General features: G+C 38.7%; 7 protein-coding genes, 1 long non-coding RNA gene and 2 pseudogenes across 13 annotated transcripts; 6 read left to right on the top strand and 4 right to left on the bottom strand.

Annotated features, from left to right (window-relative positions):
• Nucleotides 1-4,237: 4,237 nt before the first annotated feature.
• LOC125314586 lies at nucleotides 4,238-5,222 on the top strand (annotated as a pseudogene).
• An 18,224-nt stretch (nucleotides 5,223-23,446) lies between these two features.
• LOC125316188 lies at nucleotides 23,447-35,903 on the bottom strand. Its single transcript, XR_007199490.1, has 3 exons — nucleotides 35,874-35,903; nucleotides 24,279-24,288; nucleotides 23,447-23,640 (listed from the first exon to the last, which is right to left on the bottom strand). It is a non-coding gene; the product is annotated as an uncharacterized LOC125316188 (long non-coding RNA).
• On the top strand, nucleotides 30,100-43,272 carry LOC115753276 (TBC1 domain family member 13-like). Of its 2 annotated transcripts, XR_007199488.1 has the most exons (10): nucleotides 30,100-30,755; nucleotides 30,848-30,940; nucleotides 31,268-31,372; nucleotides 33,086-33,235; nucleotides 35,125-35,223; nucleotides 35,303-35,431; nucleotides 36,926-37,105; nucleotides 38,012-38,128; nucleotides 40,055-40,271; nucleotides 43,261-43,272. XR_007199488.1 is itself a non-coding variant. In XM_030691824.2 (9 exons), exons 1-9 carry the CDS (start codon nucleotides 30,450-30,452, stop codon nucleotides 40,217-40,219), a joined length of 1,344 nt encoding a protein of 447 aa, XP_030547684.2. In that variant the 5' UTR covers nucleotides 30,100-30,449; the 3' UTR covers nucleotides 40,220-40,446. The 2 variants fall into 2 exon arrangements, 1 of the variants encoding a protein (XP_030547684.2); XM_030691824.2 differs by lacking the exon at nucleotides 43,261-43,272 and having other exon boundaries at nucleotides 40,055-40,446.
• LOC115753284 (actin-related protein 2/3 complex subunit 4) lies at nucleotides 41,552-47,112 on the top strand. Of its 2 annotated transcripts, none has more exons than XM_048283702.1 (8): nucleotides 41,552-41,701; nucleotides 41,917-41,983; nucleotides 42,528-42,580; nucleotides 42,871-42,898; nucleotides 43,062-43,136; nucleotides 45,003-45,107; nucleotides 46,085-46,174; nucleotides 46,702-47,112. In XM_048283702.1, exons 2-8 carry the CDS (start codon nucleotides 41,972-41,974, stop codon nucleotides 46,789-46,791), a joined length of 453 nt encoding a protein of 150 aa, XP_048139659.1. In that variant the 5' UTR covers nucleotides 41,552-41,701; nucleotides 41,917-41,971; the 3' UTR covers nucleotides 46,792-47,112. The 2 variants fall into 2 exon arrangements, with proteins under 2 accessions (XP_048139659.1, XP_048139664.1); XM_048283707.1 differs by having other exon boundaries at nucleotides 41,649-41,805.
• Nucleotides 47,113-52,044: 4,932 nt separating this feature from the next.
• Nucleotides 52,045-77,038, top strand: LOC115753261 (protein NO VEIN). Its single transcript, XM_048283715.1, has 14 exons — nucleotides 52,045-52,557; nucleotides 53,097-53,434; nucleotides 54,752-55,430; nucleotides 57,055-57,159; nucleotides 60,130-60,307; nucleotides 60,759-61,796; nucleotides 61,835-62,478; nucleotides 63,747-63,959; nucleotides 65,346-67,604; nucleotides 68,111-68,223; nucleotides 73,049-73,451; nucleotides 73,535-73,849; nucleotides 74,417-74,674; nucleotides 75,301-77,038. Exons 1-14 carry the CDS (start codon nucleotides 52,057-52,059, stop codon nucleotides 76,399-76,401), a joined length of 8,145 nt encoding a protein of 2,714 aa, XP_048139672.1. The 5' UTR covers nucleotides 52,045-52,056; the 3' UTR covers nucleotides 76,402-77,038.
• On the bottom strand, nucleotides 76,783-82,240 carry LOC115753283 (kiwellin-like). Its single transcript, XM_048277203.1, is given in 3 exon segments — nucleotides 76,783-76,863; nucleotides 77,739-78,044; nucleotides 81,845-82,240. Coding segments are annotated over 3 exon segments (783 nt in total).
• A 3,453-nt stretch (nucleotides 82,241-85,693) lies between these two features.
• LOC115753282 (disease resistance protein L6-like) lies at nucleotides 85,694-89,113 on the bottom strand. 2 transcript variants are annotated; one of them, XM_048283689.1, is made up of 5 exons: nucleotides 88,820-89,113; nucleotides 88,345-88,711; nucleotides 86,605-87,733; nucleotides 86,012-86,293; nucleotides 85,694-85,934 (listed from the first exon to the last, which is right to left on the bottom strand). In XM_048283689.1, the coding sequence occupies exons 1-5, from the start codon at nucleotides 88,890-88,892 to the stop codon at nucleotides 85,704-85,706; spliced, it is 2,082 nt and encodes a 693-aa protein (XP_048139646.1). In that variant the 5' UTR covers nucleotides 88,893-89,113; the 3' UTR covers nucleotides 85,694-85,703. The 2 variants fall into 2 exon arrangements, with proteins under 2 accessions (XP_048139646.1, XP_048139639.1); XM_048283682.1 differs by having other exon boundaries at nucleotides 88,345-89,113.
• A 1,505-nt stretch (nucleotides 89,114-90,618) lies between these two features.
• On the bottom strand, nucleotides 90,619-91,482 carry LOC115753297 (kiwellin-like). Its single transcript, XM_030691847.1, has one exon. It carries the CDS (start codon nucleotides 91,443-91,445, stop codon nucleotides 90,795-90,797), a length of 651 nt encoding a protein of 216 aa, XP_030547707.1. The 5' UTR covers nucleotides 91,446-91,482; the 3' UTR covers nucleotides 90,619-90,794.
• An 18,256-nt stretch (nucleotides 91,483-109,738) lies between these two features.
• Nucleotides 109,739-121,565, top strand: LOC115753289 (eEF1A lysine and N-terminal methyltransferase). 3 transcript variants are annotated; one of them, XM_030691839.2, is made up of 16 exons: nucleotides 109,739-110,203; nucleotides 111,252-111,353; nucleotides 111,477-111,543; nucleotides 111,835-112,016; nucleotides 112,229-112,486; nucleotides 113,301-113,384; nucleotides 113,469-113,516; nucleotides 113,605-113,666; nucleotides 114,323-114,371; nucleotides 117,063-117,318; nucleotides 118,534-118,655; nucleotides 118,901-118,981; nucleotides 119,063-119,137; nucleotides 120,490-120,686; nucleotides 120,804-120,954; nucleotides 121,133-121,565. In XM_030691839.2, exons 1-16 carry the CDS (start codon nucleotides 109,820-109,822, stop codon nucleotides 121,328-121,330), a joined length of 2,316 nt encoding a protein of 771 aa, XP_030547699.1. In that variant the 5' UTR covers nucleotides 109,739-109,819; the 3' UTR covers nucleotides 121,331-121,565. The 3 variants fall into 3 exon arrangements, with proteins under 3 accessions (XP_030547699.1, XP_030547700.1, XP_048138791.1); XM_030691840.2 differs by having other exon boundaries at nucleotides 110,074-110,203; nucleotides 111,289-111,353; XM_048282834.1 differs by lacking the exon at nucleotides 109,739-110,203 and adding an exon at nucleotides 110,736-110,861.
• Nucleotides 121,404-122,885, top strand: part of LOC115753280 — a 3,828-nt pseudogene continuing 2,346 nt past the window's right edge.

Here is a 122,885-nt window from a genome sequence, read left to right as displayed (position 1 = left end):
ACCAAAAAAGTACTAAATATATTGCACTTTGGTAAATTCAATTACAAAATTTTTATTTATTATGCCAATTGAGTTCTAAATCTTTTATAGTTGAGGTGCGATGTTAGTGGGCTTATGTCTTGGAGCAAATATTTATGGTTTGAATATTGTCATTTGGTGGGCTATTTACATGAATGAACAAGCATGCTATAATTTGAACTAAATCAACCAAAGATAGAGGAGAGAAATGAGTTTGTAGAAGATTTGCTCTTACTATTGAATGAGTGGCAAAACTTGAGCGTACAATTTCGCCTCATTATAAGTGATGGTTAGCGGCTGCCGTATGTTGATTTCTTTAGCATAAATGATGGAATAAGCGATGAAGAGGAAAATAGTAACGATGATGATGGGGGGTAGTGAGAGGGGAAATGTTTGAAGTAGAGAAAGTTCTAGTAATTTTTTATGGAGATCCTAAAGAGAGGGAGACAGATCATTGTACTTTAAGGTTTTATAGAAAGGTTAAGATTGTGATGAAGACACTTGGGAGCCAATTGACAACTTATGCAACTAATGGGAAAGATTCAAGGAACTCATAGTTAAAGAGTTAAAGGTCACAAGTCAAAGCTTTACCCTTTGCTAGTGGATGTAGATGTGACTTTTTTTTTTTGGACCGCCATATCAAGGAATAAGCATTTTTAATCGTTTTGAAAAGGGAAAATTACCAAAAAAAGTCTAAAACCTATTGCACTTTTATAAATTCAATACTAAATCTTAATTGTTCTAATTGGGCCCTTAACCTTTTCTATTTGTGGTGTAATTTCCACGGGCTTAGGTCTTTGAGCAAATTTTTATGGTTTTGACTCTTGTCACGAGGTGGGATATTGACATAAATGAACATGCGTGCAATAGTTTGAAACTAAACCATCTGGAGACAATAGTGATGAATGAGTCTATAAAAGATTACCTCTTTCTATGAAAGGAGTGGCAGAAATTATGCATGCATTGAAAGTTATGGTCAACCCTATTAAGGAATAAACGATTTCACTTGTTTTAGAGAGAGAAAATTACCAAAAAATTAATCAACCTATTGCACTTTTGCAAATTAATTCCTAAAATGTTTAACTACGCCAATACAATCCTAAAACATTTTCGGTTATGGTGCAATAATCGTGGGCTATGTCTTAGAGCAAATCTTCTTGGTTTGAATCTTGTTACGAGTTGTATTGTTGACATGAACGAATATGCATACAATAGTTTAAACCAAACCAACCGAAAACAGAGGCGAGGAATGAGTCTACGGGAAAATTTTCGCCATCTTGTTGAAGGAGTGGCAGAAATTGTGCATGCAATTTCATCTCATTGAAAGTGATGGTCACCAACTGCCATAAGCTGATTTATTTAGCTTGAACGGTGAAATAAGCCATGAGGAGGAAAACGGTAACGAAGACGATGGGGTTAGGATAATGAGGTGTTTGAAGTAGAGAAATTCTAGCAATTTGTTATGGATATGCTAAAGAGAAAAGAGACAAGCCATTGTGGTTTAAGATTTCATGGAAAGGCTATGGTCATGATGAGCACAAACGATGGACGCCTTATGCAACTATTGTGAAAGATTAAAGGAATTCATTGTTGAAGGTAACAAATCAAAGATTTTGCCTTTGCAAAGGGATGTAAATGTAATTTATAGTGGACCTATTAAGGAATAAGCGATTTCAACTATTTTAGAAAAGGAAAATTATAAAAAAGTCCTAAACCTATTACACTTTTGCAAATTCAGTTTTAAACCTTTTAATTATACCAGTTAAGTCAAAAACCTTTTCTAGTTATGGTGCGAAGTCCATAGGCCTATGCCTTGCATCAAATCTTTATAGTTTACGTCTTATCATGGGTGGGCTTATTGACATGAACGAACATGCATGCGATAGTTTGAAATTAAACTACCTGGAAACACAGGTGAGGAATGAGTATGCGGAAGATTTTCTCTTACTATGAAGGAGTAAAAGAAATTGTGCATGTAATTTCACCTCAATGAAAGTGATGCTCAGTGGCTACCAAATTATGATTTATATAGTGTGGATGACGGAATAAGCAATGTTGAGGAAAATAGTAACAATAATGATGGAGGTACTCATAGTGAGGTGAATAGTAGAGAAAGTTCTAGCAATGTGCCATGGAGATCCTAAAGAAAGCAATAGAGAGAGAGCATTGTACTTTAAGATTTCATGGAAAGGTTATGATTGTGACGAGTACACTTGGGAGCCAATTGACGACTTATGTAACTTTTGTGAAAGACAAAAGGAATTAGTAGTTGACGTTTAAAGATCATATACTTCCCTTTGCCAAGGTATATAGATGTGATTTGTGGTTGACCGCCATGTCAAAGAATAAGTGGTTTCAACAATTTTATAGAGAAAAATTACCAAAAAGTCCTAAAAATTTGCACTTTTACAAATTAGTTTTAAACATTTTAAGTGCATCAAATTAGTTCTAAACATTTCAAAACTTTTCTAGTTGTGGTATGATGTTCACTAGCTTATGTCTTGGAGCAAACCTTTTTGGTTTGAAACTTTTCACAAGGTGAACTGTAGATATGAATGAACATGCATGCAATAGTTTGAAGCTAAGGCTGTGTTTGGGAGTGGCTTTCCCAAGGGACTTTGGACACCCAAAGCCCATTGGGCTAAAGCCTAGGTGTTTGGGAAACATTTTTGAAACTTGCCTTGGTGAAAAGTTGCTTCCAAAAGACCGAAAGCCCAAGGTAGCCTCAAGGTTGCCTTAGGCTTTCTAGCATTCTCTTCATGCTGCCAAGAATGTACAGTACCCTTTTTTATATTTCCTTAAATTGTAATTCCATAATTAGCCCTTAGATAGGAAAAAAACCCATGAAGCAGGATTGTCGTTCTTTCCTTCGTGTGATCCCCGGAGGACCATCGCAAGAAGACAGGCAAAAACCCTAGATCTGGATATTCGGTTCTTTCCTTTTGTGTGATTACCTTCGACGACGATGGCTCTGTGAAGGTCGGTCTCCATCCATTCCTTCTCCCGATCTACTAGTTGGCCCTTGCGATCATTGTTTCGACATAATCGCACAGTGAGTTCATCTTCTCTCATGTCACCATTGCTTCCCTTTAGCGTTCGAAGTAGATTCCTTTAATTTCCTGGCACAATCAGTGAAATATTTCACTTTTAGGCCTTTATTAGTTTCATTGTTGCCTGGATTTTCTCTGGAATCCCAAAGCTTGCTCTCGAGCTTGAACTCCTTCGACGAGTTCATACAAAATACGATGCAGGAAATCATTGACAAGTCGGCCTACATCGAGATTCGGCCCGAGTCGTAGCACAACCTCAGGCACTAGCCCGATTTCGCCAAGGTTGATTTTTTTGTGTCAAAGAAGCTTTTGTTCCGTCGAAATGAGCATGAGCTTTTTTGCGCATTTTTTTTCGTTTGGTTGTTCAACCCATTTCGATTCAACTATGGGAGGGTTTAGGTCGGTGACGGCTCTTTAAGGATGGAAGTGTTGGGAGTTGTGGTTTTGGAGATGGTCTAACTTTAGGCGATTGCCACTCTTCAATGAACACAATCATAACTATTCATATTGCATAGGCTACTCTGATTGCAGCTTCAGTCTTGCTGTTAGAAATGCTTCAGAAACCTTATCTATGTGAGATTTATCAAGCACGTTGTTGAACTTGAACGAACTTATTTTCATAACATCAGTTCATTGGGTTATCTGTTAGCTTGGTAATTTGACAATGGTCTTCAACTAACGAGAATTTGATGGTAAGCTTATTTTAAGAGGATATGCATGCTGGAAGGTGCTTCCATGGCAATAGGATTCTGTCTTTTTCTGTTTGGGGAAGGACTAGTTTCATTTTGTTACTGAAAGTCTTGTTGTACATGGTAGCATTTGAGAAGTGAGAAATTTAGATGAATGAAAAGGAAAAGTAATTGAGTGTCTTTTTCCTTTGGGATATTTTAAAGTTTATTTAGACCAAATTCATGCTAGATTAATTTCGGACCTATTGTCCCTCTTAAGTCTAGGGCCGACTCATGCTGTTTTTAGTTCTTGTGCATGTTGGTGGTGATCAGAACAATACTTCATAGACAATCACTCGGTATATCTTGGATATTGCAATGTCTAATGCACATTTCAATCGATGCATTTCGGTGTTGATTTTTGTGTTCATTTTTAAAGCACACTACTAGAAATGTAATTTGTTTGCATCTTTCAAATGTTTGTCTTCATTTTACTAGAAGATGGTGGCAAGTTCATCAAAGGAAAAGGCATATTGGGGCCAGAAGATGTAGAAACGTTTTGTAAATTGTGCATTAAACAAATTGAAATAGGCAATCATCTTGGAAATAACGAAAGGGATGGATGGACATTCATAATTAACAAGTTTGAGGAACTAAGGGGCAAAAAATATGACAAAAATCAAATGAAGAATAAGTGGGATAATCTTAAGGGAGAATACAAAAGATGGAGGAAAGTTGCTTCTACATGAAACAAGACTGGGATGGGATGCAAGGAAGAAGACCATCGATGCAAATGATGAATGGTGGAAGAGGACAATTAAGGTGTTTATCTCTTTTGTTGTTACTTGTTTATAAATTCATCTTTTTATGATACAACTCACAAAAATGTTCCATTATAACAGGAGGATCCTAAGTTTAAGGCTTTTCGAACGAAAGGCATACATCTAGATCATGAAGTTTTATTGGATAGAATGTTCGGGGATACAGTTGTAATTGGAAGTGTCACATGGAACCTTGCACAAGGTTTAATCAATAATGATGATATTGAGGCCCTACAAGATGATATGGGTGATGGTGTAGGATCTACTAATGATAATTTAGAGGGTAATGCAGTTAAAGATGTTGTTCACCCAAGTCCAAGTAAGAGCCACAAAAGAGCGGCACGCAGAGGCAAGCTCAAGGAAAGAAAGGAAAAAAGTTGGACGGACCTTCTCCGTTAGCATCGCAGATTGACAAACTTATTTTAGCTGTTGAAAGTAGGAGCAGTGTATCATCTCTTCCAAGGGAGTTTGATCCTTACAAGAAAATTATGCAAACATTAAGAGTCATACCCGAGATTAAGCAAGACCGAAAGTTATACTTTTTTGCACTCTCCCACTTTGCTGAAAAGAAAGATTACCGACAGATCTTCATGAACTTGGATGGAGATGAAGAAAAACTCAAGTGGCTCAAGTTTAAGTTGGAAGAGCACGATAGTCGTCACTAGGATGTTAGCTACTTGTTTGAGCTCTTTCGTATGATATGTTGTTGTAATGTGAGACGTATATGCAGTTGGTATGATTTGCACTCTATTCGTACTCTATTCGCACTATGTATGAACTCTATTCCTATTTATGTTCTAATGTGAGACTTATTTTCATTTGGTATTCTTTTGATTGGGTGGAGTTTGCATATATATATACACATTATATATATATATATATTTATTTTTTTGGGGGGTTTGTATATATATATATATATATATATATATATATACGTGATGGATGATTTTTATTTATGGATGATTTAGATTATTCATCTATCTTCTAACTGTAACTCTATCTTTGTTACTTTAGCCAGTTATGGATGATTCTCCCGAAGGGGGAAATCACGACGAAGAGGAAGAAGAATATAGGTAAATAGTGAGAGTCGCTCAAGCCGTAGTGGCTTATCGGGCAATATACAGTTACAAAGAACCCTCTATGACATCTTCATATACAAGAAATGAATGGTTGAAACAATTGATGGGCGAAGATGCTAATCCGATAAGGTGCTATCAAATGTTCAAAATGGATAGAAATGTATTCAATAGTTTAATGCATAATTTAGTGACAAGCTACGGTCTTCAAGAAAGTAGGAATATTGATGTAATAAAAATGCTTGCAATATTTCTTCTCGTTTTAGGACTTATGGGGTGGGCAATAGATTAGTACAAGAGCGCTTTCAACTCTCCGGGGAAACCATAAGTAGGTATTTAAGCTTAGTACTAGACAAAGTATGTGCAATGGCAAAAGATTTGATCCAACCATCTGATCAGCAATTTAGGGAAGTTTCAAAGAAGATCGGGAATAATCAAAGATTTTATCCTTATTTTAAAGTATGTTCCGCTTATACAATATGAATGTAGTACTAAATATATATTTTGATTATACAATAATATTTTCATTTTCGTGTCGGGATTATATTGGGGCTATTGATGGCACACATATTCCAGCAATGGTACGTACGTACGATCAGATTTATTTTATTAGTCGAAAAGGAACACCGATTCAAAATGTATTGGCAGTGTGTAATTTTAACATGGAATTTATTTATGTTTGGGCTAGTTGGGAAGGACAAGCTCATGACACTTGTATCTTCTATGAAGACATTAGGAGACATGATTTACAATTTCCTCATCCTCCTCCAGGTTCGTGAATTATTGATTTTTGTAGAGTAATACGTATACATGTGTCTATGTTGATTGAATTGACATTATATTTGTATACGTAAATATTATTTAGTAGATGCCGGATATCCAAATCGAACAGGTTATTTGGGGCCATACAAAGAAACTAGATATCATTTGCTAGAATTTCGACAAGGTCCCAGACCTACAGGTTATCGGGAGGTATTCAATCATGCTCATTCCTCGCTACAATCAGAAATTGAAAGAGCCTTTCGTGTGTTGAAAAAGAAGTGGAAGATTCTATAGCAAATGCCAAGTTATCCGTTTGAAAAACAAGTGACAATTGTGATAGCGACAATGACTTTGCACAATTATATATGGAGATACGCCATCAATGATAGACATTTTACAAGAGCTAATTTGGATCTCGATTATGGATATTCATTTAACCTTAATGATGCAAATGAGGGGACTAGTGCTTCAAATGATAATTCATCTTCCGACATGGAATGTTTACGTGATCAAATAGCAATGAGTTTAGTAAATAGTTAAGGATGCTTGTAAGTATGGATATTCAATTGATTATGATTTATGGGTTAAATTAATATTTAAGGAAGTTTGTTATATTAAGGAGAACTTATTTCCATCTTCATGATTCATGTGATTGTATTCATTATTATGATCTTTTCATATCATGCACGCAAGTAATTATATTTTGACTTTTGTATCTTATAAATTGGCTAATATGTGCCTTTTATTTTTTTCCATGTCATGGCACGCAAGTTACTCTCAACGTGAACATATAAAAATTGCCGTTATTATTTTTTCATAATTTTAAACTATTTAAAGTTAAATCTGTGTGTCTCTTGGTTCTAGTCAGCCAATATGAGGCTTTGATACCATTAAGGAAGCGAAGACAAGCCCGAACCAAGAAGCAAGTATGCTAATCCCAATCAAACCCCTTGTGGGTGATTCCGTGAGATCCGCCTATTAGCTTCTTGGATTCATTCTTGAAGCTCAACCCTAAGAACATCAGAAATTTCTGATCCACGGGTTCCACAAATGCATTCCGAAAAGGGGATTCTAGGTGAATTTTATGACCTCTAGACCGGTCGGTGCAATGTGTGAGTGTAGGAAGAATGCATTGAAGTAGCAAGTGGAGAGCATATTGAACCAAATCGTACTGCTAAATTAACAAGAGAATTCTAGATCTAACAAACACTATTTGAAGAGAAGAGAAGAGAATTTAGTGGCTCATGGTTTTGGAAATCACATTAATATTTTTGAAGGTAAGCATTGAACTTTGCAAGCTCTACCCAACATATTACACAAGGGGACCTTTATAGGTAATTTTACATAGAGACGACAACTTATCGCTAGCATCGGATGCTCAAATAATTGAGATATGTATACCAACTTTGACCAACTTTAGACATGACTTAACAACTCTTAACAACTTTTGACCGCAAGCAGTCAATTATTGAAATAAAAGACACATATGACAATCAAGTTGATCAAGCGACGTTGACAATTCATTATGAAGGATAATAATTTGCATCGTTGCTATCTAAGCTATTTGGGCCATCTTTCTGACGCTTGAAGGCTCTCCATTATTGTTCTTCTTCAAACTCAAATATTTTCTTGTCAAGTTATGGATCATCGGGAATGCCACTAGACGGAGCATCTCTTGAGCTGGACGGAATATCTTGGCTCGGCATAATTGGCTGGGAAAAATCATAGGGGTCTTGTGATAGTGGACCACCCCATGGGTCTTGAGGGTTTTGAGAATCCATTTCCATTGAGAAATCTAGTTGGTTTCTTCAGAATTCTTCAAGGGCTTCAAAAGTGCTCGGATGTGTTCTTGGTCTATCCCATGAAAGATTGGCTGCGTATGGCCAAATCTCTGAAGGAATGACTTTGTTCTCCTGGCATAGAATTCTTTAGAGCTCTCTGTACTCATGTTGGATCTAAAGAATTGATCTTGGAAAAGTTTGATGAATTCGAGCAACTTGTTCATGGACATCGTGCTTGTAAGTTAAAGTACCAACTTAAGCTATGTCTATCCGTCTATCACCTAAAGGTCCTATGAAAAACCATGGCTTGTAACACTTAAGAGCCAATTAATAGCTTATGCAATTTTTCAAAGTCTAAATGAATTCATAGTTGAAAGTCACAAATCAAATATTTTGCCTTTGTCGGGGATGTATATGTGACTTGTGGTTGACCGCCCTTCAAGGAATAAGCAATTTCAACTATTTTAGAGAATCAAAATTAGGGATGAGCATATGTCCATGGTAGAACTCGGGAACCGACTAGTAGTTTCCAAGCAAGTTCCAGGTTTTGGTTAGACTTGGTTCGGTTCCTAATTCGACATTTTCTAGATTCGCCGGTTCCCGATTCTTAGAGGAACGAAAACTGAAATCAAGAAACGGAACGACAATCTAACCGAGAATGTACAAACCCTAATTTCAGACTCCTTAGCTTTTTATTATTACCTCATCACTTAGTTTCACTTTCTTCATCTCATCAACTTGGCTTTCTAGATCTCATAGTCTTTAGCTGCCTTACTCTCCTCACTTTCTTCCTTCGTTGCTATCACCACCGCCTACGGTGGGAAGGCACAAGTGATAAGCTCCATTAGCAACAATTTTACTTCTCTTCATTTTGGACAAGTGAGTTGCTACTCTTTCTTTCTCAACATTGCTCTTTGTTCGTCGTCATTTTTGAGGTACTACCTAGGCTCTATTGCTTTGCACTCGAAGAAGTGACCGAAATATGAACTTACTACGTTACCTATGTGATGATTTGGATACGAATGGCTGCTTTACAATTACATTTGAGTTCCTTGATCGAATTACACATCAACCGTTTGATAATATGTCTAAACTAAATTTGTGCAGTTTGTTCTTACCATTGCTTAACCCGAGAATATGTTAGCATAGCTGGACTAAGTTAGTGTAGTTTTGGTATACTTTTCCTTAAGCAAATGTCGGTTTACAAATATCAAGCATTTTTGTCTTCTACTCGAACTCTTTTTTCCCCTCAATTAGGACATTCGATCCAGTCTATAGTTCATAAAATTGAGAACCGATACCACCAGTTTGGTCCACGGTTCTTGAGGTAACCGGATGAACCCGGGCTAGATATGTGAAATTAGATCAAATTATGTAAGTAACTTCACAAGGGGTGGTGTTGTCAAATTAAAAATGTTAAGTAATAAGTACTAATTAACAAAATTATTCTTATTCTTACCAGTGGGATAATTGAGCTTCGAGTTTCTGCAAATTCAAGTGTTTGCTTGCTTCCCAAAATTCTTCTTTCGTGATTTGGCAACGAAAAGAAGCATGACTCAGGTAGTGCAAGACAAAGTGAGATGCACCGAGCTGCTATTTGATTTGTGAGTTGAATATTTCACTATTCTTCCTTCTATACTTTGAAATGTGATTCTAACTGCTAAAAAGCAATGATAAATGTGTGTTTAGTTAAGTCAAAAGTGTATATGCAAAATACAATCGTGATGTGTTTGGTGAGAAACCTTGATTACAACGAACATTATTGAAATTTTTAGTATGTAGTGGCAATATAATGAACTTTTGTACAAAAATTTTCTATCGAATACATATTTCATGCTTTGTTCTGACTTTGTAATGGAAGAAACACATGTTTGAATGTTTATGTAAGGAACTTTGTTTTGCTATTTCATATGTGTTTGATCTTTGTTTTGAATTTCTAATTATATTGTTATAATTGTGTATCTATGAAGTTGATGTATCAAGATAACAAGTCAACGGAGGTGGAGGGCTGTGAGGAGATGACTCCGATCACATAATTGAAATTGTCGAACGATGAAGGTGAAGAAGAGCCATCCACGATCGCAAGTGCGACAAATAAGGTACTTGGCTCTCATCTTCCGCGTGATAAGAAATATATGTCCAAATGTTGAAATCACTATTCGAGAATCATAGATGAGAAGACTGAAAAAACATGTAAGGTAAAGTGCATTCATTGTGGGGCAAGATGTTTCCTCGCAATGTACATAAGAGGAAAATGTCTTTCCACCACGTAATGTAGACATGACTAGCAAGGTAGGAGAGATACTAGTACTGGTAGTGTCTTATCGACATGGACGTTTAATCAAGATCGTTGTAGGCAAAAGCTTGCTCAATTCATCATAGTTGATGAACAACCTTTTTCCTTGGTTGAGATGTTGGATTTTGTGAATATGTCACCGACTTACAACTTCTCTCCCAACATCACGATTTACAGTGGCTAGAAATTGTATGGAGTTATATCTTAGCGAAAGAACTTAGTTGAAGACTTCCTTTGGTTAGTTTAATTCTAGGATCACACTCAAGATTGATACATGGAGTTCAATTTTAAAACTAAATTATTTGTGTCTTACTGCACATTTTATTGATGAAAATTGAAAGTTGCATAAAAGGATCATCAATTTTGTGGTGATACATAGTCACAAAAATGGGAAGATTGGAAAAATGGTGGAAAAATGCGTCTACAAGTGGGGAATAGAAAAAAAAATGTGTCTACATACATCATAGATAATGCTAGATCAAATGATATTCCAATTAGTTATTTGAAGGAAAAACTTTCAAGAGAAGGGTAATTAACCTTAAGTAGTAATGTTTTACATGAGAGGCACCGCTCATGTATTAAACTTGATTGTGAGAGATGCTTCAACTATGGTAGGTGCATCTATTGCACGTATCTAAAATATGGTTAAATATGTGAGAAGTTCTCCCATGAGAGCCAAAACATTTCAATCTTACATTGTGAGTGAAATGATCACTTGCAAGGGTTCGATTTGTCTTGATGTTGCCACTAGATGAAACTCTACTTAACTTGTATTAGACACCTCCATAAAGTTCAGAAAAGTTTGTGAAAGGATGGAAGAAGATGATTTATCTTAGGCAAGTGAGCTTAACCATGATCTTGCTAAAGATGATTGGGAAATGTCATTATTCTTTTTGAATTTCTAAAATAGTAGATTATATCACCAAATGGATGTCAAGGAGTTCATTTGTTACTTCAGATGACTATTTCGAGAGAATAACTCTTTTGTAAATATTTGAAAGATACGGCGAATGCTTCGGATGCTAAGCTTAAAGCTATGGGTAGGAAAATGAAAGAAAATTTTCAAAATATTATGAGAATTTAGATAAAGTGAATATGATGGTGTTGATTGTGATTGCACTAGATCTTGCAAAAAAAAATTGCATTATGTGAGTTTCTATTATGAAAAAATTTATGACGTTAAATCGAAAATTAATGAGATGCATGATAAGGAGAAGTACGCATTGGAGCATTTGTATGAACTTTATTAGCAATCTTCTCTTGCTTCAAGTAATCAAAATTTTGGTGTTTAAAGTGTAAGTGTTAGTAGTAGTGGTTCCAATGCTGATGATAATGAAGGAAACAACAAATATGGCATCCAAACTTAGCGGAAAATGTTTATGCTCTCCAAGAAAAAAGTGTAAGATGACAATAAATTTGAGCTTGATCGGTATCTTGAAGATGACGATGAAGATGTTCTTGATCTTGACCTTTTTTATGTAGTGGAAGACTACTAGCTCAAAGTATAAAATCGGCATAAGGACACCCCAAGTGCCAATATTTACGTATGACGCTCACTTTGGTGCCAATATATTTTTTTTAGATCACTTAAGTGCCAAATCAAAGAAAAAATGATCATTTTAGTGCCAACGATGAGAAATTCCGGTGACCTTACCAGAGTTGGCAATTAAATAATCATTTTTTAAAAAAATTGACATTTAAGTGATCCAAAAAATGATTACTTTAGTGCCAAATCGGTGAAAAAATGATCACTTTAGTGCCAATTCCGATGACCTCGGTGGAGTTGGCACTTAAATAATTGTCTTTCAAAACAATTGACATTTAAGTGATCAAAAAAAAATATTGGCACCAAAATAAGTGCCGTATACAAATCCTAACATTTGTAGTGTCTTTCGAAGGTGGAAGCTTTGATTTATACTCAAGATTGGTTAAGAGTGGTTCGGATGCTAATTAATGTTGTCTTGAGAGCTACAGAAAAGTTTTGATTGAGTAAGTAATGTTTATATCTTTATAAATTGTAATTCATTTGTATATTTAATGAGTGAACATTTTTATGAATCTTTTCTTTTTATTAGATATAGATTGTCTTAATAAGAAAATTATCATCGGTAAATAGAATTTATGAGTGGAAATAGAATGAATATATATGGTAAGGCTTTCTAATAATTATTTTAGATTATTTAGTAGTAATTTTAATTTAAAACTATTGTTAGTTGATTCAAGTGGTTAGAATTTAGAGCAATTTTTCATGGATGAGAGCGCTGAAATTCTATTATTCAGGTTTTATGTCACGTGTTTTGAACTTTTTAGTGTTTATTTTATTATACGTGTTTATCTAAATTGTTCCTCATGACAACGGGAAACTTTCATTTTTACTATTATAGTTCACTTTCATTTTACTTAACTAAAAATAAAATGAAAAAAAAGAGAAAATGGTTGATTCCCGAGTAGACCCCGGAATTAACCCTAGAACCCGTAACCCGTAATGGGTAGGTTCCAAGTTCCAATGTATGCATGGTAGGTTTCAAGTTCTAAAAAATGAGGAACCTATTTCGAGGTCCACATAAACCTGGATGAAACCCGGAATAACTCACCTCTAGTTAAAATTATCAAAAATGTCTTAAACTTATTGCATTTTTGCAAATTCAGGTGTAAACTTTTAAGTGTGCCAATTTTGTCCTAAACCTTTTCTAATTATGGTGAGATGTCCATAGGCTTATGTCTTAGAGTAAATCTTTCTATTTTGAATCTTGTCACGATGAAGATTGTTGACATGAATGAACATACACGCAATAGTTTCAAACTAAACCACACAAATATAGAGGTGAGGAAAGAGTTTGCATAAGATTTCCTTTTGCCGTTGAAGGAGTCACAGAAATTGTGCATGTAATTTTACCTCATGGATAGTGATGATCAGCAACTACCATAAAATGATTTATGTAGCATAGACAATGAAATGAGCAATGAGGAAAACAATAACGATGATGATGGGGTAGTCATGGCGAGGTGTTTGAAGTAGAGAAAGTTCCAGCAAACAAGAATGATGATAGTATAGAAATCCTAAAGAGAAAGGGTACGGAGCATTGTACATCAAGGTTTCATGGAAATGTAATGATTGTGATGAGGAAACTTGGGAGCCAATTGATGGCTTATGCAATTGTTGTCAAAGACTAAAAGAATTCATAGTTGAAGGTCACAAATAAAAGATTTTGCCTTTTGCTAGGGGATGTAGACGTCATTTATGATGGACCACCCAGTTGAGTCCTAAAACTTTTATGATTGTGGTGAGATATCCATGGGCTTATGACTCGGAGCAAATCTTTGTGGTTTGAATCTTGTAATAAGGTGGGCTATTGACACGAACGAACATGCAAACAATAATTTGAAACTAAACCACCCGAAGACAAAGGTGAGGAATGAGTTTGCATAAGATTTTCACTTGTTGTGGAAAGAGTGGCAGAAATTATGCATGTAATTTCACATCATTGAAAGTGATTAGTTAGCAACTACCTTTAGCTGATTTATTTAACATGGACTAAGGAAGAAGCAACGATGAGGAAAATAATGACGATGACGATGGGGTACTCATGGTAAGGTATTTGAAGTAGAGAAAGTTTTAGCAATTTGTTATGGAGATCCTAAGAGAAAGGATACACAACATTGTAATTTAAGGTGTCGATAGGGTTTCATGCGTATTAAACATCTCTATGCAGTATCCACCTCCAAATTGCATGGAGATGGAGGTAAAGGAAAGGAGTTTCTTCCTTCTTCTTCTTTTTCGAAAAAAATATACAAAACCTTTTTAATCTTTATGGGTAATACATATTTGCCATCGAGCTTTTTGATTGGTACACCAAATTCATAGTCATCCCTCCATTATTTTCTCCATCAGCACATGTAATGCATTCTATTTATAAGGGGTAAAAATTCTTTTTCATCTTTATTATTTTTTTTTTTTGCAAACTTTGATTGTGTTTGTTTCTTTTCTATTTTGATAGGAGTAGATTTCGAAGCATCCTTAATTTACCAATGCTCATCTGGACCATGAAACGTTGAATTACAATGCTCTATATCATTTCTCTTTAGGATCTCCATAACAAATTGTTAAAACTTTCTCTACTTCAAACACATCACCATGACTACCACTATCATCGTTGTTATTGTTTTCCTCCTCGTTGCTTCTTCCTTAGTCTGCCCTAAATAAATCAGCATAAGGTAGTTGCTGACCATCACTTTTAATGAAGTGAAATTATATCCACAATTTCTACTACTCTTTCCACAGCAAGAGAAAATCACCTGCAAACTCATTCCTCACCTATATCTCCAGGTGGTTTAGTTTCAAATTATTGTTTGCCTATTCGTTTATGTCAATAGCCCACCTCATGACAAGATTCAAACTAGAAAGATTTGCTCCAAGATATAGGTCCATGGATATCTCACCACAACTAGAAAAGGTTTAGGACTCAACTAGGCGGTCCACCACAAATCCCATGTACATCTCCTAGCAAAAGGCAAAATCTTTTACTTGTGACCTTCAACCATGAATTCTTTCAGTATTTGACAATAATTGCATAAGCTTTAATTCGCTCTCAAGCATCCTCATCACAACCATAACATTTCCATGAAACCTTGAAGTGCAATGCTCTGTCCCTCTTCTCTTTAGGATCTCCATAATATCATCGTTACTATTTGTTGGAACTTTCTCTACTTCAAACACCTCGCCATGACTACCCCATCATCATCGTTATCATTTTCCTCATCACTTATCCTATCGTCTACGTATATGATAGTTGTTGATCATCACTATCAATGAAGTAAAATTGCATGCACAATTTCTGCGACTCCTTCAACAAGTGGAAATCTTATGCGGACCCATTTCTCACTTCTATCTTTGTGTGTTTTAGTTTGAAAACTATTGCATGTATGTTCATTCATGTCAACGACCTACATCGTGACAAGATTCAAAATAGAAAGATTTGCTCCAAGACATAAGCCTGTGGACATCGCACCACAATTAAAAAAAGTTTAGGACTAAATTGGCACACTTAAAAGTTTATGCCTGAATTTGCAAAAATGCAATAGATTTAAGACCTTTTTGATAATTTTAATTAGAGGTGAGCAATTTCATATTCCGTCCGGGTTTAGGTGGACCTCGGAATAGATTCCTCATTTTTTAGAATCTTGAACTTACCACATATACCTTGGAACTTGAAACCTACCCCGTCACAGGTTACTAGTTATAGATTCCAAAGTATAATCGGGAATTAGCCCGTTTCCTTTTTTTCATTTCATTTTTAGTTAAGCAAAATAAAACCGAACTGTAATAGTAAAAATGAAAGTTTCTAAGTTGTCAATAGAAACAATTCAGATGAACATGTATAATATAATAAATACTAGAAAGTTCAAAACATGTAACATAAAACCCGAATTATAGAACTTCGGTGCTCTCATTCATGAAAGATTGCTCTAAATTCTAACCACCTAAAATCAATTAATAATAGTTTTAAATTAAAATTACTACTAATTAATTAAAATAATTATTGTAAAACTTTACCATATATATTCATTCTACTTCCACTCATAAACGCTATTTACCGATGATAATTTCCTCATTAAGACAATCCATAATTAATAAAAAGAAAAGATTGATAAAACTTTCACTCCTTAGATATACAAATAAACTACAATATATAAAGATATAAACATCAACTTACTCAACTAAAACTTCTATGCATTCTTGATGTTCTCTTCAACAATAATTAGCATATGAATGGCTCTTAACCAATTTTGAGTACAAATCAAAGCTTTCACCTTCAAAAGCCATCAAGCACACAACTCAATGTACTAAAAGTTGACTTTGAAGTAACAGTAGTTACGAGAATAGACAAAACATCCTAAACCATTAAAGATAGGATTTTATACTTTGAGCCAGTGGTCTTTCACTACATAAAAAGGTCAAGATCAAGAACATCTTCATCTTCAAGATACTGATCAAGCTCAGATTTATTTCATCGTACACTTTTTTCATGGAGAGCATATAGGTTTTCCGCCAAGCTTGGATGCCATAATTGTTGTTTCCTTCATTATCATTAGCATTGGAACCACTACTATTAACACTTCGACTTTGGACACCAAAATTTTGATTACTTGAAGCAAGAGAAGATTGCTGATAAAATTCATACAAACACTCCAATGTGTTTTTCACCTTACCAAGCATCTCATTAGTTTTTGATTCAGCATCATAAATTTCTATAATATAAACTCACATAATGCAACTTTTTTTGCAAGATCCAACGCAACCTTAATCAACACCATCATATTCACTTTATAGAAATTCTCATAATATTTTTCAAATTTCTTTCATTTTCGTACCCATAGCTTTAACCTTAGCGTCCAAAGCATTCGCCGCATCTTTCAAATATTTACAAAAGAGTTATCCCCTTGAAATAATCATTTGAAATAACAAATGAGCTCCCTAACATCCATTTGGTAGCATCATAGTACTATTTTAGAAATTCGAAAAGAATAATGGCATTTCTCAATCATCATCTTTAGGAAGATAATGATTAAGCTCACCTACCTAAGATAAATCATCTTCTTCCATCCTTTCAAAAAAATTTCTGAACTTTATGGAGGTAACTAATATGAGGTAAGTAGAGTTTCATCTAGTACCGACGTCAAGATAAATAGAACCCTTGCAAGTGATCATTTCACTCACAATGCAAAATTGAAATGTTTTTGGCTCTCATGGGAGAACTCCTCACATATTTAACCACATTTTGGATCCATGCAATAGATGCACATACCGTAGACGAGTCATCTCTCACAATCAAGTTTAAGAACGGTGCACCTCATGTAAACTATTGCCACCTAAGATTAATTACCCTTCTCTTGAAAGTTTTTCCTTCAAAAAACCAATTGCAACATCATTTGAACTAGCATTATCTATGGTGAATGTAGACACGTGTTTTTTTATTTCCAACTCGTAGAAACATTTCTCCACCATTTTCCCAATCTCCTCACCCCTATGACTATGAATTACCACAAAAGTGATGATCATTGTATACAACTTTCAATTTTCATCAATAAAATGTGTAGCGAGACACAAATAATTCAGGTTTTGAATTGAACTCTATGTGTCAATCTTAAGTGCGATCCAAGAATGAAAGTAACCAAATTAAGTATTCAACTAAATCATTTCACTAGATACAACTTCATGTAATCTCTAGCCATTGTAAATCGTGATGTTTGGAGAGAGGTTGTAACCAAGTGACATACTCACAAAATCCAACACATCAATCAAGGAAAATGATTGTTCATCAACTACGATGAACTGAGTAAGCTTTTTGCCTACAATGATCTTGATTAATCGTCCATATCGATAAGACACTACCATTACTAGTATCTCCCATACCTTGCTAGCTATGTCTACATTACGTGCTGGAAAGATATTTTCCTGTTATGTACACTATAAGAAAACTTCTTGCCCCACAATGAATGGATTTTACATTACATGTTTCTCTAGTCTTCTCATCTATGATTCTCGAATAATGATTATATCATGAGGGGATGAGAACCAAGTATCTTGCTTGTCGCACTCACGGTTGTGGATGGCTCTTCTTCACCTTCATTGCCCGACAATTCCAACTATGTGATCAAAGTCATTTCCTCACATCCCTCCACTCCATTGACATATTATCTTGATACATCAACTTCACAGTTGCACAACTATAACAGAATATAATTAGAAATTCAAAACAAAGATCAAACACATATGAACTAGCAAAACAAAGTTCCTTAAATAACATTCAGACATATGTTTCTTCCATAACAAAGTCATAACAAAGCATGAAATATGTATTTGATAGAAAAATTTTGTACAAAAGAAGTTCATTATATTGCCGCCACATACAAAAATTTCGATGATGTTCAATGTAATCAAAGTATTCTCACCGAACCCATAACAATTGTATTTTCCATAATCACTTCTGACTTAACTCAACACACATTCATCGGTTATCATCGCTTTTTAGCAGCTAGAAGCATGTTTTGAAGCACCGAAGGAAGAATAGTGAAATATTCAACTCACAAATCAAACAGCGGCTCAATGCATCTCACCTTGTAGTGCACAACTAAAGTCCCGCTTCTTTTCGTTGCCAAATCATGAAAGAAGAATTTTGGGAAACAAACGACGATAGAATTTGAATGCTTGAATTTATAGAGACTCAAAGCTCAATTATCCCAATTGAGAGAGAGAAAAAAGTTCAGTAGAAGATAAAAATGCTCGACGTTTATAAACCCACATTTCTTAAGGAAAAACAAACCAAAACTACACTAACTTAGTTCAACATGCTAACATGTTCTTAGGTTAAATGACAAGAACAAACTACACCGACTTAGTTTAGACATATTATCAAACGATTGATGTGCAATTTGATCAAGGAGCTTAGATGTAAATATAAAGCAATTGTCCATATCCAAATCATCACACATGTGACATAGCAAGTTTAGATCTCAGTCACTTCTTCAAGAACAAAGCAATAGAGCCTAAGCAATACCTTAAAAAAGACAACGAACGAAGAGCAATGTCGATAAAAAAAGAGTAGCAAACGTCAATTGTTCAGCAATGAAGAGCAGCAACATCACTTGTCCAACAATGAAGAGAAGTAAAATCGCCGCTAATGGAGCTCATCACTTGTGACTTCCCACGGCAAGCGGCGGCGATAGCGACGAAGGAAGCAAGTGAGGAGAGTAAAACAGCTAAGGAACATGAGATCTAGGAAGCCAAGACGACGAGAGAAAGATTTCACGCTTTGTCAATTGACTTCATCCAGCCAATTTCGTTTAGAAATTGCTGATGTGAACGTTGGTCATCCTATATGGCACGGCGGGCGCTAACTTAAATATTTTTTTAATTTTAATATACAAATGAATTTTATTATTATTCCTCTTCTTCTTCTTCTTCTTCTTCTTCTTCTTCTTCTTCGACGTTGCTAGCAAGGGTTGTCACGATCCACCCGACAAGGAGGTGTCGGGGGAATGACAGGAGGTAATGCCAAAAGCGGATTATTGGTTCTCAATCAATGTGAGTTCTCCCAAACTCTTATCTTGATTTATGTTTAAGCTCGATTAACTCTATGTGAATTTTGTATGAGGAGTCAATATTTTCCTATTGTGGTTACCTATAAACCATGTGAGGTATGTAAGTATATCTCACTTCCTATGCTACCAGAGATTTAGGATTCATGACTTAATTATACTAGTTATCTAACTAGTGTCGTTTCGGTACCTAAACTTGATTATTTGCCAACAAAAGTGTTCAGGCAATCTCTTTATATTTATGAATCCTAAGGTTATGCTCGCTAGGTGTCCATGCGGTGGTTTTATCGGTGTTCATTATGATATTTAAAAAGGCAACCTAACCATTTAGTTAAGAAAGAAAATCATAACATAGGAAAATAGTATGCACATATCACAATCAATTGAATTAAAAAAGTAATGAACAACGAGTAAAAAGGTAAAGTGCGGCAAGGTAACCCGAGTCCGGCAAAGTGATATGACCTTGTTACTAAGCCCCTGGGCAGCAACCCCAAAAGAGCTACAATTAAATCGAATTCCGATTCTGCTCTGAAATATCAATCAACCAAAACTAAACTATAGCCAAGGTACTCACAAAAATCTCTAAATTGTATGAATATAAACTAAAAGACACCAAGCTAAATCTAATAATAAGACCTGACTATCTAATCAAGACCTATTTTCTAACCATTTTCTGTATTTGAATTTTTTACTTTTAGCTTGTTTTTTATTATTAAAAACTGACATAATTGGGCGTTCATATTCAATTAGAAAATAAGCTTATCTTTCGAAAATCAAATTCAACTCAAACCAATCTTAAGCTAAGCCAAGCCCAAACTTAATTAAGCCCCCGACTCATTTAAGACTGACTCAAGCCCAAATTTGATTATACTCAAGAACCACGGGACTCTCAAAAGCCCACGATTTGAGATCAAGAGACCCAAACTCCGAGCAGCACATAGACAAACTTAGCCATCAACAGCTTGAATTCTTAACCAAACCATTGTGATCAGTCACCATCTCCGGCCATCGCCATTGACCATTGAAATCCAACGTGACTTCCAAGCTAGATCTTAAAATCAGCATTAGAACAACAGTGATACCGCAAGTTATTTGAGAGAAGATTCAGATTAACTCAGATTCTCAATGGCTTTTTATCGAACGACATGAATGCATCTCGGATTTCTATGTCACTCAAACAAAGGCGAGAAGAGCAATAGAATTACCTGATCGTGGAGCGAGATGAAGCTACAATTACTGATTGAATCAAGGAAGAAGACTTGGATATCAGTCTACAAACGAAGACGGCACCGGCGGCAAAGTTTCAAGCGAGGTCTGGACTCTCCGGACTTTCTCAGCCAAAAGAAGAGAGCCGAACGGGGGGGCCCTCTCGGTTCGCTGCAGTCCGGCAATGGCCAGGTTGCCTTGGGCGCGGTGGCGAGCCGGAATCGACAATAGAATTTTCTGGAGATCTTCAAGCGGCAACCCCGCGAGAGAGAGGCTAACGTCGCCTGGCCTCGACCGGATCTAGGTGAAGTAATTCCAATAGTTAAGTATATGTGTGCACGCCCGAGCGTCACGTGAGCTTTATGATGTACAATGTCATTTGAACCGGTACGTGTGATTACCATGAACAACTCGGCAAAATTGTGAGAATGCCTCATGGAGCTTCTCCGTCGTCGTTCTATCACTAAGCCCTGTAGCACAATAAAAGGGGAAAAATGCACGAGTTCACCCACATGGCAACATCGTCTACTTCCTTATTGGTCCTTCGAAACTGGGCAATAAATCAGATGGTGAACTTCAAGCCCAATTTCATCCTACGAACCCTTTGAAAAGCATTGCCACAATAGGTTAAGACTCGTGAGGCTGAATAGCAAGATTCACGGAGGTAAACTAAGCATTTTTCAAAATCTACCCCTCTCAAAACAGAAAAGAAGCAAACACAATCAAAGTCAGCGAGAAAAAATTGAGATGAAAAAGAATTTTCACTCTTTAAAGATAGAATGCAGTACATACGCTAACAGAGAAAATAACAGAGGGATGACTACGAATATAGTGTACCATTGAAAATTCGATAGCAAATATGTATTACCCACAAAAACTGAAATGGTTTGGTGTAATTTTCTCCACAAAAAAAAAAAAAAGAAGAAGAAGAAAGAAACTCCTTTCCTTTGCCACCATCGCCATGCAATCTGGAGGTGGATAGAAATGTTTATGACCTTTTCAGTATGAAACATTCCTTATTATAACTACTAATTGTCTGAATTTTGACTGAAGACTATGACAAATTGCGCACATCCGTTGTATTACTCAATTGATGGTAGTGTTTTCAGGAACAAATGTGCAACGGTGGGAGCTATGCATCATACAATAAAACGACGCAGTGTATGACTATTATGGGACAATCATATGATCCTATTAACGTCGTATGATAATTATGACACAACCCTCACCCATTGGCCAGCGAGGGACCAACAGTCCTCGCCGACCACACTAAGAAAAAAAAGAAAGGAAAAGAGAAGAAATAAAAAAAAAAAAGATAAATAAAAAATTATAGGAAATTCTGAAAAAAAATATTAAACACAATTTAAAAAATTGTCCACGGAACGCCGGTTGTGGCACGTAGGATGGACAACGCCCAGGTCAACGATTTTCAGCCAAAATTGGCTAAATAGTCAATTACCAAAACGAGAAACAGTTTAGGACATGATTAGCATAATTAAAAGGTTTGAGAGTGAATTGACAAAAGAACAATAGGTTTAGGTTTTTATGATAATTTTCCCATTTGATAGATAAGGACAATCCTTTGTTTGATGTGAAAAATAAGCAACTTGTTGTGTTTATGGAAGTTGTGTATTTTTTTAAACCAAAGTTTATTTTGGTAGAAAAATCTCTAATCTCCATTCATATGCTTCATCAATATGGATAAAAAACTAACAAAAGTTAGATTAGTTGGCAACATCTCACCTTCTTCTTTGACTGATAATAAGGAATATGTTTATTTCACTTTTATCATGAAATCGATATTCCTAATTTTGCCAGGCGAACTATGATTACTCCCTCACCAACATTGGATCAACTTCTTCATGTACAAATAAAAAGTTCAAAAATCACATTATACATTGAGTTAAAGTTTAGCAATCATTTTTGTCATTTTTGCAAATTTTGTCTATCTAAAAAATTCAAAATAAGGTCGAAATAATACAAACAAGAGAAATTCATAAATCATTTATTACCGTTATAAGATATTCTTATATTAACCCTTAATTTTAAAGTAAAAGAAATATGAATTTGATATAACTCTGGATAAGGTTATATTTTCGTAGAAATTATAAACTAATATATATAAAGTAATAATTGAATGCTCAAACGAATCGAAAGTTTATGGATTAGATTATATATTAAGGAATAATTCGATGATCAAACAAACTAAAACAATTCAAAAAGATGACATTTTACATTGGACCAAGACTCCGACTATTTCATGAAAAATGAATGATTTGGAATAATTTTCCTAAAAATGACAACTTGTTTCCCCTACAAATTCTGACGTTTGGCCGGTCTCATAGCCAGAATTTCGTGTGACCTCCAGATAGAAAATGGTTTTGGTCGGGCATCTAACGAGGAAGAACGCCACATTGAAAATCGTGAGATGGGAGAGCATCGAAAGGTTGGTTTGGCCAACCCAGACCGGCGTACGTAGGAGCATCAGGTAATGCGTCCAAGCGAGCTACACCTCCATTACGTATGACATTTCCTTGCCAATCTGCCCCACACACAGCCCCGGCCCCCCAAACCTTTCCCGGATGAATAGTCCCCTAACCTTCCTTAGGCCGGCCTCTTTCTCTTCCCCTTTCTTTGAAAATTTCCCACCCGAATGACTCTCATCTACCCGAACGTACTCCCTAGGCGGGATACTTAAAGCGTTAGCTACAAGATCGCACAGGTCGATACGCATAGCTCCTAGTATCCATCGTTTACGGCTAGGACTACTAGGGTATCTAATCCCATTCTCTCCCCTACCTTTCGCCTCTCAGTGTCGGCGTCGGCCCAGCAGAGTGCTTTTACCGTTGGTGTTCTTGAATCCCTTTCACGCTCATGTCACGTCAAGAATCAAAGTGGATTTACCAATGAATCACGAAATGCTATGATTCTTAAATATTATTTATTAATTTATTCACTTAATTTATTCCGAAGTAATTTGCGGGATCAAGCATCTTTTACTTTATACTAGTTGTGATGCCCCGAAAAATTCGAACCCTTTTTGGTGATAGAATATAGTTTACGGGATGTTTGTGGACTCCAATCTATTGTTTGAAATTGAATTCAAGGAAATCTGGCTATGGAAATTCCTAATTTCCCGAATCGTCGATCGTATTAGTTTAGGGATCGATCGATCGATCGCTTTGTTTTAGAATTGGAAATTTCTATACCTAAGTCTTATTCTAGCCCAACTAAGATGGGATTGGATGAAATCGCCCTTCTTTGAATGGCCAAATGACAAGAGTGCCCTTAGGAAGACAATTGACGAAAATGTCCCCAAAATTTTAGGAAATGATGATTTTACCGCTAGGTCTTCATGAATGCCAAGACAAGAAAATAAATAAAGTGGGGCCCACTCTTATCTCTTTCCGTCATAGTCAAAGGCGGCAACCACCACCACCCCCCTTCTTCTTCTCTCTCTTTCCCCCCTCTCTTCCTCTTCATGCTACTTTTCCCCACAACCAGCTCTACCCTTCTTCTTCCTTCTCTTCCGTTTTCGTGCGAAAACCACCATACTACGACCACCCTCATCACTGCCACTACTTTACCACCTCGTCACCACCACCTTAGACCACCACACATCCACCACTGGCCACCGTCGAGCACAGAATAGCCACGAGAAGCCGAAAGTCGCGCAACAACTCCCGTTCTCGCTGCTACGTCCGCCGATGTCCTGTCTTCGTGCGGCCACCTCAGCCGCTGCCACCACTTCCAATGACCACCTCAGCCTCCCTCTGACCTCTAGCCACCACCGCCGATCACTAGAAGTCGCCACATAACTGCCAGAGGAGCCGAAACAGCCGCCGCCCAAGCCTGTCCCGTTTCGGTCCCTTGTTTTGCCCGGCTCTGTCCTCAGCAGTTGTCCGCCATTCTACCGCCTTCCTCCACCCATCTCCGACCACTACTCACTCCCCGACACCCCCTTAGACCTCTACCATTAGCCCTACGAAGCTCCACCACCGCCGAAGACCCGACCAGCCTCGACCAAACCTCCCCTATCTCCGCCCCCCAACGCACCGCTTCGCTTGCTGTCCAGCCTTCGTTCCCCTACTCCGACCACCGCGAGCAACCAGCGACGTCCCTCGACATCCCTTAGACCTCCACCAACCACCTCATGAAGTCTCGACACTGTTGGGACCCTAAATAGCCCAAAACCGTCCCCACCCTACTGCTGTACAGTGGTGTTTTCAGAGTCGGACTTGGAGAAACAAGGCTCGTTCGCATAGCACATGGACCCGAAACCACCCTAAAATTTGTACACACCTTCCTCTACCTCTCTACGACATTACCAGCTAAAGAAAACCCCCAGATTAATCCCAAAATTTGAAACTGCTCAATTTGTCCTATTTTGGAAAAACTAGACCGTTTTGCTCTTGCCGTCGCCGCTCCGACCACCACCAACCACCATAGCCTCCCTCCAACCACCTCACACCTCCACCCTCGACCCCGTAACCATCCGCCGCCCGTAGCCCACTCGAAGAGCCACCATAGCCCCAGATTGCCCTACCGTGCCTTGTTTCCAACCCGTGTCCCTATTTTTGGGCCTAATCCGTGGGCCGATTAGTTGGGCCATGACCCAATTTGACCCGGGCCATGTTTTGTGAAGTGGGCCAAGAACCTAGGTTGTAAACCCGGCTCGTGGGCTAAGTTGGCCAAGAATTTTGGCCCGAGGCCTAGGAATTGGGCCAGCTTGTCCCAGAATTCAAGCCTGTGAACCAATTGAGTTCAAGTTCGTGTTCGAAGGATTTTCAAGGATTACCGTCGCACTCGCCTTGAGTAGTTGATCGTGAGTTGATTTCTAATTCCTTACTAAGTTGTTCATTACGTTTGGAATTAGTGGAATTGAATTTCCTAGATGTTTAAGCAAATCGATTAAGGCCCAATTAGGCAAGACTTGGTTAGGTTAAATAGCCTTGCTTGGGAAGATTAGTTTATTGCAATGATTTGTGATTGAAATTGTGACGTCCTGGAAATTTGGTGTCTATAAGAAAAATTATGAATTCCAACGTGGAAAATAAAATTTGGATTTTGAGGATTTAAGAGATTATGATTGGTCATTCCGAGACATCTATAAGAGAAAGTCAAGTTTGAATCGTCAAACGTTGACTCGTAGTGTCGAAACCCTTTGCGCGCAAATTTAGTCTTGTCCGAACCCTAAAAGCCAAAATTCTAATTTTGCCCTCGATCGATTGAGCCAAATGACTACCGGTACCCATTTTTGCCAATTACCAATTTGTCCCTAGATTTTATTTGTATAAGACAAGATTATTTATGTGAGTTTGATTTTTTTTTAGTGGGCCCCACTCTTTTCTTTCTTTGGCCGAAATTTTCCCCCCTTCCAATTGCTTTCAGCCGCCCACGTGAACTCCTCCCCTATTACCTCATTTCCATCCCATCTTTTCTCTCTCTTCCATCAATGCTCTCTCTCTCTCTCTCTCTCTCTCTCTCTTCGCGCGACGAAACCCCACCCCCTCCTCCAGACTTCTTCATCTTCTTCTTCTTTTCCTTCTTCTTGTGGGTTTTCTCTGGTTCCACCTCTCCCCACCCGACGCCACACCACCACACCCGGTTGCCACCACCACCCGGCCTCCGCCTTCGTCCGTCGTCGTACCACTGCCGACCGTGCTGCACGTTGTCGCCTCGCCGGACCGTCACTGTTGCCCCGAATCCGCGACACCGCCGGACCCGAGGGCCGAAGAGGCTCGCGCCGCCGCGCTCGACTCCGTCCGACCCAAATCCGGCCGCCGCCAGTCCCGACCCACCGTCGAAGTTGCCGCCACCTAGCCCGCGAACCAGCCAGCCGCACCTCACCCGAGCCTCGACGAACCCGCAACCACCTCACCTCCGGATCTGCCCTCTCCTCTCACATTTATCGCCAAAACCCCAACCGGCGACTCGGATCCGAACCCCAATCGAGCCGCCCAACCGCCGAAACCCCCAACACCGGCCACTCGAGCCCCTGCCGTGAAAAGTAGCCCGCGAAACCCAACTTTGACCCGACCCGGAACCGATCGACCCGAACAGCACCCGAACTAAACCAACCCGATCCGAAAACAAGTTACCCGACCCGGAACCCGAGATCCGACCCGAACAGCAACCCAAGCCCAATCCCGACCCGCGTCCCCGTTTTCGTCGCCTCGCGCCCGACTCTACATCGAACATCGGAGTAGTGAGTCGACCCCTAAACTCTAATTAGGGCGTTAACCGTGCTCAAGAATTAGAATAATTGATGTAGACCGCGATTAGAATAATTAGCGGGTGCCAGATGTATTTATTTAAATTATAATTGTATTATTTGTCCGAAGTCGGGTTAGTTTATTATTAAGGTGTTAATTAATCGAAGCATGGATTAATTGATCGAGAGGGATTAATTAACTAAAGTCGGGTTAATTAATTGAGATAGATTTAAATTATTTATATTCGAGATTTATAATTGCTAATTAAGTCGCAATTAAATCAGTTAATTAGAACTGCGATAATTATTTAATTGTTAATTAATTATTGGATTATTATTATTGGGTGACTGCCTGATGACTGTTTAATGCCTTGACTGTTGTGACTGGTCATCATATATATATAGATGCAAAGTCCGGTGGACAATAAGTGTATTTATGTAATCACGTGTGGACTAAAATTTCAAGCATGAAAATGACCTCGACCCAAGTTTTGAGCACAACCGTTTGTGAGTGTGCATTGGGTTAAATGCAAAGACATAAATTGGCTGGTTGCATGTCGTGCGTGTGTAGTCACATAATGGATACGTCTTCTCGAGTACATGAGGACGAAGCCGACCCCCGGGTACGAGGGTTTGAGCCCGGTAAGTTCGTGGCGAGGGTACTTGGAACCACACGACTTATTAGATGCCGGTCGCATTGTGACGGACTGACGCTCCCTACGGGAATGCCTGACTGTTAATCCATACCGAGAGTACTTGGAACCACATGGTTTGTCGGTTGCCGTTGCCGAAGGAATGGAACGGTGCCCGGTCCTACCAGAGGAGCATGGTTTTGCTAAGACCGAGAATGATCGTTAATAACCGGAACACGTGTGGTGCATTGTGCATGCAATTTATGATGAGTGTTACGGTTATGTGCCTTGGTTGTATGCATTTGATTGAATGTTATTTATGAATTATTTAATGTGTGAACCAAGGTGGGGTAAGCTTGCATGTGCTTGATGGTGGACCGTTGATTTTGAATTTGTCTCCGTGATTGGTAAAGTGTTGTAAGGATCGCACGCTATTGGTTTACCATCGTTATTGTATTACATGCTTAGGATGCCTTGTGTGAGTCAATGTCCTACTTGGACTTAAGCATTGACTCACCGAGATTTTATATCTCACTCCATTATTGTTAACAATTTTTCGGGTCCTTAGCTTTGGAAGCCGAAAGAGTTTGCAGATTCTTTTTTAGTAGCACGGAGTAGTGTTAACCCATAATCCCGATTCAGTATTTTTTAGGGTTATAGGAAGTGGCCCCGAGATAGGGCTTGTATATACACGTTCTTCCTAGGGTTAACAATAAATAAATAAAAAGAATTGTCTAGAGTGATTTCATGCTTTTCTATCCCCGTGTATTTTATAATTGTTTGGGAGTTACACGTTTCGTATACGCTTAAAATAAGATAAAAATAATGGGTCGATGACGTGCCCGGGACGTCGTCCTTTTATGACCCGAGGTGTTTTGGTAGAGTTGTTGCGGGCCCGGGGATCGGGGCATGACAGAAATGCTAGATTCTTATACACCCTTATGAGAATGAAGTTGGTCCTCAAAGTGTCTATTAAGTCGACTTATCTTGCAAATTGTTTGATAACCTCATCTATGTGGTTATGCGCCTCGACCGACTGAAGGTCTATCGAGTGAATTTTTGAAGGTCATTGACTCTATATGCTTTCTTGGACCTTGTAATTGGCATTATGCATTCATATGACTTTGAATGCCTCAAAATGCATTTTTAGCATGAAAATGGCAAGAGCCAATTCTTTGAGCATAGTTGTGTGAGCATCCGGCTAAATTCAAAGCTAAGAATGAGATGGTTCTTGGATGAGTTGATTGGTCATATGATGGAACGATGATGCGTGGCCCGTCGAGTTCGTAGCGTGCCTATGGCATGAACCTCATGATTCGTCAATTGCCCGACTCCCTATGTTGTGTTATGGGTCGTTAGATGCCGGTCGCAGCTTGTGACGGACCGATGCTCCATAATGGAATGCCTACTTGAGGTATTGCGTTACCACTTGTAGTTCCTGTTACGAGAGGTTATGGGACGATGCCCGAGTTACCAGATGACAATCATAGCATTGTGTTATACGGATCTATTTGCCTTGATCATGCAAAATCATCGTTAATAACTAGACTTGTGTGGTGTCTAAAGTCTAACCGATGTTGAGCCGCATTATGAGTATTTGAAAATTTGATTGTTGAGTTGAATCGACATGATTATACACTTCGTCCACATTGCATTATGCATGACCTCCTATCAGGTAAATTGCTTGTGGTTGGCATACATGTATTCCATGGTCTACGATTGATCAATAAAATCTTCTAGACGAATCAACTCCTTAGCCGGGCTTAAGTATTGACTCACCGAGATTTATCTCACCCCATCGTGGTTAACCTTTTTCGGGTTCGAAATGATGGAGTTTATGGTCCTTTTTTTGGAGTTGAGGCCGGAGGCATAGAAGTGATGTTAACCCCGCTCGACCCCTTACCCTTTTATTGGTCTTAGAGAGCCGCCTATAAGAGTGGGGTTGTATATGATAGTAGCTCTATATGTACTTTTGATATGGTATTGACAATTGTATTTTGGTATTTGACCGTTATGGATGTTCCTACTTGCTATCCCTGTCATATTTGTTTGAATGGTAGTGTATACGTTTTCGCTTGCGCATTATGGTATCATAGGTCGATAACATACCTAGGACGTTATTCTTTATGACCCGAGGCGATTTGGTAGGAATACCGTGTACTCGAGAGTCGGTGCGTGACATCGGTTATAATGAAAAAAAGAGGCATAGGTTATTCTTTTTTTTAAATTACGTTGACCAAGAGATGTTAAAGCTGCATAGATTATTTGGATTGCGCCTACTATAATCAACCAAGGAGAAAATATGGAATGAGCATGAGGTAATAATTCCTTATTGATCCGAACCAACCCATATGCTCCCATGAAGAAAAAATATATTCATCTTCAATGAAACTAGTTAAATATAAACTGTTTATCGGTAACGAAATTTTTTTTTATTAATTAATTATGTCAGGCATAAATAATTGTTTTTAAAGAATATTTTTAAAATTCTTCATTTATCGCGAAAACAAACCATGTTTAAAGTTTAGCATTATTAACATCGTTTTCCCCGACGAAGGAAACAAAAGGAAAAACATTAGCCGGCGTGAAAGCAGGTCATCAGCACGAGCAGATCACGTGACCTCTTCCTCCTCCAAGTTCCAACTGCTCCGTCATCCGAATTTCCCGTGCTCGATCCTGCTCTGGCGCTTCACTCCCGTCGACAGATGATACTTCCGACGACGCTCGAATCATCGTCTCCTGAGAGGAGCTCCTAGCAGAAGCTCGGCTCCGGCGTCAGATCTCTTTCGCTTCGTCGCCGTTCGCATTTCGCCTGCATGCGCGTCCATGGACGCGCATCAAGTGGCGATGAAGAAGAAGAAAGTCCCCGATTGGCTCAACAGCTCTCTCTGGATCTCGGCCCCGCCTCCCGCAGACGATCGCCCCCAGCGCTCCGTATCCGATCTTTCCGCGGCCCCCACCGAGCCGCTAACCCGGCCGCCGGTGCCCGTGCAGCCCCCGTCGGCTGCCAGGCAGGAGCCTCCACCGGAGCCCGAAGTTGAGGAACCGAGGGATGGGGACGGCGGCGAGAGCCAGGAATCAGGTCTTCCGTCGGCGGAGGAGATATCCAGACAGTCGCAGCTCTTGGCCGAGGTGAGCGAGTCTGTCTTGTTCTCTTTCTCTGCGGCGAAATTGGTTGTTTAGGGAAGTTGATGGGTATGCTGGCTGTGTTCGGTAATATTCAGCTGTCGAGAAAGGTTGTAGATATGCGGGAGTTGAGGAAGATTGCCTCGCAGGGCATACCAGACGGTGCTGGAATTCGTTCCACTGTGTGGAAGGTATCGTGCACTACTTGCTTCAATCTGCTTTTCCTTCTTTATTTTCGGACGGAAATTGTGGTTTTGGATAGGAAAATGCTCTACTCTTCATTTGTACTTCGTTGGTTCTGGTTTTGTTTAAGTGCAGTGGAGATTCTAATTTTATGAAATTTCACGACCTTCCTGATCCGAATTAAGCAAATTGCATTCTTACCCTCAATTTGGCGTAATCTTCTTCCATTTTTTGGTTTCACTTGTGTTTGCAAGATTTTTGAGACAAGGTTTCTGCATTATAAGTGCTTTACAATCTATATGACTGGGTTTAATGGACAAGTTCTGGTGTAACAGCTTTTGCTGGGATTTCTGCCTGCTGATCGTGGGCTTTGGTCTTCTGAGCTGGCAAAAAGGAGATCTCAGTACAAGAATTTTAAGGGAGAGCTCTTGATGAATCCTGTAAGCAAATGGCTAGTCTATAGCGTTGTTGTTTCCCCATATTTCGCATTCCTTTGCTTGCAAGAGTAAGGTTCCTCTATCACCTCCGCTGATAGGAAGCATAACGCAGGAAAAAAGAAGAGAAAGGTGATTAGAGGTAAAGAAGATGTTGATAAATTCAATTTTCTGTCCCTGATAGGCTGCATATACAATGGAAAAATATTCATGAAAGAAAATATAGATCATCTATTAGAACGTTCTTCGATTGGTGAGTCGAGTGAGTTCGTTATATATTTCTCTTTTTCCCAGGACAAGCTAGTTGACTATTATAGGCTGCTTGTTCATAGGGATATACCAGAGTGAAATTACATCCAAGACATGAAAGGGAAATCATAAGCCACAACTCTCGGATTAAGGTTATGCCAATGAAAGGGATAAGGATTGGACTAGTCTACGCCTAAAGAAAACAATTGACATAAGACAAGATTGTTCCCCTTTTTTTTTTTTGGTAAAGAGATTGTTCCCTTTCATCTTTGAATATGTCAAGATCACCGTCTGAGAGCATGCTGCCGCTTGAAGTAGGACTTTTTATTTCCTCGAGAGAATCTTCTAAGTTCATGTTGACAAATTTTCATGCAAATTAGGTGGTTCATCGCCCTTCTTATGGATTTCCCTATTGACCCGGTGAAGAACCAATTAAACCCTTTTCTTTTATTAAGATAACCTTTGGATTTACTTCATGCACGAATTAAGAATAAGTGAGAATGGTATTAGCAAAGTGCTCTGATTGCATAATTTTCCTCCATTTTTTCCCACTCCTGGTTGGAAATGAGATGGGCTCCGAGATAATTGTGTCCTCAGTTTCCACCAATTTCCTTCTTCTTCTATTAACAAACAGAGGGAGTACTTCTTCTTACAAGCCAAACAGAGAAAACACTTCGTTCTGGAATCATAGCTTCCCACTTCTCTTCACTTTTGTGATCAGAACACTGCATGCTTGACCGAAATGTTAGAGGTAAGAAACATGCGCTGTGTCTTTCTGTTTGTTGTAGTGACATCTACAAGGAAGGACAACTAATGTATTTTTGGAACTTCACATCCCTTTTCCATTCAAGTCCTTTTCTTCTGGGGCATAGTTGATTTCAAGTTGACAATTGTCTCTCTCTGTCTGGTTTCATTGCCTAATTCCTGTAAGGGTCCATTCAATACATAATAATGGTCCTCATTTGTGAAAGATTTTCTTTGGAACGGTAGTTGTCATCTCATTAGAGATAGCCTTCATTATGTCTGGTGATGGTTACTATGGACAATATAGTGGCGATGTAAGGTAAGGAGTAGTAAAAGAGTGAATACGAAGCCGAGTGACTGGTCAAGTCATGATAAATAGTGGTGGCCAATGATGGCGCTGATGTAGTGGTGACTTCTTTAATGATGATAGTGGTGATTGTCAGTGGCCACCAACTTATAGTTCTTGAAGTAGTTTTCAAAAAGAACTCCTATTCCTTGATTTGGAAAACATTTCTTCTGACAAGTCTTATGCCATTATTGCCTATATCTGCCTTGGCGTCAAACAAGGAGACCCCAAAAGATAGCCCTTAACCTATCATCAATTACTGATTGTGTCATGAGATTGCTGCATTATAAAGCTATAGTTTTCTGTGCTGATTTTGTTTCTTTGTGATTTTCAACCTTTGCTCTTTGAAAGAAGATTCTGACCTTTTCCATCCTGGTCAGTCAGAGATCGCAAGGAGATTAGAAGAATGCACAACTTGTGACAGTGAGTTACGATCTGACACCAGTGGGATGCTTTCAAGATCAGATATAACTCACGGAGAGCATCCATTGAGTCTTGGAAATACCAGTATATGGAATAAGTTCTTTCAGGTACGAACTGTAATCATTCATTTAATTTGTGTTTGCTTTTACCCTTACCCCCCTCTTTTTGCTTCTTTCACGTGTACTTTGTAACAAGTGGTTGCTCTACTTGTTTGCTGTTTTCTTTGATGATCAGTGTACAAAATTTTGTAAAATGGTTTGGCATCCCCTTGGTGCCCTTTTAAATGAATTACCTAACTATTAAAACAATTGACATGATTAGTGTGATTTTAAAAATCTGCAGTTGGGATGAAAAAAGGATGAGAACATAACATGATCTTAGTTAACTTTGTATGAAGCAGATAAAATGATTATTCAATGGAATAAACTTTAGATCCGTATCAGTTTGCCATTGACAAACCCAAGGGAGAATGTATTTATATTAAGGGGGTTCTGCTGCACGATTAAAATACACATCGCCTTAGATCAGGATGGTATTCCATTAGGTTGACCAGTGGTTACTCTTATCTTTTACTTTCAGATTGTCAAGGTGATATAGATAGTGGATTCGTGAGGTGACCACTGCTCCATGTGAGACTGAATTGGTAGTTTATTGCCATCCTTGTTAGTTTATTGCCATTTTTCTGTGTCATGAGACAAGCTCAGAGTAGGTTCTCCTAGTTCTACAGACCAAAAATACTAAGATGGAAGTAGGAATGAGGACTATATGAAAATGTTCTCTCAGTAAATTAGGGAAGGCTAACTAATTACCATTTGATGGAGGATTTTAAGGGTTAGCATGATGGGTCAAGGCGTAAGATTGCCTTGTTAGTGGCATGGTGTTTTGCAAATGGCAGTAAATTGGGAGGGCTTATATTGACTCAAATAATGTCTTAAGTATGTTAAGCTAGAACATTTTGTAATGGTTCTACGATGGGTTGTGATACACCCAGACTTGGGTTTCTGGCGATTGGGCTTAGGGGTTTCTGGCTGTGGAGAAGTAAATCGCTGCATCAGATTATAGCCTGACTTGCTTTATAATAATATATGCAAGTGCAGCTGTTTCATGTTAATGCCTTTGAGCTGTGAAGATATGCTACACTTGGGGCAAGTAACGGCCTGTTGTTATTGTCATGATGTATGATTTGGTAATTGGGTAAGTTCTACATGAAAGTCATTTCCAACTTAACTGATTTTATGTTGCTTACCAGTAGGTCATCCTTTTCTTGTGGAAGGTTAGGTCCCCTTCTGTGGCTAGTCTGTATGAGCAACTCACAGTTGTCAACTCAAGAAGAATTAGTTTTGTCATTGTGAAATTAACTTGCCTGACTTCTGCCTTTCACTGTTTTCGGGATCTCATCTGCATTAGACATATATCTGAAGCTCGGGATCCTCAATATTTAAAATTCCTTAAATCTGGTTGAAGATGTGGACAATTGTTGTAGGTAAAAGATAAATGAACTATAGGGCACCAAGGGATACAAACCCATTACGAAGAGAGGTGAATAAATCAAAAAAATAATTGTTAATCATTGTGTTGCCACATTGGAATTCACAACCAAATGTGTCTTTGTTAGATGATGAAGCCTATTCCCTATCGTCTCACTGGCTGTGAAATGGCTATAACAAAAGACAAATTGTGGTCGGGAAGGGTGTAGTAGCAAAAGCCATTGGAATTTGTACGTTACCCGTAATATGTGGAAGTATCGACGTAATTAACAATCAGTGTCAGAACTATATGTTTAGCCAAAGAAAGAATGTCATGTCCCAAGACAGAAATAATGTGAATAATCTGCTGTTGTTGAGTTACCTGGGTTTGTATAGACCACTACGGGAGAATATAGATCATCTTTCTGCTTTCGCTAATGATTCAAATCCTTTATGCCCATGAACTTTGATGCTACCTTTAAGTAGCATGTGTACAGATTATGAGAAAAAAGTGTACTTCAACTTTGTAGGATACAGAGATCATTGAACAGATTGACAGAGATGTGAAACGGACTCATCCGGACATGCACTTTTTCTGTGGGGACTCGTCATTTGCAGAATCTAATCAGGTTTGTGTTTGTCATTTGCTCAAATTGTTTGTGCAAAAATAGGATTGCTGACTGACTTTATTGTCTTTCATATCTCCAGGAAGCTTTGAAGACAATGTTAATTATATATGCAAAGCTCAATCCTGGCGTAAGATATGTCCAAGGGATGAATGAAATTTTGGCTCTTCTATTTTATGTATTCAGAAATGATCCTGATGAAGAGAATGCAGTACGTATTTTTGCATCGGTTTTAGCTATGTTTTACAATGCTTTAGCTGTCCATTGATTTAATGTCTTGACTGGGTAATCTATTCAAAGAGGCTATGTGGTTTGTTGATATATCTCGTTATTGATTATAATCAATGTAAAATCGTTCGATGGGTGTGTACAAATCATATGATCGTACAATTCTCTAGGGTTTAATAGAAAAACCACACTTTGCATTGTTGGGCTTTATGATAGTGAGCTCAAAATTATTGGCTCATAAAGAGAAAAATGGGCTAAAATGAAAAGAAACTGTTAAAAAAGGAAAAGGTAAAAAAAGAAAAAATTGTGCAAGCATGCAGGAAGACCTAGATTTTCTCAGCCTTCAGGCTGACGAATGAACTCGAAAAGCTGCTAGACTGCTTCTTGTAAGCTCTTGACCAGCTGTCACTGGCTCTGACACCGACCATTTCACCTTCTAGCGAAAATGCCAACCGTTGCCGGCCATGACGCCTTCTTGGACTCGCAGACTCAGGCCTCTGCCCTCCTGTTTAGCTTGTTTAAGTTGCACACTTGGACAACAGTCACATCATAAGTATTTAAGATTAGTCTCCACTCTTTAGCTGGCTTCAGTAGGCTATAATAATGTTTTAAAAATATATTTATATATATAAATATATTTTGTGTAGGTTGAGAGTGTTGTGGATAGTTTTTTTTTTTTTTCTCCTGCAAGCGTTTAGGCCTTTTTCATTTTGCACCTCTATAATATTCAGAAGTTACAAGTTAGATTGGGTATTGCCAATGGAGCAGTGTCATTTGTGGGTATAATTTTCTCAAAAATATCTACTATAACATGCTTTTTATGTGTTTTTGGCACCTAGTAGCTTAATTTTAGTAAGAAATACCTATTTATTGGAGTTTTTTGGGACTTTTTACTGATCTTACAATCCATTATTCCATTTATTCAGAAAATGAGATCTAAGATTCACAAACCAGAATCTTGATTTAACAACACTGAGTTAAATTATGTGAAGTTATATCTTAGGTCGTCTATAAATCCGTGGGCAGTCTTTCCTTTTGTTTTGTGGTCATGGTGCTTTTCTATAGTTAGTTTGAGTAGCGACTGGCTGATGAGGATTTTCTCTTAGTAAGAAGTTATTTTGCTTGTACAGAATTGGAAAGAGCGAATTGGAATACCTTTTTTTTTCCTTCCCTTATGCTGCCTTGATATTGTTTGTAGTAACTTTTGAATAACTGAGATCATTCTGACATCTTTTGCTGGGTTGGAAAATTACTTCATATAGCAGTTCTTTCAGTAATTGGTAATGCAAGTAACACCTAGTTGAAACTGTGATTACCATATGTTTTCTACTTTATTAGGCATGAATACCTAGCTATGCTAACTACTGAATGATGCATCTTGTACAAAATCTGCAACTGCATTAAGAATCTCTTTTGTGTACGGATCCATTAGCATTTTTGTGCCCTGATTGTTATTTTTCATTCTTGGATCACACAGGCTTCTGCTGAAGCGGATGCTTTCTTTTGTTTTGTTGAGTTGTTGAGTGGGTTTCGGGATAACTTTTGTCAACAATTGGACAACAGTGTTGTGGGAATCCGGTCAACAATATCCAGGTTGTCACAGCTTTTGAAGGAGTATGATGAAGAGCTTTGGCGTCATCTTGAGATTACAACCAAAGTAAGATTGTTTGTGAACTTGCATGCTAAGCTTTTAGTGGTTGAATACTTTTATTCCCAGCCTCCTGACTGGTTATCAATCATCTAGTAAATTTCTTACTTGACTGAAAGAATGAAATCTGCAGTCAGGCTGGGCATTACTCTAATCGTGAGTATATTAATGTTATATGGCCCTGATGTTATTTTTTCCTGCGGTGATGTCAATTTTAATTGTGTATCTCATAGCTTTCTATATTTATTGTATAATCTCTTCTCCATCCAGCAAAGTATGTATTGTCTCTCTTATTCTCTTGACACATTATTTGAGGAAAACCTGGATTTATCTCTTACATTGTGCATCCTAAATGAAGTTTTATTTTTAACATTTACGAATGGATCTTAGATGTCCCCGAAATGGAATAGAAATTGTTTTGTGGAGGTAAGATTGATTACCAGCAGCTTATTCTATTGACTAACCTCCTCCAGCATCCAAAGCTGATAGGATCCCGAGAGCTTATTGTGTAACATCAGATGAAATAGGAGCTTCTACATGAACATTTCTAACAGTGGTTCCTCCCCCAAGAGCAAGCTATTATTCATTGAAGATGGAATATAATGAAGCTTAGATCTATTTTATTCTGAAAAAGGACAAGTATGAAACTTGGGAATATTGAGAATATGTACTATTAGCTACAATGTGCTTATAACAAAGCTCTTTATCTGGTTGCATATGACGGATAGGGCTTTAAGTTGTTATAATATGTCCTTGTTAGTTTCCTTTCATTGGAATGGTTATTTGAAAAACCCTACCATGTGTCGCTTTAAATTTTTAAGGCTTTTCCAGATGCTTCTATAATGTGGTTTCCTTTTGCACAAGAGGTTCAGTTTTTTCTTTTGTTTTCTAATCCCTCATTATCTTCAATGTCAGGTCAATCCCCAATTTTATGCATTCAGATGGATTACTCTCCTCTTGACCCAGGAGTTCAATTTTGCAGACAGCCTTCAGATTTGGGACACACTTCTGAGTGATCCTGATGGTCCTCAGGTACAAAATTTTTCTTGTAGAGTAAATTGTCCTGATTCTTTTAACCATACAGAAGTTGTATGCGTGGTTGGAGAAGCTCTGCTTGACCTTTATGACAGCCTCACTTTAGGCAATTATTCCCTGCTAGAAAAAAGGAATCTGTGAAGAAATGGGTTCTTCCACCATCACTAGGTTGAGGAGTAGGTGGTAGGGAGTGTCAGCGGTGGTGATTATTGGTTGTTGGAGGTTATGGTCAGAACAGAAGATAAGTTGTGATGGTGGTTGTGGTGATATGATGAAGGACCAAAGATTGAGGGCAAGTTTTGAGATGAGGATTGGGTATCTAAATTTTAGAAAAGTGTAATAGGATGCGATGAACATATTTATTGACAGTTGAATGAGTCTTGAGCACTCTACTTTGGTCAATTGATCGAAAGCTTTTAAAAGTGCACGTAAAGCTTAATCTCTTCGGCAGTGACGTTTGGCCATCGATGGACGACCCCTTTTCAGCTCTTCACAAAATCAAGCATGATTGTACAACACAAAAACACAAGTTCTGAGTGGAAAACTTAATTCTGTTAATCAATTGAAAAACAAAAATCTGAGTTAATGTAGAAGGAAGAAAAATCCTGAAATTAATTTTTTTTTGGCCTCATAAAAATCATGATTTCTTCAATTGGTGCTCAGAATCAAGCTCGGCACTCTATGAACGACCACACTTGTGTTTTTATTCCTTGATTATGGTTGAAATCCTGCTTGGATCCATGAGAAACCAAAATTATGCATCTATTTCAAAATGTTTAGGACTTAGTTGACCAAAAAGTAGAATGTTCAACGGCCAAAATGCTTAGGATTCATGATGACTTTGTGCCTCTTAAACTTTTTACACAGGTAATACAGAATAGCTAGTAGTGGGAGGGCAGACTTGTCATGCTAAACTGGGAAAGACTGGTCTGCATGGCAGTAACATTGAGAAAATGAAGTGTTGCTAGATGTGGTTTATGAATGGTGTATGGTGGTGGAGGTTGTCATGTGTTGGAGGAAGATGATGAAGTTGTTGAGGCGAAGGTGATGCTGTTGCAGTGATGGTAATGAGGCCATGGCATTGTTTCAGGTTGAGATGGTGGGAGGGTAGTGGTAGTGGGGTGCTGAAGGGGATGGCAAGTTTGGGTGATGGTAATAACTAGAGAGACGCTTTGTAGGAGGAGATTGCTATCTCATGGTTATGGCAGAGTTACAATCCTTATATCCTGTTGTAGTGGTGACAAAAGCATCCTGTTTTTCTTGTGAATGTTGGACATGGCTTGCCATAATTTTCCTCTGTACCAAGATATCCACACTTTCACATGACAAAGGCATTACATTCAAATCAAATCTGGGATTAGACTATTTTGCACATTGTCAAGGAGTATTGTTGAGATTTGACTATCGGCTCCTGAAGAGCTCGGTTATCAACACATTTTCTATAGGAGCACTTTGACCACTCATAATATGCATATATAATTACAATTATAATTAAAATTATGGGGTCATGTTAATCTGCTGTAACAATAAGTTTACATTTTCACCCTGTGTCATCCATTGACTCTCTGTCTGAAGGTTTGCAAAAAAAAAAAAGATTCTCCATTCAACCATTAATTGAAAGTTGAATCAAAGGCTAGACATTGGTAAAATTTGTTTCCAAAACTTGTAATCAAATAAGCATGAAGGATAAGATGAAAGCGGATTAAATTCCATAAGGTATTGAGGCTTGGCATGTGTATGATCCTTTAAATTTAACAGCTCTCTTCCCAAACAAATGTCAAAATTTTCATTTGGTGTAGGAGGTTTATCTGAAATTGGGCAAGACAGCTGCATTTCCATTTATCATGTCAGGTTTATGACTTTTCAAAAGACAACTTTTTGGCCATTGATAAACGAGTAATGGGAATTTCTGTTGCATTTCAGGAAACTTTGCTCCGAGTATGTTGCGCTATGCTGATTCTTGTTCGGAGGCGCCTTCTAGCTGGTGATTTCACTTCCAATCTTCGGCTACTCCAAAACTACCCGCCCACAAACATCAGTCATCTGCTGTATGTGGCCAACAAATTGCGCGTCCGTGGATCAAGTTGATACAGCAGCACGTGTTTTTCTTCTGCTTTCCCTCTCTTTTCCTTTTTGTTTGGTCGTTGATCGATGGTTCTGTGTTAGCGGATGTAAATGCTATTGTCATCAGCCAACGGCGATGTTTAGCCAATTTCATTCTTTCTCTCTTTTCGGTTGTTGTTTCCCTTCACGAAGAGATGAACTTGTGTCTTCTCTTTGCCTCAAGTAAATTTAGCTCTCTCTCTCTCTCTCTCTCGTTGATTGAACTGACCCCATCGACAACCTCGCTGCCCATGGCCACGGTGGTGCCTTGTCAATATTTCCATTTACTTTTTGAAAGAAAGGACTAATTTGAAAATAGGTATAAAGTTTAGGGATAGCAATGACAAAAAAAAAGGTACAAAAAAGCATTTAATAATTGAAAATATTAAGGAATGACTATTAACCTTTATTCCTATCCTTTCTTGTCCATCTCATCAATCTTAATTTCCAGCAAAAAGGACAATTATAATTTATTTCCAACATACAACATGCCCCTCCAATTTTTTCTGTGTTTTCCGAAAAAAGGGGAAAATCAATTTGGATTGACTCTGTGTTATAGTGAAGCTATTATGAATTTCATGGGATACTTGTCACCCTACGTTATCAATTTGTCATTTTATCTTTTAAGGAATTCTTGTTTAAATATTTAGGATAAAATTCCAGCATGAATAAAAAAAAATTAATCTCAATAAATTCCATAAATAATGAAGGGACAATGTGATTATGTTCCTTTATTTCATGTCATATCCTAGAAGTTCTCTACTTCGATTTCACTTATTTGCTAAATACAATAATCTAAAAGTTGAGTCAATGTCTTTCACGATATGTTTCAAAGTGTTCTATTAAAAAATCCATACTGTACGAGGAGGCAATATAATTTCTAACATTTATCACTAGAAAAATGGGTGCACATAAGCGCTTACAAAAAAAAATGGAAATCACAAAAAAAAGATGAGAAATCTTTAATTTAGTAGCTATAAAGAGATTTTTTTTTAAATCTACCAAAAAAAAGAGAGATTTTTTTATTAAAATGAGAGTTGCTCTGGATTTTAAGATATTATTTCAGTCCATTTTTAGAAAATATTCCGTTATTATTGGCCTCATTGGGTATATGATTTTCTTTATCAAATGTTGACTTAAAGGAATTTCTTGGATTTGTTTTACTGTATAGAGGGCTAAGTTTTTCATAACAAGTCAAAATAATTCTCTGTTTGACTTATCCATTTTTCCTAATATTGCTCGACAATAACTAAAAAAATGGATTCATCTCCAAATAATCTGCGCACTATAATTTGACAATACTCACGTGATTTAATCATAAACTTCAATTAAGTAGAAAACGACGACGTCAAGGCCTAAACCCGCCTCGAGTTTTCTAATGCAAAAGCAACAAACGAAAAATCGCATCGGCGTCGGGAAGAGCTTGAAGATTCAGGACCGGAGCGCTTCGAATTTGCGGCGAAAATGGTGAGACCGAGCGATTTCGATTCGGCATTCTCGTCGTTTACTTGCTCGTAGCCATGCCTAGGGCTTTGACTGTTGTCGATCTTCTGGTTTTCGGGAACGAACCGGTGAGATCGCGCTTCGTGTGCGGAATCGAGTCGCCGGGAAGCTTTAGATCGTTTGAAATGGTTTGCGATTGATCAGTTGATTGGATTTTTTCGCTGCTGTGTTCTTCACAGGCCAACTCGTTGCGATTGTACTTGACCTTGCATCCGGAACACTCTCGAGGCGGCCATGTGTCTGCAGGTAAGCAGAATTGCACAGTTGCGGCGTTTTCGAACTACGGTTGAAGTAGACTTGTCTCCCCTGTAGTGTTGTGAAGATGTATCTCCGATTATAATTAGTGTAATCACGGGAAAAATGGATACATTGCCACTAGTTGCAGTAGATGCGTTTTGAGTCACATTATCGTAAAATCAAGAGCGAGGGTGAGATGCCATAAACAAAGACAAATCGTGGTCGGGAAGGTTATAGTCGCAAAAGCCGAACTCCCACAGAGATGTTTGATCATGAACCTGTCAATTTGGGTTTTCTAAAAGCTCTCTACTTTTGGTAGATTAGGAGCCATCTCTTCTTCTTTTAACGTTTTCTCATTCTTAATATCACCCAGAAATTCAGACATTGGTTTTCTTACCAAATATGACTTACAGCATGAGTTTGTTGTGGTTGCCTTTCCAAAGCCTCGTCAATTTTGCATAATCCTTCGTTACTTGTTCTGGACCAACCGTACAGGGATGAATTTTTTGATCTTATTGGTGCACCTGATTTCTTGACCGTCTTCTGATTGCAGAACTTTCCTTGTCAAGAAGTTGAGAGGCATAACAAGCCAGAGGTTGAGCTAAAGTATGTCTATGTCTCCATGGTTAGCGATAGCGAACTTTTAGAATGTCTTAACTTGGAATTAAAGAGATGATATTCTTATGTGCATAGCTCTGTTCAATCTAACAGAGTATTATTATCTTACCTTCATGGGAAGATATGAGTGATTCTACGGGCGTTAGGATATGTATCCTAGTTATCGAGCTTGATAAGTACTCTACCTTACTATAGAGCTACAAATGTACTCTTACTACTTACTAGTTGCTAGTAGATGTCTCATGCAGGAGATTTGATGCCATTTTTCTATTTTGCAGGACTAGTCCTGAACTTCTGCTAAAACCGGTAAAAAGCATTTTCAGTGAGATAGCATAGCTGAGTAATTCTTTTTTTCCTTCTACCTTTTGTCAATAGAAAGGCTCATCAGAACTATTTGTAAAAGAGAGAATCTATTTTCAGCAACTCTTGTACTTTGTCATTGTAATTTTTGTGTTGAATTTCTTTTCAGATCTTGATATGCAGAAATGAAGCTGAAAAATGCTTGATAGAAACTTCCATTAATTCATTACGAATAAGCCTCAAGGTAACACTAAACTTTCTCTGTTTCGCATCTCTCTTGCTTGGATGCTACTTTAAGGGATTATCTAGAACTGAGGTACTTTAGTTGGCTCATGTTTTTGTTATATTTGAAACGTGAAGATATAAAGCCCTTTCCTTTTAACTGTATGCAACAATATTAAAATCCCCATCATGCCACTTAAAGTTTACCTTCATTCAAAGTCGACTAAAATTTCATGCTATTATGTCTTTTGCATGCTGATTTATATCATAGTGGTAAACTCTATCTAAATCATTTTTTGCACTATTTATTACGCTAAATACTCAGGTTTATATGATTGAGTGCCTTGGGACACTATTAAATGGAGTATGAACTAGTGGATGGTCTTTAAATCATGGCTAATCAATTCGGAAGGATCATACATGAAATCGGTTTTATTTCATGTAGAAGATGACGATGTTTATTCAAATGGAGTAAAGACTTGGAGTTGAGTATGGTGTACCTTAGAGTACAGTTTCCCTAAATCATTAGGCTTTGAATGTTAGTCTCATTCATTTTCCATGTGCTGCTTGTCAAATTTAATTCTTGATGATTCGTGTATGTTATGTGGGATGCGGATGTTCTCATCATTATTGAACGGAAAAAGATAAAAGAACTGCATCATTTGTGTGGAAAATATAATAACCAAGAAAGCAGTATAGGAAGCCTGTGAGCAACTAGTCATTTTGTTTAGGCCTTGTATGGAGAGTAGATATCCATATCTCATGACTGAAAATTTAATTCTTGATGATTCGTGTATGTTATGTGGGATGCGGATGTTCCCATCATTATTGAACGGAAAAAGATAAAAGAACTGCATCATTTGTGTGGAAAATATAATAACCAAGAAAGCAGTATAGGAAGCCTGTGAGCAACTAGTCATTTTGTCTAGGCCTTGTATGGAGAGTAGATATCCATATCTCATGACTGAAAATTTAATTCTTGATGATTCGTGTATGTTATGTGGGATGCGGATGTTCCCATCATTATTGAACGGAAAAGATAAAAGAACTGCATCATTTGTGTGGAAAATATAATAACCAAGAAAGCAGTATAGGAAGCCTGTGAGCAACTAGTCATTTTGTCTAGGCCTTGTATGGAGAGTAGATATCCATATCTCATGACTGAAAATTTAATTCTTGATGATTCGTGTATGTTATGTGGGATGATGTTCCCATCATTATTGAACGGAAAAGATAAAAGAACTGCATCATTTGTGTGGAAAATATAATAACCAAGAAAGCAGTATAGGAAGCAACTAGTCATTTTGTCTAGGCCTTGCATGGAGAGTAGATATCCATATCTCATGACTGAAAATTTAATTCTTGATGATTCGTGTATATTATGTGGGATGTAGATGTTCCCTTTGGTTCCTGCATCTGGACTGCCAGAGGAAGGATTTTGAGGTGGATCTGCATATTTAAACTTCTGACTATAAGAGGAAAAGTATGATAGTCAGACACAACTTTGGAAGCTATTGGATAGGGTCTAATGAAAGTTGGTGCATTAGGTGTTTCTTTTGTTCACATAATAAGGGCGTTTGCATCCCACTTCGGCAATGTGATTAATAGCTAGAATAATCAGAAAAGCAAGCATCAGAAAAAATTGGGCAGTGATCCATAAAATATTGTGTTCTGGTATTATGGTTATCTGAATTCTGAAGTATAATGATATGTTTCCTTGCTTCCCATTTATTTGGAATTGTTCAACGTGGCATTTGCCAAACATTTGAGTACCTGCCAGGTGATTGGCATATCATGTCCTCTTGAGTCTCATGATTGCATTTTGACTTTGGCCACCTAAGTTTAAGTTTCCATGCCCCCTTTTTTTTATATATTTACTATTTGCTAGGTAAAGCAGGCAGATGAACTTGAAAACATATTGACCAAGAAGTTCCTAAGATTTTTGTCTATGAGGGCAGAAGCATTTCAGGTGTTGAGGAGGAAGCCAGTACAGGTAGATATACATTTATTCACAGTAGAAAGATGCTTCCCAATATAAATTGTGAATGATGCCCCCATCGAAGGCATATTCAGACATTGTTTTCCTTTTCAGATGGAAAGATTGCATTTGCATCTGATTTAGGGCGTACCTTAAATCACAAATTTGGCTTCAGTGTTGATTTATTGATAATGCAAGCTATTTCTCTAAATTCTTTTCCTAGGTGCATCCTGTTCAGTTTACTTAGTGTTCTAGATAGTATAGTAAGAGATAGTCTACTTGATGTACGACAGCCATCATATTTGGATCATTGGCACACTTAGCTTTTTGTATGGGGTTCAGGGAACAGGTACATCACTTGTCATGTCAACGTAGCAGTACAAATAGGGTGGGTTTAGTGGTATGCTAATTTGGTACAATAAACTTGGGAGCATTCATTTGGGATCATACACCGTTCATTGTTGGAGTTCGATAGTTCTTTCAGAAAGCTTTCTTTTGTAATTAGAGTCGAACTGCATAGCTTCAAGAAATCAAATGAAGTACTAAAGTCACTCATTGAAGATATTTTCTATAATTTCAGAAGCCAGAATCTGTTAGAGTAAAAAGATATTTTATTCTAGATAAACCATGCCACAAAATTCATTGTCAATATCTTTAAATTACATAAGGTTGGAAGACAGTGATAACGACTGGACCATTCAGCAAAATTCATGGTGATATCAGCCGAACAATAGTAGGCAGTTGAACTTTTTCGTGGAGCAGTATCTTTATGTGTTCATTTGTTCATGGATTCTTTTCTGTTTTTCCACATGGTAGAAGTAAAGTTCCTGGATAATTATATCATTCTTCTTTTTACGCTAAGAATGTTTCCAGCATGTAATAAGGCTCGAGAGATTTACTTATGTGATTTACTGTGTTCATTTTATAGAGAACAGACTTTGCAGTAGCTTCTGAGTATTATGGATTTATCTATTTCTTGCCTTTGATTGAAGGGTTATGACATAAGCTTCCTCATTACGAATTACCACTGTGAGGAGATGCAGAAGCATAAGCTCATTGATTTCATTGTGCAATTTATGGAGGCAAGTTTTCACCATTTATACTTGGTTCTTTGGTCTGTGGTGAATAACTCTAAATATTATGCTTTCTTGTGGACATATTAACTCTGATTACTTTTCTTCATATTCCCAGTGGTTCTTTCTTGAAAAACTTGGTGTTTTTCTAGAACAAAACCATTTCCCTGCAATTTCAACCTTTCTATTATTGTTGTCACTAAGCTGATCTTTCAAAATAATGCTGCCATCTATGATCCAGGCAATTAATATGGAAATAATTCTCTATGAGTTTGAGACATTTTCTTTCATTTACATCTTGAAGAAGCCTAATCAAATAAATTATTAATCAGGAAATAAATATGATACAAAAAATATAAACAAGGAATAACTCGAGCTGTTCATAGGATTGGCCACCTAAAATATTTGGAATGCAGCAATGTTAAGTTAGAAGTCAACGGGCTCAATTTAGTTTGTCTTCGACCCCTGGTCCTTGTTTGGTTTTCCTTTTGTTATGTGTCCTTCTAATGTTTGGATCGGACTCTTGTGAATTGCAGGATATAGATAAAGAGATAAGCGAACTCAAGATGTCTGTTAATACGCGAGGAAGGCTGGTCGCTGCAGAGTTTCTGAAGCAATTTATCTGATCCTTCTTATTGTGCCATTCACTCATGAAGTTGGCCCTTGAAAGATTTTGTCAAGCCGAATTCTGATAACCTTGTGATGCAGCCACAAGCTCGGACCTGCATTGCCAGTCCCTTGCCGATTGCTGTTTGTGAGTAAATAGTCATTTCGATTTCAGCCAACAAAAAAAAGAAAGGAACCGCAGATTGTCAGTCATATCATACTGCTTTGAGCATGAAGAAGACAAGACTTGATTCTCTTTGCCTGATTCAATTGCTGCGTAGTATTTGGTTTGTTATTAGAATTACTTATCGCTCAGTCTATTAGTGAACTATATTTTCTTATCCAGACGGTCCCAATGCCGATTTCTACTTCTAAAATGAGCAAAAGATCATGTCAGAATCAGGAGTCGGCTGAGTTGGGCATAAAGCACTACCTCACTCAGATTCCTGAAAAGTACACTCGTTCCAATCTCCAATGTGCAAGATCAAGAGTAATACATTGAAGTGATGGTGTTGATGGAATTTTAATTGATTCAATTAAGTACCGAAACTATTACCTTACGTCCAGATGTTATTCTCCCATGGTGTTGATGAAAGTTACTGCAACGAGGGAAAATAATACGTTGAAGAGATAGTGGATGCAAGTGCAATCTGCAGAGGGTTCTCGCATAAGCAGCCAAAAAAGATAACTTAGACACACGCTCTGATTCAAATAAGATTATAGAGCAAATTAATCACAGAAGGGTTTCTAAAAGCTAATTCATGTGCAGCTTAGTTTCCCTCTTTGAAGTCCAGACAAGCCTGAAATGCTGAGACTCTTCTTTCCGCTCCATGTTGTGAACTTCTCTCGACCACAGCTTTGCAGTCTCCTTCAAGAATAACCTTGTTAGCTGGGAGTAAAGCTTCCACTACAAATCATTGTGATTTAATTTCCAAAACCTACAACACTGCATCATTTTCAGTCGATGCCGAAGAATTTCGCTCAAGTTTATTGACGAATATATCAAGCAACCGAAACAATGAATTCTCATAGGCACTTTTTTGGAAAGCTTGAGCCAACGTCCCAAAGCTCAAGCTACAGGAACTGCAACTGCATTTCCAACTTGAATGTATTCGGCAAATATAAGAGAATCGATATAAGAGGAAAAACATAGAAACACTGAGTTGCACTTATAATTGTGAAGTACATCATCAAATAATAATTTTTCCTGGTGGAATTTGGTTAGAAAAATCCTATTCCTTGATTTTTAATGTAATTAGTGCCTTTACTTGATTGATTGATAGATGATGTGTGTGCATGTGAGATTGCATTATGGATTCTTAGTTTAGTTTAGGACACTTAGGATTAATTGAGCTAATTAGCCTAATTGCATGCTTAACTGACCTTGCTTGTGGTTGAATTAATGTTTGGTTGTCTTAATTTCAATTAGCGATGCATGATATTTCGGCAGTTAATTTAGGAATGGGAGATTAGACACTAATTAGGTGTTTTGTGACTTAGCTCACCGCGTCATAAACATTCATGTGGATGCTAACAATCATTTAGTATTAATTAATCATTCCACAGTTCTATGAGGTCGATGGGTAATGAAATCGCATGATCGACATCAAATTACCACATCCGAAATTCTTTATTGATGATTGATTGCATGAGCTTGCTAATTGTTTGAATTGAGCAATTTATATTAAATGTATGGATGGAATTGGCAATGGAGACCGACGACCAGCGACTGAGAGCTTGGAGTGGCGGCCCGAGGTGGTCTTAGACTTAGGTTCACTAACTTAGCTTAATTTTGATTGGAACGGAGGAATTAATAATCAAGTTAGTTTAAACTTAGTCGATATAGTCTAGCTAGAAAATAAAAAACCAATTAGACTTAGGATCATTTCCTAATAAATGGTTAGCTTAGCCTAGATTAGCTTCCGTAGCATCAATAAAATGAGTAGAATTTTGGGCTCACTCTAACTTAGCTTGATTTTTAGCGATTAGTATTAGGGTTTATATGGTAACACTCCTTGAAAAGTGTTTCCGTTTCGAAAGTGTTTTGAGAATACTTTTGGAAGCTAAAAACAATACAAAAAAATCCAAAAGGTTCAAACACTTTTGAAGCCAAAAAAAGAAACAAAAAAAAACTTGTTTCTAGGTTTTTGGAACACTTTTTAGAAACAACTCAAGGGCGAGCTCATGCAAGCCACTACCGCCCACCATCGTCGGCGATTGCTAACCCCGCCATTGCCGATCCACTCGCCCGCCGCCACCGCCACGCCAGTTGCAAATCCTTCCTTTTGATAAAAAAAGTTTTTTTTTTTTTTGGTACTTGCCAAACACATTTCTATTCCCAGAAATCATAGCCAGGAACAGAACACAAAAAAATATTTATGTTCCAAATATGTTCTCAGGAAATGCAAACGTTACCATACACAACCTTAATCTTTGATATCAAACCTATGGGGGTTCATGTCCCAAGGCTTATAACAAGGCATTATATATTTTTGCCCGACTTGGTATCGATCAAACTTATGGGGATTCATGTTCCAAGGCTAATGATAAGGCGATATAATATTCTTCGCCCAACTAGTATTGGGTTTTCATTTCCGCACTTTTACTTCAAATCATTTCAATATTGGGTGTTCGATTTTGCACTTTCAATACGTTGAGTGTTCCTTTTACTTTTTAGATCTGTTATGTGACATCCGGACATTTCCATACCCGATAATACTATTTAGATAATCAAATGAAGTATTATTTAGGAAATTAATTAAAAGTGTTATAATTTTTTTTTGGGCGTTCACTTGAGTGCATAACTTCATAAAACCAAACTTTCAAAACGAGTACACGAGTAAAATGATCACGTAAGGCAAAATAACTTAGTTACTCGAAGCCACATCAGCGGCCGGGCATTACTTTCGGATTATGCGTTTAATTAAATTTTTGAAAGTTAGGCATTTAAGTGAATGTTTGAACCAAGGAAGTTAGATTTCAACTACTTAGCATTCGGGTACAAAAACTTAGTATCGACGGGGATGGGCATTCTGATTATGTTTTAATGATTTCTATTCTAAATTTACATTCCTTACCATCCGACATTATTTACCAATAATATTAGTGAAATCAAAATATTATCGACATTATTTAGAACAGATATTGATGTTCTTGTTGACGAATTAATTTTCTGACATCTTTGTGATTTGACTAAATATTTACTTGGAATAAGCCTTTAGATCTTTTATTTTAATAGATTTCATACATGAAATTGTCTATTTCATTTAGCCTAACTAATGTTAATGATGACATAGTTTACAACTTGGCCGAAGGAAGAGAAGTTCTTCTCTCAAATTCATCTCATTAAGCCATATAATAAGACACTTGTCTCTTTTAAAAAGCTTTATAGGCCACATGTCCATGTATATGGAAACCCCTCTCTTGACACCCCAAATTTGCTTCTACTTTCACTTTAGATCTCATCTGTTAAGAGTTTCAAGGTGGTTTAGACTTTGGGTTATTATAATTTAAGGACGCCATGATTATTATTTGAATTACGTTGAATGATTCTCACCTTATCAATATCACTAAATAAATTTGGCAAAAAGATTTACATTATCAATTCAAAAGTAATTAGAATTAGTATATTATAAACCAAATAATGCCATAATGCTCGGACAAATTAATCAACATTTATGATATGGGGATATGACATTTATTTCTAATATCTAAACATAAGAATTTATAATAGATATAGACTGGCGGATCTAATGTTGGTGGTGTCAATTTCCGGCGTAGATGTTATGAATAGATATTCTAGATAAGGCATAAATGGAGAAGAACGAGTATAGTACAAGAGTCAAGTTCGACAGAATCATGCGACCAACTTCAATCTCGATCTGAGGTTCATCCGCCTCAACTTGTACATTTTTTTTTTTTGGTGGAAGAACTTGGACTTGATATCCGTAACGATTGGTCTCGATCTGAGATGTGGTGAGGTTACTTCGATCATAGTTTGAGAAAGTTACAAATTTTATTTAGCATGTGTGATAAGAGGAAGTTACCGTAACATCACATGATTACTCCGAAAAGAAAAAGAAAAATCGAAAATCCGAACCGAACCGAAATTAGGTGAAGATTCCTTTTGGTTTAGTCTCTCACACTAGAGGTTTGGTTTGGTTTGTGTTTCGTGGAAATCCGAAACCGTACCGAACTATTGACACCCCTAGTATGAGGAGCATTTTGAAATATGCTGTTTTCGATTTTCGAAAATTCAATGATAAAATCAACGAGAAAATTCGAGCCATGTGGGATTAACTGACAATGATTGTGGATGAAAGGCTAACGGTAAATTGTTGGGATAAAAGTAAAATGTGGAGGTTTTTTATGAGGTAAAAAAAATTATAAATATAATTGTGACAGATGCTAAAGTTGAGTTTTTCTTTTTTTTTGTATTATGCCGATAGAATCGAGACAAAAGTAAAAGTTTAGGAGTTTTTCAAGAAACAAATTTATTTTTTAGATATGATTGTGACATATGCTAAAGTTGGGTTTTTTTTTTTTTGGGCATTAGGCCAATTTTTCTTGGTACATCATGAGGAGGGTAAATAAATAGGTGAAGATGGTACGCTCCCCGCTACATCCTGCGCTCAGCTCCCCAAGATTCGTTCTCTGCTCTACCATTATTATACAACTTGTGGCTTTTGTTCTCGAGGCTTTTCCTAATGGATAAAAAAATTGAAAAAAGAAAAAAAGTTTCACAAAAAAAAAAAAAAAGACGGGGAGGAGGGCAATCGCGGATCCTTTTGGCCGGCCATTTGAATTTGGGCAAGCATGTACTAAAACCGATGATGCCGAAATTTACGGCAACTTTTGCATTCGGATCGTCCGTCGAAAAGATTTTTGATTTTGTTTTCTTTTTCAATACCACATCAATCAACTTATGCTGTCCCATCAGCTGTCGACGTGTAACTACGGTACTATCAAATATTTTATCATTTCTGAGTGGCCCCTTCCACTTTTCATTTCTGAGGATGCCCGTATGAATTTTCTGCTTATCTCGTTCAGTTTCCAATTTAGCTTGCCTATAGTAAGGAGGTCGTTAACCACGATAGCAGCTGTTATTTTTTTTATTTTACTGCGCAAGTAAAAACGCCAACTGCGAAAACGGAAACACCTGGAGCTTAGACAGGAACTCAGGCGCGCAAAGCACCGCCTGATCTGTACCCTATAAATACCCGCTAAACCTCCGCTAAGCCCTCCTTAGTGTCCCCCACCCCACCAACCCCTGTCTTCCGTCCAACATGCACGGGCAACCACAGCGCTTCCGCCCTTCCGGCGGCGGACGCGGCCGGCCTCCGCCGCAACAGCAACAACAGCAACCGACTCCGATTCCGATTCCGACGCCGAATCCTCTGCTTCTAAACCCTAACTTTTACTTCCAAAACCCCGCTCCCCAACTCTTCCACCAGAACATGGCCATCGCCAATCAAATCCCTGTCTATCCGATGCAGAACGCTGCTTTCCCAATCCAAAACCCTAGTTTCCCTCCGCAGCAGTTCCCCAACGTGGCGCCGCAGCCGCAGGTGCGGCCCCTTGTCCCGAACCGCAAAGAGCTCATCGAGGGGACAGAGCGTGCGGTGGCGAAGGTTTGGCGCGACCTTGTCGCTGCCGGGGAAAGTGTCTCGGCTTGGAAAGTGTCGCAGGCTGCACTGTTGGCTCTGCGGGTGGATTCATGGAGTTCCCTTGGATTTCAAATGCAGGAGGTGCCAGCGCTGCACCGGCTTATGGCTACCGAAGGGAAGGTAACGTAATGTGGACGAACCAGTGTGTAACATAGTGTCTGGTTGGCACGATAAGGGAATGAATTTGATTTGAAAGCTAATTTTGAAGTATGAGCTCCGCATTACTGACGTGCTTGGCTTCCGGCAAGGCAAACGTTGGTGCTTCCTAATGCAGTTGTCGATCATCATCTTTGATATTTGTTGGAATCGGATTCTACTTGTTCACTTCTTGGGACGGGGTTTTGAGAAACTGAAGTTTTGGGTAGATGAGATTGTTTGCTTAGCATAGAAATGAGAAGTACAATATGTGTAGACACTCAGTGAAGGACGAATTTAGGATCTTAGCCTTATTATTTTAATGGTGGAGTTTTGGGGAGCATGTTTCTGTTTATGGAATTTGATGATCTTAGAACATGTGTTGGGTTTGGGAGCATTTAGTATATACATTGCTGTATGGTTAGCTATAGGGTATACACATGAACTCCAAGGTGCCACTTCATTTTACATGAGCTGTCTTAAATTTTTTTTTTTTTTTTTGACTATAGCCTTTCTATCATCAGATAAATGCATTTATCCATTGCTTTGTTGGTGTTCGATGGATCACATCGTTATATGATCTGCAAATAGCTATCTGCAAGAATGAAGGAGTGGAACGGTTTGAAGAGCTAGAGCTGGGTCCATTATTGCGACATCCCCTCGTGCTACATTATTTTTCTGTGGAGCCCGATGCAACTGCGGTGTTTAAGATAACTAGTGAGGAGATAATTTCTTATCTTTGTGACTTTTTGGATACTTCTTTCAAAAAAGATGTGCAGACTGGGGAATTCCTTGATTTTATTGTTAAGAAGCGATCCGTCTCGAGCGAAGAAAATCTTGCTGTACGAATTCAAAATTTGGGGTATGTAATGTGTGCAATGTTCTTCTGTTATGCATAATTTTATCATTTCCGAAATGTTTTTTGAACAGCAACAATTAGCAATTTCATGTTCATATATAGAGCTCACTTCCTGAATATGAAAGCAAGCAGAAAATCGCTATCTAAAGTCGAAACAAGCTGAAAATCTAGTGTAGTTTCTAATAGAGTTCGAAATTCTAGCTATAACATCCCAAAACTTATTTTTTCCTACAACATTGACATGAGTATGAAAATTTGGTAATATGTGTTATTTATATACAGTTGCATGTAGTTATTACCTTTGCGACTTGTCAGTAATTGAAGTTCTCAAGTCTTGATCTTCAATAATTTGGAGAATTATTTAGACAAGGTCTAACTACTGTTCAAGACTGCATTATAGTGGGCTATAGGATTTATAGCAATTGTTCCTCAATGTAGGATGCTCCTTCCATGACTGAAGAAGTTTCCTAATGCCATTCTAGAATAAGAGAAAAATCCTCCTTTTTCGCTCTTTCCTTTCTGCAAGTTTTCTCACATTCAAGAGCAGCTGTGGAGGTTGGTTAATTCATTAGGTTGTCGTTCTAAATTTCTAACATGACCTCCCTTTCAAAAGCAAGCATCTGTTCTGCATCCAAGTCTTTAGAAGAGAATTGAAATTATTCCCCGAACCTTTAGGGCAGAAAGTAATGATAATTTTTTGTTCGGACAATTCATCTCTCAATTTTCTCTTTGCAATTTTCTAAATCATGTACTTTATGTTTAACTTTGCACTTCTTTTTGGCCTAACCGACTGGAAACCCATTACAGCATTGCTTGGAACATGCAGTAGATGCTCCCCTGATTTCACTGCCTGATCGTTAACAGATAAAATTTTCTTTTCAATCTTTTGTAGAATTTATTATCTCATGGTCAACTCATCTTTTGAGTTTTGTACTGTTACATAACAATCTGGAAATGGCAATGACATTTTCTGGGAATTGTTCATACCTGTCTCTGGAGTCTAATGCAGATGCATTTTGAAATGGTCATGCATTGAACCTATAGCAATAGCAACCCGCCTCCGCCCTCCTTTCTTTTGGTGTTATGTGAAAATAGTGATCAAGATTTGGTAATTCTGCCAAAGAAGGATTAAAGAATGGTAATGGTATTCACTTAGTATTGTATGTGGCATGTTTTCAATATGTTGGTTGTTCTCTATCTCTTGGTTGCAATGTAACATTAGTGTAGATTCTTTTTCAATTTAGTAATGGTTAGTAAAAGTAGTAGTTTTCATTATGGAGCTTAGTTTGTAATCTGCTTTACTGGAATTTATGACATTAGGATGCATATATCTTGTGTGCGTGAAGCGAGGAGATTGGAGGATGTTACTCTAAAGAATTGCTTGAAGTCATTGAAACAGAGGTCCGAAAATAAAAGAAAAAAGCGTCCTCTTTTTTCTATAGCGAAGAAACAGCTAGATGAGCGCTTCAGTTCTATATCTGAACGGGTTAAATCGTTCTCCTCAGTGCATGAGGATTTTGGTGTCAAGCACTTACGGTTTCTGTCATCAAATTCTGAAGGCGAGGATAGTGATGATTGTAAAGATGAAGATAAGAAAACTGAAGGCAAGTTGAGCAGCTATTCGGATCGGTCGTCACAGGCTACTAAAAGTGATCGAGTCAGTAGCTGTCCTTATCCTTCAGCAATTGAAGAGATGACGAGGCTTGGTTTAAAAGATGAAACAGACACTGACCTTTCTGGTGGTGGGAGCTCAAACTGTAATGAGATTGTCACTCGGAAAAAGAAAAGGAAGTCTAAAGATGCTTTGTGTAGCATCTCCATGCCCAAGAAATTGTTAAGAAGAGACAAGATAGACAAGGATGCCCTCTCAGGGGACAATGGTAGTGGTGAAAGGGATGATGACAGCTTGAATGAAAATGATCTATCTCTTGCTTATAGTTCAATGAGAATGTTCATCACAACATGGAAGGAGACTTGTCGGGAGCAAAATGTGGCACAAGTACGTTTTTTCTTTCTTATTTATAGAAAAATTGTCATATCCTTAGTGTTATATGTAATCTGTATTTTCATCTGATTATCTTTTACATACTGTTAGATCACTTTGTTCATATGTAATAGTCCTTGCAATTATTCATAGCACAACCAAGTGTGATTTTCAGGGCTAGCTACCTATGACCAAGGAAACAAATGGGAAATCTAGCAAGCATGGAGTGAGATATGGAAACTTCTTGTTGTTGTTGTTGTTGTCTTTTTTTTTTCTTTTTTAAATAGAAGTGAGATATGGAGAATTATTAATACAATGTATTTATAATGTCTTTGTGTACTACAAGTTAGGCTTATGTCTGACCCAACTTGGGCCATCCCTAACTTTTTTATTTCGGATCTTTTTCGAAAGGACAAGTTGATTATCTTTACCTGGGAAGCATTGACCTTTTATTTTCCCTTGGGATTCGGACAAGCCCTATATGGGGTTCATGAGTATACCATAAAGAGAATCTATCTGGATATTTGGCAAGTCACCTCCAGGTCATCAGCAAGTTGATAAGAGAAACTACGACATTTTATGCTCTGTGCTTCATGTTAGATTTTGAGATACCCTGATTCAAGATTTGAGCGCTTCATACTTGGGAGAAAAAATATATTTGATGTTTACTACTGGCGTGTGCTGGTCTGAGTCTCTAAGAACTTAGTTTTTGTGAGAATCAACCACTTGTTTGAATATATTTTTGATGACGAGAGAAGAGACTCTATACCTTGGATGGAAAACCTTAGGTCCATGCCACATGCCTAGAGTATTTAGTCATGGTTTTTAGTATTCTTTGTCTTGTGTTTTTTGCCCTAAACCAATTTTAATGTAAGAGGAAGTGTTGAGCAACATGCTTGGTGCATGTTACTTATATGCTTTTTCTTAAAGTTTCAGCTGTGGGAAAAACGAAACTACACTATGCATTGAGGAATTTTTGGATCGATGGAAATGAAGTTTATGATAGAAATGAAATCTAAGACATATTGAACCAAGCTAATTCTGTACTAAGTTGAATGAAAAATGCCACCAGATAAATTGTCTCGACTTTTACTTGGATTGTAAAGAGGCTACGATTGGGCACATTCTATGGAGGCTTGCAACCTAGACCTTTTCAAAATGGCTAATCTCTTTGATTGACCAACAAATAAGAGCAAGAGATGATAAATTAAGTAGTCAAAGATGGATAGCATTTTACAACTTATGTTGTTAAGATCTAAAAGCAGCTTCGAACATATGAAATAGGAAAAGCAGCTTGTCTCTTGGTAGCTTTGATGTAAGGGTGGCATAAAATGTAGTTCGAAGTAACCGAAGGTGCTAACTAAGTTCTGACATGATTTTTTTTTGTTTGGCAAGGGGCCGCGGGGCCCGGGGGGGGGTGGTTGTACAGCTCTCATTGGTATTTTTGTTTGTTTCCAGTTGCAGCATTGTTTGTTTGAGGTGTTCATTTCTGTGCGACTTTGCTGGACTCGGGCAGAATTTTTAATTCTAACAGATATGCCATTCTTTTCGTTCTTGCAAGGTTTTTTTTTTTTTTCTTCTCTTCTGTTTGAGAAAAATTTTAATGTATACAGTGCCATCATTTTTTTTATTCTTGCAGGTTCTAAAGGGGATGCTTCAGTCATATAATATTACAGCTCAACAAAGAAGGAGGATAATATCTATGTTTTCAACACATCCTTGTCTTGGATTGCTTAATATCGCTGTAAGTGGTTTGGGCATTTTGTTGTCTTTCCTGTCAAATTTGATGACATCAGCATTAATTGCTTGGCAATCGTATGCAATCTGGCTACTCATTGAAAATAGTATAGATATTCTCTGTGAAATCATTTTCTTTTGCTTATGTACTATGGTTGTAATATCCCAAATAATGATACTTTGCGCTTGGACTTCTTTTTCTGTTGCCGTTAAATCTTAGTTCTATTCAAAGGCTATGGACAGGTTGAGATGACAACTGCGTCAGCTATGGTCTAGGTGTTTCTCTGTTAATGAATCATAGGACTTGGTGTGTGCTTTCACAGGTGACATAGCCATGAAGGAAGAATTAAAAGTGCATGTTACTAGCACCTGCTATCATACTAAATGTGAATAGAAATACAAGTAGCCTGTGATGTAGTAGGAATGTATGGTCAGTCAAGTCATGACATGGCGTATATAATTAATCAAGCATGAGTTTTGCCTGTGCAGCCATGGAAACTGTTACAATGGTGTTTTGCTCTGCTAAGGGGGTTACTTGCAGGGACTGCACTTACAAGCTAAGCAAGTGAAATGAGAACTTTGAGCATCTTTGGCTGCAGAATGCAGCTTATGCTTCTGTTCTATTGTTTGTGTTGGATCATCAGATAACTAGGATGTGAACCTTTGCTCAGTGACATGAGATTTGGCAGATTAGTGGACATAGAACTAAGGACGAAATTAGCTATAGCTGTACAGAGTGAGTGTTGCTTCAGTGCAAGAAAAAAATCATGAAAGCCCTGGTTTAGATTGTTTGGGTATGTGATGGGAAATGGCAATTTTCACATGGTTCGGTTTTATGATTCAAACACGGGATTACTGCCAGTGCCAATGTAAAAGTCGTTTGGGCCGAAAATATCTGGTTAGGAAGTTGGAATATACAATTCTTCAGAAGGACACGAGATTTTATACAACTTAATTCTGTTGGAGAATTAACAAACTTCTGAGGAATGTTGTTTCATATTTGCAAATCCATGCCATGTGTATCCTAACAGAATGCTAATGGGGGCACTGCTGGTCTAGATATGTCATTTTAGGAAGTGTTCTATAACATTTATGGATATCCCCCATCGCCAAATGACAATGACCATTGACGTGTCTTTGAAATGAGGTGGTGATTCTTCCATCTTGCTGGCATTTTCTCTCCTTCTACCTACTTACAAAGAATTGGAAAATTGAACCTAGGCCGTTTATTGGTATGTTTACTGCTCATCCTAAAATTCCTGTGATTGATCCTGTGGCATACTTTCTTATGTAAACATATCAAAAGCCAGATTCTGACTTCAGGTTCTGCGCAATGAAGTAAAAAGGTGGGTTTGACATTTGTAAATTTTGTAAAATGTCAACATTTATATAGAGATTGTATCCTCTTTGTAATGGACATAGTCTAGGAAATGCCTCAATCTCCCACAACCTGTCCATAATATTCAGTGGTCACTGTCTCTTCTGGGAATAAAACCAAAGTCTCAACTGCTATGGGCATCCCTAAAGACATCAAGGGGATATTTGTGTAGGCATCTAATATAAGCTGATTTATCTAAAAAAAATTTCATGAAACATAAATTGTTGTCAGAGTGTTGAGATCTTTACCACTTCCCATGGAGCTTATCACTTTATTGAATTTTTAAAATCTAACAGCATTCATATCCTTGTGGTTTTACCAGCAAAAGAGAAGTCTAATTGCATGCTTGTTTTTATTGTTAACCATGAGGGTCATGGCATAGTGATGATGGATTGGCTCTGGCAACTAAGAGGTGTAAAGTTTGCCTCCTCAATTCTTTGCCTCTTGTGATCTCGCCTGTTGTGGTGCCTGGGTGACTGACTCACCTGGGGCAGTTTTACAACCCCCATACATGTGAATGTTTATAGAATCTCCTCAAACATTTGATCCCAGACAAGATGGTCTTCACAACAAAAAAGTTATGTTCAATCTTTACAATTCCGATCTATATCCTCTTTCAAATATGATAATGAATGTGGTAGCCGTGTTTTATATCTATGATCTTCATTATGATGTTCCCTTTTGGATAGCAAATTATCAGAACCTGATAAATTGACATGCTTTGGTGGGATCTGCTCAATGAAAGAAAAGGGAAGAAGATAATCATTTGATAGGAAGTGTAATCTGATCATGCTTTCAGATCCCCTAAGATGGTGTCTGATCGATATATCAATTAGTATCAGTACATTGATGACTATTATTTCAATGAAGAAATTGATTAGTGAGCATTTTGCCAGTTCCCTTGTAAAAGTTTTTCACGTGGTACCATCTCTGCCACTGAACTTGGGATTGGATTGACATTGAAAAGATGATGAGATCTGCAAAACTGTTCTTTATGAGAGTTAAATTTCCTTACTCTGAAAAGAAACTTGGTCCAAACTTCCAAAGTGCTTCCTCTTGAATTTGGCTCCTCAGGGCAGCCCAAGATGCTAAGAAGTGAACAGTCTAGTTGTCCACAGAAATGATTTCAGTCTTAATTACATTTTTTTTTTCTCTATTTGCCATAAAATGCTTCCTGGAAACATTGAAGTGCATGATATTCTAGCCGTTTCCCTTTTCTTCCAACGTGAATTTATGTTTATTCTGTCAGTATGAATCCATTAGTGTCTTTTGGTGCTCTAGGCTTTGTGGGAATAACTAAACGTTTTTGAGTTAGATTGTCAGGATTAGCTCTTAAGTCTCACGTCCTAATTTAATATCAGTCTTTTTCTTAGTCCTGAAAACCCCTATGTGGTGTGTGGTAGTTTCTATAGCTGAGAAAGTATATGAGTGGCCATGTTCCTTTCTTGTTGTTACTCACGTTGAAAGACCTTCCAAAAAATATTTCTGAGGCAATTTTGGTGGCACAACTTATTTATTTGGACGAAGGATTGTTTGGCATTTCTGTATCAGCAAGACCATTTAGTTCTTCCTGTGATTGTTCCTTCTTATATTTTATAGGTGACTTCTATCAAATGTGGAATGTGGGACAATATATACGATACTCTTCAAGCCATTGATGAAAACGAAAGAGATGAGACGGGCTCTGATGAGGGCGCAAAGTATGAAATAATAGATGTGGTGCCCAGTGAAAAGAATTTAGCAGTCACCAGCACACTCATTACTGAGGCCCCACACAGTGAGTAGTGTTGTTGAATGAACACCGATCCCTGTTCTCTCTCTCTCTCTCTCTCTCTCTGTGCACACATGTTTACGTGCTTGCATGCACATGCACCACTTCTTTTCGTGATGGTTCAGTTTTCTTTTGTGTTCATATTGCAAAGTACGGCACAAAGCAGAGAAAGAACTTAATTGCTGAGGAATCGCAATGGGAGATTAAGTGCTCAAGAAGAAGGCACAGCTGCTTTCTTGTGTAGTAAAAATTTGAATGTAGGTCAATCCCATGATGTTCTACTTAAAGTAACCAGAGACAAATTTGATCTGTACTTTTCCTCACCTAAGTAGCTAGCAAGAGGGGACCAAGGATGCCATAATATGAAAACTTGCAACCTAGATTTTAGCCCCTCTAGTTTCTTATCTGACTCTAGCCATTTTGTTTCATCGTTCTGACTGTAAATGAAATTTTACAGGTGTTACTGTTGAGGATGTGATCAGCAAAGTGGCTTCTTTTCTTGAGCTTGATAATGAACTCCATTATAAGCGAAAATTACCTTCTGATGAGAATTGTAACATTTTTAACAAGCTTCGTGATTGTGAGTCTTGGGTGGCAGAGCAATCCTCTGTGGGGGAATTTAAGTCCCTTGGTCATGGGGACTTCTTAACATTTTTAGGAAAGAACTACTCAGAACTGCCTAGAGAAGTTCAAAATCTTTTGGCTGGTGAAATATGTGAAAAGAAGGCCCCCTTTTATATCTGCATGCTCCAGCAGCAACTTGTTGCATTAGTCTCTCAAGCAGCAGATGATGTATGGGGGGATGAAACTATTACCGAGCAAAGGATTTTCATGCTTCTAAGACAGCAATTCCCACTACTGAATTTTAAAATTGTTGGTGATAGTTTTCTTAAGGATTTCTTAGATATGGTGAGAGAATATAGGAGCTGTGTGACATCAAGATGTGTGCTATATTCAGCATCGTTGTTGGCATCATCTCTGAATGATGGTATGGAATCATTGGAAGTCCAAACTGTTGGATTTGATGTTGATCCTAAAATGGAAAGACCTCTACATGCACCTCGCAAGGATGCAATTGAAGTCTTGCTCAAAGCACCAAATTTTTCGGACTTATTGTCATGGTCAGATTGGGAACGGAAATTTGCGCCTGCACATGGTCCTTTGGTTGATTTTCTGTTGAATGAAGTCAATTCAAAGGAGCTGTTGTGTTTGGTGACAAATGATGGGAAAGTGATACGGATTGACCATTCAGCGACCATTGATTCTTTCTTGGAAGCCGCACTAAGGGGATCCTCTTTCCTGACTGCAGTGAAGCTATTATCATTCTTCTCATTAGTCGGAGGAGAAAAACATGTTCCTTTGTCTCTTTTAAAATCCCATGCATGTCGAGCATTTGCAGTTATGATTGAAAATTCTCCGGACAGTGTTGATACTGATGTTTGTAGGAACTCTCGCATGCATGGCCTTCGCGATAAATTTTTGGATGGAACTTCTGGTAGTGTTAAGGGTGACCTCCCTAAAAAGGGAGCATAGCCAACGAAGCAGTGCCTCTTGCATTGAGATTTTTTCTAGATTGTCTCGATTATGTACCATCAGAATTTTGTGCTTTTGTTGCTGATGTGTTGCTCACTGGACTACGGTCTGTTGTCATGGATGCCCCTCTGGCCATTTTGAAGGAATGCAACAAATTACAGCAATGCCTCCTACTCCGTAGGATAGGGTTTTCTCTTGGTATAGTTGAATGGATGGATGATAACATTATATTTGCGTCCACTGCTGGTACCAGCTCTCCTTCAAGTGGTCCTCCACGCATTAAAACTATGGGGTCAGAGATGATCACAAGCTTAAGATCTGTGGAAGGTTCTTTAGATGAGCTTTCCTCTTCCAGGGCTGATATTGCTGTCTCTATTGAAAATGAAGGAAATGCGTCTTCCAGAGCTAGGTGCACAACTGATAATGTGGGTGATGGTGACGTACACCCTTCCACCGAACATATTGGAGATGCTGATGCTGCATGTGTGATCGAGTCAATCAGGTGTGGTGAATTTGGACTGGATCCAACTCTCTCAATTACAGAGAGTACCATGTTGAAGAAACAGCATGCTCGCCTTGGGAGAGCACTTCATTGTCTTTCACAAGAATTGTATTCTCAAGATTCACATTTTCTCCTTGAGCTGGTAAGATACCTTGTTGTGATGCACTTTTGCATTCGATTTGTTCTTTCATTTTCCAATCTAGTTCCAAAAGACGTGTAATATTGTTTATTGACCGTTCTATTGTATATGGGCTTTGTCAATTGTTAACTTGAGCAACCCTTCAATTGCATCTCCCACTTTGCGGAATCCCTTTGCAATTGGCATCTCTCTGTGCTTTTATGATTTGAATAAGATGGCTTTTATGCATAATGCTAAGCATTATCTGGCCTTGTGCTGACAAAAGTTGATAGTGCAACTCTCAATAGTTCTGCATAATACTAAGCTATACGATGTAGTTAGCTATAATTGGAAGATTACTATTTAGAAATTACCTCAATTGGAGCTAGTGTAGGGGTTTATAGGTTATCTTTAATAAGCATCTTATATCCTTAGTCTTTATATAGAGTTTTCTCTTATTTTCAACGATTCAAGCTGACAGATGGATGATCTGTGGGAGGAATTGAATTCATCAGAAGCCACAAAAGAAAGTTAGAATAGAAATTCCTGCAGATGATAAAATTAGTGTGGGGAGAAATGATGTCCAAATTCACATTTGTGGAATGTATGTGTGGTGAAGTTGAAGCCCCTCAAGCTATAATTTGATAATATCTTCTCAATGGAGTCAAAATAAGGAGACCTTCTGACCATAGAGTTGGAATTTTTTGCTGGACATCTGTTCTTGTAGATTGCAAGAAAGCAAGTACATAATTGAAGATTTCTTTCCGAGAAGAGAGTTTTTGTGAAGAAGATGATGAGACTAACATATCTGCTGATATATGTATATATGTATATCTATCTAAGAGTATATTATACTTTTTAATGTATATATGCATGTATGTGTGTATGTGGCCTTGATCTCCAATATGTTCACCTCTATACACAAAAGATATGGCTATATTCTCTACATGTCGCAATTCGTTAGGTGAATTGTGAAGTTTTACTGATGGGCATTACAATGAGAATTCTGTTAAAAATAAGGAAGTGCTCCAGCATGTTTCAGTAGGTATTGTTAATATTTTAGGCATTGATCACATGATTACTCTTTGTTGTGGTGCTGAATACCTTCATTTAAGAGAGTATTTTTGGTGTAGAAAGTCTCAAATTCAGGATCTTACCGAGGGGAGTACTATTGGTTTACCTATCTCAATATTTCGAGAAAAAGTATCTCTTGTTTTTCATTTCCATTGCCAAAGGCTACCTGTCAAATTCTATCGTGGTGTATTGACTGCATCTCCTAATGTTGTATTCAGGTTCAAAACGCTGATGATAATCTTTATCTGGAAAATGTGGAACCAACTTTAACATTCATTCTTCAAGATTCAGGTATCGTTATTCTAAATAACGAGCAAGGTTTTTCGGCTGAAAACATCAGAGCTCTGTGTGATGTTGGAAATTCAACAAAAAAAGGATCTCGTGCTGGATACATTGGGCACAAAGGGATAGGCTTCAAATCGGTATTTCGGGTATGTCACAAGAGCCATCATTACTGTTATTCATCCTTTCTTAGTCTCTTTTCCTGCTTCTGCCCTATGTCATTCAACTTACTTCACAGTGATTTGAAAGAGAGAAGAATGACTCTCTCTCTCTCTCTCTCTCTCTCTCTTGTGCATGCGCACAGACACACATTATGCATTTGCACGGGGCGCTCATTGTGCTCAACGTGCAAGAAGCCTGGGCACATACATGTGCGAAGTGGAAGCAACAAGCAGTTATTCCGCAACATTATCATTGTATCGGATTGCTTCTGCCAGAGTTTCCGGTGATTAAGATAATTACTTAGAAATAGACCTGGAATCTAGTGCACTTTCCTCCCTTTGAGCAGCAGGCATACTCTGAATCCAGATCTAATTGAGAGCTGACTGCTGATTTTAAGTGCTTCCTATAGATTTTGCAATTTAGAACTTGTGGTCTTTCTTACGCGTCTTAATCATACTTTTGATGTGCAATCTAACTTGATTCGCTCATCCCAATATGCTACCAAATCCAAAGTGTCAGACCAAATAAGGTGAAGGATAGAGCATTTGATTTACTCTTTTATTCGTTGTTAAGAATCATTGTTCAAGTCTCCCTGTGCATTGTCTAGTTATGGTGTTGTAGATGCCTTATTTTTAAGTATGAAAGGAGAGCGAGACTTTTGAGTATGTAGCTGTGTGCGTTGCTTAGAATTGCTCCATGCAAATTATGGATTAGGTATGAATGTCCTCTATATTTGATGCTAGGCATCTGTTTTTTTTTTCCCCTCAAATGAATAAACCCTCCCTTTACGCCTGAAGGTTTAATTCCTTGGAGACCTTAATCATGAAGGTTTTTTTTTTTTTTTGGTCGAAACCTTAATCATGAAGTTAACTTGTCCTTTTTATAGTGAAGATCCACAACTGGTGTTTCTTGGCAAGCAGGAACCTTGTTTGCAGATACCCGTGAAGGTGGTTGTGACCTGATCTCATTGCTTATATGGTTAATTGGAAATAAATTTATTTTTAGCATTTTGAGAAAATCAGTCTTCATCTGTTAATGGGGTTCGAAGCAGACATTGTTGGCTAATGAAATAAGAGTATAAGGGTCTTGTCTCTTTTGTCTGGAGAAAGCATACTCTCATAGTGCTATTGCCTCAACTATTCATAAAGAGAAGGATATGCCCACATCATCATCTCATATTAGGTTCATGTAATTAAACTGGAACTGCTGTGTGTGTGAGTTGTGTTTTTATTTTCTATCCTTTTGCATCTCCCTTCAATTGTGAGCATCATTTTCTGTAGAGCCATTACATATCATCTGAAGTCAGGTTGTTTTATGATCTGATTAGTGTGAGTTAAGCTCAACATTATTGACTCTGCTCAATATTTGTTTAGGTAACAGATGCTCCAGAGATACATTCTAATGGATTTCATTTGAAGTTTGACATAACTGAAGGTCAAATTGGTTTTGTCCTGCCAACTCTTATCCCTGCTTGCAATGTCGATTTATTCTCTAGGCTGGTTTCTAGTGATTCTGATAAAATGAATGGTAGCTGCTGGAACACTTGTATTGTACTTCCTTTCAGATCAAAACAGTCAGAAGGAAGTGCCATGAAAAGCATTTTAACTATGTTTTCAGATCTTCACCCCTCATTGTTACTCTTTCTTCATCGTCTCCAGTGTATTAAGTTTAGAAACATGCTGAATGATTCACTGATTATCATGAGAAAAGAGGTTCTAGGGGATAATATTGTCAAGGTTTCTCATGGGAAAGACAAGATGACATGGTTGGTAGTTTCTCGAAAGTTGCAGTCGGATTTCATTCGGCGTGATGTGCAAATTACGGAGATTGCAATGGCATTTACACTGCAGGAAGGAGATTGCGATTATTACATCCCCTTTTTGGAGCAACAGCCGGTATTTGCATTTCTTCCTCTAAGAACTTACGGTTTAAAATTTATTCTCCAAGGTGACTTTGTACTTCCCTCATCAAGAGAGGAAGTGGATGGAGATAGTCCCTGGAACCAATGGTTACTGACCGAGTGTCCTGAGTTGTTTGCAAGTGCGGAGGAATCTTTTTGTGCCCTTCCTTGTTTTAGGGAGAATCCAGGTAAGGCTGTATCAGCGTATATGAGCTTTGTTCCACTACTTGGTGAAGTACATGGCTTTTTTGCTAGTCTTCCAAGGATGATAATTTCCAGGCTCCGCATGTCAAACTGCTTGCTCCTGGAAGGAGATTGCAGCAAGTGGGTTCCTCCATGCAAGGTTTTGAGAGGTTGGGATGAACAGGCTCGGACTCTTCTAACGGATGGTTTGCTACAAGAGCACCTTGGCCTTGGGTACTTGAACAAGGACATAGTTCTGTCTGATCAGCTAGCAAGGGCATTAGGTATTGAGGAATATGGTCCCAAAACTTTACAGCAGCTCTTATCTTCTTTGTGCAACAAGGAAAATGGTCTCGAGTCACTTGGTCTGTCCTGGTTATGTCGCTTGCTAAATGTTCTTTACACTATGTCATTTCAGTCTTCTGGTCATGTTGCTGATGTCTCTAGGATGGAGAAAGATCTCATAAAGAACCTTCAGAAAATAGCATTTATTCCACTTTCTGATGGTACTTACAGCTCACTAGACAGAGGTACTATTTGGTTACATACCGATGGCATGAGTAGTGGATCTGATGGTGAGTATGGGTTTAGAGCATTTCCCAGTATGTATAGGAAACTCCGCATTGTAAGCCCTGCCCTTTTCTCGGTAACAGATGATTTCTCATGTTTGGATCTGGATTATGTGGATAATGTCACAAAGATGCTTCACAAAATTGGTGTTCAGCGGCTATCAGCGCATGAAATTGTTAAAATACACATCTTACCTTCTCTATTCATTGATAGGAATAGCATGGACAAGAACTTAATGATAGAATATGTTTGCTTTGTGATGATCCACCTGCAATCTGGCTGCCCAACTTGTCGGGTTGACAAGGATTCAATCATATCAGAGTTGCGAGATAAAGCTTTAATTTTGACAAATTATGGCTTCAAACGCATTGTTGATGTGCCAATTCATTTCAGTGAAGATTATGGAAATCCTATAAACATACATCAGCTGATTAATGTTACAGACATTAGATGGCATGTGGTTGACTCATCCTATTTGAAACATCCAGTAACTGAGTCATTCTCTTGCGGAAAGATGAAGTGGAGGGAATTTTTTCAGGAAATGGGTATCACTGATTTTCTGCAAGTAGTTCAAGTTCAGAGGAGTATTACTGATATATCTCCCGAAGCCTCTAAGAGAATGCTTTTGGATATGGACCTTATCACCCCCGGGTTGGTTGTGAAAGATTGGGAATCAAAAGAGTTAGTTCAAATGATATCCCATTTGTCTAAAACAGGCAATAAGGAGACTTGCAAATATCTGTTGGAGGTTCTTGATACTTATTGGGAACATCTTTTTTGTGATAAAGCAAAAGGTTATTGCCTTACATCTAATGGGGATCCCAAACCCTTCAAGTCATCGTTTATGAACAGTATCTGTGATCTCCAGTGGGTAGTATCAAGCATGGATGATGATCTCCACTGCCCTAAGGATTTATTCTATGATTGTGAGGTGGTGCGCTTAATTTTGGGTGCTTCTGCTCCCTACGCTGTCCCAAAGGTTTGGTGGTCTTTACTTCTTGTGCCATAGTCTCGCCTTTTAGCTTACTTTCCTGTTTGCAAATTTTATCTCAACATTCCACTCATAAAGTCTTTAGGAACAAGAATTTAGTTTTTTTTTAACCTTTTCTTCTTTGTTTGTTTTTAAAGATGCCAGTTGGTTAGCTATGATGTCAAAGTCCTGTATGCTCCTATTTACTTCTACTTGTTCTATTTTGATAGAGTGATTTTAGTAAACAATATATGAATATATGTTACTTTTTTCAAGAATGAGCACAAGTTTTGTATATTGTATACTTCCCCAATCATCTCGATGATATTGAAGGAACATTGACTCATTGACCATGTTTCTGAGAAGCATAATTGAACAAGCATAACTGACAATTTGGCATGTGTTGAATTCTTAATGACTGAAATTGAGGCTGTTCATGTCCCTTTATAATGTCAGGCCTATGCTGGCAAAACCTCATATGTATATAAATTATCTTTTTGTGTGCCTTCCAACAGGTGAGAAGTGAAAAGTTGCTAAGTGATATTGGGTTCAAGGCTGAAGTTAACCTTGATGATGTTTTGGCAATGTTACAAGTTTGGAGAAGTTCTGGCAACCTTTTCATGGCCAGGTATGCCATAGTATCCCTATTTGAATCTTTTCTTTGCAGTTTCTTATTTTTAAAGAGAATAGCTGATGATTAGTTCATCTCCTTTGTTCTTTTAATTAATCTTAAAAGGCAAGAAGATATGTTATAGTTGTTTGTGCATAGCACATTGTCAACAATTTGCAGGAGTTCAAAAATCCCAAGTCCATATAAGCTAACCTGTTTTATCATTTGGATTATGCATTGGAGAATAGTACCAATGTAATGAGATGTCATGGCATTTTCGGTCCATATAATACTCTGATTTTGTTTAAATAATTTCTGTTAAGTGACGAGTTTGAGGTATGCATTTTTGACATCACATGGTGAAAAATAATCTTTTAATTGATGAAAGGAAATTTAATTGATGTGGTGCGCAGAGGTATATCCTCTATGAGAAATTCTTTCACAAAAAAATCAATTCCGCACATTCTGTGAGAATGGTGTATAAATTCAGAGACCTCTGGACTTTTGTTGGCTATAAATAGCTTTTTATTTTTCCCATGTGGAATCAAGTATTTTCGTAGGATTTTCGAGTCATGAATTGCTAAAGAGTTACTCCTAGTTCATTCAAAGCTTTAGGTTATTCAACCACTGGAAGGAATCGAGCTTTGTTGGATGATCTACTGTGTTCAACTTCAATCTTTTGAAATGACAAATTAGATGTCTGTTGGTGTTTGATCCATATAAGGTTTGGGATGTAGTCTCTACTGAAAAATTGCCAAAATCTCCTGGAGAATTCTTTGATGTATGGTAATGAATAGGAATTGTTGGAACCTCCTTAGATATGAACAAGATCAGGATGAGAATGTAAGGTTTGTGGCTCAGATCGTTTCCTTCCCTCTGTTGGCATGTATAAATCATTTGCACATTTGGAACTCTCTGAATTGTGTGTCAACTGCAGTGCCAAAAAGCATCTCCTTTACTTTTTGGTCAGACGAAAAGCATCTCCTTTACAAGCCTTTATTAGGAATCAACTATTTCTGTTGGCATGTATAATCATTTGCACATTTGGAACTCTCTGAATTGTTTGTCAATTGCCCTGCCGAATAGCGTCTCCTTTTTTTTTTTTGGTGGTCAGAAAAAACCATCTCCTTTACAAGCCCTTATTAGGAGTCAACCATGATGATATTTTGTTTTGTCTATAAGGGCCTCCAGAATGACAAGGTAGCCCCTTTTACTTCTACAACATTTCCAACCCTCTTCCTTTTAAATATCCGATTTCTTAATTTGTACGGCAAATCTACCTCACTGAACCTTTGCTTGCTATTATGGCACAGCAATTAGCTCAGGCTTACAGATGGAGATCTAAACATTTATAAACTTAGATGAGTTCATTTCTGAATGATAAATTAAATTTCATTAAGAAGGTGCCATGGGGGTACCACCCCTATACAAAATAGCACGATCCAATGAACGTATGAAGTTCAACTTTCCTGCTATACCAAAAGGGAAGGGTGTACAACCCATTATTGCTAAAGGCATCCCCAGAGGATTCAACCCCTTGGAATGTCCTCTTGTTCCTCACTCCAAATGAACCAAAAACAGGGAGAGGAATCATCTTAGCCATCTGTTTGTCTAGTACACAAATTGATTGTCCCTATCCAAGCCCCAAGTTCCTGATGCACCGTGCCTGATGTCACCCAATTTACTCCTAAACTATAGTCCAAATCTTTTTGGTCCAGCTGAATTGCAAAAGTGATTCACACTCTCTTCTTCAATCTTGCACGAAGAAACACCTGTTAGCTAGTATTTCCCTTTCTTCTGAAGATTGTTCAAATTAAGTATATGCCAAGTAGCTTCCCAAGAGAAAAATCAAACCTTCAAGGGAGACTTGACTTTCCAAATAGATTTCCAAGATTGTGCTCTGTTGTAATTGAGTTTGAGTACAGATGAGATCTGAATAATAGGATTTGATAGAAAAATGTCCAAAGGTATGATAATCCAACCATAGCAAATTGTCCTCTCTTACATCTAACTTTGCTTGATACAACAACTCAACAAACATTTGAGAGAGAGCTTCGAGCCCCTATCTTGATCCATACCAAGGAAGTTAATCTTTCACACTGTTTCTTTGTTTTATTCTTCCAAGAATTGGCCACCCTAGCTCTCTCATTTCTTGCAAGTGCATACGCATTCAGAAAGATGTCTTCGAAATTAGTGTCTCCACACCATATGTCATTCCAACATTCCCAAATCTAATAGAAAGATACTTTCGAAAGCATTTCATCCTTTCCTTATGGGCCCTGATTCGAAGTGCTCCTCAACTAGATTTAGTTATCCAAACTATATCCCTACCAAACCAAATTTAGCAACCAGTACTCTTCCAAAGGATAGTTTCTCCACATTAGATCTCCACAGCCACTTCCCAAGCAAAACTTTATTTACAAATACCAACAACTATACACCCAAGTCCCCATTAGGAACCTGTTGTATTGCAGTGCTCCAATTAACTAGATGAAATTGTGGATTGTCATCCCAATCTCCTCAAAGAATCTTTTATATGCTCTCAAGTCCTTCTGCCAACAAGATAGGGAGTGGAAGTGAAGAGAAAAAGTAAACTGGAAGATTAGAGAGCGCATTTCCTCTTCCTTAGATAAATAAGCCATCTTCCACCCACTTAAACTCTTCTCAAATCTTTGTATCATCGGAGGCCAAACCCAAACAGTTTTTGCTTTATGAGTGGATCCCAACGACAATCTCAGATAAAGCTAAAATCCTTACAGACAAGAATGCGAGAAATTTCTTGCACATTTACATTCTAGCCGACAGTTTTTGCTTTATGAGTGGATCCCAAAAACAATCTCAGATAAAGCTAAAATCCTTACAGACAAGAATGCAAGACATTTCTTGCACATTTACATTCTAGCCGACAGGATTTTACCTTTTCCCAAATTCAGTTTTAGTCTGAAAACAGCCTCAAAACATAGCATTATTCCTCTTAAGTGCAGAATTTTGTTGATGTCATCCTCCAAGATAATGATGGTGTCATTGACAAATAAGGTATGGAAACTTCATTTGCAAGCATTGCCAACCTTTAAGCCATTGTACAAACACTCATCCGTAGCAGTATCTTGGTTGATACTTCATAACAATGGAAACAACAAACATGACAGAGGATCACCCTGCTTCAATTGAAGTAACCTCTTGGATTGCCATTCACCATAACGGAGAAAGTCGGTGAAGAAATGCATTTTGGACTCATCTACACCATTAGTCACCAAGTTCCATTTTTCTTAACATATGCGTCAAGAACTCCCATTGGTCATAGGCCTTCTCCTTGTCCAGTTTGCGAATCACTATGAATTTTCTTTTCTTAAGGTAATCATTCGCTGCCACGTTTGTTGGGAAGGGAAAAGTAGAGAAAGAAAAGGATGGATGGGGGAAGAGGACCAGATCTTGGTTCTCATGCTATAAAATGTTGATCTAATTTGCTCTGCTTTACTACTATGAATTATGAACTTAGATAGTCAATTGCAGTATATCACCATTTTTTACTGTTTTGGTGAAAGATTGCCTTTTGCCACTATAGAGTAATTGGATTGTTTGAGTTGCGCATTAAAGAATATGATTCTGAGAGATGAGTCGTGAAGGTTGGGATTCTACATATTAGGAAGTGGTCCACATCTCATCCTTCAAGTGCCAATAGTGAACCATTGTCTAAATGCCTATTTTATAATTCTTCTAGTCAGTAATAATACTAGACACTGATGGATTATGAAACTTTTGCTTGTCTGAGAAAAAGAACCATTCTATAATGTTGTCAATTGGATGTTTCTTGTAGTGTAATTAATTTTAAATAATGAAAGGAGGTCTTATGATGGAGATTTTGGTAAAGCAGATTGATGCCCTCTATTCAATTATGGTGCTGGAAATGGGAGATTCTTTTTGTGAGACATAAGAATCAAATGGAGAATGTGACTTAGGAGATCTTGGATGCTCATATGGGAGTTCGCAGCTTACCTTCACGACCACTATTTCTAACCTCGTTTGTTCCAATCTGTTCCCTGTCTCCCTCGATAGATAAAGGCCCTCAAAAAATTCTTTCCGCACTTCTGGTGCACCAAGGTTGTCGCTTTTTGAAAAGTAAAATTTGCACAAAATTTTGAAAGCTAGTCACCTTTTAAATAAAGTTTCTCCTTGCAAGTGGGGATATGTTCATTTTTGTAAATTTTTCCTGATTCCGATCAGGCATGTCATGTCATCTGAAAGTGGCCAAAAGGTGTATGGTCAGAATGTGGAACCAACTGGTACTTCTAACAATAAGTGTCGCACTGCAGTTCGTTCACCCTGACAAGCTTCATGTCGTATTTGGATTGTTTTATTGCTCTCTACTATTGATTTTGTTTCTTTTCGACTCTATCATTGGATATATGATAAATTCCATCAATTAAGCAAAATCGAAGAAAAATCTCTTCAAAAATATGTTTCTGGGTTCTTTCTGGAAGTTTCAATAGAGATGAAGATAAATTTGTTAAGACCCACTCGCTATATCAGTTATACATTGATTATATGTTTACTCAATCATTGTCTTTAAATCTCTTCCAAATGTAGTGTTCTGGTTCCAGTTGGAGGAGTTCATAATTATGAAACAGTATGAGTGGAACTCTTTAACGCATTGTCACATGAAATTTTTACACTGAATTGCATCAGTTAAAATTCTATTGTAAAGACCTTGGTACGCTATGACTGTAATAACATATCTCATTGTTCAACTTTAAATAAGGTTGGCTTCCTTGATTTTATCCTCATTATTTTGTTTTTGTTCCTCAGATCTGTTTTCTCATTTGTATTTCATTTTGCTTTTCAGCACAGCACAAATGGCAAGGTTATATTCATTTGTTTGGAGTGAATTGGCTTCTTCTCAAATAAGAATGAGTGAAGAGATTAGAACGAGTCAGTTTATCTTTGTTCCAAGTGCATCTGGCTCTCAGCAGGAGGAGCTGGTTTCTGGCATGTTTTGTTCCCCAAAAGAAGTGTATTGGCATGATTCCACTGGTTCGGTGAAACAAATAAATCAAGTATATTCTCAGTGCAGATTGGTGGGTGTAACTGACGACCTCCCTTGCAAGACATTGGACAATATCTACCCGGGTCTTTATGATTTCTTTGTCAGGGAATGCGGTGTTCTTGAGGGCCCTTCTTTTGATGTTTATCTGAAAATGTTAGTGGAGTTGTCCGCTACGGCCTTACCTTCACAAGTAGCTAATATAGTGAGTAACCAACTTGAAGAGTGCTTGGGTGTGATGAGGTTCGTTGATCGTAAGGCCTAATAATTTTTTCTTTTGTGTTTCAGGTATTTCAATTGTTTTTGAAGTGGAATGATGGATTAGTCTCGGGATCCGTAACTGCAGAGGATATCAGCTATTTCAAAGAATGTTTGACAAAACCCGAGTACACCGTGCTCCCCACAGTGCTAGATAAGTGGGTATCGCTGCATCCTTCCTTTGGTATTGTGTGCTGGTCTGACGATGATAGTTTGAGAAAGGAACTTAAGCATGTGGAAGGCATTGATTTTCTGTACTTTGGGGAACCCAGCAACAATCAAGAGATGCTTCCTGCAAATGTTTCTAAGCTCCTGAGGACATTGGGGATTCCTGCACTTTCTGAGGTACACATTCCCCACCCCCTCCTCCCCCCCAACCCAAACCTTTTCTCCACGGACACTAAGCCGCAGGAGCAATCGGCACTAGCATATATGCTCAACACACGACCTAATATGTCAATTTTGACAAACCCGTGTTCACTATGACTTGTTATGTACTGACAAAATGACCTGGTAAATCCGTAATGAAAAATCTCTTGAATTTCCTGCATTGAGATAGTGAAATGAAAACCCATTGACTAATAGAAGGCGTTGTTTGTGACAAAACTCGATTTGGATAGTGAAAAGAAACTATATTGGACCACAAGTTTTTGTATGAATTTTGTGCATCTGTATGCTTTTGTAGCTGTGTTGACTATGACACTAAAATGCATGCCATACACTTCATGGAAGGCTCAAAATTGGGGTGCACTTATAGCATGCTGAATATTGATGGTGATGCAGTAACAATGAAGTTTAAAAGTTGTCTTTGCTAAGTATTTTATTAACTGTCAAAAGAAGCATTTATTGACAAACATGTAATTCCAGCAGCGGTTGACAAAGCTCTTCTCCTTGTCAATAATTTCTTGGCAGGTTGTAACTCGTGAAGCAATATATTATGGGTCGGCAGATAGTACTTTAAAAGCCCAGTTGATTGACTGGGCACTTCCCTATGCCCAACGGTACATCTACAGTGTGCATCCTCAGAGATATTTACAGCTTAAGCAGTCTGGTTTTGACAGTCTCAAACAGTTGCAAGTAGTTGTAGTTGAAAAATTATTCTCCAGAAATGTGATCAAAAGTTGTGGCAGTTCATCCAAGAAGAGATACAACTGCAATTGTTTAGTGGAGGTATGGAGCTTCTTGAATGTTGGAAGTCAAATTCTCATAGTAGCTTTTGATATAGTGCAGAAGCTAGAAAATGTAGCTATATCATTTGAAAAGATGTTATCTACCTAGGAAGAGAAAATCACCTCTAGCTAAGTTAAATCTTGACTAGGATATCTGACTATCTTTTGAAAAGAAGTTATCTACCTAGAAAGAGGAAATCACCTCTAGCTAAGTTAAATCTCGACTAGAATTATCTGATGAGGGGGCCTTTTGAAAATTGATTAGATGCTTGCTCTCATCTTGATACTTTTGGTCCAGATTACAGAACTGCCTCCAGCCTATTTTCAGTGTGAAATTTGTTTTCAGGAAACTCAACTACTGTTGTTCTGAGCACGGAAGTCATATGGTTTTGTTAAACCAAGCTATTTATTGTGCAGAGCGTTTTTTGAAAGAGATATACTTGGGTAACCCTTTATAGATCCGCAGCTGTGAGTACAAGCTGACCTAGGTGGAGGACCCTCTACACTTGGGCTAAAGATTCATAATAAAAAGATGCAAACAAAGCCAGATAAAGTTACTGAGTTACGAAGTGGCGATGAGTAGCAGAATGGATTGTTTCTATAATGTCCTCTATCTGATTTTTGCAGGGGAATGTTCTTTATGTTTCCCAAGAATCAGATTCTCATGCTTTATTTTTGGAGGTCTCTCGATTATGGTTTGATGGACATCCAGAATTACACATAGCAAATTTCCTTCACATGATTACAACTATGGCAGAATCGGGTTCCACTGAGGAGCAGACAGAGACTTTCATACTGAATAGCCAGAAGGTTGCAAAGATACCTGATGAAGAAACCATTTGGTCCCTAGCATCTCTGCCTTCAAGAGACGTTGAAAAGCCCCTCCCGATAAGTTCTACTTCAGGAGGAACTAGTGAACAAATTGTTTTTAAGTCCAGGAGGAAGTCAGGTACTGTCCCAAATTGGCCACCGGTGGACTGGAAAACTGCTCCAGATTTTCGTTATGCTTGTGAGAATGGTTTTAGGACACAAGCGGTAGATAGCACCTCACTTGACAAAATTGAGGGTGATTCAGAAATTGCGGTTGCAGTGATGGAAAATGTGGTTCTGACGGAGATTGATGCCAATTGGAAGATTGGAGGAAATGCAGCTGCAGCATCTGGGCTTCTGGCGAACATTCAAAATTCTGAAGAACATTTGGCCCAATTTTGTGACACTGTTATGGATACAGAATTGAATTCTGTTAATGCAAATGCTATGGCCGATGTGCCTGCTAAGAGTTCACCCAATTTTAGCCGGAGAGAGAGGCTTAATACAGGCAACCCTGATGGAGCCCAAGCAATGTTGACTGGGAGGCTTGGGGAGCTTGTTGCTTTCAGATATTTTACAGGGAAAGCTGGTAAGGCAACAGCTAACTGGGTTAATGAATTTAGTGAAACCGGGCTCCCATACGACATCCTTATTGGGGAGAATGAAGCTGATAGAGAGTACATTGAAGTTAAAGCAACCACATCTAAAAGGAAGGACTGGTTCAACATATCCACCAGAGAGTGGCAGTTCGCGGTTGAACGGGGTGAATCTTTCAGCATAGCGCATGTGGTTCTTGTAGACAATAACACTGCGAGGGTGTCAATCTTTAAGAACCCCATAAAACTTTGCCAGCAAGGCAAGCTGCAATTGGTGGTCATGATGCCAAGGGAGGAGACGGATCTTTCTGGTGCGTCCTAATAGGAGGAGCTACATACTTCTGTAGGCTGTGCGGTATTCATTGATTTCCCCAGAAATCTGTAATGTCGTGGATATTCATTGAAACTGCTGCTTGGTGGCCATAGTGAATGTAACTTCCTTCAGATTTCACGGGTTTGAGGATGTGCCCGTCCTTGATGCAAGAGTGCTGTACAGATATTAGGCACGACGCAGCAATTACCATAGGGAACATTACCGTACATCTTCATGTAAACTGACAAGTAGGAAAATGATGGTTTGCCATGCCCAAGCCAGAGATGCCTCCGAGATGGTCTCACTTGACTATGGTCCCAGTGGAGAGAAGTCCAAGAAGAGATTCTCTTTTTGTTATCACCAACCTCTGTCACTCCCTTGCATTTTTTATCAGAGGTAAGTTTCTGTCACTCTAGAATTCTCGGTGGGCATGGCCTTCATAGCAAAGCGAGGGAGGGATGGTTTTCGTATCTAACTCAGTTCAGATATAGCTCAGAATCCCCATAGGAACACGGTTTATTTGTGATCTCTTACTAGTATTCTTTCAGCGTCCTTGACATCATAAACGCCATTTCCGTTAAAACGATAGTTTGTATATAAACCCCATAACTTAGATGATTTGGTTACCAGACATTCAGATATTCCCCCCAGCAGCGAAAGGGTCTGGTAGGGGTATTGGTCTTGAAGTATGTCATGTCTTTATGATGGTATTACTAAAAAGCTGCCCCCTTCCCTCCAAAATGGAGGAGCTTCCTAGTCATTCCCTTTTGTTCTTCTTTTTTGGCTTTTAAGCGTACTTGTCAATCGAAGTCTTAATTCTCAAGATTATAAATTACAATTGGAATGAAAAGGTCAATGGATTGACTACTCTCGTTAGTTTTCTTTACAAGGGTTCCGAAAATGATTTGCCGGTTAAGTCATGCGAAATATCTCGGTGGAGTGATGGACTATACAGAGAGTTGGAATTTCGATTGCCATATCTACCTAATTAAAGGGCACAAAAAGAAAAATTAGAAAAGAAGGTGTATCTAATAGAAAAGATAAGGAAGAAAGAAGGGATGCTTCTATGTGAAGGCTTGATTCCCATTATTATTTTAGCCCTGTCGCTTTATAGGTCCCACTTCACTAGATGATAAGTAATGCCAAGTAATGCAACTTTAAAACATCTATTCCCAAATATATAAGTTCTAACACTAAGCATCATAAATGCAACATGGCTATAATTCTCCCAACATGGTCGCATAGGATAATCCACAAAAGAACACGTGTACTATACTATTTTATGCTCCAAACATTTATATGACGCTGGCCGGCAAATCTTTTCTTACACGGCACCGCAAACATACACAGAAAAGTATGAGGACATATCGGCGGCCAAAAAACTCTGCCATGGACCAAGGCACATCCTCTTCACCCACATCTATGTCCAACCCCAAAGCATGCCACACATCATCCGACCCATCAATAATGTCGTTCTTGCACGATGGCTGATAATCATGTTCATCGTCAAACCCACACCTTGAGTCACATTCGTCAACCACTTTGGCCATCACGCTCTTCCAAGTTCTCATAGACGTTATACTAATCCTATCACCTCAACGAGATCCATTAGCATGCTACCCTGTTGATAGTGCAACAATCAATTCGGAATTCTATCACGTTCGGACGGTGTACTGATACAACTTGATGGTCGTCATTCTTTTCTTACATAGCACTGCGAACACCCACACAACAATATGATGATATATTGACCACCAAATGGACCAAACCACAGCCTCTTCGCCCACGTCTATGTCCAACCCTAAAGCATGCCACAAAGCATCCGACCCATCAACGATGTCGTTCTTGCTTGGTGGCTGATAATCATGCTCCTCGTTGCACCCATTCCTTGAGTCACATTCGTCAACTACTTTGATAATCATGCTCCTCATCTCATGTGCTAGAGATGCCCTCCAAATTGTGCATGGGTAGCAACTTTTCCCACGTCCCATTTAAGGTTCCACACTTTCAATTGGAACACTTGCTCTCGTTCCAATTATAACAAAGCGAATATTTGCGCATTGCGCGGTTGTTAGACTGAGTAAAATCTTCTTCTTATAATAGTTTGTGATAGTGATTCGGAGTATGTATTTTAGGCATTTCATTTCGTATGATGCAAGTCGAGAGCGGTTGCAAATGTTTTTCCTTTTAAAGATAGAGCATATATAATTTTTCTAAGGTCTAGGATAAACGTAAAGGGGAATTATTTCCCCACCATCTCGTTTTTATGGGAGAAATAGCAAAAATGTCCTAAACCTACTGTCCTACCTCTAGAGGGCTTAGTTGATCCATGATTTATATTTCATCTTTCATTTCTTTTTTGTTTGTATCGATAAATGGATTGATCAATTCCAATTCTTTCTTTTTCTATTGATTCTTTTCCGCTTGAGATATATGGATCTACAGATCTATGTCTCCATCTTTTTTTTTTTTTGTGAATTGAGTCCTAAACGTTATGCATTTGTACTAATTTAGTCCATCCGACCAATTTTGAAGAGAAAAAGGTGACAAGAACGTCGGCCGTCCTACATGGTATGGCCGGCCGGTCTCTTCCTTTTTCGTTCTTTTTTATTTCTTTCCCTTCTTCCTTCTTCATATAACCAGCTGCTTGACCTCAACAATTGGCCAGAGTTGAGGGCCGGCGAGGTCTAGCGATCGGCAAGAGAAGAAGGAAGAAGAGAAGGAAAAAATGAATGAAAAGACAAAAAAGAAAAAATTAAAAAAATATTAAATATTGCTAAAAGTGTATATGTTAGTGCTGGCTGCGTCGATTTCCGATCAAAATTAGCTAAATGGACTGAAATGGCACGAGATGAAAAAGGTATAGGACTCAATTGGCAGAAAAAAGGTTTAGGACTAATTGACGTAATTACAATATGTTTAAGGTTTTTTTGGTAATTTTTCCTGTTTTCAATAAAGAATCAAAACTGCTCTTAATTTTTCATTGAAACTTAAAGTAGAGGATCCCAAACTTATTCACTTTCCTTCCTTTCCTTTTTCTATTTGTATGTTGGATGCATAAATTTCTTCATACTTTTAATGTTTGGTAATATATAAATGTGTTGACAACAAAAATAATCCGTTTGGGAGTGGACACTGACACGTGAATTGCACGTAAGTACAGAAAAATCACGCGCCTAGCATGAATTTTGCTACACGTAAGCCGGTCTATCAACAAACATAAGGATTTACACTAACACGGGTTAATCGGCATCGATATTGTGGCGTCCCAATCTGCCATCCGCTTACTAATTGCGCGCTCTACTTTAATCATTTTTTACCATAGGTATAATGGCGCATATGGAAGACTATAAAATCAAAAACCAATCAGTGGCCATAAAAACTTCAACACATATCATTCACGAGCGCGCACTCAAAAAAGGGTCGTGGCCTTTTTAGGTTTATCGCACGCCGCGCATATCATAAGCGTATAAGAAACAGATACGCTCAAAAGACTCAATTCAATGCATTACACAGGTTAAACATCCATATTTGCGTTAGTGTTGTTTTTCAACTACTGGGAGAACAGGGTCAAAACATGTTAACGTCACTGAACGACTACAACTCCGACAGGTACCAACCTACGCCCACCGTCGACACGGCTTTCCAAAAAGAAACGTCACCGTACTACTACAAACGCAACCCGGTCTCCACTTCCACTGCATGCGACTACTCTTGACCGCCTCCGGCACCATTATCACCCGCATCCGGAGCTAATGAGAGAGGACCCAACAGCTCACCATCTTGACCTGTTATGTATAGCGCCACAAAACGGAGCAAAACCGGAGCGGTAGCTAATCCCATGTCAACCGACAAAGTACTAACTAACTTTTTAAATTGAACCTCCGGAAACTCAGGGTCCACATGATCTTCAACTTACTGATATATTCCCTAGTAACACCATAACAAGTAGTGAGAGTCGCGGGGTTTACAGGTGGCATTCTTACCTTTATCAACATTTTTGTCAACGACACGTTCAAATCTCAATAACAGGCAAATGAATGATTTGAACCTTTTTTTTTTTAATGAAAAAATCGAATATGGATTTGTGGGCATGAGCTTATAACTTTCAACCCATTCAATAATGGACGATTCTAAAGTCATTCTCTAAAAACTATACGAGTTAGAAATTCACTCGCCTTTCGACTGAAGTCTTAGCACAATTCAAACTTGTCCTCCTCACCGAGCACGTGCACGAGCGGGAAGGAGACAACACCTTCAAGAGTTCACAAACTTGACGACTTCGATGATAGTAATGGGCGTGCACGGCGAGACGGGGTGGGGGCTTGTCCGACAGGCGACGATGGCAGGCGGTCGAAGGTGATGATTGGATGAGGGTTGATTTGATCTGACGATCGAGTGACAAAACGAACTGAAGACGAGGGGGTATTTATAGGGGGAAAAGGCAAACGCGGTAGTGGTGGGATGCTGCCATGTGGCGCCATGTAGCGGCCACTGCTTTGGAGGTGTCACGTGGCATTGCTTGGTGCCCCATCACCGTGTCGTCGGATGATGACACGTGGTGCCCAAAGGCGCGCCACTTAGCGTGCTCATGCCACATGTCACCGTCGTCCTCATCTAGTCCCAATTTCTCATATATTTAGCTCACCGGGACTGAGTTCCAGTACAATATTTCCCCTCATCATGCCGTCATCAATCTCTAATGCCATTAGTCAATCCTCGTACATGCTTATTGTGACGGCACTTTGACATAAGCTAACTGAAAATTTGTGGTCATTACAAATATTCGTTAAATGCCACGTTTTCAATTGTTGAAATACGACGACGAATAATTGATGGCCGCCGATATGGGCATTGGTGACAAATATTTGAAAGAACAAAAGTGGCAAGATAGTTGTGGTCAGGGTTACATACTTTTGATGGAACAGTTACTGCTTGAAAGTAAGAAATCAGGGCAGCCATTATGGAGATCGTGCAATTGATGAGACAGTTAAGGTCAAGGGCACACATTTTAGAGGGAGCAGTTACTAATTGCAATAAGATCGTGAGACAACCACTGATATAGGAAAGAAGATAGTGGAGCAGTTAACATATGGCAAAGGCAACCCCTTGACAACGTGGGTGCGAAACTTGTGGAAGCATGGAAGCAATCGATAGCGGTTACATGAAGAGATGCAACTGTTGGAAACCGTCAAAAGACAACTACCACAAGACCATTATAAATACTGTCAGTCTCCCATCAGAAACCACCCCCCTCAACCCAATTTGTCTTTATCTTTACTTTCTTGCATTGCAGTTTACATTTTGTAGTTATCGCTTTCATAAGATGTATTATTACCTCAATGTAAAAGTTACAGCACTTCGCATCATAACTCTAATATGGTTTATAGTTGCACTTATACCAAACTGGTTACATGGCATAATCCACAGACGAACACTAGCACGTGCAAACAATCAGCTCGGAATTCTCGTGGTAACTGTCATCACACTCCGACGGGCCTCCACCATCACCTCCTTTGCTGAAGTCGTTATTTGTCAAGGTGGCTCGAGTTGAGGATGTCACGGGCGGGGAGCAATCATATTTTGGGTAAGATTGTCCGTTGCAAGACATAGTGCCTGAAGGCTGACATCCGCCACTAGATGGAGACGGAGGCGAATTGCCGCATATGTGTGTGCCCACTTGGGGGTCTTCGGTGCAAATTCCAATGATGCAAATCAATTGGCCGTCACAATCATCAAGTGTTTGGCAGGGACCATTACATGAGTTCGCGCGAGAAGGAGACGAAAAGAAGGCGAAGCTAATAACAAGGAAGACAGCAATGTGGAAAGATGTTGCGGGGTTCTTCATGTTCAAATGTGCAAACTTGAACACTCTAGCGGAAAGTTGAATTGTTGGGAAGAGTGAGAAATTGAACTGGTTTATATAGAGAGCTTCGTGCATGGATTTTGTATTACTGTGCATGGTTGGGGCCATTTGGCTAGCGTGGAAGCCACGTTGGCGGGCAAGTACGACCTCAACTTCTCAAGCATTTGCATTTAAATCTAACTTATTACAAATAGATCCTGCTCCCTCCCTCTCCCTCTCTCTCTCTCTGGGGGCTACAAATAAAATGTCGTTTTGCTCTAAAATATTTCTTCCTAATATGCTGCCAATGCTGCCATGTTTGAAGCAGCTCATGGATAGCCAAGTTTGAGCAAGCGAAGACGCAAAGCATTTTTTAAGTGTAGGATTTCGATAGCCAATGCTGCGGTACTAGGATACTACTATTTACTGAATGGCATTATAAGAGATCGCATTTGATGTCCAACAAGCCAAAGCATTGGAGGCATAAATGTCAATTAGCTTAAGGGTTACATCAACCTTTTCTAGACACATCAATCAACAAAGCGTGAAATTTTAAATCTATGACTGGTTAGTAGTTACAAGTTAGAGGCATTACTCACGTACACTTGTAATCCACCAATAAAAGGAATGGTTGGAGAAAATTGTCTCTGATAAGTCGTAGATGACAATCACAGGGGAATGATTATCATAATGATTCCTGAATGAGCTATCCCGCGCTTTGCTGGCCATGGAAATCCAATCAATCGCGGCCCTCCCCTTCTTTGTCGAGGCATCTCTCTCTCTCTCTCTCTCTCTCCCTCCCCTATTGGTATGCCTCATTGCCACGCCTTGACCTCAAACTGAGGCTTGTGACCTCAAATCGAGGTCGCTGACCATAGGTGACCATAGATATAGGATCGCCTGAGTCTAAACCATGGCCTTTGTGGTCACGGCCGAGCGCAAGGGCCAAGTGCAAGGTCACAATGGCTGCCCCGCTGTCTGATGGACAACGTGCAACCTTTGTGCACTGACGTGAACAGCGACGGGCGAGGGCGGCCAAAGTGAGGAGACGAAGGTGGTGTGATCTGAGGGGCAGCACCGGAGGACTTGTGGTGGAAGAAGTGAGGAAAAGACTGACATGGAGAGGTTTAGGGTTGGATATGTACTTTTAAGTAAATTCTTTCACATAGTTGAGGCATTTCGGTCTCTTCAAGGATAACTTTAGATGGTAAATTCACTTTCTAACTTCAAGAATCTCAATCCTTGTCACATGGCCGAACCGAGGGGTAAATCCTCATTTGTGACCTAATGTCACAGTCCAGGCTTATGTTCCTCGGCCATGAGTCGTGCTCACACGTACTATCTCTGCTCGGGGCTAGCGCGACATGCAATATCAGCAGAGACAGTGAGCGCACGCATAATGCACCTTAGTGAGTTGCTCAATGAGCAAACATTAATTATATCTCATGTTACGATCATGCGTTTTATGGCGATTCACAGTGTAACAAATGAATGAAATATGAGCGATTTCACAATGTAAGGGCCATGTAGGAGGATGACAAGCATAACACGTGCGGGTACGATTGATTTTCACACGACGACAGTCACATGACCAAATACATGTAGTATTTTAAATTTTTCCGGGGGTGAGCAAATGCTTCTTGCTTCTTGGTCAATGGTGTAACGAGCACTATCTTTGACCATTTCTCACTTAATGGACTATGGTGAGAGCTTAATACATATTTATATATTTGATGTCCAATCGAAATTGCGTAAGAAACCATGCAATGTTGGTTGGGGAGAGACAAATAGAGACAGACACAGAGAGAGGACAAGGAGATGCAGTGCACAGTTCGGTGGTAGTAGTAGGAAGCTTGATTGCTCCATCGTATCCCCGTTCTTGATTGCTACATCGATTTTTACCATATGTCACGACCCTTCTTCTTTTTTATATTAATTTTATTGGCTACATATCTAACTAAGATGAAATTAAAAATTACTTGTACTCTTAATGAATTACAAGAATATATTTAATTTCTTTCCAAATTGGTGAACATATAGAAGCAGAATATCTAAATAAATTTAATGATGGTCTATGTGCAATATATCAATAATTTTATTACGAAGTGACAAAGCATAAAAAAGGAGTGATGGTCGTAAATTATACTAATTTATTTCCGTCTAGATTGAATGACTTTTGTCTTTTGGTCAGATCTAGATTGAATGATTTGATGGTTGCAAAGTTTGATTGTTTTCTCATTCAACTGGATTGTGATGACTGTCCGTTTTGACTGTACCATTTTCCATTGACCGAGAATCAATGGAAATTTGAGCGTCTGGCACATTTTCAGTACATCCCATCTGTTTGGTCACGACCAGGACGTTCTCGACCACCTCCGGTGATTCCTCCACGCCTCAGCTGCTGCCCAGTGATGGTCCTGCTCGTCCAGCAACGATCTAGCGACGCCTCCAGCAGTCCCCAATGTGCTCTCAAACGTTGTCACCATCCTTCGTTGTTCTTCCAGCTATAGTGTCCTCGAGTCACTTCAGCAGAACTTCCGTGTTTGCTTAGTCCTTTTGCAGGTATCGCCAGCGATTGGCGGTGGCATTCAGACGATTCCAGCCGCATCCCATCCTCACAGTTCAATTTTCGACAGTGGCTCTTGTACTGTCCATTAGCGTTACAAACCCTCTTCGATGCCCAGGCTGATCTGCTACAAGTCATCACCATCGAGGCCTCCCGTGCCGGCATTTTGCCGGTTTGTCTTCCCAGCAACGCCCAGCACTCTGCTAATGTCTGCAGCCCCGGTGCAGTCAAATGAACCATTGAAAAAGAGCTTTCGTGCTTCCTATATGAAACATGAAATGGACTTAGAAACCCTGATGTTGATCCGAATTAGGTGCTAGACCATATATATTGTCACCATGTGTCTGGTCCATCAGACAAACCTTCTGGTGATTCCCAGTTAAAACTGTACAATGTCCGCAACTCATGTAGTTTTGATAGTTTTACTTAAATTCCACACCTCCAACGTTTTAAGATTCTCCAACATTCCTATTGCCTTCAGTAGCTCTCCTATCTCAATCTCAGCCATAACTAAGTGCTCCAGTCTCTTAAGGTATCTAATAGAAGCAGGCACTTCGGTAATCTTCGTACCATGCAAAAACAACTCGAGCAATGATTCTAGTCCGGCCATCGAGTTTGGTAGCTCCCTTATCTGAGTGCATCCTAGGTTCATTTTCTCCAATCTCTTGAGATCTCCAATTGAATCAGGTAACTCTCTGATTCCCGTGGCGGACAAATTCAATGCGAGCAACGATCTCAATCTGCCAAAGGCGTCTGGAAGCTTTCTGAGCTGACGACAACGCCTTAAAGACAAGCACGTCAAGCCTGCCATCTCTGTGATAGATGGATCAAGCTCTCGCATGCACTGCCCCTCTAGCTTTAGACTCGACAGGTACTTTAGACCGCATAATGCGGAAGGCACTACCATGGGTCAAAATGGGGGCTCGTGGACAACTTTGATGACTGAACTTGGGCTGCAAGTATTTCCAAACGCTTTAGGCGCTCTAGCTTACTGATAGAGCTACCCATTTGTGGCGACTTTGGACAATGTTGATCAAAAACTAGTATCTTCAAATTCATGCACGTAGAGAAGTCCGGAGCTGCCGATAGATGACATCTTATGACTTGTATAACTTTCAAGTCAGGATTCGCCTGGGAAGCAGATTAGAATTTAGAAAGCAAGGCAAGGGAAATGGCAACAAGCATATACATGTGATTAGAAAACGTACCAAGCATGGGCCCCACCCATTCCAGTTTTCCGGAATGTCGCTGTCCAAAAGCTTGAGGATGACTAAGTTCGATAAACACAAATTGATCGCCTGCAAGTCTGAAGGGCAACGATGCCAAGAGAACCATCTTAAACTCGAGAGAAGGTTCTCAAAGTCTCCAGCCAAATTCCCCCCCTCTAATTCCAAGAACCTTAAATTAGGCAGCTTTGAAAACTCTTCACTTGTAAAGTCGTGCTCCTTGCAAAGTCCAGTAAGTTTGAGTGCGATGACGTTCTCTGTTCCCTGACCACACGAAAAGGCTCAAGTGAACTTCCTACTGCGAAATAAAAAGAACGCATTCCATGAATAAATACTGCATAGACTTGTTCTAAAAGGAAAATATTGTGTTTGTTTCTACTTTCAGCTTGTAGATGTAAGCTATGAGTATTTTTTGCTATATGTAGATTTACGATATTACCTTGATTCCATTCAAATTAAACATTTGGTTTCCCTCATTGTGCAACACAGACACACGAACACATGCAGGAATATACTCTGAACTTCAAGCTGATGTTTCCTTAATCGTGAAGACTGTAGCTGTGAAAACAATTTACCTTTCTAGTATGCAAGACGTCCAACGCAATCTTGGGACACCATAATCTGCTACGCTTTCCAGGAACTTTAAGGTCTTCTCGTCGAATAATTTCTCTGCCAAGATCTCTAAGGAGGTCATGCATCAAGAGTCTATCATCATCATCAACCTTTATCAGAGACATATGTGCAAGGACACTAATATCACTTCTTGGGAAAAAGTCCAACGCTTTCCATATATAATATGGATAGACTCTTTCTTCACCAATAAAGTGACATGCAATATCAAGAAAAATTTCTCTTTGTGCATCATCTAGCATTTCAAAACTAATCTTCAATTTGTCACAGACATCTTGCTTGGGGACTAAATCTAATTTCTTCAACGTGTCTTTCCAAAATTGTTTGCCTTTGCAATAAAGAGAGGAACCGATAACTTCGAGAGCCAAAGGAAGTCCACCTGTTTTATAGATAATATCGCGAGAAACATCATCATATTCATTCGGAGGGGAATCCATTCTGAAAGCATGCTTATTGAAAAGCTGGCGAGCATGGGCATGGTGCAATTCTTCCATTTGATAGATTTTAAACTCTTGGAATTGCATTTGGGCATTATTTTCTCGATACTCCTCTTCGAGCGGCAAAAAATTGGTGTCCCTTGTCGTAATAATAATTCTGCTCCCTCGACCAAACCAATCACGATTTTTTGCAAGTTTTGAAAGTTGGTCCCACTTATCTAGGTCATCAAGAATAATGAGGACTTTCTTATCGCGGAACCTCCTTTTAATTTGGCTAATCCCTGCATCAGAGTCAGAAATCTCAATTGGTTTGAAGTTGAGAGTTTCTGCCAATAATTGCTTTTGCAATTGAATGACTTTACCGCCCTTTAAAGCTTCTCGAACATCCGAAAGAAAGCTACACCCATGAAACCGACTAGAAATTTGGTTAAAGACAACCTTGGCAAGAGTCGTCTTCCCAATGCCCCCCATACCATGCATTACTAGATAAAATACATCTGGAGAACCTTCATCTAAAAGGCGCACGACGTCTTCAACACGATCCTGAATTCCAACTAAATGATCGGGTAGAATTTTTTCTCTTTTATTCAGCTTGATCAAAACTTCAGCAACGATTAATCTAATGAGTTCACCTTGGCTGTCATATTTCATATAAAGGGTGTGGTCAGAAAGATTGTAGACAGATTACTAACCTTTCAAGTTCAGGAATATTTAAATCAAACACAAATGCTTCACATAATATATTTAAACTTATACATACTCTGCAATATATAGGACAAATACAATTAACAAAAAAGCACCCTCGCCCCTCATCTTAATTTCAATTTTATAAAAATCAATCTCATGTAAAGTTAAATCTTAAAAGCTGTAACTCTTTTCTTCATGAAAATGAATTTGCCTAAAGTGAATTATAATTAAATATTGCATTCAACAATGGAAATTGAAACCTCTGGATTTTCTTCCTTTAAATATATGCAAAGAATTTGTGTATTAATTCTTTTTTATTGTTCACATTTATGTGTGCTCCGTTTTCTAATTAAAATAGTAATAACTAGAACCTTTTTTTTCTATATTAAATTGCACAACATTAATATAGAAGTTGAGAAAAAGAATTTTTATTTTAGGTGTAGTTTTCAAATATGTGTGAATTGAGTGATGACGAAAGAGAGAGAGCAGTAGTAATTTAAAACTTTTGATGTAAGGATGAGAATGTCTTTTTTTTTTTTTCAATTTTATCTTAAAACTTACCCTCCATCTTTGAGATTCCATCCTTTGATACGAGCGGCCTCCCTCAGAGCCTCCTTCCATCGGCGCACCACTTCGCAGCCGAACTTCTGCTCGTGCTTCTGCAGAGCTTCGTGGTACAGACCGGTTTCGAGCTTGACATCGCGGGGACCCACGTCGAAGAAAACCGGTAGGATCGTTCCTTCGCCATCTCTGTTTCTCGAGCAATCCACCATGGATGCAAGCTCGCGAAGACACCACGCACTGGACGCGTAGTTCTTAGAGAAGATGGGCACGCAGATTGTGCAGCTCTTGATCGCGCGCTCCAGTTCACCTCCGATGGCTTCGCCTTTCCTGATCTCTTCGTCGTCTCTGAAAACTCGAATCCCGGCTGCGTCCATGGAGTGATAGAGGCAGTCGGTGAAGTTCAGGCGAGTGTCGGGCCCTCTGAAATTCAGGAATACATCGAAGTGAGACCGTAGCGACGCCTGGATATCACCTCTAATTCGATCGGTGATCGATCCCGTTGTTCCGTTTGATGAATCGCTGATCTCCATCTCCCTGGTCTCCATCTCAGGAGCTAAATCATACGCCTTTTGTTCTAAGGAATTCTCTCACAGCGGATCATGAATAAGAAAACCCAACGACGATATCAATACCCCATACTTGATTTTGCCATGTGGAGGTTGTGAACGGGATTGCAATGACGGTCCAACACGCGGTTTGAAAATTTTGGCTGGGCAGTCCGCCATATGCAATGGATGGTTAGACCGAGTCAAGACGTGTTCTCTGATTGTAGAATTTTGACCTCTGACTGCAATAAGTTCCTCTTTCTTGCAGTCTTAACGACTTTCTTAGTTTCTTTCGAGGAATATACTATAACAAAAGTTGACATTTTGCGATTGTTTTGGGTGGGCTAAGAAAAGTCTGGATGTGAGTGCTCCACAAAGACCTAGATAGATTTTGTTGGTTTGGGATAGGAGTGAGCATGAGTTCAAGAAAAAAAATCAGGGACTGAAGAACCGAACCGGTGGAAACAGAGTAGTAAATTTTAAGAATTGGAGAATCGATTCTGATGAGTAGGTTGGAACCTAGAATCTATAATACGTTTTTGTGCATTTTTTTTTTTTTGTTATATGTTTTCGCACGATCCTGCGGTATTCCATTGCGTCCGATGATGAGTATGCAACCCGAAACCATTAGTTTAAGCTTTATTTCCTGCGATATGCATGACCGATACTTTTACCTTGTTAATATTTCATATTCCTCGTGTGACTAAATATGAATTATGATAAGTGGATTGTAGCATAAATGTAAATTGTTTAGAAATGAGTTAGCACAAAAAAAGATCGAATTGATAAAATCGCAATAAGTTTATGAATTTTTTGATAGTTTTCCTTAACAACCAGAAATGACTGAAAATACCGGGATTATTACATCTACATTTCAATACCTAATCTCTAAGTAGGACAACATGCACGTATGTTGATAGGGATGATTTGGACAACCGGAATATGGGATCACTTTGTTAAGGGCATTATGATTAGCAGGGCCTACGGACGTCTTACTTCAATAGTAAGCAAGACCAAGTGACGAGACAACTCGCTAGGAAAAGCCAAAATAAAAAGACGCAACGCTGGCCTTACGCTAATTTGAAACCGACTTTGTTTTTTTTTTTTTTTTTTCATGAAACCGACATCGTTTAAAAGGTTAAATACTTTCGAAAAGCTTCTAATTTTCGTCAAGTTGGACGTTTTCCTAGTGATCTTAATAAGTCGAGTGATAATTACCAACACGAACTAATTAGGCGACGCCCGCTGTCGTCCCCAAATTGGCGATGGATGAGCGCGAATTTTCTTATTTTCCTTTTTTTTTATTCTTCTCTATTTTCTTTTTTATTTTTCTTTCTTTCCTTTTCTTTTTTTTTTCTTTCAAAGTCTAGTCGACCATCGCCAACCCAATGTAAGGGCCAGCGGCCCTTGCGGGTCGTGGGTGAGGGCTGCGAAGCCCTAGCGGACTTCATCGAGAAAAAGAAGAAAAAGGAAAGAAAAAAAAATTGAAAAATAAAAATAAAAATTATAAAGAAATTTAGAAAATTTTAAAAAATAAAATTTATAAAAATCATGTTAATTGTTGTATCTCTTAAATGAGTAAAGTCGTGTTTTTAGACAGTTATAAATTCATTTATTGATCAATGTAATCGATTATAAAGATGTCATGAGACAACCTATTTACTCCTTTCTCAAAGCAAAAACATGAATTTCACGAGTAGGATCCAATTTATTAAGTTCTAAAGTATGAATGTGTAATCACATATAGAGTAACCACACAAAAATGGCCGTCAATGTGTATAGATACATTCCGCGCTACCCAGAGACAACCACAATTGCATGATATCGAGGTTTATTAATGGCCGGACTTCTTATTTATTCTTCTAATCCCGCTAGAACGGGCTTAGAAAGAAACACACTGTACTATGCCATGGACCAGACCACGTCCTCTTCACCCACATTTATGTCCAACCCCAAAGCATGCCACACGGCATCCGACCCATCAACGATATCGTTCCTGCATGGTGGTTGATAGTCATGCTCATCATCACACCCGTTCCTCGAGTCACATTCATCGACCACTTTGGCCATCACGCTCCTCCCGGTCTTCGTGGACGTTATACTTATCTTATTGCCGCACCGAGACCCGCCAGCATACCACCCGGTCGACAGTGCAACGATTAGCTCGGAATTCTCGTGGTACCTATCATCACATTCCGATGGGCCCCCTCCATCACCTCCTTTGCTGAAGTCGTTGTTCGTCAAGGTGGCTCGGGTCGAGGATGTCACGGGCGGGGAGCAATCATATTTAGGGTAAGATTGTCCGTCGCAAGACATAGTGCCCGAAGGCTGACATCCGCCGCTAGATGGAGACTGAGGCGAATTACCGCATATGTGCGTGCCCACCTGGGGGTCGTCAGCGCACCTTCCGTTTATGCAAATCAATTGGCCATCACAATCATCCAGTGTTTGGCAGGGGCCGTTACACGAGTTCGCATGAGAAGGAGACGAAAGGAAGGCGAAGCCAATAACAAGAAAGAGACAAATGTGAAGAGATGTTGCAAGGTTCTTCATGTTCAAATATCAGAAGTTGAACTCTTGGAAGCAAGTGTTTATGGTGGGTGGAGAGAAGTGAAAACTGGGAGGCTTTTATAGAGGTTCAAGCTTTAACTGTTTTCTTGGAGTGGCTTGACTTATTTAATGTTTGGTGTGTTCTAGGGTCAGAGAATTCACACGCAGGTCGTTGTCGAACTGCCTTACGGGTTGGGTTGTGTGCTTTAGCCAGCGTGGAAGACCCGGGCAATCAAATACTCCATTGAATGCCCACAAAGATGCGTGAATCTAGAAGTCATTTTGATCGAGAGATGTCATTCGAATGCGAAATCTAACGCATCCAAACGATGCATAGACAATTTGGTTAGGTTTTGGACATGCAGGTATTTTCATAAACGCAAAGAGAGCCTATCCTAACAACATCACCCACGCGTGTCACGGAGCTAAAGTTATGTGATTCGAGAGATGGGATCCCCCCTTACTCTCGTATCTTGATGAGTGATGCTTAATGGTGTCATTATCGTGAGTGAGCGGTGCAGAGAGGAAGATGCAACTGGATTGTGGGAGAGGCGTTAGAGTGGTTTGTATTATGAATTTTAGGTTAGAATGAATATACCTTTAGGAGCTCTGACGGTGGGGTTTGACTCTCGTGTACAAGCTGGTCAAGAGCTGATGTCGCTATCCTAGCGAGGCCAACGTAGGCCGACACTAGTGTTGGTGCCTAAAGTGTTATGGTCGTCTCGGTCGATGGATTGGATGCCCGAGCTTAGCTGGCGTGGTATGATCAAATATGGAAAGTTACTCACCTTCTTGTTCCATTGAACAACTAAAAAAGGAAGGTTGGCCTAGTGTTCTCGACTCGTCGGGCACTCCATGGGCTAATTCCGCTGCCAAAACATGAATTATTGTCTTAGGTAAAGGTGACAAATTTCTTTTGTTATGAATAGTGTTTGCTTCGTTGCTTTTGCTTAAATCGACAATTCTCACAATGTTAGATTTGTTGCTTCCGAAACTAAGATAACAGGTGTGTTCATTTTTCACGGAAAACTTCATGAAAATGAAAATAACTTTTGGGAAACTAAGATGACCGGGGTGTTCATTTCACGGAAAACTTCATGAAAAAGGAAAATAATTTTCGAGAAGTCAATTTCCAGGAAAATGATTCATTTTCCTTTACTTGTTGTTATGTGACCGAAAACGTTTTTTGATGATTGGATCTCATTTAGAAAATGATTCAATCTCATGATATTATCTCAAGAAAAAAAATTAGAATCTTTCGATATTTTATTTATTTATTTATTCTTTTCTTTTCCTTTGTTCTTATTTTTTTTCCTTTCTTCTTTCTCCACCGCAACGGCGATGGCGGCCGTTAGGCAAGCTAGAGCTCGCCTAGCCGAAGCCGAGCCTCGAACTTATCTGCCGTTGCAGAGGATGAAGAAGAAAGAAAAAAAGGAAGAAAGAAATAATAATATAAAACATAGAAAATAAAAATAATATTCAAATATTAATCAAATAAAAAATAAAATATATTAAAAATATTAAGAAAATATAAAAAAAAATCAAGAGTAACAAATAAGGAAAGTGTTTTCATCTCTTAAAAAAAAAAATTTGTCAAAATCTCTTTAAATTTAGGAATTCACTTTTCTAATTTTATGTATGAATAATCCATTGACCGGAAAGTATTTTCCGTAGACTAAGTCATTTTTTGATGAATTAAATAGGCGAAAGTCTGGAAAACTAATTCACAGAAAACACTTTCGCTCAAATAAACGCACCCAACATGTCATCTTGGATGGCAGAGTGGTGACAAATGATAATACGATCAAATGCCACGAAGTAATATTTGTCACCTTTTTCGACCTATATATATATATTTGTCGCCTTTGGATCGACGGCAAGAATATATTGTGGTATAACTAACAATACAAATATATATATTATCCTCGCTGCGCGGCTACAGGGGCTGAACTAGAGCTGAGAAAAAATGTTCACTCTGTACTTGCTGCGGGACTCTTTAACTTCACCTTTGCGATTGTCATGGCCGTAATCGGCCAAATGACGTTTATTTAGCAATGTGATAGTACCAAGCGCCTGTCACTTATTAAATCCAGATTCTAAATTGGACAAAAAGCACTGCAAGCTCATTTTGAATGTATTCGACCAAAATAAATGAATTTATAAGATAAAGTGACTATCTATTTTTCATTAAGTAAGAGCAAAATCTACTATTTTTCCTGCGAAAAATCAAAATATTATCTGAATTTCCTAAAGATATATAAAAAAAAAAGATATAGGTTAATGTGCATGTTGACATTTATATATTGAGGAAATTTCAGGTGTCTCAGACTAAAAAAAAATTAAAGTGCGTGAGTTGCAATATTTTGAAAATAAAAAGCTAAAAATGACTTGCTATGAAAAAAACTTCATCAACTTGATTAATAAACCGGTTTTTTGATAGAAAATTCCTAAGCTACATTTTCGGAATCTAGGAACCGACCCTTTGCGGGCAGGTTAACTGCTCACCTTAACCCGTTACCGACATTAAATTGAAAATTTTCGACCTGTAATTCGTTGTTATGGGCATGATGCAAGTGAGCATCTTTTTTAACTTTGGCAATGTAAGGAAAATACCGATACAGATCGAACGCTCTTTCATTTGTTTGTGAGAATGGTTGAATTAGAGAAGGAAAGAAAAATATTTCAAATGTGCCTACACATTGAGAATAACACAAAGTTTGCAATTCTCATATGATTCTAAGCATGTTTTGGACTCGGTTACGAACGACATACAAACTATCTGCGTGTGAATGAGAATGACCTCCGAAGATGTTGACACCTAAATTTTGATTTTTAGTAAATCATTTATTTAAGTATAAAATGAGAATTATCATAGTTCTTACAAAAATTAATTTCTCATGCACTGCATATTTACTTTTTGTCAGTCATGCATATCATTGCATTTAGGCCAGAGGCAAAGCAATTGAGCTCAATTTGACAAAGGGCTGGACTAGGCTTAATTTGGATTTTTTGGCAATCAAGAAGGAGTGTGTGCCGAAAATTAACAAGGCTATTGGAATAATTTTGAGCTTAAATCAGCCCATTTACTATTTAATTTGGGAAAATCCTTTTAATTAAAAATGTCCATTAATTGAAAAAAAAAAAAAAGGCTTCATGGATGAATATTTTGTCTCCGGATCAAATTGCGATTGTCACAAGTTGAGGGACAATTTTGCAAATAATGAAAATAAATCGTAAACCCTAGCTCACCATTATAAATACACATGTAGGGTTCACATTCCGTGGGATGGATGGTAATATATGGCCATACACTCTTTTGATTTCCTGAGGCAGGTTCTAGAGACCAGTTTATTGTCAAACACGGCAAAAGTGTGATAAAGAGGCCATTCTTCAAAGGCGACCGGAGGTCTTTCTCTGGTTTTCATGAGGGCTCTACAGAGAGAAAGGGAGGGCTTTTTGCATTGACCAAGAGAAAGTCTCCTTCCACTTCACAGAAAACGCCAAAAAAGGAGAAGAACGAACACTTGGAGCAATATATTCCACCGTGAACAAGATAGGTAAATCTGGTCCACTTTGTTCTCTTCTTTATTCGTTACTGCAGATCTCTTTGGCGAATACTTGAAGTCAAATCATTGCCGTGATCGTGCCATCGCCTCCGTCGAGCTGGTTGAGCCCAGCCCGAGTGTCCAGCCATGAATCCTCATTGCGTCAAAGTTGTCCACGTGAAATAGTCATCAAACTCCGCAATACGATTTGCTCATCCAAATCATAACGAGAAGCTTGACGTCTGCCTGGAGTCCAAGTCATGCCTCACAATGTCCTGAAGACGACGGTCAAAAGGACTACTGAATTTAAACAAAAAAAAAAAAACTTACGTGGTGGCTGTGATAAATAATTCAATTGAAGACAAAAGTGGGCGGTCCATAGAAACAAGAAGTCTGACAGTTCCAAGAGTCTTCTATAGCAGTTCCCAACAAATTCCCCAAGTCGGCCGAGAAGGATCGTCTGTAAGCGAAGCATTGTTATTCTTTGAATTCATAGTTTGCTTTTTGCAGGTTATTGGACGAAGCTAATCAAGTGTCGTCACTCATCAAGCACTCCAAGCCGCCTCAGAGGAGAAACAAATTGTCGCCGCAATTATCTTTCATCGCGACCACCACGAGTGGCAAGCCGAGCTGGTCCCAATCCGATCCATCGACGTGTTCAAACGGAAAACTGAATATCCTTGCAATATTCAAATTAGGAAAGAATGTTATCCTGGTGATAATTTGTTTCTTAATTTGAATTGTCTAGATATTTTCCTATCTTTTGCATATCTAACATATTTATTCTTGCAGATATTATTACCTATTTTTGAAAGGATGTAAATCCTTTTTGATAGGGTAATATTGCGTTAGAGATAATGCAATATTATCCTATTGTTAAATTTGGCACATTATCTATAGTTATTCTATTTATTGCATCATATCATATCTTTATCTTGATTACTTGATTTGTTTTATCGTGATATAATTTGCACATTAGTAAACAAACATGCTCATAATATATGCTCCCCTATGTGTCTAGACCCGCCGGAAAAATAAATCACACGCCTTAGCCATGATCTCGTGGAATGGGATGGTGATTTAGTAGAGAAATTCATATTCTGCCATTTGGCGAAAGGGATGTTGTTTTTCTATATACATATCCGCATACTGGTTTGGATCTTCGAGGATGTAGCGGATAAAATCTCGCTCTAACCCGGATATTTGGGAATGAGAGGATTTTCGAAAAAATCGAAAATTAAAAGGTATATTATGAGCATTTTTGTTTAATTTTGTTTAGATTTTTTATTGCTTTTGAATGTTTTCTTTTATTAACAAAAATACCAAAAATCATCCTTTGGGTGCATAATATATGGTCTCATATTGCATTTTTTCATAAAAATCAAAATCATTCAAATTACACCGATCAATCAAAAAAGGATTTTTCATGAAATTGGTGCTGAAAGGGCATTAATTTTTCCAATTAATGTAACCAAGTCCCCGAACCCATTTTTCTTTGGTGAGTAGAAATAAAATAGTTCTCCCTCTATTTTATTAAGATTTATAATCAACCTTTCGTAAATGATTAGTGGCGGCTCCGATTGAATATTTTTTTTTCATGAATAAACCTAAGTTGCGATTGGGTAGGATTTGGGAAGGTCCAAATTAGGTTAGTTGATTTAATTCACCCGATAATCCATTAGTTGTCGTGACCTAAATTTAGGCTAACGGATTATCGGGTCAATTAAATCAACTAACCTAATTCGGACCCTCCCAAGTCCCGCCAAATCGCAACTTAGGCTTATTCATGAAAAAATAGTCAATTTCCACCAAAATGAATCGCAACTTAGGTCTATTTTTCGATCGAGAAGATGTGTGCGGGGAAGGATGCCATTTTTGTTGAAGCGGCTGAAAAGGAATGGATGCAAAAGAGTAATTAGAAGGTTGAAGACGAAGATATGAAAGTGTTAATCTTCTCGGCATTAAATCCTAATTCAAAGATCGGGAAAGGTCGTAGCAATAATTCTTATGGGGCCGAATTAATTGTTTGGGTAAAACTGCAAACGTTTCGTCCGTGAATCATGGATCTACCATCTCGAGCCCGACAAATCCAAAAAAGTTGCGAAACGACTTAAGGGTCCCGCCATATTGAGAGATTAAGAGAGGGACAAGCATACTTCTTGAGAAAAGAAAAATCATGCGGAAAAGATTTGAGGGTTCCACCACATTGAAAAGGAAGGAAGAAGACAGAGTGAGAAACACGAAATCTTGGGAGAAGCGCCGGCTTGGTGGTTTTCATCCACCTTAAAAGGAAGGCTTCGAAACATACATGACCTCTAAAAAAAAAATTCAGAGGGGGTGAGCACACAACGGGAAGTAAAGAACCTTGAGTGAACAAAAGTCGATCAGAGATATCTCGGTCCAACACGTTTAAAGGCTATTGTCACTTCTTGGAAGCTACCGACCTAGACATCTCTAGGAGCAAACTACGAAGAGACATTGAAGCTTTTGGGACCAAATCCGGCACCCAAACCATGGAACTTGGTCCTTCTAGCAACAATGTTCAAGATCTAAACAATAACTAACGGTGGTGGTCAATGCCATAAGAGAAAGCATCACCATCGCTACGCTCAGAATCAAATCCAAGTGCTTGAAGCTTCCTTCAAGGAGTGCCCTTCCCTAAACAAGAAACAAAGAAATGAACTGGGCTAGAAGCTAGGGTTGGAACCTTTGAAGGTCAAGTTTTGGTTTTAAAATAAGCGAACCTAATTGAGGGCTCAACATAAAAGCCATAAACTCACGTTTCTAAAGGAGGAAAATAAAAAGCTCCAAGTAGAGAACAAGAGGTATATGGACGCTCTTAACACCGTCAATTGCCTTAAGCGTGGAAGTCTCATCACCCTTGGTGAAGTGTTCTTTGATGAGCCTCATATGAGCGTTGAAAATACTCATTTATCAGCTCACCCCCAGCAATTTCTCGACATAATCAGATTTTGCGGGGAATACGTCCTAAAAAATCGATCTTACGAAGGCGGAATCGATGCCCGTCAAGGGAAGAGACATGCACCACTATGATTGGAGCTTCCTTAATGACGAGCTTATTATCACGGTTGACCAGTTCAACATTGATGGAACTCCGAATCTCCAACCTACATGAAGCTTGAGCTATTGATTATGGGCCCTCAAAATATCGTTCTTTTGTACCTAATTCAGAACACCACCGGCCGATCCTTACGAATCATCAAGAGAAATAGGGACATACACGAATGAATGTACTATTTGTTACAAAATCCCCCATGTGAGACATTCTTTTTTACATCTAGAGTTAATCCCGGGGCAAAGAACAGTACTACCCACAAGCATTATCATGCTTAAATGCATGAATTCCTTGTCAGATTAGATCGAACGCCATAAAGGAAAGCATTGAAGCCTTCATATAGGGGAATGCGAAAAGGTTTGAGGAGAGAAACAACTGTCTCGTTTGTAGAGAAAACGAAAAGATTTGAAGGCCCCTCCACATCAAAAAAGAAAGAAGATGATAAACAAGTGGGAGATAAGGGTCATTGCAAAATAGATCCAAGGTATTAAGACCCAAAAAAGAGAGAAAAAGTTGTTCTCTTTCGTAGAGAAAGCGAGAACCCGTCTACGAGACTAACAGATTAGAAAAAGACAAAGAGAAGTTCATAAAGAACCCGAAGTCTCCATCTTCAAAATACCTCTCCGATGCACTTAACGATCTCCGGAACCTATTACGAAAAGTCATCATCGCTTCTGTGATTTTTTGGGCAATTTGTTTTTGCAAGTCCAAGAACATCTCAAGGTAGTTCTTTCACCAAGCCTTTTATCTTAAGCTTTGCGAATCGCTTAAACCGATTCTCATCCTTTGAGACCACCGCATACCACCGCCTAGTCCTTGGTCAGAACAACCACTTTTGGTCTATATATATGCTGAGGATTGGTGAAAAAGGTATGTGTTCGACCTAGGCGGGAATGGACAGAATTTTCTTCCCTAATCGTTTACGAGTTATGGTCATCGACAACAATCCAGTTTCCCTCTTGGTCTTTGTTGTTATGCTGAAAAGATGCCCGTACAAGGTTTCAGCTTATGCAAAAGCAACAAAAGCTTTAGAAATGCTAAGGAAGAACAAATACGAATTTGATATCGTCGACACTGCCATGGTAGGGATCAACATGAATGGCCTCGGTCTCCCGAAGATTGTTGATTCCGAGTTGGACATGCCAATCATCGTAGTATCAGCTAGTGATGATCAACGGTTTATAACAAAGGCCATATTGCATGAGGCTCAAAACTTCCTAAAGAAGCCGGTTTGCGTTCGTGTCCTCCAAAACATTTTTAGGTGTCTAGAATTTATCCAGAGGTAAAGGGAAAATTTTCTCTTCTCTTATCAAATGCGTAAGTTCCTTGTTAAGCTAGGCCTGTAACAAATCAATTTATGGATGACGCCTCTGAACGCCGTAAAGAGAGGTTTTGAATAGCCTCACATGGGGGAATACGAATAAAAACCCAAGCGAGCTCGAAGATGGGTAACTCCGTATCGTTCCAATTGGCTTTCGGTTGTTTCAAACTCTAATTTGAGCTTATTTCATTCTCGACAGGGGATTACCAATTGCTTTGAGAACAATATAGAAAAAAAAAAGAACCACCCATGGACGCCAACAACACCACGGCCTAGTGGTTGGGGGAATGACAGGTGGTCCAAGGCACCCCGGTTTGATCCCGGAGTTTGGCATCAATGTACAAAGATTAATAAAAACTTTTTACTTGGCAATCCAAGACCGGTCAAATTTCAACCCGGATAATTACGTAACCCGGAGTAAATTTTGAAACCTTGATAACTACAAATTCATTCATTCATTTTTCGCCAAGCGGCCAAGCTGGTAAAATAAAATCACAAAGCACCCGAAAGGAAAAGGATTAGGACCTTGATAGCTGTCCCACATTTTGACCTCTAGTGAATTGAGCGGTAGCTAGGTTCCGTGCTCCGCAAGGTAAAGGATTTTCTCCCAAGGGTACGATAGCCGGGGTGAAGGAGACATTCATTTCTCCATCCCAAATACTACAGATTACCATTGCAAGCCCCTTTGAGCGGCAATTTCATATCTTTACCCTTGTCAAGAACCACCCCACATCGGGGCCGGACAAGTTAATTCCCACAGTAGCACAAGGTAAATGATTAGAAATTTTTTTGCTCGGACTAACATCAATCTTTGGGTGTTTCTTTGCATTTATACTCAAATTTTAATTCAAGTGCATTAGGATGACGAAGAGCATTTATTTCTTTATCCAACATACTCATATCCTTCACATAACCCACTTGAGCCTGCAAATTCACTTCTTAAACCCTTGTTGGTGATCGCTTGCCTGTTCTAAGACAAAGACGGTGTTGTCCCTAAGGAGCAGAATTAAAGAACAATCGAGGTAAAAAAAAAGGGTTTCGAGAGTAAGAAAAGTAAAGGCTGGTCCGATAAGAATTCCGGGCAAGAGAAAAAGCAAAGTGCTTATCAAAAGCAAGACCGATGCCCATTCAAATCATTAATCGTGTGTAAAGTACATTTGAACCTTGGATATACGTTTTTGGTATGTTCCATGTTTGCATGATTGTTGTAATATAGATCCACCACAGAAGTTGGTTTGTAAAGTGTATTCTTTTGAAGAAGTTCATACCATCCCTATTGACATTTATGGTATCTTTAGAAGACATTTGCAGAAGGCCCAGATCGGTGACAAATTAGCGATGATCACTAACATCAAATCTCTTTTGAGCCAAAATGAGTTTTTTGTTTCTCAGCCCCCAATCCTAACCTACGTTACAACCCTTCAAAGTCTCTTTTTATTAGGGCATTAGAGTTAACGTATAGTTAAATAATTTAAGCATCCCCCAAAGAAGTTCGAGCAAGATTAATTCTCTCTCTTTTTGCAGGGTTCTTGACTTGTAAACCCGAAGCAAACGACGAAGATTCTCTTTTAAACAGCCTTAACTTAACTGGAGTCTTCTTTTGCCTAGACCTCATTGCGGTCCTCATTAAGACCTCCAGATCGGATCGATCATATCAATTGTGAGATTAATCGGACCCTTGTCGAATGCGATGATAGTAAGATTGAGTGATTTATCTTGAATCCTGCAGTGAGGATAAATAGCTTTTCTCGAGAGTGAAAGAAAGCCATTTCAGACTAAAGTTCCCTATTCGGATTACATTCAAAGTATTCACATTGTGATAACCTCCCTGAAAAGACTTGGTAATGCAAACCCGATAGAACAGTCATGCATGAATCACATTACATCATGCATTTTTTATTCATGCAAACTCAACAGATAGTTTCATATGAACTCGTTGATGAACTTTAGCATGTATGCTGGCATATGTTACCTCTGGCATCGTCAATAGGTAACACGGTTCCAACGTTCAAGTCACCTCCCAGGATCTCAAAATTCATTCGATGGTCATTAAACAAACAAACATTCCTGGCAAATGTCCATCCACTAGGTAATCTTGCAAATCCTCAGGTAAGTATATCTTCAACTTGAATTTTTTCATGGGGGTGAGTGAAAAGTCATGTCCGACTCAAAATTTCCTCATTCATTTTGATCGGATTTATCAAAAGGAGCAAATAGTTTTCCTCATTGATAAATTCTCTAGTGAAAATTTGGTAACGTGAGTTGGTTCTTACTCACGATATTGCATGAGCATGATTATTTGCAGCTCTATTTTAAGTAAGTGAATAGGTATGATGCAGTCAACCTAGCCATTACTTAACAATTACTCAGAAAATCCAAGTAAGTTTTCCGAACCCTTCCCAAAATCGACCTTGGTCATCACTTTAATCCCTCTTCGTGTCTATACCAATAAGATTTGTATGACACAACCTCTATATGTGTTCGCACCGATAAGGCTCATGCAATACATTTGTTTTATGACACGCTAATAAGGTTTCGCGTGGCATAATCCTTTTATGTACATACTAATAAGGTTTGTATCACCCTCTTTTTGTGTCTGCATTGACAAGTTTCGGGCATCTCATCATTTCTTGCATTCATGCTAATACGATGATAGCATATATACAGAGAGACCTACTAAAACGAGGAAAGTCGTAAAAGACATTTTACCGACTCGTGATGACCCGCTAAAACAATGGTGGTCTCAAGAGACATTTTTAGCCGACTCATGACCCGCTAAAACGATGGAGGTCATGAGAAGCGTCTTGCCGACTCATGGCGGCTCACCAAAATAATGACAACCCTAAGGGACAAGATAGTGCAACTTGAACCACAACTCAAGAACATTTCTTAATTTCAGATCTTGCCCTATCTTGCACCAAAAAGAAGTCTCCGGTAACGTATAAGGCACCAATACCTTAAAATCCTTACATCTACAAAAAGAAGGTTGGAAATTCGGGGAATCATTAGCTTATGAGCTATCTAGTAAAACATGTATTCTCGTATGCGATCCATGTGCAAGCTTCTCTAACGTGGAAAAAGAGAAGTGTTGGCACATGTTATTTGCGATCTTGTCTATCATGCATCATTTCATTGCGTAAAAAAAAAAAGGGAACAAAACTCCCGCCAAAAAGTTCATTCATCATTTGCACTATCAAAATTTAGGATTCAATTTTATCTTTGAGCGAAACCTATACTATCCTCCACTCAAAGAAGGGCAGCTGTTGACACCTAAATTTTGACTAATCTTTTTCACTTATCTTTGCATAAAAATTAGAACTAATTTTAGTTCTAAACAAAAATCATCTCGCATATTTATTTTTAACGTACATTACATTGGCGTTTGAACTAGACATGGGGTGAAAAATGCACTAAGAAGATTTGGACTTAAAAGAAATATTTTCTTAGGGAATGGATTGCAAAAACTTAGAACCTCGGGGACTAGATTGCAAATACTAAGAACTTCGGGGATCAAAATGCAAATACTTAAATTTTGAGAATCTATTTTGCAAATACCAAAAGAAGGGAATATGGAGAAGGGAAGATGATGAAGAGGAGATGAAGAAAAAAATATGGTGAAGAGGAGATGGAGAAATTTGGCTACAAAAAAGGGGGAGTTCTTAAGAATTATGGGGGAGTGTTTTGGTGATAGAGAATTTAGAGAGCTTTTGAGAGGAGTTTTAGAGAGAATTTGAAGAGAGTTTTGAGAGGATATGAGAGTTTTGAAGCCCGGTGCTACCATTGCCAATTTCTACACCGACCAACACAAGCCATAAGTTCATCCCCATCATTCAAGTTCACCAAAGCAAAGGAAAGCTAAGTGATTTCCTAATTTCCTCTAAGTTCGGATACAAATTAGCTCAAATTTTCTACATTGATTTCTCTACGTTTTATGTTAAATAACAGTTGCATATCCACGATGAGATATCAATGGTACAAGAATAGAAGGAAAGCAAAAACGGAGAGATGACCAACGCTTAGATTGCATCCGTCCTAATGATTAATTTGCCAAAGCAACTTCCTCCACTAAAGATAAGTTATCTTGCTTTCTCTAGCTTGATTCAAATCAATCGCACTCATTTTAGTCTTTTCTTAATTTGCGGAACCTCATGGAATTATAGCAAGATGAGAAAGAATTATGAAAGAGAGATAGGACCAAGAGACTTCTCAGCCTAACAAGCTACCGAATTTGTAACGACCTGGGCCCACCACTTGCAAGATATTGTCCGCTTTGGACACATAGTCCTCACGATTTTGTTCCTTCGAAGGCCACCCATACAGCCCTCAGAAAACGCGTCTTACAAGTCTAAAGAGACCCATTGCCATATAAACTAACCCAGGACTCCCCTCCTAAGCGATGTGGGACAAGAGATGTCACATAATCCCCTTTTAGCAAGACAGCGTCCCGGCTATGCCCTCAGCAGCACTCGCGAGCGCCCACTGCGGTCCACACATGCTGTTGGAAGTCGGCTTTGATACCAACCGTAACGACCTGGGCCCACCACTTGCAAGATATTATCCGCTTTGGACACATAGTCCTCATGATTTTGTTCTTCCGAGAGCCGCCCATACAACCCTCAGAAAACGTGTCTTGCGAGTCTAAAGAAACCCATTGCCATATAAACTAACCCAGGACTCCCCTCCTAAGCAATGTGGGACAAGAGATGTCATAGAATCGGTTCAATGGTCAAGACATGCCCAAAGCATAAGTTTGGTGCGAGAGTTCAAATTGGGGAGTAATCTTGAATCTATTTCATCTCAATTTCATATAATTTCTTTATTTTGAAAATACACAAAAACTAAAAAAATTCATAAGAAGAAAAACCCAAAAAATTGCATCTTTGATTTTCAAGTAGAATTCATTAAATTTTCCCAATTGAATATTTTCATGAAAATGGTACCGAAAGGGCATTTATTGAAAAAATTAATGTAACCAAGTCCCAGACTCTTAATCTCCGGTTCGTAGGAAAAAATAATTCTCTCGCTATTTTATTTAGGTTTCTAATCAACCTATCAAAAATGATTAGTGGCGGCTCTAAAAAAATGAAAAATATTTTGCAAGACAATCACATGAACCATAAGTTGTGATTTGGTAGAGCTTGGGAGAGCTCGAACTAGGTTAATTAATCTAATTAATTAATCCGGTAATCCATTAACCTAAAATCGGAATCCCGTTTATTTTTAGGTCGCGACAAGTCTCGATCGTGACTGCGAAAGATCTCCCCGGGGTTTCGATGGGATGGGAACCTTCGGTTCGTCTCTACCATTCCGAAACAAGGATGTGGGTGGCTCGCATGACAGAGGCCTTGAGAGGTTGGAGAAGCAATCGGGAGAGGCCTCGTAGCAAGTTACGATTAGGTTACGCACGAAATGACGTCGAACATGTGCATTCCATGCACCGACGTGAACATAACCTTGATCGAGTTCAAACGAATTTAACCGTCCATCTTCAATCCCCAAAACGAACAGGTTGTTCTACTGAAATTACTCTTGAGCAATTGCCTTGAATATTCCAGTATTGAATAAAACAACACCAGCACGTGGGTTACCTTGTGACCAAGTATTACGTATCGTTAACATATTGTTGTTTATTTGTTATTTTGTTACCGAGTTCTTAGCGTCTGCTATGTTGATCCTAGTCTATAGGAATTGTTAAAGTAGTCAAGTTTCGGTTTTACATGTCTTCAATAATGTAGTAGTGGAGTTCTAGTTTGTAAGAGTTTGTTTCTACACATGTTCTAGTTAATGAGATATGTTAGTGGGTCTTTGTTATTACTATTCTATTGCTATTTTCTTGCTAAGTGGTTTTGGGTGTTATGCCTATTTTAATAAGCCAATGATCCGATGAATAAAGTATGAGAGTTACAAGAACAATTCTCTCGAGTGTCTTCTTCTCTGAGCTTATTTGATCAAATTACAACAGTGGTATCAAATTGTTTAGAGGTTATTGAACCATCCTTGCCACTTGTTCTTTCAACAATCTGGTATCAAAGCCGGGTTCTAGGTATTTGGTGAGCATCTCTATTGCCAAGATGGGTGATCTTCAAGTCGTTGGTGAAATCAAGAAGCTAAACAACCAAAACTATACTTCTTGGTTTACTTGCATGTCTTACATGCGGGGCCAAGATTTGTGGGAGGTTGTAAATGGAAATGATGTGAGACAATTGGAGGCAGAAGATGCGAATGGGACATTGTGGAAGTGGAAGATTAAAGCGGGCAAAGCCATGTTCGTTTTGAAGACGACGGTTGAAGAGGAAATGCTGGAGCATATCCGGGATGCGAAAACTCCCAAAGAAGCTTGAGATACATTCGCCAAGCTGTTCTCTAAGAAGAATGATACGAAGCTCCAACTCTTAGAAAGTGAGTTGTTGTCGGTGGCGCAACGCGACATGACAATCGTCTGATACTTCCACAAAGTGAAGACGTTATGTCGAGAGATTACCGAGTTGGATCCAGAGGCTCCTATTGGCGATACCAGGATGAAGCGGATCATCATGCATGGTTTGAAGCCAGAATTCAAGAGTTTTGTTGCTGCCAAACAAGGATGGCAAATTCAGCCGTCACTTGTAGAATTCGAAAATTTGCTAGCTGGTCAAGAAGCCTTAGCTAAGCAAATGGAAGGAGACTCGTTGAAGAATAAAGAAGAGGCACTCTATGCCAACAAAGGCAAGTGGAATTCCAAGGAGCATGCCAACGATGGATCCAAAAAGAAAGATGATAAGGCGAGAAGTCATCAAGGCCAAGGGAGCGTTCGTACAGGGAGAGGTTCTAAGAACCATGGCAATGGCCAAAAGTTTGAAGGGAAGTGCTACAATTGCAAGAAGAAGGGTCATATGGCGAAAGATTACTTATCAAAGAAGAAGGTCATCGAGAGCAAGACCGCTACTTCCAAAAGTGAAGACGAATGGGATACTAAGGCTTTCTTTGCTATAGATGAAGAGGAGCTAGCCCTTACAGCAACAATATTCAATCAAATCGATTTATGAGAATGATTGGATTTTTGACTCAGGCTGCTCAAACCATATGACCGGTGATAAAGAGAAGCTGCAGAACTTGTCAAAGTTCAAGGGAAGTTGGGTGGTGGTGACGGCGAATAACTCAAAGTTACCAATAGCTCACATCGGTAATACGACAGCCTCTCCCCAATGTAGTGATACCGAAGTGCCACTCCAAAATGTCTATCATGTTCCAGGTATGAAGAACAATCTTTTCTCGGTAGCACAATCAACATCTTCTGGCCATTTTGTCCTGTTTGGTCCACAAGATGTAAAGATATATCGGGACCTTGAGATTACAAAAGAGCCGATAATGAAGGGACGAAGATTGGAGTCAATCTACATGAAGTCTGCAGAAATCGCATATGTAGACAAAATGAGAAGGAATGAGACAGCAGACTTATGGCACATACGGCTAAGTCACGTTAGCTATTCCAAGCTAGATGCGATGATGAAGAATTCGATGTTGAAGGGACTTCCACAACTTGAAGTGAGAAGAGACAAGATATGTGCAGCCTGTCGGCATGGAAAAGCGCACCGATTATCGTACAAAGAGTCCAAATTTAAAGCGAAGGAACCATTAGAGTTGATTCACTCTGATGTGTTTGGACCAATTAAACAAGCCTCCATTGGTGGAATGAAGTACATAGTGACCTTCATTGACAACTTCTCGAGGTACGTGTGGGTCTATTTTATGAAGGAAAAATATGAAACTCTTTCAAAGTTCAAAGAGTTCGAGAAGGTAGCGGAAGCGGAGGTTGGCAAAAGAGTCCGTTGTCTATGCACCAACAACGGAGGAGAGTACACCTTAGATGAGTTCTCAGATTTCCTTCGAGAGTGTAGAATATGCCATTAGTTCACAAGTGCCAGCACTCTACAGTAAAATGGGGTAGCGAAAAGGAAGAACAAGCATCCGGCGTAAGTATGCTTCATGCAAAGAATGTTCCGAGACGATTTTGGGCGGAAGCGATGAAAATCGCGACCTTCATGACCAATCGGCTTCCTCAACAAAATTTATGCTTCCTTTCACCTTTTGAAAAAATATAGAACATGAAGCCTGCTGTTGGTCATTTTTGAGTTTTTGGATATGTTTGCTATGTATTTGTACCCGACCACTTATGTAGCAAGATGGAGAAAAAGGTCGTTAGGTGTATCTTTATAGGATACGATACTCAAAGGAAAGGGTGGCAATGTTACGATCCAACAACCGGGAAATGCTACACACCTCGGAATGTGGTGTTTGATGACACTTCCTCATGGTGGTCCTCAAACAAGGAAGTACTACCAGACTCACATGTTTTTAAGGAAGTGTTAGAAATTTCTCAATTTTAGTTGAGTTCAAGTGAAACAGAGGTTGCAAACGATGGAGATGTTGAAGAAGGCATAGCTCAAAATCCTTGGCAAACAGGTGTATACCAAAGGCCAAGCGAAGAAGATGAGCCAAGTGGAGCGGGTACATCAACCGCACTTAGAAGATCAACAAGAGCTAGAAAGCCAAATCCCAAGTATGCTAATGCCGCCATAGTAGAAGAAGCAAATGCAAAAGAACCAGAGACATTTGAGGAAGCGTCTCAGAGTCCGGAGTGGATTAAAGCTATGGAAGAGGAAATTGCCGCATTAGAGCGAAATCAGACTTGGGAGCTCGCACCAAAGCCAAGAGATATGAAGCCTATTTCTTGCAAATGGGTGTACAAGATAAAGCGCCGCATAGATGGATCAATAGAGAGGCACAAGGTTCGTCTGGTAGCCCGAGGGTTCTCTCAACAATATGGACTAGACTATGATGAAACATTTGTCCAGTTGCAAAGTTTACAACTGTACAAGTCTTACCGGCATTTGCAACGAGCAAAAGTTGGAACTTGTGGCAAATGGACGTGACGAATGCATTTTTGCATGGGGAGCTAGATCAGTAGATCTACATGAGCCAATCGATGGGCTTTCGTAGTCAAGATCATCCCGAGTATGTGTGTAAGCTCCGGAAGGCCCTTTATGGGTTGAAACAAGCACCAAGGGCTTGGTATGATAAGATTGCCGAATTTCTTACTCATAGTGGTTATTCGGTGACATCTGCGGATTCTAACTTGTTTGTCAAAGCTAAAGGAGGGAAGCTAGCTATTTTGCTAGTGTATGTGGATGATTTAATCATCACAGGAGATTGTGAAGAAGAAATTCTCCAAATCAAGGAGAATTTGTCAGTTCACTTTCGGATGAAAGAACTTGGACATCTCAAGCATTTTCTTGGTTTAGAGGTCGATTATACTCAGAAAGGAATATTTCTCGATCAGCAAAAGTATTCCAAAGATTTGTTGAAGAAATTTGTAATGCTTAAATGCAAGCCAATCTCAACACCAATGGAGCCAAATGCCAAAACGTGTGCTCATGAAGGGAAAGATTTAGAAGATGCTACCTTATACCTGCAGTTGGTGGGTAGTTTTATCTACTTAACTTTAACAAGACCATATATTTCTTTTGTAGTTGGTGTGATGAGTTGCTTCATGCAAAGTCCAAAGAAGACTCATTTGGAATCGGTTCGTCGAATCCCGAGATATGTGAAGAGCACGCTTGGCTATGGTATTATGTACAAGAGAGGTGGAGATTGCAAACTAGTTGGCTATTATGATGCTGACTATGTAGGTAACCATGATACTCGACGTTCAACTACCGAGTATGTTTTCATGCTCGGGTCCGGGGCAATTTCTTGGTGTAGCAAAAGACAATCAACGATGTCTTTGTTAACCACGGAAGCAGTCTACTGAGCAGCAGCGACGGCAGCTCAAGAAAGCACATGGTTTATGCAATTATTGAAAGACTTGCATCAGCCAACAGAGTATGGTATCTCTTGTACTACAACAACTTGTCAACAATACGTTTGGTGAAGAATCCAGTTTTTCATGCAAGAACTAAGCATGTGTAGGTGCATTATCATTTTATCACAGAGAAAGTCTTGCAAGAAGAAATTGAGTTGGAGCATGTCAGAATAGAAAACCAAGCTGCAGATTTGTTTACAAAAGGCTTGAGTAGCAACAAGTTCGAAAGTTTCAAAATGTAAAATGTACTTTATTATTTTTGCGCCGTTGACAAATCGGTTCATGATATTATGCGAAGCACAAATCGACGACGCAGGAGTCGAAGTTTCGATGATTTATCACAGGTGTAGGACGGTACTATACGACCCTACTCGACAATGCGCGCGCGTGTGTGTATATATATATATATATATATATATATATATATATATATATCGTTTAAGTCCGTAGGTTAAGTCGAAGCAGTCTGAGGACTCTGCTCAGGCCCTCTTCCTCTCTATTATTCTATTATGCAATAACATTCTTCACCCATTTTGCTCGTCCCCTTCTAAAGCCCTGCTGAAAGCTCCACAGCCATCTCCGATTCGAGAGTCGATGGGGAAGAAGAAGGTGCAATCGCAGAGCCAAGACCTGCTCCAAACCCTCACCGACTTCACCAGCAAGGACAACTGGGACAAGTTCTTCACCCTCCGCGGCAGCGACGACTCCTTCGAGTGGTACGCCGAGTGGCCGCAGCTCAGGGACCCCCTCCTCTCCGCCCTCGCCCCAGCCCCTGGTCCCGCCCACGCGCCGCCGCCGCCGCAGATACTCGTCCCCGGCTGCGGCAACTCCCGCCTCTCCGAGCAACTCTACGACGCCGGGTTTCACTCCGTCACGAACATCGACTTCTCCAAGGTCGTCATCTCCGACATGCTTCGTCGCAATGTACGCGATCGGCCTGCGATGAAGTGGCGCGTCATGGATATGACCAGCATGCAGGTTCGTTGACCTCGTTTATCTATTTCTTTCTTGGAGGCATAATGCGACTTGTGTGGCGCTTTTACGCGTGGGTGTATGGGCTGTGCACGCAGAGTTTCTGAATGTGAATTTACGTGCGCGCGTGGATTGTTCGTTGAAATGGTGTTACTGGCGTTCTTGCGATGATTTGTGCAGTACGAGTTTATATGACCTAGGATGTCTCCAGAGGAATGGTTCATTGGGATTCAGGCCATGATCAGCTAGTGGAAGCTTCAAAACCTGTGTATTTTTTGGAGTATTTGTGGCTGGGTTTTCTTTTATAGGCATAACTACTATAACTCATAATCAATGAGGTGAAATCCGATTGTACTTGCTTTCAGGAATTTATTTTCACAAAATTGTTCATTTTATCCAACATATTATTGTTGAAGTGATTTGTCTTTTTTCTATTCTAAGTATGTTGATCAGGCTAATTTATGTACAAAAAATAATTTTCACTAGATATGAGTGGGGAAACTGTACATTAGCTTGCTCGACATATATAGTGTAAGATATATGGTTGAATTGGATTGGCAAATAAGAGCCACTGGGAGAGTAAGCTGAATCAAGCTAAATGGAGCACTTTTATAGGGGCTTGCCTGTCACTTGGATAATAGTACATACCCACAGACATGCCCATGCCCATACAATTCCCTCATCACATTATTTCGTTGCTGTGCATTGGCCTTTGGGTTAGCACATGGGGTTGGATTATGTAACTTTAGATCATGAATCATCATCCATCAACTTGAAGTCACTTAGTTGACCTTGCTTGCTGCCGCAAGGGTGATATATTTTTTTATAGCAAGGGGGATGGATAATGCACTAATGCTAGTCTTCAGTTTTGCTGTGCATGTATGTTGGATCTTTCATCAACATGTTTGGTTTTCAACTTCATTTTCTTGTTTCTCTGTCTGATTGATTATGCTGCTCTTGACTTTTTACATTCTCGTTTCATTCAGAAAGATGCTTACAGTTTTGTTTTGGGTTCCACCATTATGTTGATTCTAACCGTTAGCATTTGCACCAGTTCTCAGACGAAACGTTTGATATTGTTCTTGATAAAGGTGGATTGGATGCTTTAATGGAGCCAGAGCATGGGTATAAGCTGGGAGATCAATACTTATCAGAGGTGTTGATACAATTGATGAATGTTTTAAGATACATGCATTTGCAGTATGCTTTTAAGGAATTTAGGTTAGACTTTCCAATAAAATATACATTTCAGGGGATAACTTTCGTTGGTTTTCACCAGGTAAAACGAGTTCTCATATCAGGGGGAAAATTCATATGTCTCACCTTGGCAGAATCACATGTTCTAGGTAACATCTTTTCAAAATCTTGTCAAGTTGTAAGGACTTAATTGCGATCGATGTCCCTTTTCTTTCAATTTACTAGTACTATTTAGTAACTGATAGTCATATGTTGTTAACTAGACTAGAGTGCCTACTCAGCATAGGTTAGGCATGCAGGAGATGATTTTTCTGAAAAGCAAATTTTAAGTGGTTTCTTGATGTAGGAACGAGATGCAAGATGAACATGAAATCTCTCACTTGTTTATGATGTTGGGATATTTCAATTCAATACCTTCTTTTCCATTTTTCTCTTTACAGGGTTGCTTTTCTCTAAGTTGAGATTTGGCTGGATAATGAGTATCCATGCCATACCTCTCCAGTCATGTGAGAAATCCAGCCTTCAGACCTTTATGGTGATTGCTGTCAAAGGGAGTCCTGCTGTGGTACAACCAATAACATCATCCTTTAATCGCTCGTCACTTGACTGCAATAGTAACCAGGTGAGGGAACTGATTAACGTGTCTTTAAGATGGACAAGTGTTTTATGTCGACATGAGTAATTGTTCTGTGGTAGCACGGGAACACATAACAAAACTTTGTTGACATTGCTGTTTTCTCTTTTGTCCTGTTATTTGGAAGTAACTTGATTTTATGATATTATAAGAGAGTATGCTGTTACTGTAGAAATTGAAACTTCTCATTGAATTTTCAGATTCCTGGTATGTATAACGAACTTGATAATGAGAATAGAATTCGTGAAGAGTACCTCACTGGTTCTGATGTGTTGCACTCTCTCGAGGATCTTCGACTGGGAGCTAAAGGTGCTCTGGATAAACTCAATCCTGGACGTCGTGTACAGCTTATTCTAAGCAGTCAAAACTCACGATATAGTTTCAGAGCCGTACTTCTTGATGCACAAGAGCAATCCGAAACCTTCTTGCGCCATTGTGGTGTCATAATTGTGCCTAAGGTTGGTACTTCTTCAACTTGCTTACCAAATGTTTGGCTACATAGAGCCTTTCCCATGTGCATGTGGTCCTCGTTGTATGAAATTCAAGTCTACACCTTCATTTGAGGCGTAACTTCTACTCAAGTAGTATTTGTTGTGTGTCAACGTATCCATGTCTTTTGCAATCTATTAAGTGTGATTGAGTTAGTTTGATTGCTATGATGCTGCAACACTTCCAGTCATCAGAAAGGAATAGCATTAGTTCATCACTGAAATAGGTGCCTTTTTCTTGTTGGGCAATAAACTAAAAGAAGACAAACCGTCGGAACCTCAACTTAATGGTATTTGGAAGTAATGGGTTGCCTAGTGCAGGTTCTCTGTTCTGAGAGTAGCAATATGTTTCTGATTCAGTTTGTAACCGAACTATGTGGATGACACTTGAACGTTAATCTTAAGAAAAACACTAGAGTTTGCAATGGGTGCTATCATGGATGGTCAGCAAGTATTCGCCTCAATTAGATAACATTTATTGAGCTAGATGTTGTATACATTTTTCCATGTGAATATCTTTTGAGTATGCTTTAGAGAAAAATCTTGTCCTTTCAGACATGCTTGTTCAGGTATTTTGTTTGCCAAATTATTGATTCCAAGACAATCCAAACGCAGGCTTTTAGTGTGATGTGAATAAGCTTCTACCTGAGATATGATACTCTATTCTAAATTTATATTGGACTAGCTATTATAAATTTATCAATGTCGATCAGGTCATTTGATGGAATTTGGGCTTTAGGGTCTGTTTAATTGTTGAAAGTATGTGACATAATGTTAATTTCAGACTCGGGCTCGTGGGTGGCTCTACTCTTCAGAAGAAGGTCAATGGAAGGTAGTTGAAAGTGCAGAGGCAGCTCGCCTGATAATGGTACCTTTCCGGAATTTGATATTGCTGAAGTTTAATTAGATGGGTCACCATTCCACTTGATATACTGTTTGATATGAATTTTAGGTTTTTCTGGACAGCAGTCATATGCATGCTAGCATGGATGACATTCAGGTACTATTTGCTTCGTTTGTGTAGTTGTCTAGATATATGTGCGTCTTGGTTTCTGTTGCTAATGACTTTTGGCTGGTATTGTTTTCAGAAAGATTTGTCTCCTCTGGTCAAGCGGTTGGAACCTGCCAACAATTATGGATCTCAAATACCGTAATACTTCTCCCATTTTATTTGGATTTCCAAATCCTTTTGAAGCTGTAAGCTAAACTCTAACTCTAGGAGCACATCATCCATAAGGCATGGAACTACAATGACATATCCGACAATGTTCCTGTGACTTTAGTTATTCTGTAATTGTGATAGTATTTGCTTTGGCCACTCAAATGAAAGTGAAAATATCGGCACGAATTCAATAGATCAGTAAAAAGGACTGGCAATTAAGTGTCTGATCAAGTAACTTATTCATCTTGAGTATTAGGTGTTGACATGCAGTTTTGCAGTATTAGTAAAAAGGCCTGACGATTAAATATCTGATCAAGTACCTTATTCATCTTGAGTATATTAGGTGTTGATATGCAGTTTTGCAGTATCTTTTCCCAGTATAGTGTTTGCAACAGACAGATGATATGAGTAGTGTATCCATAAAAGCTCTGGCTCTTAGTGCTGAAGTCTGAACTTTCAGATTGGAAACAGGTGGACACTCCATTGCTAACTTTCTTTGAATTTTTTTGCTTCCATGAAGACAAAACATGTTTCCTGGCTTTCTGGAGTTATATAAGTGGCATTTAGATTGTTTAGATGATGCTCATTTAATTCTAGAAGCATTGATTTTATGTCAATTAAGATTCTTCTCGTCTCTTATTCAGGTTCATGATGGTTGATGACCCGATCAAGGAGAGAGAATTAGTCCACCAGGTTCTTATCTTCAACTGTCCATCAATCAAATTGGTACTGTGAACTGGCTTAAGAGAAAGGGAAAAGATGAAACAGGAGGTATAAAACATGGAATCACTGAGAAAGCTGTATAAGATTGGAGCAAGGAGAATCAAAGTGCAACAAGAAGAGTAAGAAACACTAAAAATGGACATAAGAGAAATTTCCCAAAAGAATAGGTAATTATTTTGTTGTCAACAAGACAACTAATTGAATTCAAGACATTTTAAGGAAACGTCATGATCTTAGATTTCCTCTTGACTGACGGTTGTGCTTTCAAGAATTCTGCATTGCAGAGACTGATAAAGTGATAAGACCATCAATAAGATTTTTATGGATGGACTAATGAGATTTTGTCAGTCTATAACAGGAAGCAGAAATTTTTGAATGTTGCAAATGGGCGAATAGGCGTTCTTCCATTTTCTTCCACCTTCTGTGACTTTAGGTTGGTATGGGCCCTGTAGAATTATGCTGGCTGGCTGTTGCGTAGCCTGTTTGGTTGTTTCTAAAGGGTAGTATTTTCATATTAGAGGCTTTGATGGACATTGTGTAATTCGTGTCTGGTAAATGAGCCCCACCTCCTTCTGCCGCTCCACCAAACCGGCCCGCCCCCTCTCTTTCCTTTTTTTTTTTTTTTTTCCTGCTTTGAGCTCCTTTGGTATGTGGGTTGGCACTCCCTTGATGCCTAATAGTGAATTAATCTTTACCTACGAAAATGGAAGTATCTGTATATCAGAAGGCAGTGATGACCACTGAAGAAAGCAGGGTGATTGGCCAATCAATTCGACCTCAACAATCACCAAAGCTGTGCACTGTGATAAATAAGGACTTGTTAGGGTCATGCCATATCTCACTACTGAATGCTCTGCGTAAGTTGTGGAGGGCCTTTGGCCAATTGATGAAAGACGAACTGAAACCACCTCTCCTTTCTTTTGGCCAAAAATCTCCTCTCCTTTAATATACTCATTTTGTTATAGTGAAAGGGGTCCAATCTCCTTACCCTTTGCCCCAAATCAGAGTGTCTTTTGCCGCCACATTGAGGAAAATGCCGACTTCCGTTGCTGGACTTGAAAATATTTGAACCCTTTGCTTTCTCCAATTTTTTTTTTTCTTCACCTTAACTTATGCTTAACTACTCTCTCCCTTAAACTCCTTTTTTAGAGTTGGCGCAGTCTGAAAGCCCTCCTTTCTTACAGATGAAGTTTCTGTAATGCTGTCTGGAAATTTTTTGACAAATGTGTTCACCATTGAAATAATATTGTCTTTATCATCGTACTTTATTTATTAGACAAATTAGTAGTATCCTATTCTAATTGATAGTTTAACTGATAACAGTCTGTAACATAATTATAAAAAAAAAAAAAAGGATATTACATGGGCCTTAAACTAGTATGCTGAAAAAGAAGCATACATCAGGATCTGGAAGTTATCCCTTAACAGTGTTAACTTATATTTGGAAGAAAAAATGCCTCTCAATAATGTTGAAGCTTATTATGAAGATGAACGAAGCTCGCATAATGGAATATTAAAAAGTTTAAAGCAGAACATGATGCAATGAAAATACATGATAACTTCTCCTAACTCATGCTCATTCTTTAAAGAGGAAAGAGATAGTATTGTTTAGCCTTAATTTGATCGGAAAATTCAAATTAAGAATCAAATGAGACGATAGTGGACCTCAAGAGAAGCACATATATTCTCAAACATAATGAAGATACAATCTGTTTTTCTAGCAGAATTGAAACTGAATCATGCCAAGCAGATCCAACCAAAAACTTATGTTCTTGTTCGCTACAATGTTATTGATGTCCATTAGTCGTCTGTATGATGAATTTATGCAAGGGGATACGCGAGTGAAGGCATCTGACTTGGGAGTATCTTCTCATGCTCTGTCACTGACTCTAGAACCTACCCTATGGAATGCCAGTTTGACCGATCAGGATTTTTGTTTCTCATTCTGGTATTCAATTTCAATGAATGAATTTAGCATATGCTGTCTAAATCTATTTATCCAAAGATAGAATTACTCGTTGTAAAGCAGAAAATGTAAGGTCATGCAATGTTTATTTATAAATGATGGAGTCAACCACGCCTAATGTTAATGGTAGAATTTCCATACGGTCTGTGTTCATTTCAATGTAATAACAAGTTAATCCGTCTTAGTTATTAACCTTCTTAGAGTATCTGAAATTATCCGTGTAACATAGGCAAACTGGTTGCTATAGTTTCTCAGTTAAAGAATTTGAAAGACGCAGTTGAGAAAGGACCATCATTGTTGGGCAAATAATGGAACCATTGTACTTCCATTTTCATTATGTGTGGAAAACTGTTATCTTCATGTTCTCATATTTGTTGAGATTGTTTGCATGTAGATCTGTCCTTCCATAGCTGTCTTATCAATTTTCAGCTAATCTAGTATTATAAGTGCCCTTACTTTTTACAACAATAGTTTCTCACTAGAATGTTCTGCATGATTCTTTTGTAAACAGCATTTCTGTATAACGTCAGTGACTTCTGCATGTGGGCTGTAAATGCAAGAAATGCTTTGGATGAACCAAAAACTATCAACCATAACTAAGCTGCACATTTTAAGCATGGCTTTTTTTATACAAAAATATGTAATCGAATGTACCACGTATGATCCTCAGATAATTTCTTGCTGTAAATTTGTAGGTCACATCTTCCTTGACTGGACGAATAACCATAGAGGATGTGGTTTTCAGTAATGTTGAAGGTGATGTCAGTCACATCTTGCCTGATGGAGACTTGACATTCCGGCGTATGATTTTTCAAAGGAATGAGGATTTGGTGCAGTCTGAGGCTCTGCTAACCAGGGAGGGATCAACCGTCGTAAGTAGTGGTAAAACTGACAGGAGAAAAGTTTCATCTTCCAAATCAAGAAAAAGGGGAAATCAGAGAAAAACCAATGGTAGTAAGTGGCAGGCACAATTTCCATACCGGACTTCAAATGCCTATATTAACAACTCATTATTGAAGGTTTCATTTTTATTTTAAAATTATGTCTCTGAAGAATTCTGTGATTATCTGTTGGTTTTTGACAAAAGATTTGCGATATCTTAGTGGCTTGGGAAATGCATGAGTTGCAGAAGTTTAGCGAGTTCTATATGTAAGGAACTGCAAAGGAAGAGGAAAGTGGCAATAATTAAAGGGTTTGGAGGCATTGGCAAAGTGACTTTTGTGCTTTTGATGCTAATAATTACAGTCAATCTATTACTCATATTCCGGGCAATACCTCTTCTTTCCATTTTTCACTGGATTCCCAGATAATTTGCTTGATTTGGTTGTCACCTGTGTTTCCATGTGTCATTATTTGGAACCTAATGGTAATTGACAGAACAGGCCTTAATGTTAATAAGAAGGGGGACAAAATTGCTGAAATATCAGACATGAGTCTCCTTGCATACGAAGGACATAGATTGCTTAATCTCTTCACTCTCAACCAAAATGCTGTATCTAACATATAAAAGAAACTAGCAGTGTCATGATCAGTGCATACCTTTTAAGTAGTTTGTGGATGGTTGAGAGAAATCTTAGGATAAGATAGAATATGCTATTGTCTGTGTGAAAATCCCTATAGTACCCGTCTATGTAGTGTTAGAGGTCATTCTTCTCTGTTGGTTTGGTTTTGCAACTTGAGGAGGAATTCTAAAAAGACACGAGTAATAGACGAGTAATCTGTGAATACTTGGCTAATGAGAGAGCAGAACTGCAACATCTTTTGCTGCTTCATCAATTTTTTTCTCTTTTTATTGATAAACACTGTGAGACTTCATAAGAGCTGAGAATGGTGAGGATAGAGCCGCGAAGTTTTATGTACCAACTACTTTTGTTTGTAGGAGTAGTAAATTAGTAATTTAATATCCTTTTTTTGGCAGTGTATCATTGATTTTCTTGGTGCCGTATTTCCTGTTGTGTATGTCTAATCTACTTGATCAAAGTGGAAGTAAAACTTCTGGTGCTTTGCACCAATGAGTGGATTAGTTACTTCTTGGAGTGGTAAAAATTCTTGTTTTCGCTTTTCGTTTGCCACAAAACACTGGCATGCTAGATTTTTCATTGCTCTTACCTCACCAATATCTTTCGCTACTCTTGTTCAGTTGGTCTCATTCATTTCATGTTGTAGCGCCACAAGAAACCCTGAAGATCTCTCATGACTATTTGGCAAGTTTGTACCACTCTGGTATCTTATCAGGGTTTATGTTGGTGTCGTCATACTTGGAAAAGGTGTCATCCACGGGAAGGACAGTAAGTGCTGCCAATACTAATTATCACCTTTCACTCATTTAGAAGTAGCTGGTGATAACTGTCCAGAGAGCTGGACTCCCATTTCTACGAGGAGGCAATTTATGCATACTTTTAGTCTACTTATGCATGACTATCAACTATAGCGCAGTCTATGCTTTGGTCTACAGTGGATAAAATCATCTTTTTCCTGATGTTTTCTTGCAGATTTAAAAATTGAGCAAATATTTGATCTTTTTTCCTCTCAGGTTAGAGCAGTAGTTATAGGTCTTGGAGCAGGTCTACTTCCTATGTTTCTTCACGGGACTATGCCCTTCATACATGTTGAGGTGAACAATGGCTCATTCTCGTTTATTATGCTTGTATGGCTCTGTAGCACTGGTAATAACAGAATTTTCTTGTACATGCAGGTTGTAGAGTTGGATTCCCTTGTCTTTAGTCTTGCAAAGGAGTACTTTGATTTCATTGAAAATGATCGGATGAAGGTAATTCATCTCCATGAACATTTTCCTGTTCTTCAGCTTTTCACTCGTCTTGAGGCATTGCCCTCTTATCTACTTCACCTCCCAAACATAGTGTTTTGTCTGTGGTATACATAGAAGAGAGTGATGGAAGGGTGAGAAACCATATTTCCAAGTTGTGATGAACGAAGCCTTTGATTGTATTTCATTTTGTTCTACTTTTGGCAATTATCATAAAAAATTTTGGTGACAATGTGGCTAGGTTTTATTTGCTAAACGACTTTTTCTTCAATAATACACCATGGTAAGATGGTATTGTGTTTCCTTTTGCTCTTAATATTCTAACGCACTCCTTTTTAAAAAAAAAAGAAAAAAAGAATTCAATTTCTTTACTGCCGCCGTCACCGTTGACAAACACTGCCGTGAAAGACTCTAGAGTCACCACCACTTTCGCCGCCAATAATCCACCATCATCTCCATAGATCCACCTCATCGCCACCAATAATCCACCATCATCTCCATAAATCCGCCTCATTGCCACCAACAAGTAGTCTCAGCACCACCAACTCCAGCATCAATCTCCACCACCACCAAAAATCCAGGCTGCGCACTTCAGATCCGAGGTAGCATGCCTTAGCTCTGAGGGAACCTATCAAATTTGAGGTCATGATACCTCTGTCGACTGTTAAGGAGGGAGAGAGAGTCACTAGCTAAGGCTGTGACAGCAACGATGGCACCGGTGGTGGCAGAGATGGCACCAAGCGCAGTTGCACGGTGGCTGCATCGACGAGTCCAAGCTCGACCTGTGGCATCAATGGAGGGTCTACAACGAAGAAGTAGGAAGACCATGTATAAGAAAAGGAAAAGAAAAAGAAAAAAACAAAAGGAGAGGAAAGGAAAAAAAAAGAACAAAAATATTTTTCATTTAAAATTGAGTTGGCAATCCTATTCAGCAATAGCACATAAATTTTGCTAAGTAAGAAAGTCACACCCAGCCTAATTTATCAGAGGCCTCACATTGAGCATAATTCAAAAAGTTGAGGTACTTAATTGCATAAAAAGAAAAAGTTTAGGTTTTTTTATTGCAAAATGTGCAAAAGTTCGATTACTTGTGGTGGTTTTATCCAAAAAAGAAATTCTCAGAATGAGTAAACTAATGTGTGAATTCTTGACTTTTACGCTATGAAAATCTCCAAGTGGGCTGTTGTTCCCCCATATTCTTTTCAAGGTTCCTCTGAGTTCTTTCATACTTTTTCCCTTTGCTGTAACTCTGGTATCTTGTCTCAACATGTCACAAGGTAGAGTAGACCTTTTAGGCATCTTATTTTAACTGGTGTATTTTAAGCATAGTCTTGTCTACTTTGATGCTATTGTAGGTACATATCACTGATGGGATTGAGTTTGTCAGACGGGTTGCAAGTACTGTTGCACCTGTGGGGGCTGCTGTGATTGATAGAAAGGAGAATGGGAATTTGAAGACTCTTCTATCTTCTGACAGTGAATCCCTTCTAGACAGCCACAACAGCAGTGAAATTGACATACTGGTTGTTGACGTTGATTCTGAAGATCCAAGGTTTGTATGAATACTGAATTGTACTTTGAATTACTTGTTATTGGGTGGAAAGCAATGTGATGTTCACCTTTTCTAAACTTTTTATTTGTACTTATTGCTGTTTATTACCCGGTGCAGCTCTGGGTTGTCCTGCCCTGCTGCTGATTTCATTGAAGAACCTTTCCTAAAGGACGCAAAGAGCTCCATTTCCAAGCAGGGTCTGTTTGTTGTGAATTTGGTCTCTAGATCTACAAAGATCAAGGAAATGGTGATTTCAAGGTTGAAAACGGTGAGTACGTAGAACTCCAGTTCTTGACTTATGCTAGAACGAATATAATCGCTTTTTCTGCTTTAATATTATTCTCTTAATGTTGTCTGAACATGGTGGCTATTCTTCTTCCTTTTTCAGTATTTTGGCCAAAAGATAGTCATTATTCTGATGTGCGGGTTATGTTGCATATTTGCAGGTCTTCAACCACCTTTATTCCCTTCAACTTGAAGAAGATGTCAATGAGATTCTTTTTGCCCTGAAGACAGACGATGGTATCACGGAAAATCAGTTTACCGAAGCTGCTGATCAGCTTCAGAAGTTGTTGCTCTGCAGGCATCCAAAGATGAGACAAGCCATTGTAGACACGTCCAAGAAAATTACACGCTTGAAGTAAATTGTCAGAGGCAAAATGTTCTATTCTGTTTGTAGCTTTCAAAAGAAAGTCAAAATTTATTTTGGTGCTGCCGATGGTGTAAGTGATGGCCAATTCCATCCATTGTTCCTTTGTGGGAGCTTCTGTATCAAGATCTGCCTAATACGCAATTTTCTATACTACAGTGAGCTTTAGTTCCTCCTGAAAAGTGAACTGATCAGCAGATTGATATGCAAGGACTGCTAGATTCTGAGTCCTCTGGTAGCTAGAGATTGTCGTGTGTCGTTTACGAGCCTGCAAAGCAGCTTCTTCATGATTATGACTGACTGGGTTGTTTAAGGTGAAATTGTCCGTTCGTGCCTAAGTTTTTTGCCTTTGCAAGGAGGCAAAAAGGATGTCGTAATTGATCCGTACATTACTTTTATCCGATCACTCATCATACGTTTGTGGATAAGATGCTTTGCTACGAGAAGTTGGAGTACATCGGCGACTTAGTGCTCAATTTGTTGTTCGCTACAGAACTACGCTTCCTACATCCAGACTTGGGACCCGGGTCACTGACCCGGTCCAACCGGCCAACGTGGACACTGAGAAGCTCGCACATGTTGTGATCAAGCTCGGGTTGCATTGGTATGGGTGCCATAGGAAGCCTGTTTTTGAGGAACAGGTAAGTTTCATATTTTTTTTGAATTTTTTAAACTTAGTTTATTTAATCAGGAGAATAATCAATGTAGTTAGGAAACAAATCCCTGTAATCTTGACCGAATCTCCATTGATTTTCCGATCATGTAAGTCTCCTTGTTATGTTCTCCATTGATTGATTTCATCGATCGTATGAAATGTTGTCAACGGACATGAGAAATCTACTTTTGGGCCAAGTCAATAAATAGATTTATTCGACAGTTTGCAGCAGTTTAATAAACAAGTCAAACAAGTTGACCTTTTTACAACTAAAAAAAAAAAACTACTTGACCTTTTATTTAACACGTGCCTCTCGTTCTTGTTGAAATTTTTGAATCAGAAACCATAAGTCGGTTAATTCAATTCTTGTTGAAGTTTTTTTTTTTTTTTAACCGAGGTTTCTCACATGCAATGGACTATTCCTCGGGATGGTGGGAGTTTTTGTCAATACCACTAAGTAAGTCCCTCAAGAAGTGATCGCTGGGAGTCAAATTTGAGATATCATCAATTTAATTGTCTAAAGCTCAAGCGTCTCACCAACTTATCCAACGCCTCATTAGCAATTCTTGTTGAAGTTTGTTTGCAAAACAAACAATAAAGTGCCATGCGCATTTTGGGTAATCATTCACTTTCCAAGAGTGCTGCTTGAGTATTGGAATATTTTTGTTGGTTCTACTGAATGCCATTCGTAATTCCTTCAATTTCTTTGTAGCTGGAATCAGTATGAAGTTCGCGTTTAGGAGATCCTGTTGCTGAAAGGATAACTTCTGTACTTTTTGGTTCCTTCACTAACAGAGAAGGTTACATGCGACAGTAGTACATCTTATTCACAGAAGATTAATGCTTACTGCTCCTTCGCCTTGCCAGAGCTGATTGCGTAAACTATTTTCTTAAG

The sequence above is a fragment of the Rhodamnia argentea genome, chromosome 1 (assembly GCF_020921035.1).
Source record: "Rhodamnia argentea isolate NSW1041297 chromosome 1, ASM2092103v1, whole genome shotgun sequence".
Classification (NCBI taxonomy): Eukaryota; Viridiplantae; Streptophyta; class Magnoliopsida; order Myrtales; family Myrtaceae; genus Rhodamnia; species Rhodamnia argentea.
Note: the sequence above shows the minus strand (reverse complement) of the source record. Positions and strands in the feature narration are given on the sequence as shown.

Bases quoted from the DNA above. Each gene is read 5' to 3' on its own strand.
- LOC115753261 (XM_048283715.1), top strand. From the start codon at position 52,057: ATGCACGGGCAACCACAGCGCTTCCGCCCTTCCGGCGGCGGACGCGGC. The intron at 61,797-61,834 runs GTAGTGTTAAGG...AAGGGAGCATAG, and splicing joins ATTTTTGGATGGAACTTCTG to CCAACGAAGCAGTGCCTCTT. The intron at 67,605-68,110 runs GTTTGGTGGTCT...GCCTTCCAACAG, and splicing joins CTCCCTACGCTGTCCCAAAG to GTGAGAAGTGAAAAGTTGCT.
- LOC115753276 (XM_030691824.2), top strand. From the start codon at position 30,450: ATGGACGCGCATCAAGTGGCGATGAAGAAGAAGAAAGTCCCCGATTGG. The intron at 30,756-30,847 runs GTGAGCGAGTCT...GGTAATATTCAG, and splicing joins AGTCGCAGCTCTTGGCCGAG to CTGTCGAGAAAGGTTGTAGA. The intron at 38,129-40,054 runs GTACAAAATTTT...GTTGCATTTCAG, and splicing joins GTGATCCTGATGGTCCTCAG to GAAACTTTGCTCCGAGTATG.
- LOC115753284 (XM_048283702.1), top strand. The intron at 42,581-42,870 runs GTATGTCTATGT...TCTATTTTGCAG, and splicing joins AAGCCAGAGGTTGAGCTAAA to GACTAGTCCTGAACTTCTGC. The intron at 45,108-46,084 runs GTAGATATACAT...CTTTGATTGAAG, and splicing joins TGAGGAGGAAGCCAGTACAG to GGTTATGACATAAGCTTCCT.
- LOC115753282 (XM_048283682.1), bottom strand. From the start codon at position 88,892: ATGGAGACCAGGGAGATGGAGATCAGCGATTCATCAAACGGAACAACG. The intron at 87,734-88,344 runs GTAAGTTTTAAG...GAAATATGACAG, and splicing joins TGGAATCTCAAAGATGGAGG to CCAAGGTGAACTCATTAGAT. The intron at 86,294-86,604 runs GTAAATTGTTTT...TCGTGTGGTCAG, and splicing joins ACGTCTTGCATACTAGAAAG to GGAACAGAGAACGTCATCGC.
- LOC115753297 (XM_030691847.1), bottom strand. From the start codon at position 91,445: ATGAAGAACCTTGCAACATCTCTTCACATTTGTCTCTTTCTTGTTATT.
- LOC115753289 (XM_030691839.2), top strand. From the start codon at position 109,820: ATGGGGAAGAAGAAGGTGCAATCGCAGAGCCAAGACCTGCTCCAAACC. The intron at 112,487-113,300 runs GTTGGTACTTCT...TGTTAATTTCAG, and splicing joins GTGTCATAATTGTGCCTAAG to ACTCGGGCTCGTGGGTGGCT. The intron at 117,319-118,533 runs GTAGTAAGTGGC...TTCATGTTGTAG, and splicing joins AAATCAGAGAAAAACCAATG to CGCCACAAGAAACCCTGAAG.